The sequence below is a fragment of the Panicum hallii genome, chromosome 8 (assembly GCF_002211085.1).
Source record: "Panicum hallii strain FIL2 chromosome 8, PHallii_v3.1, whole genome shotgun sequence".
Classification (NCBI taxonomy): domain Eukaryota; kingdom Viridiplantae; phylum Streptophyta; class Magnoliopsida; order Poales; family Poaceae; genus Panicum; species Panicum hallii.
In genome coordinates, this window is record NC_038049.1 from 42,168,560 (window position 1) to 42,309,969 (window position 141,410).

At 46.4% G+C, this 141,410-nt stretch overlaps 9 protein-coding genes, 1 long non-coding RNA gene and 4 pseudogenes across 17 annotated transcripts; 2 read left to right on the top strand and 12 right to left on the bottom strand.

The window, feature by feature from the left end:
* Positions 1-3,327: 3,327 nt before the first annotated feature.
* Positions 3,328-7,286, bottom strand: LOC112903011 (transmembrane protein 45A-like). Of its 2 annotated transcripts, none has more exons than XM_025972219.1 (3): positions 6,947-7,286; positions 6,133-6,677; positions 3,328-4,135 (listed from the first exon to the last, which is right to left on the bottom strand). In XM_025972219.1, the coding sequence occupies exons 2-3, from the start codon at positions 6,492-6,494 to the stop codon at positions 3,595-3,597; spliced, it is 903 nt and encodes a 300-aa protein (XP_025828004.1). In that variant the 5' UTR covers positions 6,495-6,677; positions 6,947-7,286; the 3' UTR covers positions 3,328-3,594. The 2 variants fall into 2 exon arrangements, with proteins under 2 accessions (XP_025828004.1, XP_025828005.1); XM_025972220.1 differs by having other exon boundaries at positions 6,943-7,286.
* A 2,360-nt stretch (positions 7,287-9,646) lies between these two features.
* On the bottom strand, positions 9,647-13,347 carry LOC112872357 (receptor kinase-like protein Xa21). The gene is made up of 3 exons (XM_025935448.1): positions 12,603-13,347; positions 10,272-12,530; positions 9,647-10,122 (listed from the first exon to the last, which is right to left on the bottom strand). Exons 1-3 carry the CDS (start codon positions 13,345-13,347, stop codon positions 9,731-9,733), a joined length of 3,396 nt encoding a protein of 1,131 aa, XP_025791233.1. The 3' UTR covers positions 9,647-9,730.
* Positions 13,348-24,924: 11,577 nt separating this feature from the next.
* On the bottom strand, positions 24,925-26,395 carry LOC112903503 (aspartyl protease family protein At5g10770-like). The gene is made up of 2 exons (XM_025972770.1): positions 25,784-26,395; positions 24,925-25,641 (listed from the first exon to the last, which is right to left on the bottom strand). Exons 1-2 carry the CDS (start codon positions 26,393-26,395, stop codon positions 24,925-24,927), a joined length of 1,329 nt encoding a protein of 442 aa, XP_025828555.1.
* A 6,984-nt stretch (positions 26,396-33,379) lies between these two features.
* LOC112902228 (glycine-rich domain-containing protein 1-like) lies at positions 33,380-40,132 on the bottom strand. Of its 2 annotated transcripts, XM_025971185.1 has the most exons (10): positions 39,850-40,132; positions 39,646-39,719; positions 38,890-39,069; positions 38,194-38,311; positions 37,774-38,025; positions 37,136-37,591; positions 36,374-36,897; positions 35,642-35,825; positions 35,396-35,551; positions 33,380-35,310 (listed from the first exon to the last, which is right to left on the bottom strand). In XM_025971185.1, the coding sequence occupies exons 3-10, from the start codon at positions 39,048-39,050 to the stop codon at positions 33,673-33,675; spliced, it is 3,489 nt and encodes a 1,162-aa protein (XP_025826970.1). In that variant the 5' UTR covers positions 39,051-39,069; positions 39,646-39,719; positions 39,850-40,132; the 3' UTR covers positions 33,380-33,672. The 2 variants fall into 2 exon arrangements, with proteins under 2 accessions (XP_025826970.1, XP_025826969.1); XM_025971184.1 differs by lacking the exons at positions 39,646-39,719; positions 39,850-40,132 and having other exon boundaries at positions 38,890-39,239.
* Positions 40,133-41,970: 1,838 nt separating this feature from the next.
* On the bottom strand, positions 41,971-43,012 carry LOC112902867 (stress enhanced protein 1, chloroplastic-like). 2 transcript variants are annotated; one of them, XM_025972052.1, is made up of 3 exons: positions 42,816-43,012; positions 42,370-42,560; positions 41,971-42,278 (listed from the first exon to the last, which is right to left on the bottom strand). In XM_025972052.1, the coding sequence occupies exons 1-3, from the start codon at positions 42,898-42,900 to the stop codon at positions 42,174-42,176; spliced, it is 381 nt and encodes a 126-aa protein (XP_025827837.1). In that variant the 5' UTR covers positions 42,901-43,012; the 3' UTR covers positions 41,971-42,173. The 2 variants fall into 2 exon arrangements, with proteins under 2 accessions (XP_025827837.1, XP_025827836.1); XM_025972051.1 differs by having other exon boundaries at positions 42,370-42,563; positions 42,816-42,993.
* Positions 43,013-44,960: 1,948 nt separating this feature from the next.
* Positions 44,961-46,663, top strand: LOC112872447 (protein ELF4-LIKE 4-like). Of its 5 annotated transcripts, none has more exons than XM_025935525.1 (3): positions 44,961-45,133; positions 45,407-45,499; positions 45,805-46,516. In XM_025935525.1, exon 3 carries the CDS (start codon positions 45,892-45,894, stop codon positions 46,243-46,245), a length of 354 nt encoding a protein of 117 aa, XP_025791310.1. In that variant the 5' UTR covers positions 44,961-45,133; positions 45,407-45,499; positions 45,805-45,891; the 3' UTR covers positions 46,246-46,516. The 5 variants fall into 5 exon arrangements, with proteins under 5 accessions (XP_025791310.1, XP_025791312.1, XP_025791309.1 ...); XM_025935527.1 differs by having other exon boundaries at positions 45,413-45,499; XM_025935524.1 differs by lacking the exon at positions 44,961-45,133 and having other exon boundaries at positions 45,163-45,499; positions 45,805-46,285; positions 46,489-46,663.
* Positions 46,664-53,449: 6,786 nt separating this feature from the next.
* On the bottom strand, positions 53,450-54,639 carry LOC112872358 (annotated as a pseudogene).
* A 3,888-nt stretch (positions 54,640-58,527) lies between these two features.
* Positions 58,528-59,285, bottom strand: LOC112902064. The gene is made up of 2 exons (XR_003230473.1): positions 58,872-59,285; positions 58,528-58,764 (listed from the first exon to the last, which is right to left on the bottom strand). It is a non-coding gene; the product is annotated as an uncharacterized LOC112902064 (long non-coding RNA).
* A 2,416-nt stretch (positions 59,286-61,701) lies between these two features.
* Positions 61,702-63,985, bottom strand: LOC112903464. Its single transcript, XM_025972734.1, has 3 exons — positions 63,919-63,985; positions 63,121-63,844; positions 61,702-62,021 (listed from the first exon to the last, which is right to left on the bottom strand). Exons 2-3 carry the CDS (start codon positions 63,385-63,387, stop codon positions 61,944-61,946), a joined length of 345 nt encoding a protein of 114 aa, XP_025828519.1. The 5' UTR covers positions 63,388-63,844; positions 63,919-63,985; the 3' UTR covers positions 61,702-61,943.
* A 2,210-nt stretch (positions 63,986-66,195) lies between these two features.
* LOC112903029 (23 kDa jasmonate-induced protein-like) lies at positions 66,196-68,150 on the bottom strand. Its single transcript, XM_025972234.1, has 2 exons — positions 67,724-68,150; positions 66,196-66,635 (listed from the first exon to the last, which is right to left on the bottom strand). Exons 1-2 carry the CDS (start codon positions 68,060-68,062, stop codon positions 66,462-66,464), a joined length of 513 nt encoding a protein of 170 aa, XP_025828019.1. The 5' UTR covers positions 68,063-68,150; the 3' UTR covers positions 66,196-66,461.
* Positions 68,151-71,040: 2,890 nt separating this feature from the next.
* On the bottom strand, positions 71,041-94,385 carry LOC112872359 (annotated as a pseudogene).
* Positions 94,386-103,828: 9,443 nt separating this feature from the next.
* LOC112872360 lies at positions 103,829-105,592 on the top strand (annotated as a pseudogene).
* A 214-nt stretch (positions 105,593-105,806) lies between these two features.
* Positions 105,807-111,183, bottom strand: LOC112872361 (annotated as a pseudogene).
* A 20,148-nt stretch (positions 111,184-131,331) lies between these two features.
* LOC112872461 lies at positions 131,332-134,806 on the bottom strand. The gene is made up of 2 exons (XM_025935550.1): positions 134,338-134,806; positions 131,332-132,764 (listed from the first exon to the last, which is right to left on the bottom strand). The coding sequence occupies exons 1-2, from the start codon at positions 134,721-134,723 to the stop codon at positions 131,681-131,683; spliced, it is 1,470 nt and encodes a 489-aa protein (XP_025791335.1). The 5' UTR covers positions 134,724-134,806; the 3' UTR covers positions 131,332-131,680.
* Positions 134,807-141,410: the final 6,604 nt, after the last annotated feature.

Genomic DNA, 141,410 nt, shown 5'->3' on the forward strand with positions numbered 1-141,410 from the left:
TTTACATTTTGACCCGCTCTTGGAAAAAAATAGACCGTTGCTACAAATCATTTTTGCAGTAGTGGGTATGTGCGGAATTGACTCTATATATATTGGGATGACAGCCCTCAATAAAGTACTCCTTGAAATATATATGGCGCCGCCGATCATTTTGAAACAACCACAGACATGATAAATTTCATCATAGTCCAAAGGTATTCCACCATTTAGCATGAGTTTTGACTTCAAAACAAGCAAGAGAACGAGGTGGACTTAACAATCGTGGGCTAAAGATAGCACTTTGTAGCCATCTAGCACATGCGCAAGACAAGTCTTCAGGGCATATGCTTTGGACACAGTCTTTGGGTAATGAGTTTGGACTTCGACCCGTGGACAAGCGGTTTACACAATATATACAATTAAATATGCCTCAAATAATCTTAATCGCTCACTAAATATGTTTGGGGTCATTCTCTGTGCAAGGTTTCATTGCGTGATTTCTAATGTAATGTCATCTATTTATCATTGAGTTGATAAATGAAACTAGATCTCTTGATACAAAGTTTAACTTCACGTTTTTCATATGCTAGCATATCATTTAAATGTTTCATCCAAGTGACCAATAGGATTTGATGAATGTGTGTAGATGAAACTCAAATCGTCTCAATGTAGTGGTGAATCTACGATTTCTGGTTAGGGTGGTCCAATAGAATATTTTTTATTTTTTGATATTTCAGTGAATAAGTCAATATAATCTTAGAAAAAAATTCTCACATTTCATCTTCTCAATTCGATTATCGATTGTTGATTGTTGTACATAAAAATAATTAGTAGCTACTTTTTGTTAGTAATATATAAAGATATAAATGAGAAAAACCTGGGATAAAGATGCTTAGGCCAAATCTTAGGGTGGGCAGGGCCTGCCCGGCCTACCCCTAGATCCGCCCCGTCTCAATAGAGTTTCATTTTACTTTCAAGACTTTTGGTAACTATTTATACCAAATTCCATCCTTATAAAACTCTATCTTTCTCTTTTCTTGTAAATTGCATTATGTCATGTCATCACTTCTGCTTACACGGTATGTCACCTAATGAGAATGAAGCTTATATAGCACTTGTACTGACAATGGCTTTAATGTAGTCAAAGGGATTAGCTGGGCTCACAGAACATCCACAGAAGCTCATTAATGGAGGCAAGGACATGACAGGTAAGCTGAGTCTTCAAAATTTAGATTCATTGACCGAAATAAAAACGAGTCCTTTTCTCCTCGATCAACTAGGTGACGGCGATCTTCATCATGAGAAAGATACCAATTAATCACCAATAAGAACGGAAGAATAAGTCTATTTAACCCTCCGCCCACGCACACAGCCTGCGAACGGTGATGTGGCGACAAGTCAACAGGTCATATCTTCCATCCTTTCTCAGACACATGGTCCCACTTCGTCATCCCTTACTTTCCTTTCCTTGTTTTTCTTCCTGGCACCTGAGTAGAGACGGTGTTGTTGCAAAACAACCGGACTCGGAAGTCTAGAACGAAGGGCGGATAAGAAGTTTTAGTCCTACTCCGATTGCCCGTGGTCTTTTAGATCAGTCTCAATGCATATTATATACAGTTACCAAGACCGAGAACTTGATAACTATACCAGATGAGTGTTATGGTGATGAAATTCCCTTTACATCCTATAAAACTCTTTTTTCTCACTCCTCTCAATGATCCTGCCACGTTAGCAAATTTGCTGACGTGGCTTGACATTTAATACCCATAAAACTTCTCACGAATCTCCCACTGAGACTGGCTTTATCAAAATTCTAGAGACTTTTAAGGGATTGGTGAGGGAGAGATAAGGTAACCAGGGGATATTTCGATCATTTCCTATATTTTCATTAATTTTATTTTTTAATTCATTTAATAGGTTTCTATAAAACAGAAGCAAATTCACAAACCATTAAAAATAAGGGATAAATCACCATTAGCATTGAGAATAAGGGTAGAAACACAAATCTCCCTTTCTTTTACGATCACTACCCAGTACCCAGTACTGGTTATTTTCTTTTGCAGTGATAGTGGCGGATTCACCATCCCCCTACATCTACGAAGTCCATGGACCCCCCTAAGCCCCCTATAATTTTTAACCATAGTTGAAAAGGAGAAGGAAGAAAAGGAGGAATAAGAAGAGAAAGTGATGGAGAAAGAAGAAGAAAGGGAAGATGAGCCCCCCAATACTCAGCTTCTGGATCCACCCCCGGCAGCGAGTAACTACCTTCTCTATCGTGCACAAACATGGAGCTCATACATTGTGTTACTTCAAACAACCAGTTCACAGTAAAATTGCCGCCTCTAATTTTCACATAAAAGTTCCATAGACCCGAGGAGAAGTGCCCTTGCATCGCCCCTGATGGCAACTCAGGTGGCAGGCGAAATCCGTCAGCGCCGACCACCCTTTCCTCCTCCCTCTTCCTTCCCATGAACGGAGCAGACCATCGGAAGCCTGTGCAGTGGGAGGAAAGCGGCGGCGGGGCTCTCACGCCGCACAGCTTCTTCAACCTGCTGGGACTTCTCCATGGAGTTTCGCAGCAGCTACAGCCAGGGCAGCTTGCACCTGCGGCTTTACTTCGGGCCTGTGGGGTTGCCTGCAGCTAGATCCGGTGGCTTGACGGGCCAGACCTGGCGTCTCCGCTGGGTGGTTCGACGGATCCAAGGGAGTGGCTGAGCTCCCGGTCTTTCTGCGGTGCGGACAACATGGGGCTAGAGGGTGGCTACAGATCATGGAGACGACAATGGCATGGCCACAAGCATGTCATTTTCTTGAGTTACAACTAGAAACTACCTTTTTCCACCCAAACTTCCTAACTTGCCACATGCTCTTGATCAAATGACTAAATAAAAACAAGTACATCGCTATAGTGACGATGGATAGATAGAATCAGGTAGGACTTTATTTTTTTTAACAAAGGATGTGGATACAGGAGAGAGCTCTCCTAATACCGCTAATAACAATTAATGGAGAGCTCCCAACCACACCGTTTTGAAGAAAGAGGAGAAAAAGGACACAGCGATGACATCACCAGCAAATTAATCTAAAATAATCTAAAAAAATATGTAGTGGCGTGCTTAGCTGAACTGTGGTGCTCTGGAGAAAAAAAAAACCCAACCTGGCCTAGCTAGCTGCTCTTGCGAGTTGAGACGGGCACAAACAACGAGAGCTCGCTACGCGCGAGCGAGGGCTCACCGGTGGCCTGGAATGGAGGTAATAACGGTTAATAAGATAGCGCCCTGATGTTTGTCGCTTCATGAATTTACACTTAGTCACGTAGTACGACACAATTTGCTGCAAACTCTTGCAATCAACAAAGAACTGTCCTCTTATTCTATTCCTCATGTAACAAGCATACAAAAATCAGTGACCGTTACAAATCAAGTTAAGCAACTCATGAAACCTTTGTAAATTCAGGCGAGAAAAGCCTCTGGTAATCTCCATTTAACTAATCCCAAAATGTACAGTCCCTACAGTAAGCCGAGCTATCAAGTCTGAAAACCCTGAACGGCCCAGCCACTCCTGATCATGTACTCCTATACCAAATCCAAGAAAAAAGAGCAGCAGCTGCGGCCACTAGATCGCGCACTCCTCCTGAGCGCCCCCGGCGCCGGCGCCGCCAGCGTCACCCTCCATCGCGGCGACGTGCTCGCCGTGCATCGCCGCCAGGTCCGGGTGCCCGCACCTCGCCGCGGCGACGGCGTAGCACACGAGCACGTACACGAAGGCCAGGAACACGAGCCCGAACAGCTGGAAGTTGGCGAGCTGCTCGGCGCGCTCCTGCGCGGCGCGCGCGCGGCACTCGACGTGGCCGTCGGCGTCTCGGGCGCAGCCCCTGGGGAGCATGGGCCCGTACAGCGTGAACGCCGTCTGGTAGAACCAGAGGCCCTGCAGGGCGATGAGGACGCCGGAGGCGAGGTCGACCGGGAAGCTCCCCGGCAGGAGCGCGCCGAGGACGGTGGCGGCGATGCAGAGGCCGACGAGGACGACGAGGAGGTAGTGGTAGTAGCCCTCCAGGCCCATGTGGGTGGTGGAGTGGAAGTAGAAGAGAACGAACTCCGCGGTGAACGCCGTCGCCGCCACCAGGCACAGGATGCCATCGGTCAAGGGCAGGTACCTGCAGCGATCACCATGTTACCTCTGCATGATAGATCATCTCTAACTGAAACTGCCAGGTGGATGAAAAGTATGGCCTTTTTCGACCGATTATGCAATCACAGATCACCACAGTGCCCAAATTACTGTCACTCTGTACTTCAAAAGGTAAGAATTTTAGGGGCACTCTTGAGAATTGAGATACAGCTTCATGTAAAATTCCTACTTTAGAAAACAAACTCTGACAGCTTAGTACTTGCACTGAAACTGAACCTCTAAAGAATGTTCCAAGCACTGAAAGCCACATTGTCCTCCACAGGGTAATGAGGTGATGATTGCTGTGTGCCATAGTACTACTTTGCAACGAGAAGCATCATCTCACCCTTTTGTTCATAATGGTTGCAGGGACAATATAGCAAGATAAAACAAGATGGCAAAATGATTGCGGCAGGAAAGGAGAAAGGTTCAGCAGGGATTCCATTGCACTGACAGTATGATTGCAGGGGAAAAGGTTAAGCAGGGACTCACTCCACTGATATCTAGCTTACTGGGGGCCCAACACTACTCAAATGCAAAACAGAGTCAGCCTGCACTTGCTACTGTACTTGGCAGCAGTGACACCCTGGCCCCACCTCCCACTTCCAAAGGTGAAACAAAAGGGTCATAAATATCTCCATGAGCTCTCTTTTTGTCCAGCTCAAGTATGCAGGATCAGATGGCAATTCATCCATGCCAGTTCAGATTCTGCACTGATGTGAGCCTAAGAGTAGTCAACACAGTAGACTAAAGAGTTTATGCCCTGTCACGGAGTTAACAACTAATAATATAGTGGAAAAAATATATATAACCCTTGTCTACTTCACCCTGCAAACTATAAAACTGGATATTCTACCCCCCTAAACTTTTCAAAACCAGTCAAATAACCCCCCGACGATGGTTGCTACGGTGTCACGGTTTTATCTTTTTCTTTTTTATTTATTTCCGCTGAATCTTTAAAAAATTATAGTAAATCATAGAAAAATCATAAAATAGAAAATCCAATTATTTTGGACTCCGCGTGAGTATATCTAAACAGTAAAGATATAATATGTTATGCTTTAGTATAAAATTTTTACTGTAGCTTTACGTCTATACTTTTTTATAATTAATTGAAATAATTCATAGCTGCAGCTTCATGGATCTTCTACGTCCAATTGTGTTGAAATTTTTATAGTTGATAAATTATTTTATGCTTGAACTGTAGTAAAAATTTCATACTTATTGCATCATATATAACTTAGTTATAGATAAACCATCGGAGCATAGATTTAACGAGCATAAACCTAAATAAATCTATAACTAAAAGTACGTGCATAAACATCTTTCCTCCCTTTTGCAAACTCTGGCAGGCTACTGGCTCCCTGAGACCCTGATGAAGAAAGGCACTCGATGCATTCAAAAAGGCACAGCACTAGGGAAGTAGGAAATTTCTTCCACAGGAAAAAGCAGTCCTGCCATGAGACAACCAGTACAGGTACTTGCTGCCATTTGCTGGCCGAGTTGGAGCAGCTGTGCCACATGGCTCACCCTGGACCACCAGCCAATCCTGGGAGTCGGTCCTCTGGCGACCGCTCAAGAACACCGGATGCGGACGCCGGAATGGTCAAAAACCATCTGCCGCGGGGAAGATTCGTACGCCACCCAACTAACCCAACCTTTTCCTTTCAATTCACATGTATGTACGATGCCCGGCCGTGGCAGTTAGCAAGGTAGGTAGATGATCGTCACGTTCATCCCAAATCCCAATCCTAATCTTTTTTTGGATCAAAAGTTTTAGTTTTTGCTCTGTGGAGTTCGAACGAGTAAGAAAGTTGAAATTTTTGGCGAGAAAAATGGGATCTTGATCACGTGGATCGCGTTGGTTGACGCTGATCCGTGCAGGAGTGTACTACTAGAAGATGATGGCTGGCGCGCGTCGTCACGGATGGCGACGGCGACGGCGACGGCGACGGCGGCGAGGAGGGGGCGAGACAAACTGACCTGGGCTTGAGCTGGGAGGCGAGCGCGAGGGCACCGAAGAGGAAGAACATGAGGAGCATGCCGCCGTGCTCGAGGTCGTTGAGGTGGGCGGGGTTGACCCCCCCGCCGGCGAAGATGCGGAGGTGCGTGGAGTAGAGCACCTCGACGCACATGTCCGCGAAGGCGCCGGCGGCGATCACGTAGAGCTCGAGCAGCCGCAGCGGGGACGACGGGGAGGAGGGGGAGCAGGGGACGGGGTTCCAGGCGCGGACGCGGAAGGCGGACGGCGCGGCGGCGAAGCGCGACGCCGAGGACCAGACCCGCCACAGCCCCACGAGGAGGAACAGCGTGCCGGGCAGCACGTGGCCCTTGAACGACCCCATCGGATCGCCGGCCGCCGCGGGCGTTGACCTGCGCGCGTCGGAGGGTGGGAGCGCCGGCGGACGGGCGGACGGGTGGGTCCGCGCGTCGCGGCTCCGCCGCGCCCGGGGCGAGCGGATCGCGGGATAGGGGTGCTGACTTTTGTGCCACCCGCCTCGGGGAGCGCCTCCGCCGCGGTCGCCGGCCTGGAGGGAATCAGAGAAGGGGTCAGGGGCAGGAGTAGGATCACGGGTGTGCGGTCAGCGCCGCCTGCGAAGCGGCGGAGGCGGTGGCGCCGGCGGAGATCCGACGAGCTGGGATCAGAGCAGCGCCCGCCTCCGGGTTTTGGTGCGTTGCAGGGGTGTGATGCGATGCGATGCTAGGCGGAGCGAATCATTGGTTGATCATGGCGGGGCGGAATCAGAATCAGGGAAGCGTAAAGCGGAGGGGGGAGAGGATTTGTGCGCGTACGTACGTGGGCGGGCGATGGAGCAGAGTGATGACGATGGTGGTGATGATCTCCGCTGCTCTGCTGCCTTCGCCTTTTCCGGGGCGATGATGGCGTCCTCTCTCTCTCTAGCGGTTCCTCTTTAGGTTCACCAACCGAGCTGTAGCGGCAGTGAGCAGGGCGCTCGTGTGTACAAGCGAGTACAGCGGGGCAGAGGGCCGGACGAGGAGGCGGCGTGGCCTTGGGATTGGTGCGCGACGGGATCGATGGATGGATCGGATCGGTAGATGATGCTGCCGCGCCGCCTGCTCCTGTTCTCGCAGGTGTTCGGTACTCTGCTCTGGGATTCCCCCCCCCCCCCCCCCCCCCCCCCCCGGCCCGGCCCCTGCCCAATCGTGTGCTCTGCCTCGAAGCAGCGACAGCGGCGGGCACAGGCCCGAAGCGAAGCGATCGATGCGGCTGCACAGCGGCAGGCGGCGTCGTGGACTGGGCCCCTCATCTCCGCGGCCGCGGGCGGGGCCAGCGCCGCGCGTCGTGTCCTCGTCCCCTCGTCTTCGCCGCCGCCTCGTGCGGACGTGGAGGGGGCGGGCCTTCATTGGGGTTGTTGCGTCGACCGGATCGATGGAGCCTGCCGCGGCTGCGGTCCCGTCCCACGATGGCAGGCTCCTGTCTATCTTCCATGTGATAGAAACTCTATGTGTGAATCGCAGCCCACCAAGCCTACATCGCACGGCCCACTAGACAACAGCAGCACCCGTAAACCTTTCGTGCAGAAAAAAAGCAGGTTCCTTGGTACTTGTTGCTCGCCGGCTCACTGTCACGATAGGAAGGAGACGCAGACCACAGTACATTGTTCCTTTTTATATATACATCTTTTCTCTTCTTTGAATCTTTTGATGCTTGCACTACGAGATTCAATTTCTTTTTATCAAACTAGTTCAATATTTTGGAAACGCCAATTCAACATTTTGAAAAAACTAATTCAACATTTTTTAAAAAATATTGAAATAATATATTACAAAGGTTGAACGACATACTAAAATTGTTGAACTAGTATGTTGATAACGTTGAAACTTTAAAATAAAAGGTTTAATATAGTATATTGGATCTCATTTTGTTCCATTAATTCCAACAAACACTATGATTCAAACGGATTTCAATTTGGATACACTAGCCTGTCAACCCGTGCTTCCGCACGGGTTAATTAAAATTAGTATAAAAATAAGGCTTATAGCTATTAATTATAATTATCTATCCCACGCACTCTTTCATCTATTAAATATTCTAACACGTACTTTAAAATATATATTTATTATTATCTAGTTGCAATAGATTTCATTCTACATCACACCTTCATATATGTTTGATATATTTAGTTGAACCATTTGCTCGTGAATTGTTATTCTTATCTCTTTTATTATACATGAATACATGGTGACACGTATAGTCGGTAGTATTGTTATATAAACAATAACATAAATAATATATTATTAATAATAGATATAGTAATTTAGAATTTTATATTGGTGCACTTTAATATTTTTTTATAATTATATAATTTAGATTCAGATTTAGGGGTTACTTTAACTTTTAATAATAACATAATTGGATAATTTATATGCAAATTTAGCGAGATATTTGCATTATTTTTGTAATGGCATAGGTGCATAATTTACACGTAGATTAGGGGTTACTTTAATTTTTTATAACGGTAGAGATGGGTAATTTAGATACATGTTAAGAGGTTACTTTAGTCTATTTTCATAATGGTAGAGGTGGATAATTTATTAGGAAAGATAACAGATCCAATGACTATTATGGTTAGAGTTGCCGGATTGATGGCCGGATGTTTCTGATTTTTATGAGAATTTCTAGAACAGTGTCCACCTGATATTCTAGGTGGCTTCACGTGGAGATTTCAAAAGAAATCTCCAATTAATAATAGTAAGATGATCTAATAGAAAATATCATCTAAAGTTTGAAACTTGTATATCATCCCATCCACCTTCCTCCTCTCACGTTGCAACACCTGTCCCCCACCCACATACAGCTGCCCACCATCTGAACGCTCGATTGCCTTGCCAGTTTCACCTCTCCTCATGTACGGCTGCGGCGATTTGCACGAATCTCAAATAATATAAGATGTACAAAATTTAAATCTTTCGGAAGATGGTCAGGAATTCCGCCCACACTGTCTGCTCTCTTCTGGCCTGCTCTGCTTTGGGATCTCCCCACTATGTTCCTCCATCGCTTGCTCTGCCTCGGGCAGAGCCCGTACCGTGTCGGCCCACCACGTATAGAGAGATCGCTGCAACAACGGGGGTCGCGCGGCCCAGGAACAGCGAGGCCACACCGGCCCACAGCACGCGCACCCGCACCGTACCCCCAGGGTGGGCCTGCTATTCGTGGGCCGCTGCTGCGCGCAACACCACCACCTGGCGCAGGCGCACCAAGCAGGCTTGCTCCAGGTCACGGTTGCGAGTAGTAATTACGAACGTCTCATCAGAACTTATGGAGCTAAAAGGTCTTAGTAACTGCTGAATAAATTTAATACAGAGATACTTCCTTGGTTCTAAATTATTCATCGTTTTGATTTTTCTAAATTCGTAGACTTTATTATGCATCTGATATAAATATATATATACATAGCAAAATCCATATGTCTATAAAAATTAAAATAACTAATAATTTAGAATTTAGAACGAAGAGAGCAAGAGGCAGGCATAATGGCCAACAGAAGCATCCGATTAACCCCACGGTGTAAAACTTGAGGAATCCGAGTTACATCGAACAGCAGATCTACCCCTTCCCTCAAAACTCCAGCGCTGAAGAGAATGCTTCTCTGATCGCCACGACCTCAGCGTAGACGCGGTGGATCGCCGGCCGGTCTCCCGGCGAGTCCGCGGAGCATTTCAGGCCGAGCTCGGCGAGCTGCTCGACGCAGCTTCGGATCCCAAGGATCGTTCGGTTCTCATAGCAGTCGGAGTCGCCGCGTCTTGCTTCGCCGACGCCGTCATGGTACGGGGCGAGGAGGCTGCTGTTCTGAATCTCACCGACATTTGCGGACTCGACAAATCTGTGGAGGTTCAGCCCGTCTGTAAAGATGTCATCAGTCGGACGCTTCCCTGTGATCATCTCCAGTAGGATGACGCCGTAGCTGTAGACGTCGCCCGCGGTCGAGATTTCCAGACCCATCCCATATTCTGCAACGAAATGCAGGCAAACATAGTTATTTTCGTTCTTAAAAAAAAGGTATTTGAATTCGGTAGCTTGATGAAGATTTCCTGAATGAGTAATTTGTTTAGATGTATAATGATAGATATTAAAAAAATATATATGGAGAAATTCTCACCCGGTGCGATGTACCCAATGGATCCTCTTGGCCCGGCAATGTTTGTTGAACTCATCAAAAGCCTCGCTGAAGAATCACAACCGTGCAGAAACTTGGCCAATCCGAAGTCACTAACATGAGCCACCATGTCATCATCCAAAAGCACGTTACTCGGCTTCAGATCGCAGTGAACCAGAGGCGGTCTGCACCAGTTGTGGAGGTAATCCAAGGCGGCAGCGATGTCCACGGCGACCAGTATTCTTGAACCTAGATCCAGCACCCTTGTCATTTTACTCTGCGTGTCCACCTTCGGATGATGGAGCCAGCTTTCCAGGGTGCCATTGCCCATGTACTCAAGGATGAGGGCTTTGAACTCGTTTCCCATCTGGTCCAAGCTCGAGCACAGGCTAACCACGCGTATCAGGTTCCGGTGGCGAGTGTTTCTCAACGCCTCGCATTCAGCGAAGAAGCTCTTTGGTGCTCCAAGCTGGTCGAGCTTGAACACCTTAACTGCAACTGGGTGCGCCTCGAACTTGAATGTACCTTTGTATACAGTTCCAAACTGCCCGGATCCAACTAGGTTGTCCGATGAGAATTCATTCGTGGCATTGGCGACGTCAGAGTACGAGATCTTCTTCAGTTCCTTGCATGGTTGGTCAAGACGGCTATTCTTGAACTGAATTCTCTTCTTGCAGATGATGAGTGCAGAACATGCAGTCAGAATCATCACAACACTAGCAAGAGGAACTGCTATTGATATGATGTAGGAAGTCTTGTTTCTTCTCGAAGCTGCCGACATGCAAACTGGTAGTTGCAGTTGCAGCACTGGATCTGCTGCACATAGCTTCTTGTTTCCTTGTAGATGTACCTTGCTTGAATTGCCAAACACACCACCTGTGGGGACAACTCCCTCAAGGTTGTTGAATGATAAATTGAGTAGCTGCAAGGTGCTGAAGGTCTCCAGAAAAACTGGGATCTCACCAGACAAATTATTTTGAGAAAGGTCCATCTCAGTCATGCCTCTTAAGCTCATGATTGATGATGGGATGCTTCCGGAAAGAAAGTTCACCTCTAAATGGATGGATTCCAGGTGAAGGCACTCACCGAGTGTGTGAGGAATCTCTCCGGATAATTGATTGTTGGAGATATCAAGGGATTCAAGATTAATCAGGTCACCAACGTTAGATGGTATGGATCCAGTGAGTTTATTGTAGGACAAGTCTAGGCCTCCAGAAAGAGAAGAAATGGTGAGGAGCTCAGGCGGGATGCTTCCTTGGAAGACATTATGTGATAGGTTTAGTATCACCATACTCTTACAGCCTCCTAAGCTCGGCGGTATCGAACCACTTAAATTGTTCTCCTGGACATAAAGTTCACTTAACCTTTCCAATTTCCCAATTGACTGTGGGATCTCACCAAAAAGATTATTGTGTGCCAAGCTTAAGATAAACAAGTTATCAAGGTTTCCAAGTGTAGCAGGAATGGTTCCAAGGAACTTATTTCCCCCTAATTGCAGAATTGTGAGGTTTTTGAGGTTTCCTATCTCTGACGGTATAGTTCCAGTAAAGTTATTTTCTGTCAGAAACAACTGTTGTAGGCTCCTTGAGAGATTGCCAATGGAATTTGGTAATGTTCCTTCTAGCTTGTTATTGTCCAAATATATTATTTGAATTTCAGTAGAGTTTGTTGCTGAAGACAAGAAACTCCAATCTATAGTTTCAAGCTGGTTTGCACCAAGGTCTAGCTGAATCAAGTTGGGCAGCGACCAGTAGGAAGGAACCACCCCAGTGAATGCATTATCACGGAGTTCTAATGCTTGGAGTTTGGAGGCATTGACTAAAGTCACAGGCAGTGGGCCCTCAAATTTGTTTCCTTCCATGACCAGTGTTTCGATGTTTGGAAGAGTGTTGCCAATGTCACTAGGAATTCTTCCTACAAGTTGGTTTACACCAAGACCAAGTTCGCTGAGTGATGTTTTGTTGTAAAGTTTCTGTGGTACTGCGCCTGATAAATTATTATAAGCCATGTCTAGTTCTTGCAACACCTGAATCCTTGCTAAACTTTCAGGGATGCTTCCTTGCAAGTTATTTTCAGAAAGGAGCAAGGTGGAAAGAAAAGAAAAGTTTCCAAATGTGGCAGGTATAACTCCAGAGAAGCTGTTTTTTGCTAAGCTAATATATTGTATCGGTGGGGACATCATGGAGCATGATGGGATGACCCCAGAGAATCCATTATCCGATAAATCTAATGTAACAAGTGATGTGCTATTGAAGAGAGTAGAAGGGATGTTTCCACTGAGCTTGTTTTGCATGAGGTCAAGGTAGTAAAGCGTCGAGCAATTTGTCAACATAAGTGGAAGGCCACCCGTTAAGCTATTGTTCCGAACAACTACAATGGCGAGTGATGGGCTGCTGCCCAAGGATTCAGGAATACTGCCCACAAAGTTGTTACTTGGGAGAAACAGATACTGCAACTTTGGAAGCAGTCCAATCCCCAAAGGGATTCTTCCGCCAAGCTTGTTATTACTAAGAACAATTTGCTGAAGGAGCTGTAACTTGGCAAGGCTTGGAGGGATCTCACCTTCGATGGAGTTGTTCATCAGCCTGATAACCTCAAGCTTGGAACAAAATGATATGGAATCTGGAATCGCCCCAGTGATGGAGTTCATGCTGAGGTTGAGGTACTTCAGTCGGGTTAAATTGCCGATCTCCGGGGGTATGGGGCCATTTATTTGATTGTAAGCCATGTCGATCGTATCAATGAAATGAAGGTCAGCAATGCAAGGGGAAAATTTTCCTGTTATGTTTAGCTCTGCAAGGTGAAGAGCAACAACACGAGCTGCCTTGTTGCCACTGCATGATACCCCTCGCCAATCGCAGAACGAGAGTGAGTCTTCTCTCCACGAGTCGAAGGCTCCAGCAGGGCTAGACAGCTGGGTTTTCAGGCACAAAAGAGCCTGTCGATCTGTTTCAGATGAATTATGGAGTGTGGATGCTCTGGCTAAGGAACATGGGCAGGGCCATGCAATCAGAATACTGATGGTGAGCGTTGCAACAAGCTGAACGAAGGACCTCTTCTGGGCCCCTAAGATAGCCATTTTGCTAGTGGTTGCTTAATTCAAGGATTGTCTGAGTGGTGATTCTTCTGCTGCACCTACTTGCACTCTCTTATATAGAGCTTGCCTGACGAGTATGAGCACGTAAGAACTGGGACCAACAACTTTAACAGCAAATAAAGTCACTGTTAGCTTTTTTTTATTTTTGGAAAAGAAAACGTCTCCGGACTCTGCAATAGCATACAACCATTTTTTTATAAAATTTTCAGCACACATAGAGAAAAGAGTACACAAACGACTTGAAGGAATCAAAAGCAAAGTATATTATTGTTTCTCTATCCATTCTTGGTAAAGATATCTAAGACGACAACCTCCAATATCTTGCTTGCCCTCGAATACCTTGCTTGCCAAACAGATAGTACCCTTCTGTGAAGATAGCTTGCATAAATGAGGTAAATTATTTATTCTCAAAAATCAAATCGTTACGTGTACACCAAATCACCCATATAAAAGCTGCAGCCCCAACAAAAATCAAACTTCTTTCTTTCTTGCTTATGCCCATTAACCAATTTCTAAGCATATGTGTCAGACCCGGGGCCACCGGGCTGGGGACATAACGTAGTTTAAAAGAGGTTTAAGAGATTAAGTCCGTCTTATCTCTTATTCATTTTGTTTATCTCTTGTTTATCCCGTTTAAATAGGAGATAGAGCTAACCAACACGGAGGGGATCTACTCGAGATATGTTCTGGTATGATCCCTCAGCGGAGGTTGGTTAGCACCTTTGTAACTCTGGCCTCTCGGATATATAAGGGAGGTCAGGGACCCCTCTCAAAACAGAAGATCATTAAGTCATTCTACACCAAAGGCAATACAAACCACCATAAAGGACGTAGGGTGTTACGCATCTTGCGGCCCGAACCTGTCTAAGCTTTGTGTTCCTTGCACCTTCGAGTTCCTGATCTCGGCGTCCCTTAACCCAAAACTTACCACCTTGGGTATATCCCACGGTGGGCAGCCGGTTAAACACCGACAATATGCGCTATTGATTTTGGTAGGGTTAACCCAGTAGCTACATAAACAACTCTCCAAATGGTCTTGGCATGCTGACAGTCAAAGAAGAGATGCTGAATTATTTCACTAAGATCACAGAAGCAATATTTTGTACTCCCAGACCAGTTTTTCTTAGCTAAGTTATCCTAGATTAACACCTCATTGAAGGTACCAAAGGAATATCTTTATTTTTAAAGGAATCTTTTGTTTCCATAAAAAATTATTAATGAAGGGTGTATCTTGATTTATAAGATATTTATCGGTGTTTTGCCGCCAAGCCCATCGAGGATACCACCGAGGTGGTAGGGTGTCATCGAGATTAAACTCGAAGGTACAAGGAACATGAAGACTTAGACAGGTTCGGGACGTGATATACGTAATACTCTACGTTCTGTGTGGTGGTTTGTATTGCCTTAGATTGATGCAGTGGTGGAGGACCATGGAGGCAAGGTATGGCCACTGCCATACCTTGTTTTTTCTATGGTAGTATATTTCTCTTAATCCTTAGTTTCGATCAGTTAAGTAATGAGCATTTGATAATAGAAAAAAGTAGAAAAAGAAGTAGCCCTCCTCAGCGGTTGTAGAAGTGGGCAAGTGGTTTGTTAGTCATACATCCGCATGATAAATAGCAAGTTTTGTTGCTTGAAGATTGATTGACTCCGCCAAACCTCAATTTTTATCCGTCCTCCGCCACTGGATTGATGCGTTGTCCTTGGAGGAGATCCCTGCCCGCCCTTATATAGTCTAGGGGGACAGAGTTATATAGAATCCTTACCCGATACTAGCTTACCCGATATTAGCTTAGGAGTCCTACCCGAGTACTACTCGGGTAGTTTTCTTCTGTACCGGCCAATCCTACTCGAATACTTCTATGCCTTATGCGCAGTCCCGTTGCCCCGGATCTGATAAGCTCTTGAGCTCTTCGTAGTGGAGTCCTGCAGGCTTCGAGTACTTCTGAAGTCATCTTCAAATTCTTCAAAACTCCATCTTGAATATGTCTTCCGAGTACTTTTTGGTTGCTTCAAGGCTATGAGGTGCTCTTGCCCCGACTAGTTTAAATCTTTTATACGGGGTGCGATGAAAATCGCACTGCATATGAAGTACCCTTCGAGTCTTAGATTGAATTGAAGAATCAGGCTGAGGGTCAAATTAGTCTTGAATCTTCTTTATCTTCTAAATAAATTTGAAAAATAAGTGACTGATGACACATGTCCTGCAGCCCGCGAGACTTGAATCCAAATCCAAAGTTTGGTAAAATAATCCAAAAGAATGTGGCATGTGTTGTAAAATATTTTTAAGTTCAAACCAAGCACTCTATTTTAACCATCAATTTAATTTCTAAGTTCTTTAAGATGACTTTAGAAGTACTCGAAACTTGCAGTACTCGACTACGAAGAGCTCGGAGACTTATCAGATCCTGGGCAATGGGACTACTCATATGGCATAGAAGTATCCGAGTAGGAGTAGTTGGTACAGGAAACTACCTACTTGGGTAGGGCTTCTAAGATAGTATACTAGAATTCCATATAACTCTATCCCTCCAGACTATATAGGGGCGAGCAGGGACCCCCTCCAAGGATAACACATCAATCTAAAGTAATACAAACCACCACGCAGAACGTAGAGTATTACGCATATCACAGCCCGAATCTGTCTAAATCTTTGTGTTCTTTGCATCTTCGAGTTCCTGATCTCAACGACACTCTACCTATAACCTACCACCTCGTGGGTATCCCTCGGTGGGCTTGGCGGTAAAACATCGACAACTGGATACATAGAATGTACTGTAAAATTGCTATGTCTATGCAAATCCTAGGTAAAAATATCCCTCCTATTTGAAAGCTGGTAAGCGGATATTTTAGCTACAAGGTTATTCCAGGTAGTCATTTTATCTCCAACTAAAGCTCTTCTAAAAGAGATATTCAATAGCATTTGGTTCATAATATTTGCCACTGTAACGTGAGGATAATAGACTATATTATATAGGTTAGGAAATTGCTCTTTAAGTGATTCAGAGCCAACCCAAATGTCCTCCCAAAATCTGGTTTGTGAACCATCTTTTATCTTAAAGGTTCCGCAACCCAAGAAATCTTCCTTAGACCTTAATAGACCTTTCCAGAAGTGCAACTCTCCCAGTTTAATTTTAATCTGAGAAAGAAACTTCGAACTTAGATATTTATTTCTAAGTAAAGTCTGCCATGTTCCATCCTCATTCAGCAATTTGAATAACCATTTGCTGAGTAAATATTTATTTGTAATTCAAAGGTCAGCTATTCCCAGAGTTCCTTGATCCTTAAGACGACACAAGATATCCCATTTGGCTAAGAGGATACTTTTGTTTATCATTATTTTCTTGCTAAAAGAAAATGGAATGATAAAATCCCAATGCGGCCTACATTACCTTGATACCAAAGAAAGTGGATGCTAACACGGCAAGGGACTTTCGGCCCATAAGCTTAGTACACAGTTTTGCTAAGCTTATCACTAAAATCCTCGCCAACCGTCTTGCCCCACGACTGGATGCTATGGTTGCAACAAATCAAAGTGCATTCATCAGAGGACGATTTATTCATGACAACTTTATGCTAGTGCAACAGACAGTCAAAACTTTGCATCGTCAGAAGGTACCTAGTCTGTTCCTCAAACTTGACATCACAAAAGCATTTGATTCGGTTTCTTGGGTCTTCCTGATGGAAGTCATGCGGCATTTGGGTTTCGGCGCGGCTTGGTGCAATTTGGTCGCTAATTTGCTCTCCACCTCTTCAACTCGGATTCTTCTAAATGGTGAGCTGGGAGAATTAATCCAACATCAACGAGGGCTGCGGCAGGGGGATCCTCTATCCCCTATGTTGTTCATTCTTGCCATGGATGTTCTGAATAGTTTATTTGTGAAAGCACAAGAAGAAGGGTTGCTGCAGCCACTATCCACCCGGGTTGAGGGTCAGCGTCTATCACTTTATGCTGATGATGTTGCGTTATTCATTAAACCGGTAGAAGATGAGCTGCTACTAACGAGAGACATTCTTACTATATTTGGGGAAGCCTTTGGGTTGGAAACAAATTTGCAGAAGAGTAATATTGTGCCTATTCGGTGTGAAGAAATCCCTTCAACTGTGATCAATGAGACACTTCCTTGTGCAGTTTCAGAATTTCCATGCACTTATTTGGGACTTCCCTTGTCCAATAAGAAGCTACGAAAGTCTGATCTTATGCCATGGATTGAGAAGATTGCGGATAAACTTCCCGGTTGGAAGGCAGGACTCATGAACAAAGCTGGTCGGGCGACTTTGGTAAGGTTTGTCTTGGCTGCCATCCCGTGCTATGAACGTTCCCAAATGGTTCATCAAAGCGGTGGAAAAAATTCTGAGGGGTTTCCTTTGGCAAGGAAAAGAGAAGGCGAATGGAGGATGTTGTTTGGTGGCGTGGTCTAAAGTCACGCGCCCCCATGATTTTGGGGGTTTGGCCATACCAAACTTGGAGGTCATGTCTTGGGCCTTACAGATGCGGTGGCAATGGTTTAAGAAGACACGGATGGATAGGCCATGGACTGATTTAGAGCTTCCTTCTCATCCTAACGCCCTGGCTTTGTTTGCGGTTGCGGTTACCACGGAAGTAGGCAACGGGAACAATACTCTCTTTTGGACTGATCGGTGGATACATGGCTGCTCTATTGAAACTTTGGCGCCGACGGTGTTTGCTGCCATTGCTCCGAGAATTCGAAGGACTAGGACTGTGGCCGATGCTCTTGCCGATGAACAATGGCTGCAAGACATTAGAAATGGAGGCGGGTTATCTTGGCATGGGATCAGAGAATTTTTGAGACTTTGGGACTGTATTGTGAACATCACTCTCCATGGTGACCAAGAAGATCGACACATCTGGCAGCTCGATGGTTCAGGTCAATATTCCTCCAAATCGGCGTACTGGTCGTATTTCAATGGTTCAGTAACCTTTGAACCATGGCGCCGGTTGTGGAAATCATGGGCGCCGGGCAAGTGTAAATTGTTTATCTGGTTGGCAATTCGGAATCGCTGTTGGACAGCGGATCGTTTGGCCAAGAGGGGCCTTGAGCACCCGGACAAATGCCCGCTTTGTGACCAAGAAGAAGAAACTGCCCAGCACTTGTTGACTACCTGTGTAGTCGCGAGGCAAGTATGGTTCTATTTGTTCCAAGCATTTAATCTTGTTTCAGCGGCTCCCAGGTCGAATGAAAGAAATTTTGCTAACTGGTGGCGAAAAGCAATGAAGAAAGTTCAGAAGGAGAAAAAGAAAGGAGTAAATTCCTTAATCATTTTGGGAGCCTGGGTCATATGGAAGCATAGAAATGATTGTGTTTTTAATGGCGCCTCTCCTTCGGTTTCCTCCATTATGAGAGACATCAAGGCAGAGCATGACTTGTGGTGCATGGCAGGTGCCAAGAGGCTGGAGAAACTGGAGGTCGGCAGAGGACTTTCTCCTTAGAGTAGCCTCGGTTATGGGTATTTTTGGTCAAGTTTGTTTCCGCATTACAGAGTTTATTGTGATGCATCGGTATTCCTAGTATCTAAAAGGGTATGACCCTAGCTCGCACCCAAACATCTTAGTATATTTTGTCTCCTATTGTTTGGCTTCTCCGTAACAAAAGATCTTACTTTTGTGGAAGTTAATTTTTAAGCCTGATAATTGTTCAAAGACGCTGAGTAATAGCTTCATATTCTTAGCTTGCTCTATATCATGATCTATGAATATGATCATATCATCTGCATATTGCATAATTGACAATCCGTCTTTCACCAAGTGAGGTATCACTCCTTTAATTTGACAAAAGTCTCTGTTAGTACCCATCATAGTCCAATTTGATATTCAAAGTCTCGAAGCTTCACAGCAAATAAAGTCTCTGTTAGTACCTGCGGGCTTGTACTGTGTTCGTGGTTGGCCTGGCAGAAAGGGGCTGGCCGATTTGGGCGTGCAACGTGCATTGGAATGGAAGCTCAAAATTAAAGGCAATCCATGACTCCACAGCTGCAGACTCGTCTTCTTATCAATATATGTTATTCTTCTGCCTTATATTTTCCTGCTTTTCAATGGTTCGTGCCAGCAGTAATAATGGGGGATGCCTAACAATTCAAGTGCTGTGATGTATCTAGTCCAAATGGAGCATTAGTACCATTAGTACTTCTCCCACTAGAACTTTTTTTTTTCTTTTTGAACGCTTTGGCGTTCTTTTTCTCCCACTAGAACACTGCGTAGTGTGGAGTCGTTAGATTTTGGGTTGGTTAAGGTCCTGTTTGGATCCTTCCTATCTAATGATTAGCTAGCTAATTGATCATATTTTATATTAGCTAGCTAAATATTAGTTTGTTAGTCATTAGTTGGAGTGTTTGAATTCATCGGCTAATTGTTAATTGTTAACATGGATGGGACCATGCTGCCCTTCCTTTTTTTTGGCGCCACTAGTCCAGCCAAGGAAATTTGATAAAAGAACTGAGATAATAAGGTCTTTTTAGCTGGGATTAGCTGGTATCTAGCTAGTAGAATTACATAGTTTCAATTAGCTGGAGGATCCTTAGCTACTCCATTAGTTGACCTGTTTGGATCCCTAACAGCTAAATTTAGCTAGCTAACCATAGCTGGAGGATCCAGACAGGGTCTAATGCTTATGTCTCTTGGTGGTCATGCATCTGAGAGTTGAGAAACATGACATCTAGGTCTGCAGTGGTATCATAAATATGTTGCAATATCATCATATGTGCCTACATGGAACCTCATTTATTGACAATGAAACTACTATGTATAGTATAGGCTAATGACCAACCCATGATCCACGCGCCAAAAAGTTCAGCATGACCAGGGTCCGGAGCGACCTTGACTAGCATAAAGCAGTCGATCGCGTGCTCTGACCTTGATTATCTTGTCCAAATGGAGCATTACTTTACATCTTCCACTTCAATGCGTTTCCCTTTTGGTAATCTAGTTCATGATACATAGTGATATAAAGTTCTCCACGGACATCGTGTATAATTAACAAATCTCCCGTGTTAGGCATCCTCTCTTTCATGGCATGCACCGCGCAACGAATCAAAACAAAAATGCAGAGGAAATAATGTTGATCGATGTTGATCGGTGGACATATAGACCGTAAACAACACGGATGGGTCATTGCCTCTGTTGTTGTTGGGTTTTATCGAACGCAACACACACAAACAGGTTTGAATGAAGAGGGAGACTACGAAACAAAATGAAGTATATGGAGATAGATATTGGAAAATTCTCTTAAGGTTGATCTTTCAAAACCTATCATTTCTGTGAATTTAGGTGAAACTTTGACATTCCTGAGAACTGAATAAGTTTAATGAATTTAAAATTGAATTAAAATTAAACATTAAATCAAGTTTCAATTGATGCAGCAGATGGTACAAATCTAATTTGGCCCGTCTGTAAGAAACATGGCCCCATTAGGCTGTAATTGTGATTTTGGTGATTGTGTGGCAACATAGTTAACGAGACTAACGAGTTTATGATATCAAGTTTGTAGGATTTCTAGGTCCTATGGATGGAGTCCAATCCATATACAAGATGGTCCAAACCGCAGTCAAGATGCCCAATTGATCGTAGTAATGATTTGGACAAGATGCAACACGAAATGGGCGACCAGTTTAACCGACATCCCTAGTTTTAAACTGACCGGTGTATTGGGGAGTTGCTCCTGTGATCAAGTCAGTAGCACCGGTTGACTCGACGCTGTAAGAAGAAAGGCATCGGTGCAATGAGGAGAAGATATGACGATCAAGTGGAAAAGTAACAGAGGCACCGGTTGAACCGACGCCCTTGAGTTAAGCGTCGGGCATTAGTAGTTTATTGTTGCAGAGAGCATTTCAAGCAACAGAAGGCTTCGAGGAACAAATCATTCAGGACCAGTTGAACCGACGGTTTGTCGGTGCAATGCGTCGGTCGGTGCAACGACGCAAGCAAGCTCAGGCGTGGCAGAGAGACGTTCAACGGCTAGTATGCAGATTCAGATTGACCTGTTAAACTGACGGCTATGACCGGTTTAACCAACACTTCATGCTTTTTGGTAGAAAAGCAAGTAACGGCTACGAGTGGATCTCTAACCTATATAAGACCTCACCCCGGGTCATTTGAGGCTGCTGGAGTTCGTGAGAAGCTACCCACAATCTGAAGAAGTTCTCCAAGCCACCCAAGAGCTTATTAATCATATCCTTAGGTTTAGCACAAGCTTTGAGAGTGTTAGTGCTAGGATTAGCTCTAGAGAGAGTGAGAGAGCAAGGCGTCGCTGCCTTGTGTGCTGGATCTTAAGTGAACCACAAGTTGTATCTCGGAGTGCCAGCCCCTTCGAGTCTTGGTGGCTCGCCGGCGAGTCATCGACCCTCTGGCTTGGTGTGGAGCGGCGACGACGGTTTTGTGCGGGGGACGTGGAGACCTCCTTCCTTCGTGGAGATGGCATCGAGGTGATCGGGGACTTGGCGATAGCCTTGGTGGCGAGTCAAGAGGAGTCCCGGAAGAGACTCGGTGACCGGAAAATAATACTCTTAGTGAGTGCTTCAACAACGTGGACTAGAGATGGCCTTGTGCTTACCGATACCACAGGATAAATCTTCGTGTCGAGAGTTTGCTTCCTCTCATCCTCTTACTTTGAGCTTCCACATTTCTTATTGCAATCTTGTGTCTCTTTACATTCTTAGTGTAGTATCTTGCTAGAATTGGCTGTAAGTTGCAAAACTTTTTAGAATGAGGTTTTTACACTAGTTGAACCCTAGTTGCACATCTAGATAATATGTTTTAGGTTATGTTCTGTGCTAATAGTTTGAGCCATAAGTTAAGATTTTAAAATTGCCTAATTCACCTCCTCCCCCTCTTAGATTACGAGCACCGATTTCTTTCACCATCGTGTCGTTGAACTGATGATGCAAATGACCTTTGGGCCTAAGGCTGATGCCCACGGCCGGCTGTACAAATATATCTGCATGGTCGGGTAATTCTTAGAACCGACTATGTAAATGCCATAGTTCCTACAGTTGATGGCCAAGGCCGTACAGAAACATCTTTGCTGTTAGTTGGTTACAACAACTGATGGTACAAATGCATTTGCACAATTGTTTGTGGAACAAGCAATACTCGAGACATATTTCCCTCATTCACTTGTGTAGCATCATTTCAAAAAATGCCAGTACAAACCCTTTGGAAGCGTTATAATGGTACAGGGACATTATGCGGCAGTGATCGGTCAGCGAGAACGGCGCCATCATCCATGACTGACCTTTACTCACTCTCCATGACCAGAGTTAGGGCCTGTTTGGGACTGCTCTGCTTCACAAATCACAGCTCAGCTTCATGAACTTCACTGCAGAGCAGCTCTGCTTTGAAGTTGTAGAGTTTCTGAAAGTGTTTGGCTAGCAGGACAACTTCAACTTCAGAAAATTGTGAATTTGTATGGAAAAATCCCTTATACCCTCGAATGTTGCATGAGATGAGTTCGTTGACATACTTTCACTTAAACACTTTAATTAAAAAATAATACAATACCATAAATAATTAAAATACTCGTAGGAAGTGCTAATAATTAGTGAGTACGAATTAAAATATTCATAAATATTCCAAAATAAAAGCATTACATATCAAGCCACAATGATCCACTACCACTCTACACTACATCCAACTTTGAGTAATAGCCGTTGCTAATTCGTCACGAAAAGCATCCATAATAGGCACATTAGGTAAAGGAGACGATCCATCCGATGGTACTACATACTTGTTATACCTTTCCGGTATTGTAGGCTCATAATTTTCATCACGCTCCACCCTATCGAAGTCTAGATCCCCACTATTATGCTCACAAATGAAATTGTGAACCACCATGAGCCCAACGGGTATCTTCTTTTGCTTCTCTAATGGATACATTGGCATTTTATAGAGAATTTGCCACTTCATCTTGTATACTCCAAATGACCTCTCAATATAACTACGAACCCGTGCATGAATACGATTGAACTTTTCCTTAGGAGATTTTGGCATGCACGGCTCCCGATTGCCCCACAGAAACATAGGTGAACCTCATATCAAAGTCGCAGGATTGGACCGCGCGTACGGCTGCGTTCCGGCGTCCGTGGCCGCTCCGAAGCCGGCTGCGCCCTCCCCGCCGGCAGCCAGGCCGGCCGCGCCCTCCTCCCTGCCAGCGGCCAGGCCGGCCGCGCCCTGGGACCACTGGCCCGAGCCAGCCCCGGCGCCCGCCCAGGCCGCGCCGCGCGCGCCCGCCGAGCCCCGCGCGCCGCGCGCGCCTGCCGCGCCACGCGAGCCGCGCCCGCGCCGGGGCTCGCGCAACCCGCTCCGCCCGCGCCGGGGGTTGCGCCGCCCGCGCCGCCCGTGGACATGGAGGCGGCGGCGGCTAGGGTTTGAGAGGAACAGTGAGGGAACAGAGAAGAGGAGGGGACAGATGGAGGAAGAGGGGCGCAGGTAGGGGAGAATAGACAGGAAAACGTTTCATCCTATGTGTGTAATCAGTGGCATTGGTGGGTAATTTTCCCCCCAACTTCATGAGGGAGTTCAAAACAACTATTCGTGAAGTACCATTTTGCCTGCTTCATGGATTTCGTGAAGTTGGGGCCAACTTCATGTTTTTTGGTGAAGCTGAGCTGGTGAAGTTATGGGTGTTTGGCTACAATTTCCTAAAGCGAAGTCAAATTTGATGAAGTGAAGCGGTCCCAAACAGGCCCTTAATAAGCTCGCAAGGATTCCAAGGATGAGCACCGTGATTAACCAATAGTTTAGCATGCCGATTAAAGTGCCATATTATCCGAGACTGATCCTGGCCTTACGAGCAACATTTTCTTCTTTCTTGCTAATCAGAGAATTAAAGGCCCCAACGTGGCATGTATAGCATGTCCGCACACTTCTGCATCGCGACGCAGGGAGGAAAATAGGGGAGAAAGAGGGAGGAAGGAAAACATCAATAGGAAGCTGGGTTAATGTAAGCCAAAGCCAAATCGGCCCAGAAAAGAAGAAAAGTGTCGAATTTGGACAAGAACAAGAAAACGAAAGGAAGGGGGGTTGGGTTGGAAAGATGAAGTGTGGGCTGGACTAAAATTAAGAGATCATGCACGAGATTGAGATTAGGAGCTCAAATTGATGCTTAAACTTTGGAAAGGTTTTGAACTCGCAAGATTTTGAATTTGATTTTTTTTCGTTCTGTTACAAAGTCGGTCTGCTATTTTATTATTGTAGTAAACTTGAGAATGCTTTCAAAAGTTGATACCAGATGTTGCAATCCTTTGTTTTAAGTTCTCAATCCAATATGATTGATTGAATTTTCAGCTGATTATGATTATTCATAAGATATGCTCACACGATAGCTTGGAGGTACTCATATGGACGAGGTGTGCACGCAGATAGTACTATATTTTGGGAGCCAAGCACTACCTTAAAGTTGTGAGAACATTATAATCTTCACCTTTTATTTCAGCACTACTAACACTGATCACTGACCACCTTTGTTGGTGCAGGTGATGTGGCCGGTTATCTGAAAATCACAGACGTATGAATGGTATGATCACTGGCCTGCGAGCCGTATATCATCAGCAAGCTCCGGGGGTGAAGCCGACGACCTTCTTGCCAATGTCGTACATGATGTTGTACGTCTTCTGCTGCGTGCTCCCTATGACGGCCACGTCGGTGTCCTTGCCGTTGGCCGCGAACGCCAGGCACGAACGCGAGACGTTGGCCACGTACAGGATCCCCGTTGCGTCCACATCCAAGCTCGCGCCGCCGTGGAACACCAGCGACACCGTGGGCAGCGGCAAGATCCCCTGGAGCCCCGTCAGGTTGAAGCACGTGTCTAAGAACGCGAACCCGGGGGCCTCCTGGTACCCTAGAACCGCCATGTCCTTGGCGAACGCCGACCTCAGCAGCCTGTACGCTGAGGGAGGGAGCCGCGTGATCACCGTGCCGGAGTCGACGAGCGTGCCAGCGGTGGAGAAGACAGAGCGGCTGATGGGCAGCAGATGGCCGCCCACCTTGATGCCCGTCATGCCCACGTAGTAGTACCTCGGCCCCTTGTATGTGAGCATCGGCGTCAGGCGTGCCTTCGCAGCCGCCATCATGGTGGCGGCGCCTGGCCCGAAGTCCAGGAACCCTGTCCCGGTTGGATCCGCCGGGAGGCAGTACGCGAACACGCCGCCGTACTTGCCCCCCGCTTGCACCATCAGAGACGTCCTGCCGCGGCCGAGACCTATCACCCCCGCCGACTGCCCGAACAGCCCCCAGATACTGTGACTGCACCCGAACCGGAAGTCCTGCACGAACGTGAGGCATGACTACCCATGCGGCCATGAATACCCTGATATGAATGTCCTGCAGTAACTGCAGGGGACTCACCCACTGACGTGTGGGTCTGATGTCCATACGTCAGTGAGGGGAGTCCCTCTGCTGGTGTACCTTGATGGTGTCGGTGCGTAGGGTGAGGTCGTCATGGCCGTAGGTGCCCCTGGTGTAGGAGTAGTCAGTATAGTTAAGGCTGTAGGCGCAGTTGTGGCCGGGGGAGCAGACTTTGGTGTCGAGGTCGGAGCAGTAGGGCGACTCGCAGGGGATGTTGGCGTAGGTGGACGAGTTGGCCGGGCGGAAGATCGGCTCCTTCTGCTTGTGGCAGTAGAAGCACGGCCGGCACTGCACCCACGTCATGTCGCTGCCGGTGTCCAGCGCCACCGTGTACCACTGCGCCGGCGTGCCGAGGCCGATGGGCACCACATAGAAGCCTGTGTACAGAGCGCCCCCTGACGACGACGATGACAACGACGACTGGTTCGACGGCATGGCGGAGGGTGACACTGATCCGGACGACGACGGCGGCGGGCCGGGCACAAGCTGGGACGGTGGCTCCTCGCTCTGCTTCCGCTCCGCTAGTGATCCGACGGTGGTCTCGGCCAAATGGCGGTGGATGTACTGGACGCGACGGTGGTCCGCAGCGAGGATCTCCGTGTGGGACGACGGCACCTCCCCATTCTTGTCGGCCAGCGGCGAGCACGGGCCATGCTTGTGCACGACCGGCATCCTCGTGCCCGTCCCAGCGTCACCAGGCATTCCCTCTGTTTTCGACAGCGTGCATTGGTGTGGGTTAGTTGTGACGATATGCCTTGCATTGTGCCCAATGTTAAAAACACCATAATTTGGTTTTAGCTCTTAGCCATCTGATTTTTCAAACAGATATTCCCTCTGAATTTGATTATATTCAAATTGCAGACGTGTTGACGATATCAAACTAAATAATAAATTATCCAATCACTGTTAGCCATTGGACATGAGTTGACCTATAAAACTTGTCTACATACAGATGACATGGATGCCCTAATAGTCAAGTGCTTGTCTTAACAAACGGACTTGCTCTTACACTAAAATTACAAACTCCTAATTTTTTTTGGTCACTTTACTTCTTGCACCGAATTTTGGAAATGTTTCTCCAACTTTCACTGTTGGCCATTCCTACCTACTACCTCCTTACTAAAATATAAGGGTTCCTAAATTCATCCTAAGTTAAAATTATTATATGTTTGATCAAGTTTATAGATGATGTCATTAACAAGTACCATACCAAACAAAATGAAATAACAACATATATTTCATATGAATCAAATGCTGCTCATTGGATAACATAAGTATCACTGTTCTTTCTATAAATTTGGAAAAACGAATTAGATGGTTTGAGTTAGGACAAACTTATAATCCAGTAACTTTAACTTTGTAAGGAAAAAATGTAAATCACCAAATTTGGTGATCATGTGAAAGCTTTAGTTGTGCGTCGCTCTGGATCCATCGTGTTCGCCTCGCCGGGCTAAGTTGCATTGGATAACAGCTTAATAAAAAAATTCACGTATATACTTTTTCTTTTCTTCTTCCAATTATGCTATTATTCGGGGTTTTTTTTCTTTTCGAGTAAACTCAACAAGGAGACACTTATTTTACAAGTGAATTTCTGACATACAAATGAATAATGAGATGTATATAGAGAGCACCCAAAATATGGACAAAAAAAAGTGTTTTATCTGATAGAAAAAACACGTATGTACTCCGTGCATGGGATGCAGCAGGATAGATGGCAGATGGGGCAATCACCGACAATACGATTGTGGGGATCAACAACAAGAGCCGGGTGAGCAAACTGGTTATTAACCTTGTAGTCTGGGGCAAGAGGTGGCTGCACCAGCTCCCAACGCCGCCGCAGCAAGCAGCAGCAGGGGAATCAGCCACCACGAGCCATGGGAGCTGCAGGTGCGGAAGCAGGACGCATCCATGGCAGTACGGGCCTAGCTAGCTGCTAGTGGTTGTGATTGTGAGTGGCTGGGCGAGAGCTGATGCCGGCTCGTGGAGCGGATATCCTATATATAGGCCTGGGCTTATGAGTCGCCGCCGTCGTGTCGTCCTCGTTCGACTCCTCGTCGTTACAGTGTTGGTAGGCAGAGAAGCAATCTGTCGTCCTCGATCGATCGTCTGGTACCCTGGGTCTGGAGATCTGCTAGGGTTGACGCGTGATGACACCGGAAGAGACGACCTCGTATTTTGTACGCAGTCGTTAGATTCAGGTCATTAGTGCTTTGGTTCTCTTGGTCTGCGATAGTATTGTGCCCAGGAGGATGTTGGCCTGATCGATCAGGCAGCAATGGGGGAGTAGGGTGTCGGAGCTAGGCAGGCAGCACCAACAGGGGCAGGGTCCGCAGCGACGGGGACCGGCAGAAAGCGCCCGAGGTAGTGCCAGACACTTATGGTCGCTTTGGACCGGAGTTCCCGAGCACCATACGGGCGGGGGTGGACGACGGACTTTGTTGTAAGCATGCAGAGTGTTTCCTTTTCGCAGTTTCGAAGTGGACGACGGACTTTGTTGTAAGTAGAGTGTTCCATTTCACGGTTTCCAAGAGGTACGACCCATCCATAGATGACTAGCCATAAATAATTTGTCGTTGCATGGCAATGTGATCGAATGTGTCATATGAATTATATTAGGATACTAGAACATGCTCATGTTGGCAAAAAGACATGGTCTATACCATATGTCGTCATCTCTTTAAATTTCAAAAATGTCACATATTGACAACAAAAAAAAATAGATTAATGTACATATCTACCGTATATGAAATAGATTACACGGCACTGCAGTTAGCCAAATGGCAGATAGCTGTTGAGTGCTCTTGACGATTAAGGACATCCATACTTTTAGAGAAAGAATTAGACCACTAATGATGCGTAAAAACAGTTGCCTTGACATACGAAATCTTGGGTGAAATTTTTTGGAAGGATAAAGAGGGCATCCACTAGATGCTGAATTTATTCCTCCCGTGACCTTTTGATGTGCTTCCTGTCCTGGCTAATTACACAAGATACTCGCTCCACCAGCAGTGTGGATTATAACATCAAACCCGGCTTCCTGGACCACCCTTTCTTCTATCTGGACCTCCGGTTGTGGTGCAGGCATGCATCATAGCCACCCACCACCGGCAAACCTTTTTGTCCGTTGATGCCCTACCGTGCCTGCTCCAACCTCAGGATGGAAGGGGAGGCGCGGTATGGGGGGGAAATATGAGATGGAATCAAAGAAGCGCAGGAGATCGAGATGACCAAGAGATGCGGTGTCATTCTATTTCCAAGATGTTGGAAACCGGGTACTCAGCAAAAACTAGTATGGTGTAGCTTAGGATCAACTTCTTCCATGATCCACGCGCGGAGAAGTCAGGACGACCAAGATCTGCAAAGACTTTGACTGGCATTGCATGCGCTGGCGTGGACGGTCACTTTACACTGGAGTTTCTCAGCACCATGCACGCGGGTGGACCAGGACCTCACAAACAAAAATGACCGATCCATGAAGCCATGTATGTGTCCAGTAAAAATGACTGAAATTGTGTAGTTTATCTTGCCCAAGTGGACCATTATCTTACATCTTCCACTTGAACGTTTCCTTTTTGGGAGTCTAGTTCATGAACACAAACTACATGGAGATATAAATTTCTCCACTTGGACAACATGTATAATTAACAAATCTCCCATGCATATTAGGCATCCCCTCTTACAAGGCATGCACCACGCAACGAATCAAAACAAAAAGGAAGAGGAAACAATGTTGATCCGTGGACAAACATACTGTAGACAGCATGGATGGCTCGTTGACTCTGACGTTGTTGGCTTTTACCGAACGCAGCACCCAAGCAGGTTTGAACGAAGAGGGGGACTAAGAAACAAAACGAATTGTGGTGATAGATAGTGGAAAATTCCTGTAAAGATTGATGTTCCAGAAGTTGTTCAGCGATAAGTACCCTCCTATGTTCAGGGATGGTGAACCGCTAGAATCTACATTTACCTTTGTTGATACAGAAACGCACCGTCAAACGAGCATGCAACATGCAACTCACAATGGCTCCTTGTAGCGCCTCTGCGAAATCTAGGCTAGGCTAGGCCGGTTTTACGGGTTCCCAACAAAACTCCAACGAATGCCCGCCCAGGACAGATCCTAGCCTGTTAGAGCACCTACGCGCACCATGAAGATAAGAGGACAGCACATGAGGTCACCCGCTCTACCTGGCATATGGAACTGGCCTCAATGCAATCTCCCATCGTTCTCCCTCTCGCCCTTCTCACACTAACACATACATCGTCTCCACATGACACATTACCAACAATGTCCTTTAATACTACTTAGGAACATTGCCACTTAGAATACGCGCCTTGTGGGTTAAAGTCTTTTTACCATGGAATTTGTGCTTTCATGAATAAATGAGAAACTAAGTGAAATCTTTTACAGATACTTCTTTTGTAGGCTGTAAACCTATTCCCAAGGGGGCCCTAGCCGAGGTACCCATACGGGAGTGAGATTACCTTGGGCATATGTTTGCCAAGCAAGGTTTCTATCGGAGATACTCGCCTCGGTTTCTTAATTAAGAACCAGTTCATTGCAACATCCCACCTAGCCATAAAGCATACAACCACATGTGTCTTGATATCACCCAGTTAGGTACCTCGCAGCCCCCTTGAGGCAGGGATGGCAGCTGTTATCAGAAAAGGAAATGGGTTATTGGGTGCGATGCCCGCAGTCTGCCTAGTAAGTAGTAACTTCTAGGACATGAGTGTTAGTTGTGTGCGATGCTAGCTCAGGGTCAGATTAGCAATATGTGATCAAATGATGTATACTATATATGTAGGCCCTTGATGATCTTGGTAGGCCAAAGTGGCCAAAGTTAGAGAAGCTTAGCAATAAATGATCAAATGATGTATACTATGTCATAACATGCTGTATATGCGAGTACGGGATCTCGGTAGGCTAAAGTGGCCAAAGTTAGAGAAGCTTAGCGATATCGCAAGTACGGGATCTCGGTAGGCCTAAGTGGCCAAAGTTAGAGAAGTTTAGCCAGAGTAAACTATAACGGAGTGGAGTAGAGACTAACCATGTACAATTTAATTTGGTCTGCTACCCCACTCGATGGCAAGCATTTCGTCAAGACCAGGCAGCTAGCGAGTCACAGCCAGTAGTCTACTCCAAAACCGAAATAAAGGAACACAAATTAGTGCGGCCGAGTGGTGCTAGGTACGGTTGACGCCATAGTTGACACCGGCCCAGCTCAATCAATCTATTTATTCGTGTGCGAGGGGTAGCATGGCAGCAGAACATGCAGATGAGACAGGTGATGCTGTTCATCATCAACGGGGCAAAGATGCCGACGACAGACGGTCGCCGCCAGAGCTTTCCACCGGCGCTGTTGCCGTTGCTGCTGCTCGTTCTCCTCAGTGGATGCCCTCCTCCTTGCAAGGGCGACCTCAAGAACAGTGCAGGGCCATCCCTGGCTCCGACCCCGGCCCCGACCCTGGCCCTGGACCTGGCACCGGCACCCAGTCTAGGCTTCGAAACCGTAGGTAATCCATCATTCCACATCATGTGCTCAAACGGCTTGCAAGACCCGTTGCTAATTTCCCCTTGCCATTGATTTGTTTGGAAGGTTTCAACATAAGCCGTGCGCTTTGCACGGGACACGTCCACGGGCGTATTACCCCAAGTGAGTATAATTAATACACCCATAATTTGAACGAAATGCACAATAATATGACCTTATGTGATTGATTTGGAATCTTAATTTCACCTGCTGTGTACTTGTGAAAATTAAAACTGCTACCATATCCCTGTGCGCACATCACATCACATCACATCACATCTTTTGATAATCCAGGTTTAGTTAGTTTGTTTGTTTGTTTGTTACTCTCTTCATTCCAAATTATTAGTTATTCTAGTTTCTGTAGATTCATAGTTTTTGCACAGAGAGGTCTAAAAAATTGATCGGCCGGATTTGGAATCTACACAGAGAGGACTAGTGGAGGTCAACCAAGCAGACAGGCCGGTTCCCGAACGAGCGGGCCCAAGCGTCCCTGCGACTCCCCGCCGTGCACACCACCACCACGCACGGGTGCTGCAGGCATCAACGTCAACAGAGCGTGACACTCCTAGTACAGTACATCATGCTCTTGATACGCCTTAGCTTCTGGGTGCTTTGTTGCAGTTGAAGCTTGAAACAAGAATAATGCATGTGCGAAATCTAAATGTATTCGGAAAACTTAATATATGCTAAGATTTGGTTTTTATATCTCCGCACCAAGCAGCTTCGTCCTCATCTCGCGGCTCCCCCTTAGCTCAGCCTCAGCCATGGAGGGCGGCTTCAGGTGAGGAGCTTGACCGACCCCTACGGGCCCGAGCTTGAGCTGCTCAGCCACGCATCCACTCGAGCTACTAGTAGTAGTGGGGTCCAATGACGCCAAGTCGCCAACATGGCATCTCCACTCGCTTTGAGCCAAGCAAGCGCACGCTGCCCTGGCCAGAGTTCCGTGCCCGCCGGCGTCTGCGCTCCCCACACTAAGCTCCCGCTCTTCCACGCAGATGGACGACACCGCTCGATAGAGGGAAGGCCACCTTCCGTGGGGACGGACGCGGACATACGGCGATTGAGATGAATCAGTCGAATGAGGCAGGGGTTGCGCGCAGGAAAGAGAAGATGGAATGGGCAAGAGAGGAGGAGAGAACAATGAAAGAAAAGGGGAAAAAAATTTAAAAAGATAGAGTAGTCATTGATAGGTGGGTCCTACCCGTAAGATGGAAGTACGGGATGAGATCTAGGGACCATTGCTGGAGTCAGGTGCAAAAATCAAGATCCCAGAAAGTAATTTATTACGAACGAATGGGCATGTTTTTGGATGACCGGGCGGATCCTATATCAGGGCCTGTGAAAGAGATGATGAGTCGAGGTTGATTTGATGGAAAGTATGGGAATGAAAGAAGGAAGGAGGAAGATGTAAAGGGAAAGGTAGAAAGATGAGTTTAGACGGGGTCGCATTGAAGACGTTTAAAGAGATTATGAGTTCAGGTTGATTTGATGAAATTATGAGAAAGAGGAAAGGAGGAAGTTGCAGAAGAAAACATGGAGTAGGTGAAAGATGAGTATAGACACGGTGGGCATTAGTTGCAGTTTATTTGGATGTAGAACAAGCGACCATCAATACAATTGGTTCAGTTTACAGTCTGCTAAAATAAAGAACAACGTAGTGCCAGGAAAAACTTGTGTTAGACCAAAACTGTTGCAGTATGAATCTGCTTATATATAGTGCAACCTAATGGGCGGGAAAAAAATAGGGTGAAAGCACATTCGAAGGCTTACTCAGCACGACCCAAAAGGTGGTAGCGCTACTATTTTTCCTTTCTTCAGTGAAGATTTCAAAACTCATAAAAACAATTGAAATTTTACTCATAGAAACAGTACGTTCTCACAGCTGTGTTAATACACAATATATCACGGAGTAATTGATTTACGTTGCTAATAAACCAATCAAAAAGCATGCCAATGAACAACTCTCAAGTGTGTAACAATATAACCCAAAATAATAAATGGATAAAAAAATACTTAAAATAAAATTAGTAAATAGAAGAAGAAGGAAACAGACTTAATTTTTTTTTAAAAAAAATGGACGAGTCCTGCGTCGGGCACTTGTTAACGCCTGGTTGTTGCAAGCAACCACGACCAACCCAACGCCCTGCGCTGGGCAAGACTCGTCAGAGTGAGATGTATTCATGTATGCCAGTAAAACCAAGCAATTATTTAGTTATTCACATGATTATTTATCTTACAAGCTCAAGACACACCTCAATTCTCAACGCACACCAATGCACGCCGTCGTTCTTTTGTATCTTTGTCCTATTGGGAATTCACGCCTACTGCAGTGAGCCGACGGAAGAGCTCCCAAAGCCGCCATCGCCAGGGACTGGACAGCCAGCCACCGCAGCCGCCACCGCTGGCCAGCAGCTTGGTTCATGCATTGAACACGGCGCCGCAACCGGCGCCACAGCCTGAACCACAGCCGCCTGAATTGGAGTGGCCCTCGCCGCCAGCCTTTGTGCTGCTCGCGTTGAATATGATGCCATTGCCGCACCCACCACCGCAGCCGGAGCCACAGCCTCCAGACCTGTTGCTCTTGGAGCCCTCCATGACCATGCCTCCACTGCCGCAGCCTCCGCCGCCACAGCCAGAGCCGCAGCCGCCGGATTTGGCTTGGCCGGCAGCAGTGCTAGAGTTGAATAGGGCTCCGCAACCGCCACCGCAGCCAGAACCGCATCCGCTGGACTTGGCATGGCTGGTCTTGGAGCCTTCAATGACCATGGCACCACAGCCTCCGCCGCCACAGCCAGAGCCACAGCCGCCGGATTTGGCTTGGCCGGCAGCAGTGCTAGAGTTGAATAGGGTTCCGCAGCCACCACCTCCTCCACAACCGCCACTGCAGCCAGAACCGCATCCGCTGGACTTGGCATGGCTGGTCTTGGAGTCTTCAGTGACCATGGCACCGCAGCCTCCGCTGCCACAGCCAGAGCCACATCCTCCAGATTTTGCTTGGCCAGCCCTAGTGCTAGAGTTGAATAGGGCGCTGCAGCCGCCTCCTCCTCCGCAACTGCCACCGCAGTCAGAACCACATCCGCTGGACTTGGCATGGCTAGTCTTGGAGTCTTCAGCGACCATGGTTCCGCAGCCTCTGCCACCACAGCCAGAGCCACAGCCGCCAGATTTGGCTTGGCCAGCCGCACTGCTAGAGTTGAATAGGGTGCCGCAGCCGCTGCCTCCTCCGCAACCGCCACCGCAGCCAGAACCACATCCGCTGAACTTGGCATGGCTTGTCTTGAAGCCTTCAGTGACCATGGCGTCGCAACTGCCACTGCACCCGGAACCACAGCCAGCTGACTTGGCCAGGCCTTGGCCAACCGTAGCAATGGAGTTGACCAGGGTGCCGCAGCCACCGCCTCCACAGCCGCCACCGCAGCCGGAACCGCGTCCTCCAGACTTGATGTGGCTTACCTTGGAGCCTTCAATGACCATGCTATCCCTGTCCATAGCTTTGGAGTTCAACAGGGTGCCACAGCCACCTCCACTACCACAGCCGGAGCCACAGCCTCCCGACTTGGACTTGGCCTGACCCTCGTCAGTCATGGTGCTAGCTTTCAACAAGGTGCCACAGCCTCCCCCGCCACCGCAGCCACCACCACATCCAGAACCACAGCCTCCGAACTTGGCATTGTCTGCCTTGGAATCCTCAACCACCATGGGTCCACAGTTTCCACCACCACAGCCGCTCCCACAGCCAGCAGACTCAGCATGGCCATCCTCGCCACTTGCAACAGCTGCTGGGCAAGCATCAGAGCTAGCATGGTCAGTCTTGCAGCCTGCCATGACCTTTCCACCACCCAAAGCCGTACTGCAAGTGCCACATTGCACAGGAGCCACTGCCGTGCTCCTAGCTCCAAGGGTATGTGTCTCTGAAACTATGGCTGTGTCAGATCCGGACACTACAGACTTCTGAACCACTGCACTACTGATGAGTTCCACACCATCTTGGCCGTCCGCATCCATGAACAGGAACGATATCGTGATCCATGGAAGTAGGAACTCAGCCTCATTCACCTAAGAATTGATGACAAACATGGTTGTGTTAGCAGAAAGAAAGATAATTCAGGTTTCTAAAATGATGCTACAAGTAAAAGTGTACCATCATCAACTGAGATTCGGTGTCCAGCAATGCCACAGCTTTGCCATATGGGTGCTCAGCACAGAACCTCACAGCGGTGACAGCCGAGGCATCCTCGGAGTGACACTTGCAGCACTTACGTTCATATTCGAGTTTCCTTCCTTGGTAGAGCTTGATCTGGTTTGTTCAAACAAGTACTAGAACTTTAAGTTTGCTACTTGAATAGAAAGTGGTTATCACTGTGAACTGAGCTTGAGTTAAGCTTACCAGTTGGTTGTCACCTTTGAGGTTGAGCATACTGCCATCAGTGCAACCGCTGATCGACAGGTTTGAATTTTTCAGTGTCCATTTATTTTCTCTGAATTCTGCTAGCTGAAGTTGCTCCTTTCGCGACTTCAGTACTCCAACCAATTCCCGCTTGCAAGCCATGGCATTCTTTACCTTGTGCTCTCTGAGATATAGGTTAGTCATTACTCATTGGTCTCATTTACTAGCATGATTCAGGTTAGTAGTAAATTGACACAGTGTTCTTTTTACAGGAAGATAATTTTTTTTTATCCTGCTTCATCTGGGATTTGGATAAACAGAACTTGTGAGTTTCAACTCTTTCAGTCCCTATCGCCAAGAACATTCTTATATTTTACATATTGTTCAATAATGAACAGAATTAACAGTAACTAAAGTCCTTCCAGACTCCTAATGAAATAAATTGTGAATCTGATCTGAATGAATAGTTTATAGATGCCTTTATAATCTGACCATCGGCTCCTACTACAACTACCAATTTGCAACTTTGCATACTTAACCTTCATTTGGAAGATGTACTGAAGAGACAGCAAAACCATATAAAACTTTAAACATAAAGGAAACATCTGTACTACTATGTGGCAGTAGTGTAGTACCAGTCAGCATCAAATGTAATTTCTGCCATACAGTTTTACAAATCTGCTAACCTTTGTGGAGAGAGAATTCATCCATTTTGCAACCCAAGAAAATTACCTTATCTGAAGACGGATAAGCTCAGTACCACAATCATACAAGAAACGAGTCCAGCTGACCATCTTCTGATCCTTGATGGAATGTGGCAAAAGACAGGACTTGAGAGAGAAAGGCTCCGTCCTGACCATGCTAAACACCTTCTGAGCGCTACATGGGACAGTAGCAGAGGCTGCAACACGAAGACTAACAGGAGGGGAAGTGGCATGCCCACCATGAGCTTTCAGTTCAAACCACCTTTCAAAGGAGAGCTTAGAATCAGGCCCTGTAAGAAGCTGCAGTGGGATAGAAACCTTCCCAATTGGTTCTGGTTTCTTAGATGCCCGATCAGCCATTACTGTGAGGATGAGTTCTCCGGTAGGTTCACACTGCAAACTAGCTCCAGTCTTCCCTGTAACTGTTGAAATATCCAACCTGCCACCGTCACTGATAAACATATCTGATTGATTCTTGGTGAACCATACATACACATTTTCTTTTGGAACAGCAGATGGTAAATTCTTGATGTCTACAATTTGCAAATATAACTGCAAAAAAGGGAAATGTTCAAGTCCACTACCAATATATGGTAGAAACATCATGGCAGAAGAATTGGCTGCTTCAGATTTTGTGAAATTATCATATCAACTATCAGTCCAGAAACAACTGGTTATAGTAGTTACAAGTATAACATGCATCATTTTGAATTGTACCATCAGATCAGACCTTTCTAGAAATAATTATGTACCGTGTACTAACTGTCACTTAATGAAGAGAGTAGCATACCTCTACAAATATGATGTCCAGAACATTAAGATCCTTCTGGGCTTTGCAGATGTCAGATCCATTACCAACCTCAGTATTGAATATCTGAGGAGTGGATGTCACAGGAGACGGCAAGTTGCCACGGTACATACATCCAGCCTTCCAGTATCTTGCACCAAAGATACTCTCAAACTGTTCAGTAGTCTCTGTAAATCCGACATCAAGCTTCTTCCCTTCAGATCTATCAGCGTCGGTGTCATCATGCTCCAGAACTTTGCCAAGAAGCTTCAACATATCTTTGCAGTAAGTAACAGGATGCAGCTGGTGAGTGTGCCACATGAGATCCACATCGTAGGTTGGTACACGGAATCGCTGCACTCCTTTATCTTGATTCATCTTGATCAGATATAGAAATCCCTTGTATCGAGCAAACGCTTCAACAAGAAAACGCTGGTCATGCATGGTTGGCGTTCCAACCTGCCAGAAAAAGAAAAATTTTCTGATATCCTGGATCATAAAAAAAAAACAGTATGTCGTCTACAAAGTAAATGATATTTCAGTTATCTGGAGTTAAAATTCAAATGGCAATTTTTAGGATTTATCGTGTAATCAGGAACACTGGTACATAGCATATAGTGGAGTAAAGGTTGTTTAAATACCTGATAATAGAAAGAAGACTGTCTCTTAACAGCTGAAATCAAATCATAGGAAATGCCCTCTGTAGCTCCAGGGTTCACATCCATGGTGGTTTCAGAAGAACTTGTGTACTCTAACTCAAAGGGCTCCTCATGATACAACTCTTTCCAAACTTTCTCTGACTGAATCTTTGATTTTGTTCCAATGGACGACTCAACATTGTCATTGTTCAGTATTCTGCCATATATTTTCTTGCAGTCCCTTATGTACTGAACCTGAAAGATGTGCAATATGACAATTAATTCACTGAGTTTTCTGAATACAGTCATATCTTATATAGCACAAGAAAATGCAGGTAGATGTCTAATGTGGTGCTCAGATCATTCCATCCAGTCGGAGTAACATCATAAATCAAGGATGATTATCTTCGTAAAGATGTATACCGGGTTAAGGCGATGGCAGTGCCAGATCCACTCACAGTCAAGAGGGACAACCAAGGGTCCATCCACAACAGGAGCCTGAGTGTGCTTTGCAAGAAGGGGAAGCCAACAAGATTTGTACCTAGCATAGCAGAAAAAAAAAAAGGGGGGTCAACGAGTATACATCTCAGGACATGAATCAGAGCATAATTGTTCTGTTTCCCGGAGCAGTAGAGGAATTTCCTAGTTAAAATCAAATCAAATCATCAAACCATCAGTAATTCAACACGACGCTGACTTTTATGTGACATGTGCATTATTTCAACTGAATATCTCCAGGTAACGCTAAAACTACAAACAAGAGTGTTTGCAATTGGTCTCAGCTGTCGTCTGAATTCTACCCCAAAAATCGAAGTTCAGGCACCTGCACTCCTGCAGCACTTTGTTATCTACCTAGCGATTTTCATCAAGATTGTTACTGTCCCAGAACTCCAGAAGAAAAGAAACTTTGCAATCAAAGATTAAGGTTTTATCATTTTCATCTCAGGAGTCTCCCAGGGATTCATCTATTGACCATGATCCAGGCCCGACAAAGATGAACAGTCGACGCCCAACCACGGAAAAGCATGAACCGTCCGTCCCTTGCCTTCTCCAACAGCCAAAAGCCAAGCGGAAGGAAAAATAATAAAAAAGAAAAGATATTTCTCGCATCATCCGTACCTGCGTATGGCCCGGTCGAGCAGCGGGCCCTCGTAGAGCCACCGGCGGCGGTCGACCGCCGCGAGGAACTCCAGCTGCCGCCGCGCCGCCGCGACGAGGTCCGCGCCGACGGGCACCCCCTCCTGCGCCGCTACCCACCGCGCCGCCTGCTCCCCGTCCATCCCCACCTCCCGTCGCCGCCTGCGGAATCGACCACCACAAGGTCAACGGCAGGGTGGAGGTGTTCGCGAGGCCGCGATCGTCGCGGACGAACGCGTTCTTGATTTGTTTGCGGCGGCCGGAGTCCACGACGGACTCGGGGTCTCTGGGCCGTGGACCCTTCGCCCTTGACTTTCAGGGTTCGGTTCTGACTCGTAAAGATTGGATTTTTCTTCTTCGAAATATCACCTTTTTATTTATGTTGTACTACTTGTCTCGAATTTGTGTTGTTGAATCATCGAAATTATAAGTGGGAAAAGTGTGATAGAGACAGAATCAACAGCGAATTCAGAAAGATCTCTCTGTTTTATTATTTCAGAAAAGTTTTCAGAGTAGCATTCTGAATCGAAGAGATGAAAAAAAAACTGAATTTGTGTTGTTGAATCATCGATTCAAGTGGCAAAAGCGTGATAGAAACGGAATCGAAATCAGAAAGATCTTTCTTTTTTTCTCATTTCAGAAAAAAATCGGAGTAGCGGTCTGAATCGAAGAGATGCATAAACTGAATTGCTACTGCTAGTACATGCTAACTGAAAAGAGTGTGATGGGAGCAAGAACCTGAGAGGCTGCAGGTGACGAGAGCTCGAACTGTGAGAGAGTGGCGCCTCTGCTGCAGCTGTCTGTGGCCCTCCCTATTTATACAGCCAATAGGTGCAGTGGACACGCAATGAGTCTCAAACTGCATCGCTTTCTTATCCAAATCGAGAAAAAACAATTCCCACAGGTTAGCGTCACTGACAGAGCCGGATTAATAAAGCTTACCTGCAATGATCAAAGGGCCGGTTTTCCAGCTGAAAGAAAGCCCTGTGCAAGTAACTCCTTTTGGAACTGACTGAACTGCTCCTTGCAACACTGGAATCCCAACAGAAAGCCGTGCTTGGTGGTGTCAGCTGCTACCGGAACCTGGTGATCCGGGGCCGTTTCGCTGGCTTGCGCCGTGAAGCAAGCGGATGGTGACGGTGCAGTACAGTACTGCAGCTTCCCGTCTCTTGTTTCAGTACTTTGCTTGACGCCTTTAAACAGGGAGAAACGTCCGGTGGCGAGTTGGTGACGCGCATGAACTCCACTGGTGCCGGTGACAGTAGCTGACGCTTTGGGTCGCTGAAGAGGACCCAAGAGTGCATCATGGAGATACATTTTTTTTCAGAAGAGTACAGTAGGGAAAAATTAATCTTGAGAAGTCTTAGAACAAGCACTCTTATCATGAGTTGTATTAGAACAAGTACGTGCTGTGCAGTTGTGCTACAGTAATGAGTTTCAGCAATGGGAGAGCGATTGGTAGCACTTGAAAATTTCAGTAAGCCTCTTGTCTCCTTTTTTTTTCTGTTGAACATGATGCAGCAAGTAATACTGTTCCTGTGACATCCATGATCGATCGGTTCCACCTAACGCTGTCCCTCCCTCGTCAGATTGATACCACGGGCCTGTTTAGTTCCTACCGCAAAAACGCAAACAAGCTGTAAACGCAAAGATGCCAAAGGAATTTTGCTAATTTGAAGTACTAAATGAAGTCTATTTACAAAACCTTTTGCATGGATGGGTTGTAAATCGCGAGACGAATCTAATGAGCCTACTTAATCCATGTTTTGCAACAGTGATGCTACAGTAACCACCCGCTAATTATTGCTTAATCATAGATTAATTAGCATCATTAGATTCGTCTCGTGATTTACAACCCATCCATGCAAAAAGTTTTGCAAATAGACTTCATTTAGTACTTCAAAATAGCAAGATTTCTTTGCTACAGTGAAATTTTGCAAAAATGCAAAGTGAACTAAACAGACCCCACATCATCACATGCAGTACGGTCGTACAAGCCATGGAGCTGCAGGTGTCCGTGTAGTACAGACTTGAAAGAGTCTCTAGCTCGTACAAGGTCAGATAGGGAAGCTGACAGGCAAGAAAGTTGCCGGCCACCAGGTCACGGTTTTCGCCAGTTGCATCGTGAATTTGTCGGGTGCAGCGACTGTGAGGCAGGGTTGTTGCATTGCTGATGATCTGGACCCTGTTTAGATCACCTCCAAATTCTAACTTTTTACACTCTCTCTCCATCACATCAATTTTGGGACACATGCATGGAGCAGTAAATGTATGTAAAAAAATAACTAATTGCACAGTTTAATTGTACATCACGAGACGAATCTTTTGAGCCTAATTAGTCCATAATTAGATAAAATTTGTCAAATACAAACGAAAGTACTACAGCAGCACTGTTGCAAAAAACTTAAACAAGGTCCTGGACTTAGGCCCTGTTCCTTTCCTGCCCTCTAAACTTTAGACCCATCACATCAAAAAGAATCTTGCTATTTAGAAGTATTAAATAAAATCTGTTTATAAAACTTTTTGCACAGCTGGGTGCTAATTCGCGAGACAAATTTAATGAGCCTAATTAATCCATAATTTGCCACAGTGATGCTAAAGTAATCATCCGCTAATCATGGACTAATATACCTCATTAGATTCGTCTCGCGAATTAGCACTGGAGTTCTGCAATTAGTTTTGTAATTAGACTTTATTTAATACATTCTTTTTGATGTGACCTCTCTAAACTTTAGGCCCTAGGAAGTTTCACCCCTCTAAAACCCGAAACATCTAAACTTTAGAGGCCCGGCACCGAACAGCCCTCTAATCCGGCCTCTAATAAGACCGCGATTCTTTAGAGAGAGCAAGCACTCTAAAATTTTTAGACACCTATAATAGAAAACGAACACACCCTTACCAATACCAAAATTTTCATCTTTTTTCCCTTTCTCTTTTTACTTTTACATTTAGACGCAGTTTTAAAAAAGTGCCTTTGGCAGAGCTTTCAGAGCTAAATCTAGGTCGCCAAACAGAAAAGTAATTCTCTGCTAAATCTGTAAAGTTGCTAAATCTGTAAAGTGATTCTGCGAAATGAGCACACGAGCTATTATTTTTCCCCACCAAAACTTAAGAGAGGCATTCTGTAGATGATTGTCAGTTACTACATTACATGGTACAAGGAAAGATGTCACGAGGGACAAACTGGACGTGTTTGCAGAGCAGCCTCCGACGAGGAACCGGCAGCACTGAACCCTGAAACTGTTCGATTGCTCATTCACCAGGGTTCAGTCCCGCGAGCCGGACTGGAGCAGGAAGAAGACGGCGAGGCCCACGACGAGCCCCGACACGACCAGCGCCAGCGTCGGCGCCGGCGTCGCCACGCCGAAGTTCTGCGGCAGCGACGGCGAGCAGCGCGCTCTCATGTCAGTCGACGCGCACACGAACCACCGTGTCATGTAACTACATGTATAATGTACATACCTGGAGGAAGCCTTTGCCGGTGGCCACCTCGACGGAGATCGCCGAGGCGAAGCCGACCATGGCGGCGCGGCCCAGCCACACGTCGGGGCCGCCGCCCTGCTTCGCGCTCTGCTCGCACCGGATGGACAGCGACCGGCCGGCCCTGGAGGAGACGGCGCGCCTCTTGCTGGAGGTGACGCGCAGCGCAGACGCTGCTGCATTTTGACACAATGGTCAGAACGAAGCCACAAGTAGTAAATCACTAAATTGTAACACCAAGACAGAAAATTCCAGTAGCCATGTTCATGATGCTAGTCTTTCAGACAATCCAAATAATGTTTTGTTTCAAAGAATCTTAAGACTCCACAACAATAGTTGAGTAACTAGATCTTAAAGAAGCTACAATTAGCACACAAAATGCCCTCATAAGCTGGAATCGGAAGCAGAGCTGCAGAGAGGCACCGTACCACGGCCGGACACGCAGCTGAAGGACGGCGCCGCGGCGGCGGCGGCCAGCGGGGATGCGCGCAGGACGACGGCGAAGAGCGCCATGGGATTGGGACCGGAGCCGCTTTTTCTCTTCTTCTTTCTCCTCCTCTGCTCGAGCTGTGTCTGCTGCTCATGCTCGAGTTATTTTTGTCTGCAGGGTGGAAGCGCAGGAGCCAGCCGAAGTGAGTGGCCGTCGGCTGGCCGACGTGGCCGCCTTGGAGCTTGGGAGGCATCCTATCCAGGGGGGAAGCAAAAAAAAAAAAAGAAAATTCCGTGGCGAAATTTCCCATTCGTTGGGCCAGAGCCGTCTGTCTTCCTGGTTGGGCCAGGCTTGGAAAAGGCCTGCCTGGAAGGAAGCCCACCCAGGCCAGCCTGCTGTGTGTTCACTGTTTGATCAGGAGGATATGCAACTATCCAGCACATTCTTACCTGAAAATAACTGTCTCTTCATGGTACTTTGCCATCTTAGTTTCTCAGTCTTTTTTTAGCCTTTTATTTTTCTTGTTCTTTTTCCTGAGCTCAGTTAAGTCCTTGCAGCAAATACTGGTTTCTATCGTAGTTCTGTTCCTCAGTCGGATGGGGTTCCCCCAAGAACCAAACGCATTTTCAGTGCGAATCAACAAAAGCTTCCCCTCTAAAACCAAGAAACTACCGATAGAAATCAAAAGTTTCTTCATTTGAAACCTCCGGATGCATCGAGGAAGCTCCTTTCGGCGAGCACAGGAGACACAAGAACAAAATTTGCAGCCGTCGCAGTGTCTGTCAGGATCACCCGGGCTGGAAAGAAAAGAGTTCAGGCCATCCCGTGCCCCTTCCTCGTCTGAACAGAACAGCGACGCGTCCTCCTGCCGTCCTGCTGGCCTCCCTCCTTTCTCACCACCCTGATGCCCGTCCGTCTCACGGCGTCTGCATGTGTCACTCTTCTTTTTTTCTTTTTTGAAAAGATCTGCATGTGTCTCTGTGCAAACTGTGCACGCTTGCCTACCTGCCTCTGCACAGTAGTAACAAGCAACACAAGTGCAGCATTTTTTTTTAGAAAAAAATCTGCTTGCAAGCCAGTGGACAGTGGTCACTCACTTTCGGTCTCAGTTTCTGCATGAGCGGTAGAATGGTAGGCCAAGTGGCCGCTTGACCGGATTCCTCTCCCCTCCTTAATCACTCACACAAACCTGAGCTAATCTTGGGATAAACAACACCTCTTCTGCTTAATCGAGTTCCTCTGCTTGGCCATGCCCTGGCGACTCCCATTCTGCCAACTGAGGGCACAGAGCGAGGGTCTCATCTTTGCTGGCTTACCGAGCTCCTAGATGGGATTTTTTTTTTCGAACACGTAGAAGAGCTGCTTGCAGAGGATGTTCTATTTGTTTGCTTCGTAGATTTGATATGTCAAGTGCAGGAGGAGAGCTTTTTCTCGCTCTCCTCTGAGGAACTTTCTCCCTCTCGCTAGGACCTAAAGGAACATGATCCTTGGCCCCCACAATGTTGCAAAAAACATGGTCTGCCTCTACGTCGTCGGAGGAAAAAAAAACTATTATGACTTTAGGGACACTTTTCTAAATCTTTATGGGTATTCCCCCAACAAAATCACATCATGGTGGTGGAGGAAAAGACTATCGTGCCCTTAGTGCTGTTTTTTAAATCTTCGTGGACATTCCTAAAAAAAATCAAACGGATAGGATGCAAATGTAAGCATAACTTTTTTTTTGCAGCTTCTCTAGTATCCATTGTGACAAACCTCGTATTTGCGCGGTGTAGCAAACAAAATAGAACACAATGGTGTCGTAGAAACGAAGCCACTCTTTTGGTGCCCTCCGTCCCCAAGAGACAAGTTGCCCATTCTTTATCTGGGGCTGCTTCAGTTCCCATTCTTGGCATCTTCTCCCACAAAGGTCCCTGGCAGAGATGGCTGGAAGGATTATGGGGTCATTACTTAACAACATCTCGTTCCGGGGCATGCAAATGTGGGCACAAAGCAACATGGGGAGCCCCCATCTCTTTGTGGAATTGGCTTCCAGCTTTTCCCCATTTTGTTTACAAAAACCCCTGCCTGTCCTCTGTCTTCATCCTGCTCCTCTGTCCTCTCCATCTTTGCCCCCTTCTCTGATTCTCTCCATGTTTTAGAGAGAGAATGTGTGTGCTTCTGCTAGTCTGCTAGAGAGAGAGAAAGAGAGAGCGCGCGAGTGAGAATATAATAAAAGTGGGCATGGGGAGCTGGCCGGCCTGTGGCCACTGGCCATGATTTCACCTCAGCATCACACAGGCCAGGCTCAGTCAGGGTCACCGGGGTCAGGATCAGGTCAGGCCTCTCTTCTCTCACATACTAGTCCCCATGCTCCTCTCCTTTCCTCTCCTCTCTCACTAGACTCTGCCCCTGAACACTTCCCGATAGATTCCATCCCCTCTCTATCATCCTCGGCATCCGCCCCGCTTTGCCCTTTGTTAATTGCAAAGGTTTCTGCAGGGATAACATTTGTGGGGCGAGTCCTATAGAATCCCGCCCTCCTTTTTATGTTGCTTTTCTCCCCACCACCTCCTATTTAAGTTCTTCCATTGCTTTCTTTCTTGTCAGCATCAGGGACTAGTTTGCAGTTGCTCATCACACACACCAGTAGGAGGCTTTGTGTTCTTCTTCAGAGGAGGATTGGGGAACTGAATGAAATAGGTGAATCCTTGTGAAAGTTCATCCTTTTGTTTTTGTTTCGTATCAGAGTTCAGTTGCTGAATTGTACCTTCACGGTGTTTTGTATCTTGGGTTTTGCTTCTTCTTTTTTTACCTAGGGTTGGTTATTGTACATTTGTACTGTATGTACCCGTTGAATCTTTCACACTACATGTTTCTTGATGGGCCTTTATTATTTGTTTCTAGTACAAACCAATCCCACCATAAATGCAAAGCCTAAATTTTGGTTCTCAAGTTCAAATCTTTCCTGGCCCCAGTCTGATTTGGTCTGTTTGTGTTCAATTCAGGACTCTATAGCTTTGCTTGCTTGCCGTTGCCGTGGTGTCAGTGTGAGAGAGAGAGAGGTGCGAGCAAGCAAGAAGAGAGAGTGAGGGATGGAAGGCGACAGCTTCTCCGGCATGGCGAACGGCGGCGGCGGTCAGGCGGACGGGAAGCTGATCCAGACGTTCCACAAGAGCTTCGTGCAGGTGCAGAGCCTGCTGGACCAGAACCGGCTGCTCATCAGCGAGATCAACCAGAACCACGAGTCCCGGGCGCCCGGCAACCTCACCCGCAACGTCGGCCTCATCCGGGAGCTCAACAACAACATCCGCCGCGTCGTCGGCCTCTACGCCGACCTCTCCGCCTCCTTCGCCCGCAACATGGACGCCTCCTCCGACGGCGACTCCTCCGGCACGCTCCGCTCCTCCGACGGCCGCGCCGGCCAGAAGCGCGTCCGCCCCGGCTAGCTCTCTTGGTCTTGGCGGCATTATTCCCCCATTGCGAATAGTGAGGTGTTGCTACTACTAAGCCTAGGCTTAGCCTTTTTCTTGCAGTTCTCTTCTTGTTCATTAATCCTCCTTGTCCTTGCTGCAAATGCTTCTGCATCAGTGATTAGTGTATGGTTAGTGAGAAACAGAAAGCTGTTATGTGGTAGTTGCTGCCATGATGGTGAGACGAAATGTTCATGTTTGGCATTCTTGTTGTTACAGTTAGCATCTGAAAATTACTTCCTGGCCAGTTTTCAAGTGTACTAGGACTTGGAGGAGCATGTCCATTGCAGCTCTCTGTCACTGTAGATGGGTCAGGTCAGGTAGGCAGTTCATGTTTAACAGGACAGACAGATCTTGAGGCATGTATCTCAGCTACCATCTGACATTGCCGTCATCCTTTCCGTTCATCTTTTACCTGAGTTCTGAATCTGATGAGTGCGTCGCTTTGGTGATCTCACAGCTCTGAATCTGATGATTGAGTGCGAAATGGTGGCTCATGTACTGGCAACGCAAAGTGCAGAGCTTTTACAGCTTTACAAATCTGCTCATGCTCACTCACCCCTGCCATGTCTTTCCATCTTGTCCTGATGAGTTATCATGAAAAAGCTCAAGATGGCCAAAGTCCCGAGCTACTTGTGCACTAAAATTCCCAGCTTTTCTCTCATGTTCCTACTACTCACTCGAACTGGTGGTATAATTTTTAGATAAGGCTCTCCTTTTCTGAATGCCAAAAGGGTGAACAAAAAAGCAGGGGTTGTCTAGTGTAGTGGGCATCTATCTGCGAGATGCCGGACAGCATCAGCTGGAGGACAGGAAAAGCTTCAATAATTTTTTTGGCAGCCAATCATGCTGTGAAACACCATGGCATGGCCAGAATCTTACTCCTATTCGAAAGAGTGGTGTGTGTGTGTGTGTCTGAAATCTGGCCCTTTTCCTGATCTGAGTGTGTGAAAATTTTGACCACTGATTTGGCCTGCTGGACAGTGCAATTGGTCCCCTTTCTTTGCCTAGGGCCTACAGTAGTAGTACTGTTTCAACCATTTAAAGAAACATGACATGTAGGCAGATTCTCTGTGAAATTAGTAGTTCATGACAGGAGACACAATTTGAAATCATAAATTCTGCATCTGTAAATTGAGTTTTCATGTTGTATGTTTCAAACTTTGAGTTCTTTCTTTAAAACATGAATACCTATTTGGCTAGCTAGTTCCAAAGACAGTTATCTTGAGATGAGGTATGTTGAGGTGGCTCTTCCAAAAACAAAGAGACGATGCAAGTGTTATGATTATTTTTTCTTCCAATAAATTTCTACTCTGATCATTCCCATGTTGCGTGGATCCTAATGTTTCTAAGTACTGATACTCACTGTTTCCATTAAATTTATCTGGACATCTCAAGGACTATTTCTGTATAATATAATAGCAAAGATGTACTAGCAAAAGCACCAGAGAATATTACCAGAACCATCCTAGCAGTGTTCCCCTAGCAGGCAGGACAAGCTGGGGAAGGCCCACAGGGCAGGAGAGGCTGTTCCTTGTGATCTGATGACAGCTCTCTCTCTCTCTCTCTCTCTCTCTCATGCTTATCCCCTATCAATCTCTCTCTAGAATTTGAGAGGATCTTTTGTATTCTTTCTGCATTAAACAGCTAGATATAAACGCAGGAAAATGACATGATCACTAGTCGGTACTCAGACACTGAACTTGGTAGGACCCACAGCTGAGCTACACCCTGTAACACAAAAATACAGCAGTTTTTTGGATCACAGCTCTGGGAACTGGCCAAATTTGGGGGTCCCACAAAAGTTCCACATGGATAGCTAGACTTGGTTGGTTAAAAAAAATATTTCTTGCTTGCTTAATTCTTAAGAAAAATACACAAGCTTGGTACCACATGGGCCATGGTGCAGCTTCTAGCTTCTGGGGAGTCAAATGTTCAGTTTATTTGAGAAGTCCTCTTGTACTGAAATAATAATAATGATTTCAGTTCAATAATGATATCAGATTGTGATCAGTGATGTAACAATTCTCTCTTTAATTTGACAGCAATAGTCCTAGCCTCCTAGGGAGGTCCCTAAAGGCAAAACATGTGGCCTTGACAGATACAGAAACAGTGTGGTCAGATTCAGTGCAACGGTGTACTCATTGATATGATTAACAAGTTAGACGGTTGTTTACACAGTGATTTTCATCAATAAATATAAATTGAGCCTGCACTCAGCCTACATGTTTTCTTTGACATCACCACCTGTACTTTAAAGTTTGCAACAACCATGTTGCATAATTGGTAAAAAAAATCAGCTGAAAATATTTAAGTGACAGTTTAGGAGTTAGGACTCAATCTTTGATAGAATCCAACATAGGTTCAACCCTCGAGACATATTCTTTATTCAGTTTAAGAGTTTGCTTGGCAGTTGGCCGTGCCCAAGTGTCTGTAATGATTGTCAGGTGCCAAGGGGAGCAACTTGCACATAATTTGCAATGTGATGATTGTCTCCGATGCCTTCTGCTAAGGTTTCAGATAGCTCAGCAGAACTGGTCATTTTTCTTTTATCCTGCATTTTCTCGGAGTGCGTATTTCCTAATTACAAAGTCATGAATACTTTTAGCCAAAGAAGAAAGTTTCACCTCCTCTGTTAAAAAAAGTTCCAGTTCCTTTTTCACAGATGTGAACTTTGTCTGGACAAATGAAATAGTCCCTCAGACAGGTATTTGAATCCACAGAGGAAACAAAATTCATTGCAATCCTTAAAATTTACTGACAACAAAAATGGAGCAGTCTTATAGTACATGTGGATAACATATGTTTCTATATGAACCAATAATTAATGCCACCACTGAAACCTGTGGAGGATTAGGTTCCAGCAGATCAGATCTGATACTCCATCAGCTGATTGACTCCACTAAACTGAAATCTGATACACCACCAGCAATTATGTTATACCCTGTAGTAGGTATATGGAGCTGTTGGGTTTGGCAAAAAAAAAAAAAGCTGTGATAGGACCACCTCACATTGGGGCAAAGTGTTTCGTGTTTGGCAGGACCACTGATTAGTGCAATTATATGTATGTTAATCAGGCTTATCTTGTACCATTGAGGCTTTAACTTATGTACTTTTTGTGCATTGGAAGTATCCATTTTCATCCACAAATCTAGTGAAAGGACCCTCCTTTTTCTTTCCCTTAAAAGTATACCCCAAGGATGCTTGTCCCTGGCTACTCCCTAGGGTGCATGAATGGACTCTGCAGTTTTGTATTGTTCCATTTCTTGTGAAGATAACCGATGCGAATACATTTAAGGATGATAATGTAAAATAGTTTGAAGCAATGGTCCTAATCGGACTTAAAATATACTTAAGTTGATAATGTAAAATAATGTGAGCTGACCTTGTCTGTGGTTAACCATTTTGGCACAGTCGCCTTTTTCTTTTGAACTTCCTGATAGTAGTCTATTGGAGTCCACATACATCTTGCTCCATATATCTGTTTTTTTATAAATCAGGCAATGCTTTTTAGAAAAATCACTAGTTTATTCCATAATATATCACTGTGGAATATTTTTCCTTATTTATTCAAAGTTTTAATTCTATTTCAGGTGATGCCAGGCTTGTCCATCAATCATCAGCTTATCCTTTTATTTATTTCCTCCCTTTGCATACCCAATCACACAAGCTGACATCGATGTAAGATTATTGCTTGAATCTAGGACATCTTTATTCATATCTTAATAATACTAATTGGTGCCCCCATTAATTTGCATATAAAAAATATTAAATGCTAGAATCTTTGTAAAAAGTCAGAAACATCTTGCCATCAATTTGCTAGACTGTAATAATCATTAGTAATAAATAGACATTGGATCTATTCTGTACTGTAAAAACAATTACCCCCCTATCATTATGAAAGTATTGAAAGCAACCCTTAAATCTACATCTAACTCACCTTTGCTATTAAAAAAAATAATTTAAATAACCCCTTAAATCTTCATATAAATTACCCATAATTTTTTTATTTTTTTATTTTTCCCTTTTTTTTCAGAAGGAAGGCTGTAGAGGAGCCTCCCTGTGCCAGCCCCGGGGATCGAACCCGGGCCGCCGACGTGAGAAGGCATTTTAACCCACTGATGGCATTTTAAAAATTAAACTAATATAATCCTCTAAATTTGCATCTAAATTACCCACTTCTATGTTTATAAAAAAAATAATCTAAAGTAACCTCTAAATCTGTATCCAAGTTACCTACAAATGTCATTATAGTACTGACTAGGCTGTTGCGTAGTCAATTTTCTCGAAACTAATACTAACAATCTTAGGACCACTGATGGACCCTGGACATGCATAATGCAACAGCAACAACTAATACACACAGAAAGAGGTTGAGAATCTAGATCTCTCACTGCGCGGACTCGGCCTTAGCCAGAACACAAGCTTGATTATTCTCCTCCCACTTTTAAAAGGACTCCACCAAATGGGTCTACCAGTAGTTGCTGCTGCTGCCATCCGAAACTGGCTAAAAAAATGCCATGTGCTTTTCCTGGAAGCAACTACAGCAATGAAACCTTTGCCGATTTGCGGTTTGTTTAAGCTGTCAGTATACTGCAGCATCTGTACGCATTGGAGCATCACATTCAGAGATTCTTGCTCTTTTACTTAACCAATCAGGTCGAGCATCGATTTAGCAGGCATAATCGCCAGAGTATGAAATAAACTTTACAATTACATAAAGCGTGGAACAATTGATTGAGATTGTGAGAATTCAAAATGATATTGTTGTTTCTTCAGAAGATATTTGCAGAAAGAGCTTGGAACACCAGATTCTCTGATAGGTCTACAGGAAAATTCTATATTGTAGAATTAAATGTCAGCAAGGTTGACCATAAAAAAAAATGTCAGCAAGGGTTCAGGGCAGCAAAGAGAACACAGTGAGACCAACGGTTGATTTTCCAATGCCTTTGTACACATTTCTGTAGGACAAATTTTCCTCTACACTGCTCTGCAGATTGCTCGTACTTCTCAGGACTCACAAAGCACACATGAACAGTGACTGCAGAAACCATACAAGGGCCAGCAGAAGTTGAGATGTTCACCTGGAGTCCTCCATTCAGTGCTTTGACGATGTTCTAGCAGTCTTTTTTTCTGGGCTTCATCACTGACTCGAGTAGCTTCATGCCTATAAAACACCATTGGTGCTCAACCTGTTGTTTCCTCGGTTCAGTTTACTAATTACAGACTTACTGCATCCTCCATCCCGCCGAGAGAGAGCATTACTGCGTACATGTAGTTAGCTGCGTTTATCCAAGAATCAAATCATAACAAGAACAACACAAAAATTGTAGAAACTAGATACTGAATTATCGATACTTCAAATAACATCATAGCAAGCCTGTTTAACATACAGAGAAGATACACACCACTGTCATGAGTAAACGGGGGAAGGAAAAAATGACATCAAGTACATTCAGAATCAAAACCACATCCTGATGTGTCAACTCGTACCTTATTAACGACACTGTGCCAGTAATTAGGAACTCCAGTACATTAATTAAGGATCAAGATCCCAGCGAGTAAATCCGAGTATCAGATATTCAGATCTGGTGCCAGTACTGGCAGGCAGTCTGTTACCCGTACAGATGCAGTACACTGAAAGATATCAATTGTTGCAGTGATTGAATGCCCGGACAGGACCATCAGGGAATGATACCGGTACAACATGATGGAACGGCACGGCCCGTTAACTGCTTTTCATTGACAAAGGGTACGCTACAAGTAAAATCTGAGAAGGTTTTCTTCTGAATTCTTGTAGACAACGATTGGATATGCAGCTTCCAGACAGTACTGTGACAATTGTTATGGGCATCTAGTATGCAGAGATCTGACGACTGTGGAATAAAAATCATAACTTTATCCAGAAAAACACTAGCATTAACTGTTGTATAGTTGCTTCGTGCTCGTCACATTACACGAATCACAGTTCCTAATCAGAAGCAGATGACCCTTGAAATTGTAGCAGCTTTGGCAAGTGACAATACATTGGTTGTGTGAAACAAATAAAGTAATTGTATAAAGTAACCAGTTCTTACATACACATTGCAGGAACAGATATAAAGTTATTATAAATGTGTCTCAAATTAAAGAACACTTGTACAAACTAAAGAACACAAGTACACAACCAAGAAGCCGGGAGCAACTCTAGACAAGCTGGATTGAACAGGCGTGGTGACCTGGGACATAGACCTGTATAGATGTCTCCCTCCATGATACTTGTTCGGCACTGTGCATCTTCTGATCCCTGGTCAATGACCCAAATAAAATGAGCTGTTGAGTAAATATGAACCAATGACAGATGTATAGCTCTGTGTCAGTGAGCCGTTTACAAAGAGTTTATTCCAATTGAGTTGCTATATGACAAAGGCAAGATAAAAACTGGAAATGAGTTTCTATTTGATATGTGCAATCTTCTGCCAATTTGGATGTCCATCTGTCTGACAGGTCTCTGTGAGTGAGAGGTCGCAGTTGTGAATTTCAAGTTTCTTGAGGGATAGAGGCAAGATTTGTAGTGACAGGATATTATCGCAGTTCCGAAGAGCCAATTCCTCAAGGGATGTTAGACACTCCATGCCCTCAGGCAAAGAGGATGCTCCCCAAAGTCTGAGTATCCTGAGGGACAGAGGTAATCTTGGTAGTAACAGGATATTTTTGCACATCTCCAGAGTCAATGCCTCAAGGGATGTTAGGCGCTCCATGTTCTCGGGCAACAAGGATCCTTCCCAACTTACAAGTGTAAGTATTTTGGGGGACTGAGGTAACAATGGTAGATTCGGGATATTTGGGCACCTCATGATGACCAATTTCTCAAGCAATGTTAGGCACTCCATGTTCTCTGGCAAAGAGTAACACCTGCAGTCTGAAATGACAAGTGTATGCAAATACAAAAAGGATTCACCGATCATGGGTGGAGCATTACAAATTGAGAGCTCGAGGTGTTGCAGGTTCTGGAGAGCGTCCTTTTTCTCTTGAGAACCAACTTGGGTATGCTGATCCGTTGTAGTTCATGATTTTCAGAGATGTGACAAGGAATGGTGGACGGAGGGCCTCAAGGACCTCCTCTTGAGAATCTGAACTCTGATCACATGTCCTCCCTTCTGCTAACTCCTGGCCCAACGTCAAACTGGAGCTCTGGTTATCAGAGTTCCATTGCAGTAAGCTTGGCCTGACAAGCTTCCTCCTTGCTTTCAACATTTTCAAGTCTTTCGATGCTTAGGGTTCCACGAAGGTTGTCCAGGTGCTCCAGCTGCTGTATCTCATGACCCCTTGCCTTCCTCACTCTGAAGACAGACAGAGTTCGGAGCAACGTCAACCTCTTTATGTCAGGACAGTCAATCCACAGTGGTGGTACACCTGACAGCAAACTTCTGGAGATGGTAGAGCTCGGTAAATCTGCGAGGTAGAGTGATAAGAGCATTTCTTCCAAAAAGTCCAAGATAGCGAAGATGTTTCTGCTGACCAATACATGGTGAGATTGTCGACAGATTACTGTCGACCTCTACAAGCACCACCGGCAGCTTTTTTTGATTCTTGAGCAAGCTTCTGAAATCTTCTACATGCATACTTTTGTTGCTAGAAGACATTATTAGAGTGCGCAGTGACTTTAAATTTAAAATCTCCTCTCGAAAAACTCTTTCATCATCATAGGACTCAATAAACAGATGCAGAACATCTTTAGGAATTTTTCCCACCTGAACTTTCTCAATTATAAAACAATCACTTCCAGCAACTCTTGCTGCTAAGTCGTGCAGCATATCATGAATTGTAAAGTAGCCTTTGTTAAACTCATTTCCCTTTAATTGAATGAACGAGGTTGACAGTAACACATTGAAGTAGTCATGACCGACATCTTCTATATCCTCTGTTTCTTTGGTTGTCTTCACAAAGCCTTCTGCCATCCACAGGTGAACTAGTTCGTTGCGCTTCAACTTGTATGTTCTGGGAAAAATACTACAATATGTGAAACATCGCTTGACATGCTCCTCAAGTTGTTGGTAGCTCCACCATAGAGTGGCCATAGTTCCATTGTTTAGCATCTCACTGTTCATGGTACGTGTCCAAAAATCAAAATCTAGTCTTATTTTGAGTTGTCCTGCAACTATTCTTGCTGCCAGAGGTGATCTTCCTAGCTTGTCAGCAATTTTTCTCCCAATTGATTTGTGTGATCTTAATAATTCTTGGTCACTGATTTTAGCACCATCAAGTGCAAAATGCATGAACATCAAGAAGAATTGCTCCTCATCCAAGTCGGAAATTAACAAGGTTCTGAACACCAAGAACTTTTGCTGCATCTGCAGTTCTAGTGGTTACTAGGATTCTGCTTCCCATCTCCGCAACCATCAATGGAGAAAGTAGTACACTAAGTTTGTCTCCTATCAACTTCGTTACCCCAGAAATCATCCAGTACCAACAAAAATCTTTTGCCCCTTAGTTTTGCTTCTAATTCCCATCGCAGCGTGTCAACATTAGTTAATTGACCTCTGTTCCTACCTGCTGCTATCTCTGACATCTCAGTGAAGATAGCATCCACACTGAAATTCTGAGAAACATGGACCTGTTAACTATAGGATCTGCTACTGCGCGATTAGATTAGGAAAACTCCTTTGGGTTTGCTTAATCGGGATACAGAGAGAGAGATTGAGAGAGATAGAGAGGAGCACGGCAATACCTTCGTGCCCTTGGGCAGAAGCGGATGCCGACGTGCCCGCCATGGTGGTGCAGCACGGGGAGCTCGGGGCGGTCCGGCCGTAGGTGTACAAGGTCGCGGTGGCCGACGGTGTGGACGCGTCCGCGAGCTCGGGGTCGAAGCAGGGGCGTCGAGGGTGATGGCCGGAGGAGCTTCCCGCCGCAACCACGCTTGACTTAGATCGGCTAGGGTTGACTGTGGGTGGGGTGGCGGCGGCCGGTGAACTTCGTGTCTCGTGCCGCTGGCCCCCACCTCCTTTTTATAGCGCGGCGCGACGGGGGCCCACCAGCTAGGGTTGAGCTGGGCGCCCCCGATCAGGGCGCAGGGATGAGGTGGCCCATCGGGCCCGTTGGGATCCGATGGGCCAGGGAGATCAAGTCTAACAGTCTCCCCCTTGATCTAACCCTGTACTATTCTTTTACTTTTACTTTTTCGCGTTTCGTCATAGATTTGTGTATAGAGCATGCCTCATCGTCACGATCACCTGTCGATGGATTTAGCAGCTACAATTCACGCTTCTATTCAGAAACGGATTCTTTAACCTTTGGGCCCTTGTAGTCCGAAGATCACAGGCTATCCCTTAGCCCCATGCCGGCTACGTGTTCCTTGAACACGTTGGGTGGTAAGCCTTTCGTTAGCGGATCCGCAAGCATTTTCACTGTGCTTATGTGCTCGAGATTAATGATCTGATCTCGCACTTTATCTTTCACAACATAATACTTTATATCTATGTGTTTGGCAGCACCACTTGTCTTGTTGTTGTGAGCATACATTACTGCGGGCTCGTTATCGCAGTACAACTGTAATGGTTTAGATATTTCATCAACCATTCTCAGACCGGGTACGAATTTCTTTAGCCAGTTCACCTGCCCTGTAGCCTCATAACACGCAACAAACTCGGCATACATTGTGGACGATGTAGTGACGGTTTGTTTGCAACTTTTCCACGATATTGCTCCCCCGGCTAGGGTGAACACATATCCTGACGTGGATTTTCTGTCATCTCCTGCGTAATCGGAATCTGAGTATCCTACGATACGCAGAGATTCTGTTTTCCTGTACGTTAACATGAGGCCTTTTGTTCCTTGCAAATAGCGCAGAACCTTCTTTACCAATTTCCAGTGTTCCGGTCCTGGATTACTCTGGAATCTGCCAAGTAACCCGGTAACATAAGCTATATCAGGGCGTGTGCATACTTGTGCATACTGTAAGCTTCCCACAGCAGAAGCATATGGTACCATTTTCATTTGATCGATCTCATATTGAGTCTTGGGGCATTAAAATTCCCCATATCTGTCGCCCTTAACTATAGGTGCAGGTGAGGCACTGCATTTGTGCATGTTGAATTTCTTTAGGACCTTTTCTATATATGTCTTTTGCGACAGTCCTAATACCCCTTTCAATCTGTCTCGGTGAATTTCGATTCCTAGGACGAATCTTGCTTCACCGAGGTCTTTCATCTCGAAATGCGAGGATAAAAACTTTTTCGTTTCTAGTAGTAGATTGACATCGCTACTTGCCAGTAGAATATCGTCCACATACAAGATTAGAAAGACGTACTTTCCATTCTTGAACTTTGCGTAAACGCAATTGTCCTCGACATTTTCTTTAAACCCGAATTCTTTTATTGTCTTATCGAACTTCAAGTACCACTGTCTTGAAGCTTGTTTTAGCCCATAAATCGATTTTCTCAGACGGCATCCCAATTTTTCTTTACCTTCTACGACAAAACCTTTCGGCTGTGCCATGTAGACGGTTTCATCTAAATCCCCGTTAAGGAATGCTGTCTTCACATCCATCTGATGTAATTTTAGATCGTAATGAGCTACAAGAGCCATTATGATTCTGAAAGAATCTTTACAAGAGGCTGGGGAAAAAGTCTCATTGTAATCAATTCCTTCTCTTTGTGTGTATCCTTTAGCCACGAGTCGTGCTTTAAATTTATCTATATTCCCTTGGGAGTCATATTTGGTTTTGTAGACCCATTTGCAGCCTACTGTTTTGGCTCCTTTAGAAATCTTCTCTAGGTCCCACACTTTGTTGGTACTCATCGATTTTATTTCGTCTTCCATAGCGTCAAGCCATTTCGACGAATGTTCACTTCTCATGGCTTCTTCAAATGAGGTGGGATCATCTTCCATTTGAATTTCTTCGCTATTATAGACTTCATAGTCGTTAGAAATAGCGCGCTTCCTTATTCTTTGAGGTCTCCCATGGGCCTAAGCCTGTGGTGCCTCATCTGCTTGGGGCTGCTGGTGCTCCTCGTCTTGTGCGGCAATTGGCTCGTCATGAGCCTGATGAATGGGTTCCTCTTCCTCATTCATCATCATCACAGAAGGAGCCATTACAGGTGTCGGCATTGCAGTGACTTGCACTGGCGATGCAGACACAGCGGGCAGCGGGAAAAAGGATTCCTGAATCACGGGATTGGGTGCATACACCCGCTTCTCCTCAAGATCAATTTTCCTTGCTGTGCCGCTCCCCCGGATCATTTGATCCTCAAGAAAAACTGCATGCCTCATTTCTACAAATTTCGTCGATCTGTCTGGGCAGTAGAAATGAAAACCCTTTGACCTTTCTGGATAGCCAATAAAATGGCAAGATACCGTTCTCGAATCTAGTTTTGCAATGGTCGGGTTAAACACTTTTGCCTCAGCAGGACTCCCCCACACACGCAGGTGATTCAGTGAGGGTACTCTTCCTGTCCACATTTCATACGGCGTTTTCGGCACCGATTTACTTGGAACTCTGTTGAGAATGTGAATGGCGGTTTTCAATGCCTCCATCCATAAACTCACTGGCAACATAGAGTAACTGATCATGCTTCGCACCATATCCATTAGGGTGCGATTGCGTCTTTCAGCCACTCCGTTCTGCTGAGGCTCGCCCGGCATCGAGTACTGGGCTACTATGCCTTGTTCCATCAGGAATTTTGCAAAGGGTCCTGGAACTTGGCCATATTGGGTATGTTGACCGTACTATTCCCCTCCCCGATCGGATCTTACGATTTTAATCTTTAAATCGTGTTGATTTTCTACTTCGGCCTTGAATATTTTAAATTTATCCAAAGCCTCCGATCTTTCTTTAATTGGATAAATGTATCCATAACGGGAATAATCGTCTGTGAATGTTATGAACGAGTCATAACCATCCACACTCTTTACATTAAACGGACCACAGATATCTGTGTGAATTATTTCTAATACACCTGTGCTCCTCTTAGTATTTTTCTTTATTTTCTTAACGAATTTGCCTTTTATGCATTCAATGCATTGGTCTAAGTCAGAGAACTCTAATGGAGGAAGAATTTCATTTTTAATTAATCTCTCTATTCTCCCCCTCGAAATATGGCCTAAACGATAGTGCCATAATTTCGACGACGCATCTTGAGTTCTCTTACGTTTTCTATTCGCGAGTGTAGACGAGTATACATTCGCACTCTTATCGCATACGGAATTAACACTTTCGCGTAACGATATCAAATAAAGATCATTCTTTCTGAATGCAATGCAAATTACTGTATCATTACATTCGATCAAGCATTTCTCATCTTCAAATAGATAAGAATAACCATCTTTGTCCAGGCGAGACACACTAATTAAGTTTCTGTGTAAAGAAGGAACAAATAAAACATCTCTAAGTACAATAATGAAGCCAGTGTCGAGTTCCAAATGAACATCTCCTACTGCTTCAACGTCTGCCTGATCTCCATTTGCCACTCTAACTTGCTTTTCGCTTCTTTGAGTGGTTCTCGTCGAATGGAATCCCTGCAACGAATTTGCAACATGAACAGTTGCTCCTGAATCAATCCACCAAGTAGATTTTGAATATTCTATATACAAGGATTCATTTACAAATAAAATAATATTCTCACCTCTCTTTTTCATGATCATCTTTAAATATTTGTGACAGTTCTTCTTGTAGTGACCCCTCTCTTTGCAGTAGAGACACTGATCTTTATCTACTAGAGCCTATCCCTCCTGCGGTCTGTGTTGTTGAGAGTTTTTGCCTTTAGAGGAGGAAGAAAAATTACCCTTGAAATTGGTATTTTTCTTCTTATTTACATAATTTAAAGATCCGCCAGTGGTGGATCTTATTCTTTCCTCCTCCTGAACACACTGCGATGGTCTTTTCAATATCCCAAGTCTGCGGTTGGGTGTTGTAATTGACAACAAACGTGTCAAACTCTTTTGGTAACGAAGCAAAAACCAGATGGACAATGTGATCCTCCTTGAAGGTAAGGTCCAACGACTTTAGCTTGTTATTCTGGTTGACCATGCGATGAATGTGTTCCCTTATTCCACCGCCAGTGTATCTCTCTGAAACCAGTTGTTTAATCAACTGGGTTGCATAAGTCTTTGAAGAACCAGTATACTGATTCTTTAGTTTCTCAAGATACTCTATGACAGTGGAACAATCTGGGATTGAGCCCATAATCGCAGGCTCAATGGTGTTCTTTACCACTGCCAAACACTTCTTGTTGGCAGGGAACCATTTTGCATAAAGCCTCTCATAATCTGCCCTTGCTTTCTTATAAGCAAGCTCTGTTTGCTTCCAAGAAGCATCTGTGTCTGTGTCCTCTCTCTCAGGAAGCACAGGCTCTGTAGGAGTCGGTATAGCTAGGACCCAATCCAATTCACCCATGATGAAATAGAGATCCAGCTTTCTATACCATTCATTGTAATTATCTCCCTTTAATATTGGAATATCGTTGATGGAAAACATCATTGATACTCCTCCTGAAAAACATTCATGAGTGGCGAGAATATTAAATTAAAGTCAAATAAAATTATTGCATATGTATGAATACGACGTTGGTCATAAATTAAAATATGCAATAACCTTGTGTATTAAAACTAAAACACCGTTGGGCAGAATTAGAATCAATACATAAAAATTATCTATTAAAATTTAGGCATAAACTCTGTTTGTATTAAATCTAGAATACCGTTGGGCATAAATAGAAATAATACATGAAAAATATCTATAAAAGGTAATTCAGTAAAAGTTGCAATATTGTCACTTGTTAACGTTGGTCAAAAAGATAACAATATTACGACTCAGAAAAATATCTATTTGCCTTGAAGAATTTAAATTATTCCGTTGGTTCAAATTTAAATTTCAAGACGAGTAATCATTAAAGCACATGAAACTATGTAATCTTTGCAGCGGAAAACTGTAATTCTATCAAAATATGTCTAAATTTATCTTTTATAAATAGTGCATCAAAGTTCATTCAAGTTTGAATTTGAAATGTATCAAATTCAATCAAATTCTATTGAAAAGTAGCTCTGGAAAAAGATGAAAAACGATGCACTATTTAAACCTCAAAACAGCCCAGCTGGCCTTTTCCTCTGCGCAGCAGCCCAGCCCGCGCCGAGTGCTCTCGCTCGCGCATGGCCTGCTAAGGCCCGGCCCGCGCGCCCCTGCGCACGGCTCCGCGTGCGCGTGCGGCTCGGGGCCGAGCCAACCTGGGCCCGGGCCGCCATTTCTCTCGCCCGCCTGGGCCAAATCTAGCCCACACACGCGCGGGACGATCTCTGCCGTTGGATCAAGATCAACGAACGCGCGTGGTTGTCGGCGGATCAAAAACCGCACGACGCAGCCCTTCCCCCCGAACCCTAGGTCATTCACTCCTCCCCCAATCCCCGTCGCCTTCGTCTTCCTCAGCCCGAGCGAGCGAGCGAGTGGCGGCCGAGCGGGCGACGACCGAGCGGGCGGTGCCACGGCGAGCCCCCTCGCCGGCGCGCGCGTCCACCGCAGGGTGGGCACGCCGCCGTCGAGCGGCATCTCCGTGGCGCCCAGATCTACGGCTCGGCGAGCAGCCCCACGGCGGCTCGCTCGGCCCCGGTCCACGCGAGATCCAAGACCTCGCTGGATCTTGTCGGCGTGCCGGCGTCCCGAGCATACCGACGGCGGGTGGCGCACGAAGAACAAGGTAAGTTCTCCAGTGACTGTCACCCCTCTTCTGTGTGTTGTCTAGGGTTAGGGTTAGGGTTCGGTTTTCGCGGGATTTGTCCGGGATTCGCTCTGGGTTCTTTTCTGGGGTCTTTTGTTGGGTTCTTTTCTCTTTAATCTCCCAATACTAATCAACGCAAGTAGATTAAGCATCTGATACCAATGTTAACTATAGGATCTGCTACTGCGCGATTAGATTAGGAAAACTCCTTTGGGTTTGCTTAATCGGGATATAGAGAGAGAGATTGAGAGAGACAGAGAGGAGCACGGCAATACCTTCGTGCCCTTGGGCAGAAGCGGATGCCGACATGCCCGCCATGGTGGTGCAGCACGGGGAGCTCGGGGCGGTCCGGCCGTAGGTGTACAAGGTCGCGGTGGCCGACGGTGTGGACGCGTCCGCGAGCTCGGGGTCGAAGCAGGGGCGTCGAGGGTGATGGCCGGAAGAGCTTCCCGCCGCAACCGCGCTTGACTTAGATCGGCTAGGGTTGACTGTGGGTGGGGTGGCGGCGGCCGGTGAACTTCGTGTCTCGTGCCGCTGGCCCCCACCTCCTTTTTATAGCGCGGCGCGACGGGGGCCCACCAGCTAGGGTTGAGCTGGGCGCCCCCGATCAGGGCGCAGGGATGAGGTGGCCCATCGGGGATCCGATGGGCCACGGAGATCAAGTCTAACAGGACCCACATGATAAGGTTGAAATAACCATCATCTCTTTCCTTGTCACAAACATATTGTGTGAGGGTTGTCTTCCCTGACCCTGGAATGCCATGGATACCGACAACAGCGTAAGGTTTATCATCAGCAGGTACATCACGAAGCATTTTTCTTATCATATCAAGATCGCTATCTCGACCAAAGACAACTGAAGGAGTTGAAGCACACCTGGTGTGTGTTCTCACAGTATTGCTTAGTGTATTATTGATACAGTCACAGCTGACTGGCAACTTCAGAAATGAAAGAACCTTGTGTCCTTCATCAATTAGGATTTCTAACTTATTTAATGATGCCTCCAGGCTCCAGCTCCGTCCTTGATTCAATGGGAACACTAAAATCCATCACAGTTTCAACCACCTGCGAAAGCAAGTTGGAAGTAAATTTGTAGGGAAGAAATTTGTGTTTTTGGTTAATGCGAACTGATTAATATACCATGCAAAGCCCTTTGGTTGAGACACTAAATAAGCTTGAAAAATTTCAGGTAACAGAATTGGATGTAGTTATCCACAATCCATGCCAGATAGAATTCCAGTGTGGTTTCCCTATACCTATTATAGGGTTTCATGGTCTTGTATGTTTTCCAAAGTAACTGAGCAGACTGCATAATTGCCCCTGAGACCCAAAAGAGGGATTTCTTTGGGATTTATTTTGCCACTGTGACAAGTCAAAAGATTGACCTAATCTAGATAAATTTTTTACCATCCACAAGCAAATAAGAAAAGATAAATCACATCTATGTGTGCATATTTGGAAAAGGGGATTGCTGAAATAATTTGAGGAAGTTCAAATTTGAATGAAATCCTATGGATTGGGGTACCAAAACCCCTTTTACAAAATGACCATTAGCTAGGCGTTTCATGAAACATCAACTGCCAACCACTAATCATCACTCTGAGAGCCAAACTGATTGTCTCTGCTTGCTGGTTATGCGGATAAGTGTCCAGTTACCAGTCAAGAGGTCACAAACCCTGTTCCTTTTCATTGTCGAGTGGCCAGTGTGCCAGTGTCATCACCATGCACCTGCAGGAGCTTGGCGCCACTGTGGAGCCAATCCTATCAAGTGTGCCACCTACTGGCTCCAGCATGACGTTTTATGATTACTGTAGGTCAATTTATTTTAGTTTTCACCATCAATAAATTAAGATTTATTAAGATTGACAATGCAAGATTCCTGAAAAGTACTTCGACAATATTTAATTAATACTATCTGAAATATCATAATTTTCAAAGAAGTAATTTGTCAAAGCTTCATCTTGTGGACTCTGTAGATGTCCTAATCGATATGTAGTTTGAGTCAGACGGAGTAACAAATACAACTCTATTTTAACTATACCCATTAGGACTAAAGATACATTTTTATCTAGGAATAAGCATCATATTTGTATGACAATGCAACTTTATTTTCAATTATATCCATTCAAATCTATTTCCATAAGGTGAAGATAAGGCAACGAACCTGCTTTGTTCTGCTCACAGCTTGAAAAGGGATGACATGACTTTTGAGGCGGTCATAATCAATAGCATCAAGGATGACTTCAGCTTCATGAAAAGCAGTCTTGAGCTCCTTCATCCATTGCTCCAGCCTTGCCCTCTGTGGACAGTCCTCAGTAGTCGCTTCAAGCAACAGCATCAGCTGTAGAATCTTCCTCTGCATTTCCTCGACCTTCTCTGGCGAGGGGAAGCCGATGTAGGAGAAGCATTTGTCGAGGAGCTCGGAGGTCATTGGAGAGACAAGCCAACCTGCGACTGAGATGCCCCACCCTACACCGGCAACGATTGCCGCCAGATCCACCAGGAGCTCTCAGTTGTGTAGAAGGAAGACTGAAGAAGGATATAGATAGGCAGCTGCAGGTCGTCCTGGGCACCTCTAAGAAATTTCATACTTGTAGGCCACGATTCTGTTCTCAAGAGTCAGATAAGACACACAAGTGGGGGATTTCCTAGCACTATTGGCAACTAAAAAAAAGTCGAAAGTCTTCGTCCTAGGGGCACAAATTGATAGCATGCTTGTGAAGGAGCAACTCTAGTGTCACATGCTCACATGTAAGCAATGATACCCTTCTCATAAAAAAGTAGACGAGTTCTTGCGTGCTGCCATGGTCGCTGACCAGCAAGGGACATAATCTAATGCCACTTGAAAAGATAACTTATGCAATCTAGCTACATATTTGTGCTGAGATCTGAAAAAAAAAGAAATCAAATCAATCAGGTGACGAAAATTTAAAAAACAAAAGCATCAATTTCCTTGTAATACCTGCGAGCTGCAAAGGCATCCATTTTTCCTAGAGGGTTCTACTTCTACATCTCCTTCTTCAAGCCAGGGTTGCACTTGTGAGGAAGGAGAGGGGGAAGAAGGCGGCGGAGACAAGGATGCGAATAAACCACCTTGGACGGCTCCGCCGTCGAACCACGGAAGAGGGGATGCGCCGGGGATGGCGATCGGCGAATGCAGCATGAACGCCGGAGCTCGCCGCCGCCGTGCGCCCACTTGGCCGCGCCGCCACGGCGAGCAGCAAGTTCGGAGGAGATGAGATGAGGGGTGATACGAATACGAAGCCGTTGAAGGGCCTTTTTGCAAGTACGCCACAGCCGGGGGATTCGTGCATAGGGGCTAATTGAATGGAGTAGACTAATCGAGGTCTTAGACGTCAAATGTCCAACACACTCCTGATCAACACATCCCTGATGTCTGGACTGGACGTCTAAGCATACTGATTACATACACATGCTGTACAAGGTTGATTTGAGATAGAAACAAGTCTGTTGGATCTCTGCCCATCCTTCTCTCTCAAGCCTGCAGCAAATACTTCTCTGAACGGCTGCACGGATCGGCTAACCGTAATTGCGTCTTAGACTGATTTGGACACAAGCCTCGTTGCTGCATTCAGAGGATGTAGCACCTGGAATGAAAAACACCTGCATTCTTAGTTTTCTTCTTCTACTTGCGTCTTCTGATTAACGCGTACTTTTTGGCTCAATAGCAGTAAGCGTTGGAGCAACGAATTGGATCAGGCAATGGTTACTATACAGCATGGGCACTGCAAACTTCATGCCTCATTCTCTTATCTAGTGGTCATGATTATCCTGACGGCTCTCATGCCTATGAAGCGTGAGATGGAGAATGCTTGGTTGTGAATTGTGAGGGGTTTCTGTTAAATGGATGTGCCTTGCTTCTCGAGGTATTTGTAGCCAAACGTTCTCAAGTGCGGCTAGCTCTTAAACAACGAAAATTTAGTTGAAATAATAAAGATATGTTGCTCCTTCTTTTGTCCTCTCACCTACTTTCTATTTACTGGACTGATCTAAAATTGAGAGCTGACTCAATGGTCATGCGATACAGTTGAACTTAAGTGCATGAACATCAATATTTCAGTGCAATCAAACCACATTTTTTTCCTTTAATACAACCCACCGGTTGGAGAAGCTACATCTGTCATTGGAGGAAATGCAAATAAATTCGCAATTCGAGTGAACTGTCTCAAAATAAGTGCACATAGAGTCACTATGCATAAGGCATATTTTCCGTATAACGAGCAAAGTGAAGCAGTGATGGGTTTTGCTATGGTAATCTGGAGTAAAATATATATTTATATCAACTTTTTTTTGAAAATTAAAAATAGGTAAAATTTCTTGAAATAGGCCAACTAGATTAGAAGAAATTGGCATGCTTCTTGTACATTTTTTGCCTAACGTAATACAAATAATTGAGAAGTGACATATATGACATTTTAGAATGCAAATACAAGAAATGTGCCAGCTAGTAGATATAACTAGAACAAGAAGTGTCAATTGCTTGCAGATTCCTTTTTTCTTGTAATCTAACACAAATAAGCTAGTAACTCTCCCTCTTGTCCAACAGATGTAACTCCCCTCTCCGTGTGTAGTTAAGCTCTAGATGCCTCTCCGTGTGTCTCCTTTTTTTCTCACCTTCATGATAGCTTCCTGTGCTCTTTGTAAATCTTTGTAATCATGTCCACTTTGTTGCAATAAAGTTCAGGCAACCCCAGGGTTGCCGTAGTTTTCTTCAAAAACAAACACAAATGAGCAAAACATGACATATGTAGGTTAAATTTTTTGAAGGTGTAGATGACACTATGTCACATTTGATTCAAAAAAATGCATCTCATTGCTGGAAAACTGTTTTGTTTGGCCGATGTCTTCATTAACTTCGACACCCACGCTACCACAACAAACAAAACTTTCAATTTATTTACACTACTTTTGGGGAAATCCTATGGTTCATACTATCTGTTGTAGAAAAGACCGTTTAACATTGTCAAAATTATTGGAGGCGTGTTTAACATAAATATTTTATTCATTTTAATTAATCTTCATAACTGCCAATTAATTATCCCCAAAATCAATGTTTTATTATGATATAAATAAAGAAACAGGTTGCTTCGCCACATCATCTACATGAGTACAACTTTATGAGTGCGGTTGGTCCGTCGCGAATAAACACGTGCTCTCACACCCACATGAATCCAATCGAGACGAGATCAGGTAGTTGATACCCAGAAATCAAACATTCTTGGGGAAACATAGCAACTTTATTGATATATGTATACAATGTGACTGCCTCGTTAAAAACCTTACACCCCAGGATAATGGAGCTTCCCCATAAGGAAAAGAGTACATCACATGTTTACACTAGCACAACATATATATATAGAGCGACGATTACAAGCAAAAATATATAATGCAAACAGGTAACTACAGTACGACCACCAGACAAGATGCGCTCATAAAGTAAAATGCAGGAATTATATATATGTAGGTACGCGATCATAGACCACTCTAGGATAATTTGATCGTTGCAGTAAACATAGGACTACCCCCGCGTTCCGTTTCTGCATGGACCTCAACACCATCGACTGTAAAGTGTGAAACATACCCAGATTGGTCCAGTCTATTTGCCATCTCATCCCAACGTTCTTCGTAGATGTTGACAGGGCCAAACTCACAATACGCCTGCATGCATGCACGCATTCGGTAACTCCATGAGACATTATCTTACTATTATTAATTGGAAGCTCTAAAGAGCCTCCACATTAATCCTTATGAGACAGGCTAAAAAAATTAATAAATTTTAGAAATTCTTATAAAAATTAGAAACATCTAACCATCAATTTGGCATCATAAAAAATAATAGCCATAAGATCTATTATATCTTTAAAAGATTTCCCGCTAATGCCATTATGGATAATAGTCTAAGATAACTTCCTAGATCTATACATAAATTATTCACCACTGCCATTATGAAAAATAGTTTAAAGTGGCCCTCTAAATATTCATCTAATCACCCACCTATGCCATTATAGAACATAATTTAAAATACCTCCCTAAATTCATATCTAAATTATCCACCTCTACTATTATTAAAATAATCTAAAGTAACCTCTAAATTGTACCTAAATTACCACATGTATCACTACGAAAAAAATACTCCAAGGAAATCCTATATATACAAGTATATGGTAAGAGATAAGCACATCAATTTCCATGCTAAACAGATGGCTCATGGTAAGAATTCAACTAAATATACTGTAAACGCATACGGATGCATACGGATGTGTGATATAAAGGGAAAATTATGAATATAGATGAAAAAATAGAGTAATTGGTAGCTAAAGTATATGACATGTTGATCACATTTATATATGCATACATTAAGGGCTGAGCATATCGATCTTCATGTCAAATATGTAGCACATGCTAAGATTTTAACCAAACACATAGCAGACATACATAGATGTACGATATAAAGAAGAAAATATATAAATATAGGTAAAAGTATAATAATTGGTAATTAAAATTATGAGCAATTGAGGGAGAGTAAAGAAGAAAATATATAAATATAGGTAAAAAAATATAATAATTGGTAATTAAAATATGAGCAATTGAGGGAAAGCAAAGAAAACAATTTTGATTAGCTGCGCTCGTGTAGGAGCACAAGCTGATAGACTAGCATATAAAAATCGGAAAAGTTGACAATAATGCAACGACCAATGTGTAGCCAGACAAATGCTGCTAGGGTCGACTTATGGTCACGTACGTACCTTGTTGGTGTAAATCGGATTCCACGGAGTAGACCAGGCGAGCAGAAAGTCCTGGTCCTGGCCATGTCTGTTCTTGCCGCGGTACACGACGGCTCCTAAGGAGCCCACCATTACTTCGCCGTGGACGTGAAGGAAGGCCGCCCACTGGCCATTGCCTATCTCTTCGGGGTATCCTGGGTTGTAGATGCTGCCCCCCAACCAGCTGTGGCTGTTGGAGTAGCGGAGGCTGTCGCCGGTGGCATTGTAGAGTAGACACCACGTGGACACCCCGGTGCCATACATGTCCTTGAGGTTGGCAACATACTTGGACGCCTGGCCCTTCTTGTCATCGATGTACATACGACTCCAGGCCACCTGTGCCCGGTTTTCCCGCGTTACGGGTAAGCGCAATTCATGCAGCGTATCATCGTTCACTACTGCACCGAAGCAGTTCAATTCACCGCCATCTCCGATCCTAGCTTCCCTACGATTTAATTTAATTGAGGACAGCTAGCTTTCAATATATATAATTCGTCATTTCATTCGATCATGACTAACCAACTTAGAAAATAAAGTGAGGCGAGTAAGAGTTCTGCTAACCTGGACAGATATATACTTTCCTCAGTTGAAGCGTCCTATCCTCGAACTGCATCCTGAAGGGCGCTTTTATAGCCAGATGATGAGGACATTACTTCTTTGGATATACACAACTCGCTGCACGATACGAGGGACAATTACTAGAGCTCGAGCTCGACAATTGGGATTGGCCTTAGCGGACATAGTCTAAGCATTTCACATATACCATTCACACTCAATTCCTTTCACACTGAAGATCAACAGCATTCACACAGAACACAGAAAACTCAGGGCAAATCAGCATTGTAGATGCCATACTATGCTGACTGATCACTGGAACAGAAAAGCAAATCACAGACTACCATTGCAAGTTCTCAAATATACACCAAATATTGAACTAAAGATAGAATTAGCAGTAGGCATAGACATTACTGAAAATTCTGAACTTCATTTCACTATAGCTTTCACCCTGGACAGAACATGCCACACTAAAACTAGATCAGGTAATCAAAAACATCATTCACCCTGGACAGAACAAATAGCTTTCACCCTGGACACTGAAGATTCTTTGATACCTGCGCATTGCGTCTCAGGCTGAATAGTTTTCACATATAATTCTGGACTAAACCACATGGACCCTTACACATTGAAATTTGTATAGCATTCACACTGAAAATTACGGTAGTATTCATCTCACAGTGAAAAAAGATAAATGCCATTAGAAGTTGCTTTCCAGGCAAAGCCATGACCCTTTCATCTTAGTGTTGTTTAAGCAAAGCCAAGTGGATGTCATGTACCTCATTAATTTCATTGCCATGTCATCATTTTTTCTGATGTGCCACATCATTAAATACTGATGAAACCTCCACTGATCTTACGCTTTCCAAGAGTGCCACTTCAGATTTTTAGTTCTGGTTTCGTGAATGAAAGAGACTCTCTCAATGCACAGTTTCATCTCACCACTTCATATGGTAGCAACAACATTAAATTGCTGCTTATGTTGTGATCAAATATGCCATGCATGATAAAATCGAGACGTCTTGGTGCGGTTTCTTTATTTGGGGTTTCAACTGGTTGAAAACAGTGCGCACTGGGTTTCACAGGATGAAACTCATCCGCTCTCTATCCAAATCTGCTCTCTGTCCTTTTAAATTCTATGCCGTGCCATGCTTTGGCTGATTTTGCTGATATGACATCTCATTAAATGTGAATAAATCCCCTCTAAAATTGGCCTAAGTAGGTTGATTATTGAAAGAGAACCAAAAGTCCTGCACAGACTCGTAGCCTAGGTCAAATAGTCAATTTGTTTAACACATGTAAATTTGTCCAGACAATATTCTTTGTCAGACTGAGTTTTTGGAGATTACCTAGTTTGAAAGAAATATGGAATTTGATGATTCAGACTTCACTAATTCAGAATGCTCTTCCAGACACAATATTCTTTGTCTGATCGAGATGTGGAGAACTGGAGATTGCCTAGGACCAAGGGAACTTAGCATTTGAGACTCCAAACTTGACAGGATGCCAGTTCGTCCAGAATCCTAGTTGCTGAAAATATCTTGTGTATATTCAGCAGAGACTTGGGAATATGCTTCTGGTCATACTAGTACTAGTACAAGTTATACAGAAAATGTGGGAATATGGAGATTACCTAGGGAACTTGGCAGTTGCAGATCAAGTATCTTATGTAAATTTTGCACGGACTTGGAAATATGCACTATTGTTTCTAACTTGAATATAATTATAATTCAAGTATTCCGTGGCAAGTATATCGAACTTGCTTAATATACAAGGCCATGAATAATTTTGATCCCGTTGAGGCCATGAATTTCAATCGCTCAGTCAATTAATATTATCAAGTAGCTGAATGTTGTTCCACGGCTAGTATTTCAAATATGTTTTTACATGAACTCCAACAACTTAGAACCCAATCAGGCGATTACTTTTCTTTCTCGACTCTCGCAGAAATTGACTTTTTGTTTCTATAAAATTTATATTTCGAAATAGGCCACCGTTGTAATTTAATCAGCATAATTTTCCTTTCCATCTATAATGTAGCGAATTGAGATGTTATTTATCATAGAACATTCAGATATTGGTGTATCTTTTATTTATGACCAAACTGCAAAGAATCCTAGGTAAAACAAAACCCCAGTTTTCAGTTCCCTACTCGGTGGCCTAATAATATACTCTTGCGGGTATTGCAATATCCAATGATTTACCTATTGCCCAGCAAACTACAGATTGAATCTGAGACTTTTCCAAGTCACTAATCTTGTTCAACGGACAGAATACATGTAGATAGATGCAACATTTTTTATATAATTGGTTGTAGCCAGCACCTTTTCCACGATGTATGAATTAATTAAAAAAGAATCTTTTCTATGGGTTGCATCTTGCTTAGTTTGTCTTGTCGGGTTTTTATCCATCTGGCCTTATGATTCTCATGGATGCCACACATGAACAAATGTAAAAAAAACAAGCATATATAACTGAAAGCTGTGAATACTTATTGGTAGAAGACATTATACGGATAAATATAGTGAATTTTGGCACCAGTGACCACCATCAATTATTTGATAGGAGATTCTTATACAAAACAAAGGTGCTGCAGGAAGTTACTAACCAGAAAACACAAGCACATAATGTTTTTACAGAAAAATTAATAATTACATTCTTAAGGTATGTAGGCTTCCTATATATATGCCTCATTACGTACACATGCAATACTTCTTAGGGTGTGTAATAAATGCATTTGGACGTCATTCATGGCAAAACACCATGTTCATCTTCCTCCGGAGCGTCCGACATTTCGGCATTGCGCTGATTCTTGTTGTCGATGACAACCGATTTGAAATGATGTATGGATCCAACCCTTCCCTTTGCATACAGGCTAGCACCTCGAAACATAAATCTGGAGGCTGAATCTCCCCATCAAAGTATTGCATGACTTGCCGCATGGTGGACCTTGCATCGGCGAAAGGGTGTGAGCATAGCAGCCCCATTTTGAGAGCCTAGAATCCACTGTATCACCTTATGACCCTTTCTGCACCTTGTCAAGCACCCAATCAACCAACATGACCTGACTATCTTGCGTGTTTTGGTGATTGACAGGCCTCTGTCCACAGGTGACCTCAAGAACAAATATGCCAAAGGCGAACACATCCGTAGCAGGAGCGGCATTTCCGCTGCGCGCTAGCTCTGGAGCAATGTAACCTATGGTCCCAACCACATGTGTTGTTTGTGGGTCGGCACCGTGATCATACAGCCTTGCAAGGCCGAAATCACCCAGCCGTCCATTCATCTCGTCATCGAGGAGGCGAGGAGCACATTGCTTGCCTTGATGTCTCGGTGAACAACCACCTTCTCCCACTCCTCATGGAGATACAGCAGCCCGGATGCGATTCCCTTGATGATCCGGAACCTTTGAGCCCAACTCAACACGACGTTACCCTCTTTGCCATTATGCAGATACTTATCCAAGCTTCCATTGGGCATGTACTCATACACCAAGAGGAGCTCACCTTTGCGCCGGCAGTAGCCAAGCAGCTGAACGAGATTACGGTTCTGAAGACGTCCCAAGCTGACAAACTCTGCTATGAACTCCTTCATGCCTTGCCTGGAGTCATGCGACACCTTCTTCACGGCTACCTTCAACCTTGACCTCGGAAGCACCCCTTTGTACACTCTCCCAAACCCTCCAACCCCAAGAAGGTTCTTGTTCTCAAATCCTCCCGTCGCATGGAACAAGTCCTTGTACGAGAACCGGTGTGGGCCGAAATCCAACTCCCAGTTGTCTCTTACCTCTGCATACCTGAAATGCCTTCTCACAAGTAAGAAAGCAATGGCACCCAAGGAAAGGAGGAGTGCTGCAGTTGCTACAGGCAGAACGATCTCCAATACCCAGGATCGTCGACCCTTGGGATGGTGTCGTGGAAGCTTTGGAAGCATGGTTAAATCGATGGACGGAGCAGGGCTGTTCATGGCGAAGCTCCAGCCGAGCACGTAGTGCTGTGTGTTGATCTTGCCTGTCGATGATGAGAAGCCGATGTACGCCACATCGGTGAGCACATCCGAGAGGTTGCAGATGGCCGACACTGTTGGCTTCCTAGGCTTGGCCATGGCGAGGGGAGCCAAGGTGACGTCGACCCGTGTCTTCTCTGTTGGAAATCTCTAAGCACTCACACACAAAGAAACACACAAAGAACAGAGAGGAACAAAGCAATGGCGCACAACACTACCGGAGAGACCAGCTTTGCCGAGTGTCAAAAGGTTTGCCGAGTGCTATATGTCGGGCACTCGGCAAACCCCTTCTTTGCCGAGTGTCACATTCGGCAAAGAAAAACACACGGTAAACTGTCCTTTTGCCGAGCGCCCAACACTCGGCATAAAAAAACACTCGGCAAAATATATTTTGCCGAGTGCCTGACACTCGGCAAACAGATACACTCGGCAAATGACCCATCAGCAGCGAACGAGAACTAACGCCGTTAGCTTTGCCGAGTGTTGGATGTCTGACACTCGGCAAAGGGTGTATTTGCCGAGTGTCCGCTGACCGACACTCGGCAAAGGTAATATTTGCCGAGTGCCAAGCTTGGACACTCGGCAAATCAAACATATTTTTTTTCTTTATTGTGTCCAATTTTTTTCCCTATTGTGATCCTACATTCTCCTCAACTACATATGTAATTTTTGTTCATTACTTGAAATGTTTACTATATTTCGGCAATTTATTTCATTTTATTGAAGTTCTTGAATAATATAAATTTGAACGGCGTGGTCATTCGAGTAGTGGAAAAAATGAATGAAAAATTATTATTTACGTTATTGAGCATGCGTTGAGGCCTTATCGAAGAAAAGACTAGAAACATGGCGACGAAATTGTGTTCCAATTGTTTTAAAATTGTATAAAAAGCAAATTTGGTCAGAAAATTATGAAACTTGTCGAGATGTCATGTTATCATATTAAGACACTATGATAAAAATTTAATTAGCTTTCGTGAAAATTTGACATCTACGAGGCTTAACAGCTAATCGCCCTTCACATGAAATCATACACCTCTTTGCATAACCTTCGGTTTATAAGCATCGTATGTTGTAACTTTCACGAAACCTCGTTAAATTTTTATCACAGCTTCCCCATATGATATCATTACATCTCAACAAGTTTCATGATTTTCTGAAGAAATTTGCTTTTTATAAAATTTTAAAACAACTAGAAGTGATTAGTCATTTCCAGTAAAATCATTTAAGCGATTGTGATCGGTTTGGCTGATCAGCAAATGAGGAGTCAAAATTTCTTAGCCGCAATAGCCGTGGAGGCCCAGGCACCCCGCGCACGCGTGCAGCAGGAACTGCCGCAGCGACCAAGATGCTCATATTTTTCCATCGACGTCGCGTTAGCTAGATGCTTCTTGTGAGTGGGAGCTTTTGGGTAAGGGGCTGCTCCCTTTATGGCTTTATTATCACAATATTTCCCGAATAACAACGCATCCTCTTGCATCGCTCCTAGTAACAGAACCGGGTGAAATTCACCAGTGACAGGGACAAACTTTATTCATTGCCTGGATAGAGAGTGTGATGTTGTGTTGTGCAACTTGCTTGCCAATTGGATGCTCACGTGACAAAGTTATGACTATTTTTTTCTCGTATATGGTCCCAATATATATATATATATATATATCACAACAGACATCACATGCAGTTTATATATATATATGACAATACACATTACAGATATTTCATATATGACAATACTCATACAAGTCCATACAAATTCATACAAAGTTCATACAAGTTCAAATGTCCTGAGCCAGCATAAATGAACATATAGAGTCCATACAAGTTCGGAAACGTTCATACAACTCACTGGGTCGGCGGCGGAGGCAGTGGCGGCGGGACAAACCCGTAAATAGCTTCTAAGGCATAGTCCTTTGCTTCAGAATCTTCAAGTTTCATGAATATCTGATGCTGCTCCCAATTTAACCTGCATAAATTTATAACACAACGAAGTTCTTTGCCTTTGAAACCACACCTCATAGCTTTGTCACAACAATTTTCCATACTTAGTCGACCCTTGAAGAGTTCTGCGGCAATTTCTTTATCTTCCATCAGGTTTGAAAAACGTTCACCAATGCTTGAATCTGACTTGCCCCTGTTGGTGGACTCTGCGTTGCAAGTCATCTTCATCTTCTTTCCGGGATTAGGCTCATTGGCTACATTATCAGTGTCTACAAGTTGAGTCAGCGGGGTGTCTTGGATATAGGCAGGCGTAACATAGTTGAACAGTGCAATATATGTGTGCCAATCCTCTGAAATATAGTGATCACGTGCCTGCATAAACCAAAAAAAAACTTGTGGATTGGAAGGGTATTAAGATTAAGCTAATTTTTGGATTATGATATGGATTGCAATGCTTACCAAATGGAGTTTGACATCATTTTCCAATGCAGTAACATGTTCTTTTATATCATCGATAGTCAAGTTGCAATGCACAGTATGTAGAGTTCCTTGTACTCTTTCCAGTACATCAGGATCAGTAGCTCTCCATTGATCATTACGGTTTGCAAACTTTATGTTATGCAAAGCAAGAAGGATTCTTCTTCGCATGTCCATCGGATCAGTTGGAAACCTACAATTTATAATCCAGCTTGCTTTTGACTTTCCTGTTAAAAAGAAATTTGCATGATGCAGAGAAACTTACATTTCATATTCCAGCTCGATCGATCCACTTAATAATATTAAAAAAACTTGCGTCAGAACTTTTTGGAAATGTGCAAATAATTTCGTATACAAATTATAAGGACAACTAAACCTTGCAGGTGAGCTTCCACATGATTCCGACTGGGTGTAAACCTTAACCCTTGCAGGTGAGCTTCTTTTCGACTAGCTGTTCAACTGAAAGAATAAGTCAATAAGTCATTGGGAAATTTGTATGCAATAAACTTGTTGGATATTTGATTTAGTCCCGCCATGAATCAAGCCAACTGGAACAATTAACTTTGGAACACCTCAAGTCAACTAAAACAAACCTGAAACAGACTGGGGCTTCGAGCTGAGAGCGGCGTTATCTGCACACGATTGCTCAGTTGACATTGAACCGGACATACAATGGCTAGTTGTTGAAACTGATGGAACGAAATCCTGCCAAAAAGGAAATAAAATCCATATACATTATGGATCAATGCACAAAAAAGAGATGTCTTATTTTCTAAATACATAGCCGAGAATAATATCAATTGCATATGATACAAGTTTTTATGAACAAAACAAAGTGACACAATCGCAACTCAAGGCTGCTCGGCAGAGGATACAACTAACATATATACGTGCTTGGGAAAAACCCGTTGTAGATTTTTCCTAAATGATCTACGATTGGATACTAGAGCTATTTATATTTTGTAGATCTCAAATTGTTTCAAAATCTGATACTATATTACTCAAAAAGCTATATTATTCTAAATTTATAATTGACTATGCTATCATAAAATGAACAAGAACAAGGAAATAAAAGGGGATGTTTTACCTCGGGCGGGCGGGCGCGGCGGGCCGGGGGTGGGGGGGCAGCGGGGCGCGGTGGCGGGCGGGGGGGGGGGGGGGGCGGGTGCGGCGGGCCAGGGGCGCGCGGACAGGCCGTGGCCGGCGGGCAGGGCGGCGGGCGGGCGGGCGCGGCGGGCCGGGGGGCGGGCGCGGCGGGCCAGGGGGGCGCGGCCGGGCGCGGCGGGCGGGCGGTGGGGCGCGGCCGGGCGGCGGGGGCCCGGAGCGGCAGCGGCGGTTGCGGCGGCGGGGGGCGCGGACGGCGCGTCAGCCGGGCGGTTGCGGTGGCGGGGCGCGCGGATGTGTGGTGCGAAATGAGAGACGGAAAAAAAGAAATTGGCCGGTGAATAAGTGGTGTAAAAGTCTAATGTTTGCCGAGTGCCCTAGATCTGACACTCGGCAAAGACGTCTTTGCCGAGTATCTCATTTTTGGCACTTGGCAAAGATGTCTTTGCCGAGTGCCCCTTTTTGCCGAGTGCCAGATCTAGGGCACTCGGCAAACGAGGGGTTTATCCCCTCCCCGCACAGCCCCAATAGACGCAGATAGTCCTAGCAAATCCAATCTCTCTTGCTCGCAGCCGCCGCCGCCCACGCCCGTCGGCCGCCGCCCACGCCCGTCCGCCGCGCCGCACGCCCGTCCGGCCGCCGCCCACGCCCGTTAGGCCGCCGCCCACGCCCGTCCGCCGCCGCCCACGCCCGTCCGCCGCCCACGCCCGTCCGCCCGCCGCCCATGCCCGTCCGCCGCGCCGCACGCCCGTCCGGCCGCCGCCCACGCTCGTCCGCCGCCCACGCCCGTCCGGCCGCCGCCCACGCCCATCCGCCGTGCCGCACGCCTGTCCGGCCGCCACCCACGCCCCACGCCCATCCGGCCGCCGCCCACGCCCGTCCGCCGCCCACGCCCGTCCGGCCGCCGCCACCGTTTCCCCGCGCAGCTCAGGCGCCGCCGCCGTCTCCCCGCGCGCCTCGCAGCTGCGCCCCGAGCTTGGCGCCTACCCCGCTGCCGACGTCCAGCCGCGGACGCTGCTGCCTACCCGCGCCGCTCGGGCGGCCGCTGCCCAGGCCCTGTGCCTGCTCCACTGCCGACGTCCAGCCGCGGCCGCCGCCGCCTCCCCGCGCAGCTCGGGCACCGCCGCCTCCCCGCGCAGGCTCGGGCGAGAGGACACCGACGCCACTAGCTTGCTGCTCCGAGGCCGCGGGCTTGCCGCCCCGAGGCCGCCGACGCCGCTGCTCACACCCCGACGCCGCTGCTCCCACACAGCTGGCTTCCCAACGCCGTCGTCTCGCCGGGGAGCGCTCCTCGGGTGCTGTCGCCGACCGTCCGTCCGCCGCCAGCAACGTCGCCTCCAGTTTAGGTGACGACCCCCGCCTTGCTAGTGGATAAGATGATTGCAATGATATAGAGAATGAAATGATTGTATTTATATGATGGATGCTAGTATAGACAATGGATGCTTCTATTACTTGTTTAGATCTTACACTTTAATTGTATTCTTATCATTGCATGAATTGTGGTATACCGTGTGGTGGTGCTCGACTAAAGTGCTCCTATTACTAGTTTAGTAACTTAGTGAATTTTAGACAATTAGTTAGTAACTTCCAGTTAGGTTATTTTATGGGGTGTTTGCGTCTTTTAGCCGCTAGTAGTATAGAGACTTCGTATTAATTTAGTTTTACTAGTCTTATATCATATATAATTGATATTAACTAGTTTTTGTTGTGTATAGTAGAGGATGGAAGACCGTAGGTGGATGTACACTGGTCACCGTAGTAAGAGAGATGTCAGCCCTGAGTGGATTAAGAACACCAATGAATTCTTGGAACAGGCGTGGGGCGAGAATGCTAAAGGAGCGGCTAGAATTTTCTGTCCATGCAGCAAGTGTGCTAACAGGAAAAGACAAACACAGGATGTCATGGGGGAACATCTCTTCCTTAATGGATTTACGCCAAACTATACCCGGTGGATCCATCATGGTGAAGGCCATCGTAGGAGAGATGACGTGGTGAGACCACGTGTCGAGGATTGTGATGCTGAGGCTGGTGTAGTGGACATGTTAGATGACTATCATGAGGCACACTTTGCTGAGGAACTTGTAGAGGAGGAGCCTAAGGGGTCTGCAAAGGCGTTTTACGATATGTTTGCCTCAGCACAGAAACCCCTTCATGGACATACAAAAGTTTCTCAGCTGGATGCCATTGGATGACTAATGGCGTTGAAGTCGCAGTACAGCCTGAGCAGAGACACCTTTGATGGTATACTGATAGTTATTGGCAGCCTGCTTCCAGAGGGTCACATCCTGCCAAAGAGCATGTACGAGTCACAGAAACTTCTTCGTGCACTCAAGATGCCGTATGACAAGATACATGCCTGTCCGAACGGATGTGTCCTGTTCAGGAAAGAATACGCGGAAGAAAAGTATTGTCCGAAGTGTAAATCCTCTAGGTTCTTGGAGGTTGACTCTGGTGATGGCAACAAGAGGCAGCTTGACATCCCCGTGACAATCCTACGTCACCTGCCGGCCATACCGAGGATCCAACGGCTGTACATGACTGAGGAATCCGCGAAACAGATGACATGGCATAAGAAAGGGAAACGATACAATCCTGACAAGATGGTACATGCATCAGATGGTGAAGCATGGACCTACTTTGATAGCATTCATCGGGACAAAGCCAGTGATGCTCGTAATGTTCGTATTGCGCTGGCAACTGATGGATTCAATCCGTATGGAGCGATGGCTGCCGCATACACGTGTTGGCTAATGTTTTTGATTCCCCTCAATCTCCCCCCAGGCATAGCATTCCAACGACAGAATGTATTCTTATCATTGATTATTCCTGGACACCCGGGGAATAATATGGGTGTGTTCATGGAGCCTCTGATTGATGAATTGGTCCATGCTTGGGAGGAAGGGGTATGGACATATGATCGGGCCACAAAGACCAACTTCAAGATGCATGTTTGGTATCAATACTCTCTGCATGACTTTCTAGCGTATGGGATATTCTGCGGGTGGTGTGTTCACGGCAAATTCCCATGTCCGGTATGCAAGGAACGTCTTAGGTTCCTTTGGTTGCAGAAGGGTGGTAAGTATGTTGCGTTCGACAAACATCGACAGTTCCTACCTCTTGACCATCCATTCAGACGAGACATCAAAAACTTTACAAAAGGTGTTACAGTGACAGACCGTGCAAGTCCGATGAGGACTAGTGCCGAGATTCGTCAGCAGATAGATGGTCTCTTGATCAATCCAGAGGGTGGCTTTGTGGGATATAGTGAGCAATATATGTGGACTCATAAGTCGGGCTTGACTCGGCTCCCATATTATGACGACCTGCTCCTTCCACACAACACTGATATGATGCACACTGAAAAGAATGTTGCTGAAGCACTTTGGGCAACAATCATGGATATCCCACGAAGACAAAGGACAATGTTAAGGCTAGGTTGGATCTAGCAACATTGTGTGACGGACCAAACTTAGAAATGAGGCCTCCTGCACGAGGAAAGACATGGAGAAGGCCTAAGGCCGATTATGTCTTGAGCAAGCCCCAAAGGAGAGAAGTACTAGAATGGATCAAGGCGTTGATGTTCCCTGATGGGTATGCAGCTAATCTGAGTAGAGGAGTCAACTTGTCTACTTTGCGAGTCTTAGGGATGAAGAGTCATGACTACCACATATGGATTGAGCGGCTTCTTCCAGCGATGGTTCGAGGTTATGTCCCTGAGCATGTCTGGCTGGTACTTGCAGAGTTGAGCTACTTCTTCCGCCAGCTTTGTGCAAAGGAGTTATCACGGACCTTAGTTGCAGACTTGGAAAGAATCGCACCAGTGTAGTTATGTAAGTTGGAGAAGATCTTTCCACCCGGATTCTTTAATCTGATGGAGCATATGATATTGCATCTCCCGTATGAGGCACGAATGGGGGGTCCCGTGCAGGGTCGGTGGTGCTATCCAATTGAGAGATGCCTAAAGGTTCTCTGAAAGAAATGTAGAAATAAAAGAAAAATTGAGGGTTCCATTGCCGAGGCATACATTTTGGAGGAGGTGTCGAACTTTACATCAGTATACTATGGTGACAACCTACCTAGTGTGCATAATCCACTGCCTCGTTACAATGCTAGCGAAAATGACTCAAGACTTAGCCTTTTTCAAGGTCAACTTGGAACTGCAAGTGGTTCGACCACCAAGATGTTGAGTCATCAAGAGTGGTGTCGGATCATGCCGTATGTGTTGACCAACCTTGATGAGGTGACACCGTACATGCAACAATTTATTCAAGAATTCTGGCGTCAATCAAGGGATATCACGGAGCAGGAATTAGATACCCTGCTCAAACAAGGTGCAGGAAATGGATCCCCCAATTTTATTTCTTGGTTCAAACAGAAGGTACGGTCCAATCTAGCCCATACTTAGCTTTTCACTCTAAGTTGCTTTTACTTAGTTTGTCCAATCGTACTTGAACTTGCAGGGCGTTAGCGATGCGACCTTGAGTGCCGAGTTGAGACAGGTGGCCGGTGGCTTTGGATATAAGGTCAAGTCATATTCTGGTTATGACGTGAATGGATATCGTTTTTGTACAAGCTGTCATGAGGAATGTCAACCCAATCGAAAGACCACAAATTCTGGGGTGTTTACTCCCGGCCTTGATGGGATTGAGTATTATGGAAGAATTGAAGAAATATACGAACTCAGCTACTATGGTTCCAAACCACTTAATCCCGTGATATTCAAATGTCATTGGTTTGACCCTCAAGCAATGAGACGGACGCATTCTAATGTTGGGCTAGTCGAAATTCGACAGGATTCAGTCATGACCATAGATTATGTCTATGTTGTTGCTCAACAGGCTATACGAGTTTATTATCTCCCATATGCGTGTCAAAGCAAAGAGCATCTTAAGGGTTGGTATATTGTGTACAAGACATCACCGCACGGTAGAGTACCTGTCCCTAACGATGATGATTACAACTTAGATCCAAACATATATGACGGAGAGTTCTTTCAAGAAGAGGGGCTACAAGGGCGATTCGAGATAGACTTAACCGAAGCAAATGAAATGGAAGTTGAAGCGGTTGATGATGCGGGGGAGGAGGAAGAGGTGCAGAGCGTTAAGGATTTACACATGCTAGAACGACTACAAGTAGACAATGCAAATGAAGACACCGAGTCTTCTTATCTTGTTGGTTACGACATGATTGATAGTGACGATGAGGACTATGATCCAGCTAATCCCGACTACGATGAATATTTTTAGTCAATGTAAGACTATATTATTACGTAATTATGTTCTATTTTCTTTATGTATTTATCTAAGTATGTATTATATATTTATCTGTACTTATTAATTTTCTTTTAATTGCAGGTGATTCACCAGAGATGGTGGGCCGCGGGATGAAGAAGAGTGTAGCGGCCCTTTACAAGAGGTTTTCGGGGGGGAGCAGTGAGCCGACGTCCGAGACAGCTGAGGGACCGTCTTACAGGAGGAGGAGGGGGAGTGGCAGGAGGGCGACAACACAGGCGCCACCGGAGGAGGAGCAGGCGCTCCCGGAGGAGGAGGTGCCTCCCGGAGGAGGAGGTGCCGCCGGAGGAGGAGCAGGTGCTCCCGGAGGAGGAGGAGGAGGCGCTCCCAGAGCGGAGGACGAGCAGGCGGACGAGGTGGTCCACCAGGAGGGGCCAGGGGACGACGAGCAGGCAGACGAGGAGGGCACAGAGGCCTCTGGTTCGTCAACCGTCTACCAGTGAGGTCCGGCGAGTCTCCCCCAGCGACCGATTCCTGAAGCAAAACGCCCGATCATAGCTCCCGAAGGGGATAAGTAAGTAAATTTACATATTTTCAGTACTTGTTTACGTTATAATTTCAAATTTGTGGTACAAATTAATAATTTTTATCAATCATTTGTGCAGGAACTGGATAGTTGTGGAGAGGCCCGTTGGTGCTCACAGACGCCATGTGAATGGCATCTTGGGTCTTCTGGTTAGGGATCACTTCCCTGGCCTGGTCACGTTGGCCGGAGAGCCGTGTCCGGCCTATACGTGGGAGCACTACCGGGCCGTCCCCGACATGCGGGATGTTGCCGGCAGACAGTGGCCCAACTTGGCTGAGCGAGTGAAGGGCGAGCTTTGGGTAAGTGATCAATATATCGCATTCGTTGCACATCCTTGATAATATGATTGAAATATATATATCGTGTTTATTGCAGGATTTCTACAGACTCCAGCCCGGGATGGACGCGCAGGCGGATGTGGTTGCCGAGTATCTCTGCAAAAAGCTCGTTACCGACATGTTCTACGAGCAGCGCCTTCAGTCAATCATCAACTACCACGCCGTCATCCTTGGACAGAAGGTCACCAAGACGCAAGCAAGAACTATGACGTTGACTGAGGAGCAGTACTTGCAGGTAAATACAAAAATTTGATTTCTTTTTACATTAAGTAGGCTTAATGTCCTCTACTAATATGTCTTCTACTTGATGTCGTGTAGATGGTTCCTCATTGGTGTGCCCACTTTCCTGAGTGCTGGCTGCAGATAGTTGCTAAGTGGTTATCCGACGACTGGAACGCTTTGCACCAGGTGTCGGTGTTTAACCGGCTGCCCACCGAGGGATATACCCAAGGTGGTAAGTTTTGGGTGAGGGAACGCCGAGATCAGGAACTCGAAGGTGCAAAGAACACAAGTCTTTAGACAGGTTCGGGCCGCGCGGTGCGTAACACCCTACGTCCTGTATGGTGGTTTGTATTCTCTTTGGTGTAGAATGACCTAATGATCTCTTTTTTTGAGGGGGTCCCTGACCTCCCTTATATATCCGAGGGGTCAGAGTTACAAAGATGCTAACCAACCCCCTCCGCGGGATCACACCAGAACTGATCTCGAATAGATCCTCTTCGCGTTGGTTAGCTCTATCTCCTATTTAAACGGGATAAACAAGAGACAAACAAAATGAATAAGAGATAAGACGGGCTTAATCTCTTAAACTTCGTGACATGCCCAGCCCGGTGGCCCCGGGTCTGACACCAGGAGTGTCGTGAGAACCGTCTGACTATGGCCGGTGTGCCACACCACCAAGGCAACCGTAACCTGACCGAGTACGCCCAAGCATGGGTACGCGACTTTACTTGTTTTGTTGTTATTCAACTATGCATGATTTCTCATCATCTTGTTTCTCGCAGTCGGCGGCACATGGAGGGCAGTAGTGCAACAAATTCATGGCGTATGCTCTATCCCACAAGGGTAAAGCGACATCCAGCGTCAGCTACAACGCGGAGGACGGGCCCGAGGCGTACAGCAACCCGAGCATCTATACTCGCCTCAATGAGTACACATCGATGGCGAGGGAGGTGCACGGGCTAGAGTACGATCTGACCCAGGAGGATCTTGACGCTGAAATTATTTTGAAGGTTGGAGGAGAAAAGAAGCATGGATGGTACTGGATTTGCGACGGCGCGATCGACTCCTCTTCTACTCCGACTCTATCTCAGATAAAAGCACGGCAAACGAGCTCGAGCGCAGGCATCCGACCTCGTCCGGACAGTTCGACGACCCGTCTCCAGGCATTCCAGGTTGTTGCTTATTCATTCATTTTTTATCTATTATATTACATAACTTCTCTTTTGTATTATTGTAATATTGGGGTAAAAATTTTGCAGGCTCAGCTGGAAGAAGAGAGGAGAGAACATATGGAGTTGGAGGCAAGGATGAGGGCGGAGATGGAGGCCGAGCGGGAGGCTGACCGACAGAGGATGGCGAGCATGTTCGCGTATATTCAGAGTCTTGGCGCCGTGATGGGTCTACCTCCGCCACCTCCCTTCGTCACCCCACCTAGACCACCCACCGATCCGTTTTCTACTTCAGTGAGTATGCAATGTTCAATATGTCGTTTATTTTGTCGTTTCACTCATACATTTCATCTATATGTTGCAGAATCAGTCGGCGGCCTCCAATGATCCATATATTTCTCCAAATCAGACCAATCGGAGTAACTGGCCACCTTCGGCATAGATGATGGACTTATTTGCATTTGAGACTTAGCTAGATTGAATGTACTTTGATTGTTCATTGTGTACTTTGTGATATACTTGGCTACATTGAATGTGGCTTTGGTGGCATTATGAGACATTTGGTGATACTTATGCGATATTGCTCTGTGATGCTTTTATTATGTGTACAATGGAGGCTTCCCAACCGGGGAGGGAGAGAAAATAGGGAGGTTATTAAAAAAAACAAGCTTTGCCGAGTGCTGGCTCCAGTGGCTCTCGGCAAAGAGGGAGAACGGCGCACTCTCTGGATGCCCTCTTTGCCGAGTGCTCTTGTCTAGGCACTCAGCAAAGAAGGCGACCAGGGTGGCCGTGGACTCGATCCTTTGCCGAGAGCCTGACGGTGACACTCGGCAAAGGCTCCGTCCACGGTGGTGCGCCGTGACGGCTACTTTTCTTTGCCGAGGGCCGCTTTTGGCTCTCGGTAAATTCTTTGCCGAGAGCCCGAGGAAAAGCTCTCGGCAAAGGCTCCTTTGCCGATCCCGGCTTCCCCGAGAGCCCTTTGCCGAGTGGGGCTCTCGGCAAACCCTTTGCCGAGTGCCTTTAGGTCTTTGCCGAGTGCCCGAGGCACTCGGCAAATCAGCCGTGTCCGGTAGTGCAAACACCCGGCAACGCCCACACGCTGCCGTTTTTCTCTATTGCCTTCATATTTTAACAAACAGAGAGCGTACAAGAATATATAGACACAGGCAGCACTAGAGCACACACTCCACTCACCCTGGTCTCCCGCCACGATCCGCTTGGCTCGGCGGTGTCACGCGCGCCATACGCGCTTGACCAAACGGCACAGCCCACTCCAACAGATCGTGACGCTCTTGCTTAACAAACTCTCGTCAGCAACGATTACCCGCGCAGCATACGCGGCACCGCACCGACTGACTCAACGCACGCAGCAAGCAATGTACACCACCCAACACACGCGCGCACGCACGTATGTTGCCATGGCATACACACAACACACCTACTTGCATGCACACACATGCACGAACGAACAACGCACACTACACCAAATTCAGGCAATTTCGTCAGCCTTTATTAATTTCGTCGGCCAGAAGGAAGCCGACGAAAATATATTATGTATTTCGTCGGCCACAAAAAGCCGACGAAAATAATTTATTTTCGTCGGTCAAAGCTAGCCGACGAAAACGTGTTCCTATTTTCGTCGGCTCCATGTGGCCGACGAAACAAAGGACGGTAATTTCATCGGCCGGGACCTGGCCGACAAAAAAAAGCGTCCGTTTTCGTCGGCCAGACGCAGGCCGACAAAAATATACATGCCCTAATCCTAATACCGCCGCGCGCTGGATCTCGATCTGTCTGCTCCCACACACGCGCGCACAGTAGCTTTTCCGATCCGCCGGCCCCCGCGCCCGTTCCCCCTAGGCCCACCGCCCCCGCCGTCACCGCCGGCGCCCCGCGCGGCCGCCGCCGCCTCCGCCTCGGCCGCGCGCTGCCCCCGCCGCCGCCTGCGCCGCATCGGGCGCGCGGCCCGCGCGCTCGCCGCCACCTCCGCTCCTCGCGGTCCTCGGGCGAGCGGCCGCCGCCACCGCCTGCGTCGCCTCGGGCGCGCGGCCGCCGCGCCCGCCGCCGCCTCTACCCCGCACGGCCCTCGGGCGCGCGGCCGCCGGTGCCGCCTGCGCCGCCTCGGGCGCGCGGCCCCCGCGCCCGCCGCCGCCGCCGCCACCTCAGCTCGGGGGCGCGCCCCCCGCAGCCCTGCTTCGAAGCATCAGTGAAGAGAGTGACCCGGAGCCCATCCTTCCTGTACGCATTTCTTCCTTATTTTGAAAAGCAGCACGGGGACTTCATCTGCCCATGATTGATTCCCTCACGAGGGCTACACAAAAAGGGGTGAACTCCTTCCATCTTGGGTTTAGTTGCCCTGCCTGCTTTGTCTCAACGAAAGCTTTTTTGTAAGAAAAGGAAGAAAGCCAGCACTTCGTGCCGAAATGCGCCACTAATCAAGCTAAAAGACTGAGGTTGACATTTTTATTTTGGTTTTACATCAAAATTTGCACATCTGTTTAGACTATAGACATCGCTACCTCTTGGCTTGGCATCCTACTATAGTGCCAATTAAACTATGTTGTTATAGTAGCATAAGCTAAGAGCTAATAATTTTTCTATATTAAAACTTCAAAGTTTGAACCAATTTTCAACCAATGTAAAAATATTTACTTTTGTGTAATATAGGAGCAGATTTGTACCTATAAACTATCCACTTCTCGATGCCACATCATTCACCTATTGGCTAATAGGTGTCTTGTAGTGAATGAAAGAAACAAAACTCAAAGCTAAATTACTTAGAGCATGATAAACATGTTTATGCCAAACAAAACATTTTACAAACTTAATGTTGTTTGATCCTTGTCAGGCTAGTGAACAAGGACCTTGATTTCCCATTTTTGGCTCTTCTAATTTCAGGTACATGCTAATTACAGTACTATGTATCAACCTTATAGGCTACTATTTTCTTAATTTTCTCTGGATCAATAGGTCTTGATAAGATTCTCAACAACTTTGCAATTGGGATTAGTTTCCTAGGATTTTCAGCCAGGACCCAGCTGAAAAAAATAAAACAAAAAAATGAAACATACACTTGATAACTTAAACCAACCTGCCTATGACAATTGTGGCAAGATGTGGCTAGATTGAGTATAATAACATATATGAAACTAAGTGAATTGGCACAATTTTATATCTTCATTACTTGTTGTAGAAGGTCGCCGCCGCCGCCGCTGCCCACCTCGCACCTACCTTAACTATAAAAAGGTCGCCGCCGCCGCCCCCGAGGCCCCACGCCGTGCCCCCGCGACCCACCGCCGTCCACAAGTATGCTTGCCCGTTCTGTTTCATGCTAGTTTTGAACTGACCGAATAACTATTAAATTTAGTGATGCATTGTTGTCCATTACTCTAAGGCCAGAAACTGTATTACTCTTAAAATATTTGTGTTACATTTTCTTGATAATTATTGTTTGCTTAATATTGTTAATGAAGTAACATTTCTCACTTTCGTTATGAAGTAGCTAGTTTGAGAAAATGAGAGATGATCGAAGTTGGATGTATGATGGTTGGACAAGTAACGGAATGCCTACGCGAGAGTGGATGGTCAACACACAAGCTTTTGTTGATCATGTATTTTCCTTGTCTCCTGGTGGTGGTTTGGCAAAGTGTCCATGTAACAAGTGTCAGAATTGTTCTTGTCAAGTCAAGATTGATATGGAGCGTCACCTATGCAAGTGGGGTTTCATGCCGAATTATGAGAGGTGGTATGAGCATGGGGAGTCACAGGAGAAGGAGCCATACAACCTAGTTGATAGGTTTGAGGAAAACGAAGATAGGATGGATGCAATGATGGATGATTTTGTCCAACAGGTTGAGAATGCTGCTGAGGTACCGGAATATTTTGGTCTGCTTGCGTCATCAAAAGAACCATTATATGGGGCCACCACTTTGTCACAACTTGCTAATGTGACACGATTAATGGCTATAAAGTCGAAGTTCAACTTTTCAGTAAGTTATTACAATGATCTTGTTGACTTAATTTCGGACATGCTTCCGAAACCTCACAAGTTCCCGAAAGACTTTTACTACTCAAAGAAGTTGTTAGCTGGTTTAGGGATGCCGTATAAAAAAATCCATGTGTGTGAGAACAATTGCATGTTATTTTGGAAGAACAATGAAAATCTCAAGTTCTGTTCGGTTTGTAAGAAGTGCAGATACAAGAAGGTGGTGAAAAAAGATGGAAGTGTACAGATAACAAGTGTGCCCGTTAAGGTTTTACGGTACCTACCATTGAAACCAAGGCTTCAACGGTTGTACCTATCTCAGAAGACTGCAAAACATATGAGATGGCACAAAGAGGGAATTCGTAATAACACAGGATGCATGAGCCATCCTTCTGATGGTACGGCTTGGAAGGCCCTCGACCATTATGATCCAAGTTTTGCAAGTGACCCTCGGAATGTGCGTATTGGGTTGGCCACTGATGGCTTCACTCCCTTTAACTCAAATGCTGCCCCCTATTCATGTTGGCCAGTGATAACAATTCCATACAATCTTCCACCATCATTATGCATGAAAGATGAGTATGTGTTTTTGATGCTTATTATACCTAGCCCTGACAATCTCGATAAGCATTTGAATATGTTCATGGAACCATTGCTTGATGAGCTGCATGACTTGTGGAATGGAGTTAGGACATACGACAGCAGTCGGAAGGAATACTTCAATATGCGAGTAGCTTTTCTTTGGTCTATTCATGATTTTCCTGCATATGGAATGTTCTCGGGATGGAGCATGCACGGTCGTCTATGTTGTCCGATATGCATGGGTGATACAGATGCTTTTCGTTTGAAATATGGTGGCAAATTCTGCTTTTTTGACTGTCACCGTCGGTTCTTGCCTCATGATCACCCGTTCAGGTCTCAACGAGATGTCTTTCGCAAGGACACAATCGTTACTAAGGGTCCACCCAAGCGTTTGACCGGTCAAGAGATTGTAGCAAGCCATTGTCGGTTAATTGCCACAGATGATGGGTTTGAAGGGGTTAAAGAGGAGCATAATTGGACTCATATAGCTGCTATTTGGAGCCTTCCTTATGCTACTGCTCTGATCCTTCCACATAATTTAGATGTAATGCATCAAGAGCGCAATGTTGCAGAAAGTATAATAAGTATGGTTTTTGATTTGAAAGATAAGACTAAAGATAATTTCAAAGCTCGGCAAGACTTAGCTGAAATATGTGTTCAGCCAACCCTTAATCTGATACCCAATGAAGCTGGCCATATGGGGAAGCCACATGCTAAGTACTATCTTAAGCCTGCGGAGAGGAAAGAAGTTCTTTTCTGGTTGAAGAACCTTAAATTTCCTGATGGATATGCAGCGAATCTGAAACGAGCGGTGAACATTGTAACTGGGAAAATGAATGGTCTGAAAAGTCACGATTACCATATCATCATGGAAAGGTTGTTGCCTGTGATGCTACGTGGGTACCTCCCTGAAGAAATCTGGACAATGTTGGCCGAGTTAAGTTTTTTCTACAGGCAATTATGTGTAAAAGAAATTAACAAGAACACAATGAGAAAACTGAGTAAGGAAATACCTATCTTAGTATGTAAGATGGAGAAGGTGTTCCCCCCGGGTTTCATGAATGTAATGCAACACTTGTTAGTGCATTTGCCCTATGAAGCTGAGGTGGGTGGCCCCGTACAATACAGGTGGATGTACTTTGTTGAACGAGACTTAAAGAAGCTCAAAGCAACCATCGGAAATAAAACACGAGTGGAGGGATGCATTGCCGAGGCATTCTATCTTAAGGAGATCTCACACTACACGAGCACATATTTTGCAGAAGAAAATAACATTAATGCTCATATACCGCGCTACCACACCTCGAATGAGACACCGAAGAGCAATCTCAAGCTGTTTCAGTGGACTGGCAAGGCCGTCGGTGCTAGTTTGGTCTATGAAATGTGCATACAAGAATGGAATACTGCATTGTTGTATATGTACACAAATATGGAGGAGATGGAAAAATATTTTGTGTAAGTACCATGACATATATCTCATATGTGAAGCACATTTAGCAATGTACTTGTGCTAAATAAAGAATCTGTAGGTTGTTTGATCAGGAACAATGGAGATATGCACGACAACCAACTGCTAAACAGCTCGAAACCTTACGGCGTGAGGGTTTACGTGGTGGTCCAAATTTTGTCACATGGTTTAGAAGACATGTAAGCATCCTTACTCTAACTACCTTATTTATATAACTTGTTATGAGTTAATAAAATTTTAAAACTTGTAGTGCATGAAGGATAGCAGTGTCCATGATGATCTAAGACAGCTTTCACATGGAAGCACGACTGCTAGGAGTTATGATTGTTATGACATAAACGGATTTCGGTTCCGTTCAACCAAGTTTGAAGCAAAAAATCCACATGCCGCCACAACAAATAGTGGAGTTGTGACCACCGCGAGTGCCTCAGATGGTTCTATCACGGAGTATTTCGGTGTCATTGAGAATATAGTGGAGCTGAAGTTTGAAGGGTCAAAAGATTTAAGAGTTGTGTTATTTTATTGTGATTGGTTCAATAGTAAATTAGGTTCTGGGGTAAAGCATAATAAAAAACTTGGTTTAGTGGAGGTGAACCACAAATTGCGACTTTCTGGTTACAATCCATTTGTCCTTGCACATCAAGTTGAGATGGTCTATTACATGCCGTATCCATGCCGTTTGGAAAGTTTGGAACCATGGTGGATTGTTCAGAGAGTATGTCCTCCAGGTCGATTGCCTATTCCTGGAGATGAAGGTTATGATGAATGTGAGCTTGATCGTACTGTTCCTGAAGCATTTTAGGAAAATGACTGTGATGGAGCCTTTGAAGTTGATATTGGGATGGCACTTGACAGATTAGATGGTGACACCGGTGATGTAATAGTTTCTGAGGTTCGAAAGAAGAAACGGCCACGTCGTGCAAGTAAGTAATATTCACAACGTCTGAAACGCGGCATGGTACTACTCATGGTGGCCCCCTAGCTGAAGAAGATGACCCCGAGGAATTTTAACATGTAATGTGATGTTATATATAGTTTTTCTTAATAGTGTTCTATTTGGTAATTTTTTTATGAAACTTGTTATCTTTTATTTACCATTGCTTCATATGATATTAACTAACCATATTTTATTTTTTTAGGATGAGGTCATTTGTGCACGCTCTGAAGGGGAAGAGAAAGAAGGATGTATCCTCATCTTCAAGGAGTCAGGGAAAGAAGAATGATGGATCCGCATCTTCGGATATGCCTTCTCTCTTTAGAGGCAGCAGTTCTCATCTGAGCCGAAGAAGTGCACTTCAGCGATGTCTAGATGAGGCTATGCAAGTAAGTTATATGTAGTTTGCATATGTAAATTATTTTTTATAACAATAAATATATATTTGTATTTGAACAGCAAGAAGAGGAAGGTAGGGGTGCGGATGAGGAAGAATATGTCGCGAACGTGGATGGCGATGGAGGTAGTGGAGAGGGAGATGGGTGCGAGGACAGAGAAGAGTGCGAGGATGGAGATGATGGAGATGCAGAGGAGGAGGAGGAGGAGGATGAAGAGGAGGATACTGCTGCACAAACTGTGTTCAGGTACTTACGATCATTTCATGAAAAATTTTGTATGAGCTAGCTAACTAATACACCACATTTAGATTTAGAGGCAACAATTTGATGACTCCTGCAGCAACCAATCCAGCAAATCGTCGACAGATTAGGCCACATGGGGATTGGTACGTAATATATTTTATTATTGTGATTGTTTTATTTAATATATTGTATAGTTCAAGTAAGAAACATGATGGATAACATGTAATAATTGCAGGCAGTGGGACGATATTTGTTGGGAGGGAAGAAATATGTTAAGACCTGTGAATGCAATATTGGGAACACTTTGTCGGTTTCACTACCCAGGAATGGTCACAGTTGGAGGTGTGCTTCAGCCTGCATTGAAGTGGGAGCATTATAAGCTGCAATCGGATGACCAGGGCGTCACGATAGCAGCGAGAGTTTGGAATGAGTTCTGGGTACTTTTTTATCTTAACTTGTCTAACTTGTATAACTAATATCTATTGGATTCATTTATGAGTTGACTAATGAATTAATTTTTCTTTTTAGGAGAGGTATCGTTTGCCGGAGGGGGAGGAGCAGTGCCTACAAGATAGGGCTCGTTCTGTGTTTGACAAGGCAGCGACGAAGGTGGTAAGGGACATGATGTCCAATGCTCGTATACAGTGCGTTTGTTTGTACTACAAGAAAATAAAGCTGCAAGATATGAACAAGAAATTGGGTGCTTCTGAGATATATCTTCGAGAGGATGAGTACCTTGAAGTTGATATTAGCGGTTTGCCTTGGTTGAGAAAGTGTCCGGATGCTTGGCGAGCACTTTGTGCTTATTGGGCTTCACCTAGCTTTGTGGAAAAATCTAGAATGAAGAGAGCTAATCGTCAAGTAGGACCATGGGTTACACAAAGATATGGGGCTGATGGACATCTTCGTTTGGCTCGTCGAATGGTACGTGTTTATTATTTCAATTTGTTTACTATGTGCTTACTTGCAATATCACAATTTTTTCTTTATCAGGAGGCACAAAGTGGGGTGGCACCAAGCTATATTGAAACATACATTCGAGGCCACCACGGCCCAGATCCTACACAGCCAGATTTGCTTTGCAGTGACAATACCACGCAGACTCTGATTAGTAAAATAATATGATTTCAATTAAGCGATGATTTCAATATAATCTTATTATTGGTTGCCTGAATGGTAGGCGAGATATGGCGATGAAATGGTGGCACGTCATGGGGAGGAGTATGATTGGAGGACAAGTGATGTGGATGTCGGTGCATTATACTCAAGCGGGGGAGGGAAGAAACATGGCAGGTTTAGCATGTTGAATGGAGTTATTGATACAAGTGGTGCTTTGAGTGAGGCAAGGTGTTCCCAGTCCACTCAGAATTCTCGGGGCTACCAACGGCAAAGTCAAAGGGAAACTGTAATGCAGGAGCAGATAAGGCAGCATGAAGAGGCGATGCAGAGGCAAGAGGAGTGGGCAAGGCAACAGCACGAGTACATGCAAGGTTTTTTCGCTCAGCATCGACAGATTCAGGTACTATGCAAGTTTTATATTTTTTCAAGTCTTTATGCACTTTTCATTGCTATAAGATATTTAATCTACTTTCGGTTTTTAGGAAATGCTAGCGGCTACTCTTGGCTCACAATTTAATTTGCCACATCTTCCTTCGCCTCCTCCTCCACCGCCGAATTTTGTACCATTTGCGCGTGTACCGTCTCCACAAGTGGTAATTATATCGTATAACTAGCAATGCTCAAATTGTCTTATATATGCGTACTAAATAGATTTAACTTTTTCTATAATCAGGGTTCGACGAGTACTCATCCTCGAGGAGTTTCTGCTAGCCCGTCCACGCCACCATCGGCACCGCGTAACATTTCTGGAGGTGACTGCGGCAGCGGACATAACATTACCCCTCCTCCTTGATTTGTGTTTTCGCGTTGTAGGCTCTTGCACTTGCATGTAGGACTAGCAGGGGAGCGTGTTGAAAGTGCTTCGGTGGATAACTTGCTTTGCATATGTTATGCTTTGGATATGTATGTTATGTACGTTAAGTAGGCCTAGCAGGGGAGCGTGTCGAAAGTCCTTCGGTGGATAACTTGCTTTGGATATGTTATGGTTATGGATATGTATGTTATGTTAAGTAACTGCTTTGGAGGTTATCGACATCATGTGATATCGTATCTCGTTCTTTAATTATATTTATTGGATGTTGATGTGTTTCATAAATCTGATCTGATTGTATTGATGAAGGACCTATATAGGGCACCAGGTAGCTGCAGCTGCTAGTATTTTCGTCGGCCAACCGGCCGACGAAAATACTGGGCAGCAGTCCATTATTTTCGTCGGCCACTGAGCCGACGAAAATAAATTACACTATTTTCGTCGGCCAAAGTAGCCGACGAAACTATATCACAGTAATTTCGTCGGCCACGGGCCGATGAAAATACGCCATATATTTTCGTCGGCTCAAGGAGCCGACGAAAATAGTGTAATGTATTTTCGTCGGCTCGGTGGGCCGACGAAAATATCCTCCTATTTTCGTCGGCCTCAGAAGTCGACGAAAATAGCTATATTTTCGTCGGCAACCGACGAAAATAATTCTATTTTCGTTGAGTTTATTTCGTCGGGAAGCCGACGAAAACGAGTATTTTCGTCGGCATTAGGCCTATTTTCGTCGGCTTCTGGCCGACAAAAATATCCGGTTTTCCTGTAGTGGCACACACGCACACACCAGCGTCGTGCACACACACAGCGCCGGGTTTATTCCTAACATTCTCCCTATCGTACTCCACCCACACCTGCATCGCCTCCTGGCTACTGAGAGTCAGGTTCCTGAAGGTCCCATTCTGATCGTGGAAGAAGCCGGCCGGGTAGGACCGCACAGAGGTCAGGCCATTGACGTCGATGCCGACGTGGTTGTTGTTGATGTCCCCGAAGTCGATGTTCTGCCAGGTGTCGAGCTCCACGGCGAAGATGTGGTTGGACGTGTTGCCGTTGTTGGAGCCGTCGAAGAGGCCCAGGTACTGTATCGGCATCGCGGGGAAGTTCTTGCTCGGCGCGACGAACAAGGTGAGGCCGTGGCTGCTCATCATGTGGTAGACGGAGATGATGCCGAACACGAAGGCGGCGGAGAAGGACTGCACCGTGCCGGTGGGCGATGGGTCGCGGAGGCGCAGTGGGTCCGGGAAGAAGGCGCGGCCCATGCTCATGGCCGTGCTGTTGGTCAGCTCGAGCAGCCCGCTTGGTGTGATCGATGCGGTGCCGGTCGAGGGTGAGGCTGGCGTTGGCGAAGCCGGAGTAGACGAACTGGCGATGGTCGTTGTTTCCGGCGGTGAGTGGTGCGGTGCTAATGGCAACGCCTACTAAGAGGAGGTATAGGAGCATCAAAGAGATGGGCTTCATGACGAGCATGGCCATGATGGACAATGGCAAGAGCAGGTGCCTGGAAATGTTTATGTGCTAGCTGCAGCAACACGTATGGAGGATGGACTTATCACTCAGCAGGGGAGGCAGGAGCCACACTACCTACACGTACTAGTTGCAATTACCTGCTACCTATATCCCATTGACGAGTAATCCCTCTATTCTAAATTGTAGACCATTTTGATAAATCTGGATATATAATTTTTGCTACGTATTTAGATATAGCATATATCTGGGTGCATAGCAAAATTTGCGTATCAAGATTTGCTAAAATAATCTACAATTTAGAACGGAAGGAGTACATCTTTAAAAGTGAAATCTAAACTAATTTCGTTCCCCACTAGAAAAACTTTTTGTCAAAAGGAGCTATCACATTCGCTCCATGCTACAAGTTTCCACATTAGTTACAATTCTACGCTCATTCTTATTCGCAATTTGAATAATATTAGTTACAATTAAATTATGTTGTGTTGACCGCAACTATATAACTATAATTTCTGTGTAAATTATGTGTCATTTCTAATGAAGTGTCCTATCAATTAAATATATTAAATATGTATTTTCTGGATGCAGCAGCAATCTGATTACTGTTAACTTTCTAGGTTTTAACATTTAGTTATACTCACAGTTCAGATATGTTATTTTGGTTGTTTTGCGGGGTTTTTTTTTAATTTGCATTTGGCATTTGGCATATGTAAGACTTCAAACGCATCATAAAATTTCTGTTTTTTTATTCTATAGAATTTTTTGTAAAACATTTGTAGTTTTTTATAATATGTTATTTTGATATTTGCCTCTGATTGCTTCTATCTTTTATGCTTTTCTATTTCTTTGATATTTATTTTTTATTTTATTTTGGTACGTTTGATTTTGATCGGATGGATATAAAATTTGGGTGATGGTCTGTCCGTGTTTTACCGTCTGCCCACCGAGGGATATACCCGAGATGGTGAGTTTTAGGTAGGGTGTCGCCGAGATCAGGAACTCGAAGGTGCAAGCAACATGAGGTTTAGACAGGTTCGACCCGCGATGTGCGTAATACCCTACGTCCTATTTGATGGTCTGTATTGCCTTGGGTGTTGATGTGTTTTGAGGGGGTCCCTGCCCGCCCTTATATATCCGAGAGGACAGGGTTAAATGAATCCTAGTCCGACAGTAGCTTAGGAATCTTACTTGAGTACAACTCGAGTAGCATCCTTCTGTATCGACTAGTTCTACTTCGCATGCGAGTAGAGTACAATGCAGATAAGGTATAGGACATGTCCTATCCCCTATTCCTGTATGAACTACGTTATGTACATAGTCCCGTAGTTCCAGGTCTGACAAGCCCCCAGCTCTTCGTAGCTAAGTACTGCAGGCTCCTCGAGTACTTCCGAAGTAGTCTTCGGCTTTTTTTAAGCTCCATCTTGAAGCTCTTCTTTGAATACTTCCTTGGCTGCATTGAAGCTATGAGGTGCTCATGCCCCGAATTACTTCTTTGGTATGGGGTGCGATGGAAAATTGCACTTCATATGGAGTAGCCCCCGAGCCTTAGGTTGAATCGAAGAATCAGACTGAGGGTCACATTAGTCTTGAATCTTCCTTGCTTACTCTTCGAATATATTTGAAAAATAAGTTGTCGATGCTACGTATCCTGCAGCCCCGGAGCCTTGAATCCAAATCTCTCAGGCTTGGAAAAAAGGATCCAATGGTCGTGGCATGCAGTGAAAAAATATTCCCTGGGAAATAATTGGTGTGATGGTACACATGATAGAAGTTAGATTTGGAATCCGAAAAATCCCTTTTTTAGGACAATTAACCCTGAAAAAATGGTTAATCAAATAATTTATCTAAAAATCTACCAAATAACCCCTCATCTTCCGAATATTCCTTGTGATGACTCTTCAACTTCGGAATAGTAAAGCAGTATCCGGCCGCTGGTTATTTAACCCCGCGGTAACTTAGGGTAAAACCCGTGCTTCCAATCGTCAATCCGCCGAGTAATTTCTGAGTCCCCAATCAGATCTGTGCTCCGCCTTCACCTCCTTTGACAAGCCCCAAGCTAGCCGAATCTCTCCACCCCTTCTCTGCAGCCCCCGAGCGCATGCGAGTAAAGCGGCTCGTGACAAACAGAACTAAAATGGCGCCCGAGACATCCAACAAGAAGGATGGGAAGGGCCCGTCAAACAAGTTAGAATGAATCTGATCGAGCGGATCTAACCTGTTCGGAGAACGCGATCCTCATCGCGACGACTATCATGCTCGTAGCAAGTAGTCAATACTACCCCGAGTGCAGTGACTCTGGGAGTAGTCGATATAGCTCCTCAAGTGAGCCCGTCAAAAAAGTTAGATTGAATCCGATCGAGCGGATCTAACCTGTTCGGAGTACGCGATCCTCATCGCGACAACCATCATGATCGTAGCAAGAAGTCGATTTATATGAAACTTGAACGTGACTATAGCCTCCAATTTTAATAGAGAATTTACATTCCTGATTCTGTGGCACATGGCCTCCAAATTGAATCGGAAAGAAACTGCCTTGACGCTCGAAGAACAGCTATCACTGCGTGTCTTCTTATGGGTAAAACTTTCGTAGGTTCTGTATGTTCCAGGAATTTAGGATGTCTTGGCCCTCGGGGTATTGTAGTCGATAAGACCCCGGTCTTGTAATCTACTTGACGATGAACGGTCCTTCCCATCTTGAATTGAGCTTGTGTAATCCTGACTCGTCTTGGATGCGGCGTAGGACCAAATCGCCTATACTGAACGACCGTTCTCTGACGTTGCGGTCATGATATTGTCGGATCCCCTGTAGGTATCATGCTGACTGAACAAGAGCAGTGCAGCGAGCCTCTTCGACAAAGTCTAGCTCTAGCTTCCTTGCTTCATCCGCCTCGCCTTCGTTGTACATTTCAACCCTTGGGGATTTCCACATGATGTCAGCTGGTAAAATTGCTTCAGAGCCGTAGATAAGAAAAAACGGTGTTTGTCCTGTGGCTTTGGACGGCTGAGTCCTAAGCCACCAGATGACATATGGCAACTCGTGTATCCGCTTTCCGCCTTTCTTGCTATTTTCATCATAGATTCTTTTCTTGAGGCCCTCGATTATCATGCCGTTCGCCCTCTCGACTTGACTGTTGGCTCTTGGGTGTGCAACGGAGACGTATTTTGACTTCGATGCACGCATTTTCACAGAACACCTAGAACTGGTTAGCTGTGAAATTTGATCCCAGGTCCGTGACGATGGTGTTTGGGAAGCCGAAGCGATGCAGAATGTCAGAGACGAAATCAACGACTCTGTCTAGTGTGAGCTTGGTTATCGGCTTGTACTCGATCCACTTGGTAAAATTGTCGATTGCTACCAATATGTGGGTAAAACCGCCTGGCACCATTGTAAATGGCCCAATCATATCAAGGCTCCAGCAAGCAAACGGCCAGGATGGCGGTATGATGATAAGATTGTGGGCTGGGACGTGAGATTGCTTGCCAAAGAATTGGCAGTTTTGGCATGTCCGCACCAGGTCTTCAGCGTCTGAAACTGCGATGGGCCACCAAAAACTAGCTCTGTATGCTTTCCCGACTAGCATTCTTGAAGCTACGTGGTTGCCGCATACTCCCTCATGTATCTCCTGCAGTATGTCATAGCCGTCTTCTCTCGTGACGCATTTCATGAGTACACCTGATCGTGCGCCACGCTGCTAGAGTTTATTGTCGACTAGGACAAAACCTTTGCTTTTGCGCATGACACGAGCTGCCGCTACGCTTTTTGCGCACATCCCCGCTGGTAGTCTTTGGTCCCGGATGAAGTCGATGTAAGTTTCTCTCCAGTCCTCCCCGAGTATCATAACCTCCCGATCGGGCTTCTGAGGGTTAGTATCAGTGGTTATCTGAGGTGAGGACTTGATGGATGGTTGCTTCAGCTCCTGGACAAAAACTCCCGCTGGGACTTGTGCACGGGTGGATCCTAGTTTGGATAGTATATCTGCGCCGATATTGTGTTCCCGTATCACGTGATGAACCTCCAGTCTGGAAAATTTGTTTTCCAGCTTGCGCGGCCGCGAGTACTTCTCCTGAAGCATCTGGCACACGCGTAGTTGAAGCGTACTGGATGGCCTCCTGGTTGCAGTCATATGACTTCTTCAAGTCGCCTCGGAGAGTGAGTACCCCACTTCGTCCTGGCATCTTGTGAAGTAGATAAACATAGTGCGGCACTGCCATGAATTTGGCCAGTGCCGGCCTGCCCAGTATGGCATGATATGAAGATTCAAAGTTGGCAACTTCGAATTTGATGAACTCGGTACGGTAGTTCTCCCTCATGCCGAAGGTGACTAGAAGGACCACCATGCCAAGTGGATGTGTTTCATTGCCTGGGACAATGCCGTAGAAGGGAGACTTGCTTGGGACGAGCATGTCCGTTAAGTCTAAGCCCATCTTTCTCAACATGTTGGCGAAGATGAGGTTGAGACCGCTTCCGCCGTCGATGAGTATTCTGGTGAGCTTGACCTCTGCCACCACCGGGTCCAGGACCAGGGGGAATTTGCCGGGCTCCGAGAAGCTGGTCCACTGATCGTCTCGTGAGAACAAGATGGGGACCTCCGACCATCGAAGTGGTCCTGGTACCGCCGGCTCTACGGACATGATTTCTCGGAGTAGTAGTTTTTGTTCCCTCCTGGAACTGAACTCTTCGTCACCTCCGAAGATGACGTTGATGGTTTTCGAGGCATCTTGGAACTTCGGATTGTGCGATTTGTCCCCTTGGTCGTCCTCTTTGGGCTCTTTATCCGTTGACTTGGTCTTCTTGTCATTGCTGGGATTGCTGAATGTCCTTCGGAGGTTGTAGCAATCGATTGCCGCATGATTGGCACCTGGATGCCATGGGCATTTCTTCTGCAAGAGCTTTTCGAATTGCTCTTGCGTCGTTGTCTTCCTGCCTCGCGGAGGACGATCCACAGCCGCGACGAGGTCGTCTGGCTTGCGCTTTCGGGATGAACCTGAGTAGTCCCGCTGGCTCTTGTCAGTACGGTTATCATTTGGGCGCCTCGGGTTGTTGTCGTTGCGCCTCGAGAACCGTTCATGCATGTCTCCTCTTGCTCGGACCAATCGTGCATCATGTCACGAAGTCCTGCAATAGTTTTTGGTCTGTTCCGCGCGAAGTCTCTATAGATGCCTGGGTCGGTGAGGCTATTGTAGAAGCAGTCGATGATGTCCTCTTCCGAGATGTTCGCAATGGTGGCTCGTACATCGAAGAAATGGCGTGTGTATGATCGTAGGAGCTCGTTGCGTTCCTGTTTACACCGAGCAAGGTCATGACGAGTACCTGCGCGGGCAATCGCCCCCTGGAAGTTGTCGATGAAGACTTTGTTGAGCCCCTCCCAGGAGTCGATCGAGTTGTTGCTGAGGCTCTTCAGCCATGTGAGCAGTGCAGGGTCCAAAGCCATCGGGAAGTAGATGACCTTGGTGGTGTTGGAGCCTCCTGCGACTTCTATGGTGGTAGAGTAACATCATAGCCATTGCTGAGGAGCTTGTTTGCCGTCGTACTTGGTGATCCCAATTGGCTTGAAGCCCTCAGGGAACTTGTAACTGTTGAACCGTGCTGTGAACACTGGAAAGCGATCACTGCTGTCGATACCTTCTGGATCGGCTACTTCACGCTCTCTGCGTCTGGAATCAATTATGGATCACGCATCGCGTCCTTCATTGATTTTCTGGCGCAGGTCTTCAATGGGTAAGTCTTGAGGATTCCAATGGTTGGGATGATTAGGTTGTCGCGGGTTGCCTACTAGAGGTGGCTGCTGCCTCCCGCCAGTGGCCTGACTTCCACGAGCATTGTCACTGTTATTGCTTCATTGATGTTGAGGATGACCACCTACCATTCGACTGTTAGCCTGGCTGCGGCTTTCGCCCATGTGTTCTTCTCCGATGGCTGACGCCGGGTTTTGTCCATCGAGCTGGATCCATGCTCTCTGCGCATAGCGAAGTGCTTGGTGCAGGTTTGGATCATTGCTGCGTTCGAGTATGGCGGTTACCCTGGCGATGTTAGCCACGGGGGTTCTAAAGCCCCGCTCGCTCACAACGGCGAATTCGGCGTCCAGTTCATGATGCATAGATCGTATGCACTCGTTGACCCTCCTTCGCCGGGCTGCGCGGGCTCTGTTCCTAGCCCTTCGTGCCTCACACTCGGTGTCGTTTTCGTCGCCGGCGTTGGCTGTGGACTCATCTTCGGATATCATGCCAAGTGTTTCATTGGGTAAGAGGCCATCATGCTCCCCCTCTTCTGCCATCAACACTTGGCGTGATATGAGTTCGTCGGAGCTCGCTTCGACTAGCTCGATCGATTCTTCTGCTGTGGTGGCTAATGGCTTACCCTGCTGGAAAGGCAAGGGCTTGAGGTGTGCCACGAGTCGGTCTTCATCTTTGAGTAGATCGGAGAGTTTCATGCCCTTCCAATGCACGAAACGACCTTCTGGGGTGGAGGTGATCATCAGACCATTGTCACCAAGGTGACCCGCAGCCTCCCGACATGCCGTGGCTTCGCGTTTCCTAATTTGGAGTAAAAAGTCCAAGTCCTTTTCCAATGCGGAGAGGGACTCTGAATTGTTGACCTTCTGAGGTTCAGTGGCCGAATTGCGTGGACCGAGTCGTGATCGGCTACGCAAGTCCTCAGATTGGAGCGAGTCCGATCCGAGCATGGTTGTTGCAGCATGGGGTGGAGTCGTGTTGAAAACGGACTCCTCCTCGATCTTCGTGGCGGAGCCATGGGTCAACAAGTCATCGAGATTGTCAACAAACTCGTCGAGCTCGCTGTGAAAACTTGCTGCAAAAGTTTTCGGCTTCGTGACGTCGATGGTGAGTCGATGAAAATCGCCTGCACCGTCTGCAACGCAGACCCATGAGCCAAAAACAAGCGTCGTGCCCTCGGGGAGCACGGCACTGGTGAACTTGAATGATGCCATCGAGTTTGCCGGTGGATCTTTGATGCACTCCCCTACTTGGCGCGCCAGCTGTCAGTGTTTTACCGCCTGCCCACCGAGGGATATACCCGAGGTGGTGAGTTTTAGGTAGGGTGTCGCCGAGATCAGGAACTCGAAGGTGCAAGCAACACGAGGTTTAGACAGGTTCAGGCCGCGATGTGCGTAATACCCTACGTCCTGTTTGGTGGTCTGTATTGCCTTGGGTGTTGATGTGTTTTGCGGGTGTCCCTGTCCGCCCTTATATATCCGGGAGGAAAGGGTTAAATGAATCCTAGTCCGACACTAGCTTAGGAATCTTACTCGAGTACAACTCGAGTAGCTTCCTTCTGTATCGACTAGTTCTACTTCATATGCAAGTAGAGTACAACACAGATAAGGTACAGGACATGTCCTATCCCCTATTCCTGTATGAACTATGTTATGTACATAGTTCCGTAGTCCCGGGTCTGACATGATCGTCTCTTTTTCACTCGAATTTTTGTGGTGGACATTTGAGTGATTTGAGTGTCAAAATCACTTAAGAGATGGAAAGCTCCAAATCACCCCGAGTGAGGGATAGATTGAAAGAAATTGGTGCTCGTAGCCTAAGAGGAGGAGAGAGTGAATTAGGCCATTCTAAAACCTTAACCTATAGCTTAAACTAGTTAGCACAAAACATAAGCTAAAACATATTATTTAGATGTGCAACCAGGGTTCAATTAGTGTAAAAACTTCATCCCAAAAAGTTTTGCAACTTATAGCCAATCCTAACAAGATACTACACTAAGAATGTAAAGTCACACAAGATTGCAATAAGAAATGTGGAAGCTTAAAATGAGGAGGGTAAGCAAACTCTCAACACGAAAATTATCCAATATTATCGGTAGTCACAAGGTCACCCCTAATCCATGTTGTTGAAGCACTCACTAAGAGTATTGCTTCCCGATCACCGAGTCTCTTCCAGGACTCTTCTTGACTCGCCACCAAGGCTCTCGCCAAGTCTCCGGTCATCTCGATGCCATCTCCACTAAGGAGCTTCTCCATAAAGGAAGGGGGTCTCCACGTCTCCTGCACAAAGCCGTCGTTGCTGCTCCACACCAAGCTGGAGGGTCGATGACTTGCCAGCGAGCCACAAAAATTCCAAGAGGCCGGCACACTGAGATACAAGCTTGAGGTTCACTCAAGAACCAGCATAAGGTCACAACACCTTGCTCTCACACTTTCTCTAGAGCTAGCCTAGCACTACACCTCACAAAGCTTGTGCTAAATCTAGGGATTTGATCAATGAGCTATTTGGATGGCTTAGAGAACTTTTTCAAAGTATGGGTGCTTCACACAATCTCCAGTAGTCTCAAATGAACCGGGATGAGACCCATAGACTAGAGATCCACTTTTAGCCGTTGCTTTTCTGCTAAAAGCCTAAAGCGTCGGTTAAACGATCACTATCTTCAGTTAACCGGTCAATATGAACTTGCATACTAGATGTTGCTCTCATGTCTGCCAAGCCTGCTTTTGCTTGTGTCATTGCACCGACACATGCACCGACGCACCGTCAGTTCAACCGGTGCTGAAGACCTTCTTGTCCCTTTAGCTCCAAAACCTCTCGGGCAAAATAAACGACCATTGCACCGACGCTCTGTATCATAGTATCGGTTCAACGGTGCCTCTGGCACTTCTCCACTTGATCGCCATGCCTTCTCCTCATTGCACCGACGCATCCCTTCTTACAATGTCGGTTCAACCGGTGTTACTGACTTCTTCTGCACCTGATCACCGTTGCAATTTTTAATGCACCGATCAGTTCATATTTGATGTCGTCGGTTCAACGGACGCATACATTCATGCTGAACCTTGTCCAATTCATCTCTATATTTTCACTACAACTTAGGCATCTTGATTGTGGTTTGGACGGTCTTGTATATGGATTGGACTCTATCTATGGAATATAAAAATCCTATAAATTTGAGCTCACAAACTCGTTAATCGCATTGACTATGTTGTCCTATAATCACCAAAATCATAATTATAATCTAATAAGGCCATGTTCCTTACATAGACAGACCTAGAAAATTGCCCAAAACACCAAATTTTTGTGAAGCTTATTTGACCAAGAGATCGTCCTTCCATTGCAGCAAGGGAAGGTCATAATCTACCTTTTGTGATCTTTTTTTCATGTACAAATGAAGGGTAGCGTGTGTGCGTGCGTATATACTCTGTATGGAGTGGGGGAAAAAAAGGAGAAATACACTCGCCGGCAGAACCTACGGTGACGATGGCGCAAGATTTTCTTAGTTCTCTGTCTTTGTTTACTCGTGTGTCAGCAAGTGGCTGCAGGCCCAATGGATACAAATTAATAGACATGGAAAGAGATGGCTGGCTACTCGTGCTCTCTTGGAACGCACAAGTTTCACAAGAAGCAAATTTTTACAGGATCATTAGTGCAAGTGAGTAGTGATACTCGACTCTGCAAATCTGCATTGCACAGTTGGTAGATATAGGCTCGGCGCCATGGTGTTGGCGGTCGCCGGCGGCGGCCTGGCGGCGGAGGTGCTGACGGCGCGGTTCGCCCGGCGGGTCCTGTCGGGGCGCTGGTTCACGCTGTTCGCGTGCCTGCTCATCCTCTCGGCGTCGGGCGCGACCAACGCCTTCGGCATCTACTCCCGGGCAGCAACGTCGGTGTCCCCGCGGGGCTGCTCAGCGAGGTGGCCCCGCCGCGGGCCGTGCTCGCCGTCGGCGCCACCATGAACCTAGCCGGCTACCTCATGGTCTACCTCTCCCTGGCCGGCCGCGTCGCGCGCCCGCCCGTCTGGCTCATGTGCGCCTACGTCTGCGCCGGCGCCAACTCGCAGGCGTTCGCCGGCACCGGCACGCTCGTCACCTGCGTCCGGAACTTCCCGGGGACCCGCGGCGCCGTGCTCGGTCTGCTCAAGGGATACGTTGGCCTCAGCAGCGCCATCCTCGCGCAGCTCCACCTCGCGCTCGACGGCGGCGGCGACGCCACCTCGCTCGTGCTGCATATCGCCTGGCTCCCCGCCGCGGTCTCCGTCGCGTTCCTCGGCACCGTTCGCGTCGTGCCTCCACCGCGCCGGCGGCGGCGGTGGCGGCGTGTTCTTCTGTTTGCTCTACATCTCCATAGCGCTCGCGGCGTACATCCTCGTCATGATCGTCGTGCAGAGGCAGGCCAGCTTCTCGCGCGCTGCGTACGCCGCGTCGGCCGCCGGGCTCCTAATCCTCCTCTTCCTTCCCCTCGCCGTCGTAGTCAGGCAGGAGTACCGGATCAAGAAGGAGCTCGAGGAGTCCCTGCGCGCGGCGCTCACGACGGTGACCGTCGTCGAGAAAACAGCCGCCTCATTGCCAATGACCGAGGTAGCGACGCCGGCGAGCACCATCGATACACCGCCACCGCCGTCTTCCTGCGGCCTCACCTCCTTCCTGAGGCACACGTTCAACCCGCCGGCGCACGGCGAGGACTACTCCATCCCGCAGGCGCTGGTGAGCGTGGACATGCTGATCCTGTTCGTGGCCATCACCTGCGGCGCCGGCGGGACCCTGACGGCGATCGACAACATGGGGCAGATCGGGCAGTCGCTGGGGTACCCACCCAAGAGCGTGGACGCCTTCGTCTCCCTCATCAGAGTCTGGAACTACGCCGGCCGCGTCGCCGCCGGGTACGCCTCCGAGGCGCTCCTCTCCCAGTACCGGTTCCCGCGGCCGCTCGCGCTCATGGCAGTGCTCCTCGCCTCCTGCGCCGGCCACCTCCTCATCACCCTCGGCGTGCCGCGCGCGCTCTACGCGGCGTCCGTCCTCACCGGCTTCTGCTTCGGTGCGCAATGGCCGCTACTCTACGCCGTCATCTTCGAGCTCTTCGGGCTCCGGCGCTACCCCACGCTCTACAACCTCGGCGCCGTCGCCAGCCCCGTCGGCGCCTACCTCCTCAACGTGCGCGTCGCGGGGCGGCTCCACGACGCCGAGGCCACGAGGCAGCACGGCGGCACGCTTCCGGCCGCCGGCGGGGACAGGATGTGCCTCGGCGTGGAGTGCTTCAGGAGGTCGTTCCTGATCATCACGGCGGCCACGGCGGCCGGCGCGCTCGTGTCGCTGGTGCTCGTGTGGAGGACGAGGGAGTTCTACAGGGGCGACATTTACGCCAGGTTCAGGGACGCAGCTGTCGCCGAGGAGTCACCGGGCGGTGGTGCCTCAGTGGCGGAGCAGCGGCCGGGCGACGGAGGCGCTGGAGGTGGTGGAGTCAACGGAGGGCAACGAGATGGCTAGCTAGGCGCTTGAGTGGACTTGGTCAAAATTCAGTACCATGCTCCGGATTGTAGAGAACTCAGAGGAGAACAAGTCATACAAATTTTCAACTTAAATTTCGTTCATTAGAAATAATACAAATTTCACACAATACAAATCCAAATTAATTCAGGCATACCATGTATATTAAATGTAAAAAGAAACAAGAAAAAAGGTAAATATTTACAGAATTGCAAGCATTGTTGGTTGCAGCAGCAGAACAGCACAGCATTCTCGTCTCCTAGAAACAGAAGGCCACGTCAGAGACACCATCTTTCTCCTGCTTCCACGTCACATCAACCATCAGCTTCCCGCCATTTCCCCATTCGAATTCAGCCTCACAGCCATCCACCAAGCTCCTCCTTGGCTTCACGTCAGAGTACACCAGCAGCCTCCCCGCCCCCTTCTCCTCACCTCACCACGGTGCTCCAACGGATCCCAACCTGCGCCCTGACAATTGAAGGCCCCAATGACCCCTCCAAACTGCAAAATTGGACGGTTTTCAGTTTCAGAATTCAGATACTACTACATGTCACGAACAGTAGCTCAAGAACTAAAGTTTATGAACATTTCCAGAAATAATATGCTGCATATGCAAAAGAGAAAGACAAACTGCATGAAACTGAGTAACTGACCTTGTTCAGGTTCCAAATCTTGAGGACAGTTTCCTGATCAAAGAGTGGGTTCTTGAACATGCAGTCTCGAGTGGGGAGAGCATAGTGCAGGCACCGGGGCACGGTGCTGTCTGGGAAGACGAGCCTCCTGAGCAGCTCGAAGTCATGGCCACCGAGGGAGTCGCTGACGTAGACGGGGCCGCCGCAGATGGCCTGGGACGCGGCGTGGAAGGTGCAGGCGTGGTCGGACTGGAACACATGTCCCAGTCCGGGCGGATGAACTGGCCCATCCACAGGCTGTTGTAGGCGCAGTTCACCATATGCGCGCCCTGCAGCCAGTACACGCCCATGGGGTCGCCGTTGGGGTCCTCGAACCAGAAGTCGTCGCCGGCACGGCCCATGGCCACCTGCCGCGTCCCGAGGAAGAAGAAGTCGTTGCACTGCTGCATGCTGGCGATGATGCCCGTGCCGGCGAAGTTCTTGGCGACGGACCTGGAGAGCCCGTCGTAGTAGGCCCTGGCGAGCTCGACGCGCCCGCCGTGCTCCCTGCAGACGTACTCCAGCGTATGCACGACGTCAACCTTGACGCCGGTGACGCCCGCGCCGGCGAGGTAGGAGTGCATCGACTCGTAGAGGTCGTCGGCCTGGTCGGGGCGCACCAGCCCGATCCCGCCCTCGATGATGCGGTCCACGGCGAGGTCGTCCATGGTGCCGGCCAGACCTGGCGACGGCCGCGCCGGCACGACGCGCGCGTCCAGCGGCGTCGCGCCGGGACGCACACCGCCCCACCCGCCGCATTGCGCCTGCCACACGTAAACGTCGTCCAGCCCTGGGAACCGCCGCCGCATGTCCTTAAGGAACGCCTTCAGCCCCACCTCGCCGGCGCCGCCGTCGTCGCAGAGCTTCGCAAGGACGGCGTCCCTCTACACGAGCAGCTGATCGAGCTCGCGCCGCAGCTGCGTGATCCTGACGTCGAAGTCCAAGAGATCGGTGGCGCCGCCCTGCGCCGCTTTCTTCCGGGCCTTCCAGGTGCTCTCGATCTCGGCGGCCTTGCGCACGACGGCCTTGGGCATGCTCTTGTCGTAGAACAGCTCCGGCGAGCAGCGGATCAGCGCGCCCTCCCTGTACCCGCGGAAGCGCGCGCACTCGTCGAAGCGGTAGAGGCGCGCGGTCATCTGGTCGCCGCCAAGCACGAGCCCCGGCGCGTCCTCGTGCGGCGGGTCGCCGTCGCGGTTCACGCTCTGCTAGCCGTCGTCGATGATGAGGAACCGCAGGGGCAGGCCGGCATCGGCGAACTCCGACACGCCCTGCCAGACGCCGGCGGGGTCAACGGTGAGGTAGAAGGCGTCCCACGTGCACCACCCGAACTGGTCCACCATCGCCGGCAACGCCTTCTCCTGTATCAACCTGTGGTGCGCCGCGCGCGCTACAACAGAATGGCAAAAATTCGTCGGCCAAAAACCGACGTTTTTATATTCAAAACCGATGAATTTACAGTAAATTTATTGGCCACCGACGAATTTAAGCCGTCTTTAGTTCGACGAATTTATCGAGTTAAATTCATCTGGGTCGACGAATTTACAATAAATTCGTAGGTGACACGTCACCCCGACGTTTTTATTGCCACGTCAGCTTAAATTCGTCGGTACACCAACGAATTTAAGTGACACGTGGCGAACCTCGGTCACATCGGGCTGGAAGACATGTGGACTTAAATTCGTCGGTACCCTGACGTTTTTACGGCCACGTGGACAGTATACCTCAACTTCCTAGCGCGCCACGTCATCACTAAAACAGTGCACAAATCATCCACAAATCGGCCAGAAATACATATCATCCACAAATACATATCATCCACAAATCCGCACTTCACAAGTGCATAAGTCCCACAGTACATGTCCACACATTAAGAGTCCACAAAATGCACAAATTAATGAGTTCAAGCGCACATCACAGGTTGCTATGTTCAAACACAATAACGGTTTAATCAACGAAAACGAAATATTTGGTGTTTTCAATATGTATATCACAAGCAATACAAGTCCAGCAAACAGAAAGTCCTAATCACATCTTACCCCTGTCCAAAATAACGTATTCATTGTAATACACATCATATCTACTTAGCCAACCACCAGTTCCATGTCCTCCAAAAAGCAAGAGGTGACAAGAAAATTTTGCACAAAATGTCAGAAGAATTTCAAGACAAAACCAGCTTCTGCTCATATAGACCGTAAATCTGAATACTCAGGATTCAAAGGCTCCTGATAAAGATTAAGGAGAATTATTTTCTTGACATTTGATTAAATATCAATTGTTAGATCCAATTCTGCAGTTAATCCTGATGAAGCAAGGATGTGCTACAAACTTGTTTTGAATTCACATCTGATACTTTGCACAAGGTAAATAATATTTTTAGCGAGGGTGACAAAGGGATATTGAGAGGACAATATACTAACTCACAACCAGGGTTGGCATCCTAAAGCATGTTCCTACTATTTTCTAACAGCTGATAGTGCATCAAGGAGTATCACTTCGACAAATATAGCGCATGTCATTTATACAATGGTGCACTCAGAAAAAGTTATCACAGGATAAAACTACATACATAAGGTCCACCAGAAGTTACTGAATGGCCGCACCGAGGAGAGGGAGATTGCCTTGGGAGCTTTAATTGCGTCCAACCTGGTGTCTCATTATCTTGCAAAGTGAACAAAATCAGATACTGGCTAAATTGTTTAATACTAATACACAAAATATGGATGGACCAGATTATAACAGAAGAGAAATGAAAATAAAATTTTTCAAGAAGCAGTTAGTCCAAATAGAATGTATATAAAGGTGTTCTGCATATAATATAATCATGATCTACAACCATTCAAACTGGTTAATATGATATTGTTTGTTGTGGCGTGCAGGCCACAATACAAGGAGATAAGCACAACAGTCCCGTTATCTAGTCTACATTAGATAAATATCAATTAGTAGGCGGCTTAGATCAGAAGGGCTGTAAGTTTTTACTTTGGTTTGTGCCTTATCTATCAAATAAATTTACAAATAAATAGGAGATACCTTCATCCGTAATACCCTTTAAAGCCCATAAATCACCCATTATCGGCCCAGCTCCACCTATGGGGAAAGAAGACGTAAAGTGGTTAGGAATAGCCTATTGATGGCCCAAAATGTATGCATTAAATCATTAATCAAGATAAAAACACCTTTATGATTCTCATTAAAAAATCTCATAAGGAAATAATTTACCTTTTCACAAGCCAATCCTAAGCAAATCAAAAAAATTTATACTTTATAAAAAGAAAATAACATAATTGAAGTAAAAAAGATGAGTATTATCCCTAAATCAAAAGATAATGCAAATGTACGACAAAATGGGAACAAAATGCAGAGTCAAAAAAAATGGGAACAAAATTTTTGATGACTTGATTTCTCAATATTTAAATTATCCAGCTGCATCGAAGTATATTAGTTTCACTTGTTTATCAGATTTCAACGACATAAAATTGATCAACAAAATTACTTTCTATCACGGGGTCAGATAAGGAATGTCAAACACATAAAAATTGAATAATACAACAAACTTTGAGAAATTCACTAAAGCAAGGAATAACAATAACCTCTGCCTCCAAATATAAGCAGCGTCTGTTGTTGCCTTGATGCCTCGGGCTTGTCTGCAATGAGAACACAAGAAATAAGGATAAATCGGTGGACCTACCAATGAAACAAAACAACACAGCAATCAAGTACAACATAAGAACGCCATGAAAAATTAACCAAGAAAGGTGCTCAAAACTAATCAGAGACTCACAAGGGAGGATGGCACCGCGCATTGTCGGGCGGATCAGAGACGGCGGTGTCGGGCGGATCTCTATGCGCGCGCGGAGTTCCTGAGCTCCTTCCCTGCCGCCGCCTGCCTTCCTGGACCGACGGTGAATTTGTACTTGATTGCACCCTAGCAGCGAGGTAGGCTGGCGTCGCCGGCGTGCACGTAGGCGATGCGGCGGAAGTCGGTGCCGGTGACGGCCTCGGACCCGCTCTCGGCGCAGATGACGACGCCGTTGTCGTCGCCGGGGAAGATGGCCGACCGGAAGCCCCCCTGCACGAGCGGCAGCACGAGGACGTAGCCCGCGCCGGCGCCTGCGAGCTCGGGCACCTCGAGGAGCACCCACTGCGTCTCCATTTGCAGGTCGCGCCCGCGCCGCCCCGCCCACGCCGTGCTCCACCACGTCTTGAACCGGAACACGCTCAGGAACCGCCGCGGGCCCGCCAGCCGCCCCACGCGGTACGGCGCACGGCTCGCCGGCGCCAGCAGCGTGAAGCCCAGGAACGCGCCGCGGCGCGCGTTCGCCGCGGCCCGCTCGGCCAGCTCCCGCGGCGCGTCCGACGCCGCGGGGTCGAAGGCCTCGGCGAACGGGGTGAGCGTGACGTTCCCCGGCACGCCCGTGAGGAGCGCGGCCTTATTGCCGCCGCCGACGCTGAGCTCCCCGTCCTGCAGCGAGAAGAGGCACGGTGCGGACGACGACGCCGGGCCGCCCTTGGCCGCGTTGGCGGCGAGCTTGGGCGCGGGCGTGGCGGCGACCTTGGGCGTGGGCTTCGACTCGTTAGGCGGCGCCATTGGCAACGCGACCGGCCGGGCACAAGAAGACTGGAGCGAGAATGTTCAGAGAGAAGAAGATTCAGGCGATGCCAAGAGGGAGATTACCCGCCGATGTGCTAGCTAACCAAGCTCCTGGAGGTATCTGAGCTGATGAGGACAAGGTGAGCGAGCGCGTTCCATGGCGATTTATAGGCACGGGCGCCGGGAGGACGAAGACGCCGGCCCGGACCCTACTTTAGGAAGGCTCTGGAGCGTGCTGACGTCGCGACAGGTGAGGGGAGTCTCTTCTGCAGAGCATCAGGAACTTTGGAGGAGAAAGACGGCATGCAACTGAACGGAACGCGACTGTGGTATTTGATTACACGAAATTTTCAGAAAAGTGTTTCAGATCAGGGAGAGCTAATTGGGACGGGCAAATGAGAGCCGGATGTGTGTTCGTCATCGTGTGGAGCTCATCAGATGGCCGGAGCAGCGTGGTCGGCGGCCGGCGTCGGCACGCGCAGCTCGACATGGACGGAAAGCGAGCGGTGCAGACGGGTGCAACCTTGTGTGCAACCATCTGCTTCTGCCGTGTCCCTGCTGCAACGGTTCCAGATGTCACGCACGCACGCTCGCCAATCTGTCTCGTAGCGAAGATGGCAGACAAAGAGACATGCAGTGCACGTGTGGCGAAATCTGAAGATGATGCCAAAACCTAGTAATTCACGTCGTCCACAAGAATCCTCAGATTCGGTGAACTTCCCTGTGCCTTTGGGGTAGGTTTGCGTTTCTGATTTGCGCTAAACTCTTGATGCATCTAGAGCCATCCTATAGGATTCAATGGTTCTGAACTTCTGATGAACCTCCATGACGAAATATTCAAGCTCAAATAATGGCATTTTGGTGATGCTGCTTGACCTGGTACCGGCCATCCAGAATGTGCACTGGCGTGTCCTACCTGGAACTCATTTTATGGACCCTATTTCAGATCAGCTTTCTTTGCACATCTTCTTGCCAAATTTCTTTGCCACATTGCATGATCCATCTCTGAACATTGACCATGAGCAACGTTGGTGTTATCTGAATCATTGATTTGCTGCCGGGGAACCATACACCATTTTGCTGTTGCAGATTCAGTGAGGGCCCGGGATGCTGATCCGGATAGACGTGTGCGTCAGGTTTACATTATCATGCTCATCGCATTGTAACAAAGTTCCTCTCTGTAAACGGATTAGGAGATCTACTACCTGTTATATTAATTAAGCCCAAATGGGCATTATATTGTAACAAAGTATATTTTTGCAATAGTAGTATTCTCTCCGTTTAAAAATGTAAAACATTTTGGTTTTATCCTAAGTCAAACTTTTCTAATTTTGACCGATTTAATAAAGAATATATATCAACAGCTACAATGCTGCAACTCATCTTTTTATTCCTTACAAGGACATGAAAACTCGAGAACAGCTCGAACCAACTAGATACCTTTTCATAAAGAGCAAATCCAGGCTACCACACTTCTCTCAACTTTGACTTCTCATTTCGCAATGAAAACAGCCCTTTTTCAACAGAAAGCTAAAAATAAAGTTCACTAGGTATCTAATTAAGCGAACTTTATGGTTTTGATATGAAACAATGAATCAATAAAAAAAATTCCCAGTACATCTACATCCATCAAATGGTTCTGAACCTCCACCATGAAATATTTAAGGCCCAACAATTTGCGATTTGCGGCTGCTCCTGTAGTTATGAGCTGTCCCTGTCATCAGGAGGGGGATCTAGAACGTACAATTGCATCAGCATGGGCCCTGCCGTATCCTGCCTGCATAACATTGCATCATGGGCCCCAAGCTCACCTACAATTGCAACATTTTTGAGCCAACCTTTCCTGCTGAATTTGTTAGTACCGAGACTCTTGCTCTCGTTGAGAGGTTGGCACCGAGAGTTGGGGTAATTTTCTGGTTTTCTTCTCACACAATGCAATGCCAACCTGAGGGGTTGGGATACATATTTATAGCTGGCCAAGGCAGCCAAGCATATGCCGAGATGCTAGTCTGAGATGCTAGTCTAAAAGCTAGTGATGCTTAGTCTAAGATGCTGTCCTAAAAGCTAGTCTAAGATGCTGTTCTGGATGATGTCCTAAAAGTTTAGTCTAAGATGCTGTCCTAGTTGGGGCAGCCAGATCACCATGCCGAGGACCACAAAGACCAACAGTACAACGGGCCACAAAGACCAACAGTACAAAGACTTATTCCAACATTCTCCCCCTAAGTCTTGTGCGTCGTCTTATGGGAAAGTTGGACCATCCCGATCCGGGAACAAAGCTCAAGGAACTTGATCCTCCCAAGGGGCTTGGTGAGCAGGTCCGCAAGCTGGTCCTTGGTGTTGATGTAGCTTGCCTTGATGCTCCCTTCCTCCAAGCAGCCTCGGATGAAGTGGTACCTCACCCGGATGTGCTTGCTCCGTTCATGGAAAATGGGGTTCTTTGCCAGGCCAGAGCGGACTTGCTGTCCACCCTGAGCTCCACCGCTCCAGTTTCTCTGCCGAGAAGGTCACCAAGCAGTCGAGCGAGCCAGAGCGCCTGAGTCGAAGCGGTGGAGGCCGTTATGTATTCGGCCTGGCAGCTGGATAGAGCCACCACCTGCTGCTTGACGGACTGCCAGCTAACGAGGCACTTGCCGAGGAAGAAGAGGGTCCCACTCGTGCTCTTGCTGGTGTCGATGTCGCCGGCGTGGTCGCTGTCGCTGTACCCGACGAAGTGTGCCTCCCCAGGACACCTCAGGTAGTAGAGACCATGGTCGAGAGTCCCCGCAACATAGCGGATGATCCTCTTCACAGCTAGCTGGTGCTCCATCGTCGGTCGCTACATAAACCGACTACCGTAGCCGACGGAGAATGCCAAGTCCGGCCGTGTGTGGGCGAGGTAGCGAAGGCTCCCCACAAGACGCTGATATTGCGTAGCATCCACCTCCTCCGTAGTGTTGTCGCGGCTCAGCTTCAGCCTCTCCTCCATTGGAGTGAGAGCTGGGTTGCAGTCGGTGAGCCCAGCCAACTCAAAGACGCGCTTCGCGTAGGCGGTCTGTCGAAGCGTGATTCCGGAGTCGTCCTGGTGCACCTCGATCCCCAGGTAGAAGGAGAGAGGTCCCAGGTCACTCATCTGGAAGGTGGCCTTCATCTTTTCCTTGAACGCCGCCACCTCCGCATCCTTGGTGCCAGTGATCACCAGGTCATCGACGTAGACACCCACTAGTAGGGCATTTCCACCATTGCCCCGCCGGTAGATGGCCGCCTCGTGCGGGCTTTGCTCGAAGCCCATCGCTTTGAGCGTGGAATCCAACTTGGCATTCCACGCCCTTGGTGCTTGCCGCAAGCCATAGAGGGCCTTGCGCAGGCGTAGCACCTTGCCCTCCTTGCCTGGGATCGCAAATCCCGGCGGCTGGTGCACGTAGACCTCCTCCTTCAAGTCGCCGTTAAGAAACGCCGACTTGACGTCCATGTGATGAACTCGCCAGCCTTCCTGGGCAGATATCGCAAGGAGGAGTCGCACAGACTCCATCCGTGCCACAGGGGCGAAGGTATCGTCAAAGTCGATCCCCTCCCACTGCACGAAACTGCGTGCGACCAAGCGAGCCTTGTGCTTGACGATGGCGCCGGCTTCATCCCTTTTTAGCTTGAACACCCACTTAAGGGTGATCGCGCGGTGACCACGAGGGAGGTCAGCAAGCTCCCAGGTGCGGTTCTTCTCAACAGCGTCCATCTCCGACTGCATCGCGGCGTGCCATGCCGCGTGTCTGTCGGCTTCTGCGAAAGACCGAGGCTCGCCGTCGTCGCATGCAAGGTGCAACTGCACCTCTAGATCGTGAGGTGCCAGTTCCGGTACCGGCTGGTCGCCGATAAGGTCCTCCATCATACGATACTGCAACGGCTCACTGTCGTGGTACGCATCGATGCGCTCCTCATCATGAGAGAGCGGAGTAGCGAACTCCATTGGGCTATGCTCGACACGAGCTGATGTTGAAGTAGTCGTGCCCGGAGGAGTGGCTGGTGGTGCTGGAGTGCGTGGGGTCGCCGGCGGTAAGGGTGTTGGCAAAGAGCTAGTCGCAGTCGGAGCCATGGCTGGAGAGCGTGGCTGTGCTGGAGTACCGGGCGCCGGGGTCGGTGGAGGCTCGGGGACTGGGGTAGGCACGCTCAGTGAAGAGGAGTTGCCTACTCCCCCAGCTCCCTCGAAGTGGACGTACTCGATAGTGAAGTCGTTGTACGTCGGAGTCAAGCCGTCTTCCGCCGCCTCGTCCCATGCCCATCCTCGCCCTTCATTGAACACTACGTCGCGCGTCGTACGCACACGCTGTGTCTCCGGGTCGAGAATACGGTAGGCCTTCGAGCCCTCCGCGTAGCCGATGAACACTGAAAGGACCTCAAGATGCCTAGAGGGGGGGTGAATAGGCTAATCTGCAACTTAAAAACACTTCGAACACGGTTAGCAACACAGGTGTCCGGGTACTCCGGATATATGTCCGGATACTCCGGATATAGTGTCCGGAGTGTCCGGAGATAATGTCCGGACTATCCGGGTATGAAAGAAACTGCTACAGATCAAAGATAGAAATGTTGTAAATTGAATCCAGTAAATTTAGAGGGACTAGTGGTACCTTTGAAGTGTTTCTCACCAGTTGTCTTACTTCTAAAACTTGTATAATGATAGATCGCCCTCAAACCCTAAAAGGTTAGTCTCACAAGCAAACAAACACAAATGTAAACTAGAATTGCGAGAGAGACACAGAATTTGTTTCCCGAAGTTCACTCCCAAAGGAGCTACGTCTCCGTTGAGGAAGAATTCAAGAGACGGTGCTCAAGAACTCCTATGCTCCTCTCCCAAGGGTGAGACCAACGCTCAAACCCTAGGGTCACTTACTATGAATTCCTCGGAGAGGAATGAAGATTACAAACCAGCTGTGATGCTCACAGATCAATCTCGCAATCACAAGCGACGCCTAGCCGTCTAGGAGCTTGGAGCTCCAAGAGTAATAAACTAGAATCCACGGGCTAGACTTGGATTGATGTGCTCAAGAGATGAAATCAAGGCTTACTTGCACAATCTTAGCTCTTGCAACAATCTCACTTCAAACCCCAAAGAAAATCACTCAAGAATGGAGCAAATGGGGAGTGAGAGGGCTCTCTTTTGGCTTTTCAGCAGTTCTGGTCGAAAATGAGCAAGAGAGAGAGAATGAGAGGGGGTATGGGAGTATTTATACCCCCTCTCCCAGAAACTAGCCGTTGGGAGAGCGGTACCCGGAAACTCCGGGTATATGTCCGGATACTCCGGACAAATGAGTCCGGAGACTCCGGACCAAACGTGTTTTGCAGACCGGTAACAGTAACCCGGATACTCTGGGTATATGTCCGGATACTCCGGACATTCTGTCCGGACATTCCGGATTGGGACCCGGACACTCCGGGTTAGACACAGAATTTCACATGAAGTCCCCTTTTTGTGTGGTAGGTTGGTTTCTTATGATTTTTGTGGGTTCTCTTGAGCACAACTACCATGTCTACACTAGTGGATCAAAGTTCCCCTTGATAGTACGGCGTTCCTATACTCAATTTCAAAAATAAAATCTAGACTTTTAGTACACTTGAGAACGCCGCTTTTCATATCCTTTTTGAGGGTTCACGCTTTGCAAGCAAAGTACCTAAGAGTAGTGGCATCACCATCCTTAGCATCAATGGTGGCACGAAAGAATTGGTTCATGGTGTAGTAGAAGGGTTGGAGAGTGCTTGCATTGCCGGCTTCCGCTAGAATAGGATTGTAGAAAAGAGCCGGTAATTGACGTGGCTTTAACTGATGTTCCACATGAATAGGATCCCTCTTCTCATCCTCTGAGCCAAGTCCAAGGAGTCTCGAGAATGTCATGTAATCAACTCCATATTTCACTCCCTCGATGGTCCAAAAGAAGGCAACTTGCCTTGCATCATAAAATAGAGAGGAGTGAAATTGAGCAAGAATCTCCTCATTCCAATCATACCGAAATCCCATGATGTTATAAAGACCAAATTCCTTGCACTTTGCAATAGCTTGATTGAAAAATGGGTCATTCATCTTCTCAAAATAAGCCCAATCAACATACTTGCAAGGGACAATAGGAGCTTTGCCCTTGCACATGACAACAGAGGAGTAGAAATCTTGATGCAACTGACACCAAAATCTCCTTTCCAAATTCTCAGCCTTCTCATACTTGTATACATCCTCCTTACGTGCATCGGTGAGAGCCACAGTTTGCTTGAAATAGTTCCTTCCCATGGTAGCAGTAAACTCAGTGAGAATTTGAGGACGGGCAAGCTTTGGGCACCGAGGATATTGGCGTTGATCTGCTGGATATTCGACTTGAAGACGAGGAGGAGTGCGAGGGCAGATATCCCAAGCAATTCCCCATCTTGATGGATTTGCCCGAGAAGGAGGAGGCACTGCCATGCTTGGCATCATATATGGAGCTTGATGAGGTGGACGTGCTTGTGAGCTGCTTCCTGCAGGCTCTTTGCCCGGATGGTGACGAGGACGAAGTTCTCTTGGAGGAGGACTAGGAGGTGAAACTTCCTCCTCTTGGATTTAACGATCGTGACGGCGTTTTTGCCGCCTCTGACCGGAAGAAGCAGGTGCACGCTCACGTCCCATAGCCTGGATATAGGATATATCGATTAGGAGTAATCTAGAGGCAATAGAAAAGAGACTTGTTGGCTGAAACTCTGATAATCCGGAGAGTCCGGATATATGTCCGGATACTCCGGCCATACTGTCCGGAGTATCCGGACAGAACATCCGGAGTCTCCGGGCATCGACATATAAACCCTATTTTCATGAAATATAGAGCTTTGACCATGGGATTTGAATGAAATTTGGGGCACAAGCTGCTGCACATGAGGGAAGATAATGCCCCAAAGGATATCTAGTTTTGACCACTACATTGAGAGATCGGGCGATTTGAATTTTGAATACCTTGATGAAGAGGAAAACGCGGGAAACTCCGAATCCAAAGCGTTCTCCGGAGATTCCGGATGAGAGAAAGCACTCCCTTCAACGATTCGCAAACCTTACGGGAAAAGGTGGTGGAAATCGCCCCTTGGGCGAGAGAGAAGCAGGGGAGAGGAGAAGTGTCGCGGTGGAGATGAAAAAGAAGATAGAACAGTTTTGACCGACCCCCCCCCCCTCGCGGTATATATAGGATGGTTTTACCATCCGGAGTATCCGGACATATGTCCGGAATATCCAGATGTCCGGAGTGTCCGGACATATGTCCGGAATATCCGGCTCCCACTATGACTAAGATGGATTTCAACGAGGATAGGATTGAATTTTGATATGAGAGATCTAGTGATGTGAGAGGCTTACTTAACTTGAGACTAGCCAACAATCAACAATGGGAACAATAGTCTCAAGTAAGTAAGAAAAGATTCAAATTATTTTGAAAATCACACTCCTAGCAATTCTAGTCAATTTTTCAAAAGCGATTTCTCTATAGCACTCAAACATGTGCATGATCTCAAACTAAGTTACGAGAATCCAAAATATTTAGCTCACTCCTCAAGGTACAAAACCTTTGCTCATCAAGTGGTTTAGTGAAGATATCGGCTAGTTGTTTATCGGTGCTCACATGACTTAAAACGATATCTCCTTTGGCCTTATGGTCTCTCAAGAAATGGTGCCTTATGCCAATGTGTTTGGTTCTTGAGTGGTTAACGGGGTTGTTAGCTAGCTTGATTGCACTCTCATTGTCACACAAGAGTGGAATCTTGCTAAACTTACAACCAAAGTCGCTCAAGGTGGATTTCATCCAAAGTAATTGTGCACAACAAGCACCTGCAGCAACATATTCGTCTTCGGCAGTGGATAAGGCAATGGAATTTTGTTTCTTGGACATCCAAGACACAAGGGACCGGCCAAGGAATTGACAAGTCCCCGATGTACTCTTCCTATCTACTTTGCAACCGGCATAATCCGAATCGGAGTAGCCAAGTAGATTGAAAGTGGAGCCCTTGGGATACCACAAGCCAAGGTACGGAGTGTAAACTAAATATCTTAGAATTCTCTTAACAGCCATAAGATGACATTCCTTAGGATTAGCTTGAAACCTTGCATACATGCACACACTAAGCACGATATCGGGCCTAGATGCACAAAGGTAAAGAAGGGATCCAATCATGGAGCGATATACCTTTTGATCTACGGCCTTGCCATCTTCATTTAGATCGAGATGTCCATTAGTCGGCATGGGTGTCTTGATAGGCTTGGCATTCTCCATGTCAAACTTTTTCAACATATCTTTGGTATACTTGGTTTGACAAATAAAAGTTCCTTCCTTGAGTTGCTTGATTTAAAAGCCAAGAAAGAATATCAACTCTCCCATCATGGACATCTCGAATCTCTTCGTCATGATCCTACTAAAATCCTCGCACCAAGATTGATTAGTAGAACCAAATATAATGTCATCGACATATATTTGGCACACAAAAATTTCTTTGTCAACTTTGCGAGTGAAAAGTGTAGGATCGGCTTTGCCTATCTCAAAGCCTTTCCTTAAGAGAAAATCCTTAAGGCATTCATACCATGCTCTAGGAGCTTGCTTGAGCCCATAGAGCGTCTTATGGAGCTTGTAGACGTGATTAGATAGCTTAGGATCTTCAAAACCCGGTGGTTGCTCAACATATACCAATTCGGAGATTGGTCCATTAAGAAAAGCACTCTTCACATCCATTTGGTATAGCTTGAAATCATGGTGAGTTGCAAAGGCAAGCAAGATATGAATTGACTCAAGCCTAGCTACGGGTGCATAAGTCTCACCAAAATCCAAACCTTCGATTTGTGTGAAACCTTGAGCAACCAACCTTGGTTTGTTTCTTGTCACCACGCCATGTTCGTCTTGTTTGTTCCGAAAAACCCACTTTGTTCCAATGACATTTTGCTTGGGTCTTTCTACCAAGGACCAGACTTCATTCCGTGTGAAGTTGTTTAATTCTTCTTGCATGGCCATCACCCAATCCGGATCATCAAGAGCTTCTTCAACCTTAAGCGGTTCCAAGGAAGAAACAAACGAGTAATGTTCACAAAAGGTTGCCAAACGAGAACGAGTAGTTACCCCTTTGTTTATGCTTCCAAGGATGTTATCTACGGGATGATCCTTTTGGATAATTTGATGAATTCTTGGATGGGGAACTTGAGCTTCATGTTGTATAGGCTCGACTTTTTGTTCAGCCTGAGACTGATCTTGATGTGGAGATGACGGTTCATCTTCAGAAACCCGGATACTCCGGTCCTGTGTCCGGATACTCCGGACAGGGGATCCAGAGTCTCCGGACATATCGCCGGAGTTTCCGGGTTGCGCTACGGAAGTGGATGTAGATGACCCTTTGAACATCAACACATCATCATCTTGATCCTCTTGTTCTTGTGGCTTTATTTCACCAGTGGCTAGCTTCTTGATCGCCTTGCTTGGTGATTCTTCCATGCCTACAACATCATCAACTTGCTCTTCTTGAGAGCCATTAGATTCATCAAATGTCATGTCACACGCAACTTCAACACAACCGGAGGTTTTGTTGAAGACACGATATCCATGAGCATTTGAGGCATAACCAAGAAGAAAACCTTCATCAACTTTAGATGCAAATTTAGAGTTCTTGGACTTCTTATTAAGAATGAAGCACTTACTTCCAAAAACTCTAAAATATGACACGTTAGGCTTTTTACCAAGTAGAAGCTCGTAGGCCGTCTTGTTCAAGATCTTGTGTAGATAAAAAGGTTGATAGCGTGGCATGCCGTGTTGATTGCTTCCGCCCAAAATTGATCCGAGACCTTGTATTCATCGAGCATTGTTCTTGCGGCTTCAATGAGAGTTCTATTTTTCCTTTCAACAATTCCATTTTCTTGTGGAGTATATGGAACGGAGAACTCATGCCCAATGCCCTCTTCTTCTAAAAATTCTTCAATGTTGGTGTTCTTGAATTCGGTGCCATTGTCACTTCTCACTTTATTGATCTTGGTCTCAAATTCATTTTGAGCTCTTTTTGCAAATTTCTTGAATGTATCTTGCACTACACTTTTGTCATGCAAAAAGAATACCCAAGTGAAACGAGAATAATCATCAACAATGACAAGACCATATTTGTTACCACCAATGCTTATGTAAGCAACTGGGCTAAAGAGATCCATGTGAAGTAGTTCAAATGGCTTGACGGTGGTGATGATGCCCTTTGATGGATGAGGAACACCAACTTATTTTCCGGCTTCACAAGCACTACAAATACGATCTTTTTCAAAAGAAACATTTGTTAGTCCTAGAATGTGATCCCCCTTTAGGAGCTTGTTGAGATTTCTCATCCCAACATGAGCTAGTCGGCGATGCCATAACCAACCCAAGCTAGACTTTGCCACCAAGCATGAATCAAGTTGAGCTTTTTATTGTGAAAAATTCACTAGATAAAGCTTTACCTTGAGTACACCCTTGAAGGCAACGGAGCCATCGCTTCTCCTAATGACGGTCACACCTTCGTTAGTAAATAAACAATTGAAACCCGATGCACAAAGTTGTGATATGGATAACAAGTTATACCCAAGAGATTCAACTAAGAGAACTTTTGAGAGAGAGAATTTTGAGTTTAGATCAATGTTACCGGTACCAAGCACTTTTCCTTTTTGATTTCCGGCAAAAGTAATGTAATGATCATCATTTGATTCCTTCAAACTTTCAAACATGCTTCCTTCTCCGGTCATATGATTTGTACATCCACTATCAATCACCCATGTTGATCCACCGGAGAAGTATTCCTACAAAATAAGATTATTCTTTTCTTTTAGGTACCCAACAATACTTGGGTCCTTGAGTGTTAGTCAAAAGCACCTTGGGTACCCACACATGGCTTTTCACCTTAGTGTTCCATGGGCGGTGACCCACAAATCTAGCAACCACTTTACCATGGTGGTTCCTAGTTAAAACATAATCCGCATAAAATGACATTTGAGATAATGTTTTTAGTGTCTTGGGTGCTTGGAATTTGTCTTGCTTCAAAGAGGATGCAACAATTTTGGCACCTTCATCACATGTTGTGCCTCTCTTGATAAACTTGATTTGACTTAACCTTTATTTCTCACTACTCTTATGGATATGAGTTGTCATGTTCATTAGGCCTCCTCTTGCCCCTAAGGCGGGCTTCTTGTTATTCTTGACATAAGAGATGGTTTGATATATGTGCCATCTTCATTCTTCCCTAGTCCCTTATCTTTCTCAAATCCATATTCGCTTAAGTACCTTGAACCAAATTCTTTGATATGCTTCTCAAACTCACCTACCCTTGGTGAGGGATTTGTCTTGAGTACTTCCTTGTGAGATGGTGCCTCTTCTTGCACTAATTGTGTGAGCCTACTAATCTCTTTCCTCATGGCTTGCATTTCGGCATGGTTAGTAGCACAAGATTGAATATCAACACTAAAGCATCGTGCACAACCATTACTAGTTGAAGGAGTAGATGACTTAGATGCCTTACAAGTGTTAGAGGAACTTTCTAAGAGAGTGTTAACTTTGACTTCAAGTGCCGTGTTAATGGCTTGCAAGTTTGTTAAGCTTTCTTGAAGTTTATCATTGTCTCTCTTTAAGTTAGCATGAGTGTCTTCAACTAAAAGAAGTTCTTTAGTTAAGTCATCCACTTTCCTCTTTTCACTAGTAAATGACTCTTTTACCTCAAAAAGCATGTTATCCTTGGCTTTTAGAGATTCTCCTAGCCTCTTGTTTTCCTTCCTTTCATTGGTAAGGTGCTTTTCAAGAGTTTCGGATTTTTCTCTCTCAAGCCTAAACAATTCCTCTTGTGACTCAAGAGTCTCATCTAGATCATCTAGTTTCATTATTAATTTCATTATTCTAGTTGCCCCACTCTTGCCATATTGTTTAACAAGACTAGCAATTTCATCATCATCATCTATTTCATCATCCGATGAGTTCGGGGATATTACCTTTGATTTCTTTGCCATCAAGCACATGATTGGATCTTGATCTTCATCATCGGTGAGATCTTTAAATAAGCTTGGTTGATGTGAAGATAAGGTCTTGAATGCCATGGTTGCAACATCTTCATTGTCGGAGTTGCTTTCTTCATTTGAATCCCATTCTTGATCAAGATGAGCTTCTCTGGCATGCTTTTTGTATCTTGGCTTGTCCTTCTTGGATGAGCCCTCCTTGGTACTCTTGTTCTTCTTCTTTTCTTCCGGACAATCCGCAATGAAATGCCCAATTTTCTTGCAACCAAAACATGGCTTGCTTGATCTTTTTCTTGGTTCATGCTTATTTTTGCCAAAGTTTCGGAAGTTGCTCTTCCTTAGAACTCTTCTAAAGTTCTTGATGAAAAAGGCCATTTGCTCATCATCAAGCTCATCATCTTCACTATCGCTAGAGTCATCATTCTTCGAGGATTGGGTAGCCTTTTCTTTGCCTTTTAACTTTGCTTGAAGAGCCAACCCATTGTTCTTTGCAGCTTGCTCTTGTAGGTCGGCCAAATCTTGATTTATCTTGATCCTCTTTAATTGATCATGATGGGCTTCAATTCTTCCAAGAACATTCTCGGCGGTGAAATGTTTGAAACCCCTCTCCGCCCTTATCAAGCTAGGTAATGTGACATCCCTAGCCATGTAGACGGTCAAGAGCTTGTCTACAATCTCACGATCACCCCATTTATCTCCACCAAGAGACTTGATTTGATTGGTGATCTTTTTCATATGGTTATACATCTCCTTGACGGTTTCATCTTTCTTCATGGAGAATAGGCTTAGTTCATCTTCCAAAGTCTTGATTCTTGACTCTCGGACTTTTCTTGACCCTTGATGATTTACTTGAAGTGTATCCCAAGCATCCTTGGCGGTAGAAGAATCTTCGATCTTGTCAAACTCTTCCGGACTCACGGAAGAATGAAGAATGTTCAATGCTTGATAGTTTCTTTGTAAGATATATGCTTGCAACGACGTTGTGGCCATCTTTCGGGATTTCACAACCTACTTCAATTATCTTCCAAAGATCCTTGTGAATTGCACTCAAATAACCAAATATTTTAGTCTTCCATTGATTATACCCCGTTCCATCAAAATAAGGGGGCTTTCCCATGTGAATTGAAGCATTGTGATCACTAGGAATTTGAAATGTGTAGTCATGGCCCACTTGGTGATAGTCGGCTCTTTTCTTCACCTTTGAAGAGCTTGAAGATCTTCTCTTGTAGTCATTATCCGAGTCATCACTTGACTCGATTATAATTTTGGTGCCTGATCTTTCTTTCTTTTTTTGCAATTTCTTCTTCTTTTTCCAAGCCTTCCATTCTTGAAATGACATCTCATCGTCGGTTGTTTCCAATTCTTCTTCCTCTTCTTGTAGCCTGTTCTTTTTCTTATCTTCTGATTTTTCAAATGACTTCTCCTTCTGAACTTCAACCATTGGATCGGCTTGACCCTTGGATGAAGTATCACTTGACATCTTGACTCTCCAAGCGGTTAAGCTTCAAATATGGAGAACCTCCCTCTGATACCAATTGAAAGGACCTCAAGATGCCTAGAGGGGGGTGAATAGGCTAATCTGCAACTTAAAAACACTTCGAACATGGTTAGCAACACATATGTCCGGATACTCCGGATATAGTGTTCGGAGTGTCCGGAGATAATGTCCGGACTATCCGGATATGAAAGAAACTGCTACATATCAAAGATAGAAATGCTGTAAATTGAATCCAGTAAATTTAGAGGGACTAGTGGTACCTCTGAAGTGTTTCTCACCAGTTGTCTTACTTCTGAAACTTGTATAATGATAGATCGCCCTCAAACCCTAAAAGTTAGTTTCACAAGCAAACAAACACAAATGTAAACTAGAATTGCGAGAGAGACACAGAATTTGTTTCCCGAAGTTCACTCCCAAAGGAGCTACATCTCCGTTGAGGAAGAATTCAAGAGACGGTGCTCAAGAACTCTTATGCTCCTCTCCCAAGGGTGAGACCAACGCTCAAACCCTAGGGTCACTTACTATGAATTCCTCGGAGAGGAATGAAGATTACAAACCAGCTGTGGTGCTCACAAATCAATCTCGCAATCACAAGCGACGCCTAGCCGTTTAGGAGCTTGGAGCTCCAAGAGTAATAAACTAGAATCCACGGGCTAGACTTGGATTGATGTGCTCAAGAGATGAAATCAAGGCTTACTTGCACAATCTTAGCTCTTGCAACAATCTCACTTCAAACCCCAAAGAAAATCACTCAAGAATGGAGCAAATGGGGAGTGAGAGGGCTCTCTTTTGGCTTTTCAGCAGTTCTGGTCGAAAATGAGCAAGAGAGAGAGAATGAGAGGGGGTATGGGAGTATTTATACCCCCTCTCCCAGAAACTAGCCGTTGGGAGAGCGGTACCCGGAAACTCCGGGTATATGTCCGGATACTCCGGACAAATGAGTCCGGAGACTCCGGACCAAACGTGTTTTGCAGACCGGTAACAGTAACCCGGATACTCCGGGTATACATCCGGATACTCCGGACATTCTATCCGGATATTCCGGATTGGGACCCGGACACTCCGGGTTAGACACAGAATTTCACATGAAGTCCCCTTTTTGTGTGGTAGGTTGGTTTCTTATGATTTTTGTGGGTTCTCTTGTGCACAACTACCATATCTACACTAGTGGATCAAAGTTCCCCTTGATAGTACGGCGTTCCTATACTCAATTTCAAAAATAAAATCTAGTCTTTTAGTACACTTGAGAATGCCGCATTTCATATCCTTTTTGAGGGTTCACGCTTTGCTATATGCTTTGCTCAGTCACCTTTAGCACCTGCACACATGCTTAATAACACGATTAAACATACATGTGCTTTGTCATTTATCACCAAAACCCACTTAGGGGCCTAGATATCTTTCAAACACCCCCGGAGTGCTCCTGTCGTCGAGCTTGCCGACGTGGCCAAGCTCCTTGACGAATGCGAAGCAGCCGAAGACCCGCAGGTGGGAGACCGCCGGCTTGCGCCCATGCCAAGCCTCATACGGCGTCCTGCCGTTGAGAGCCTTGGTAGGCGAGCGGTTGAGGATATAGACAGCCGTCACCACCGCCTCTCCCCAGAAGACAGTCGGCATCCCCCTCTGCTTGAGGAGGGCCCGAGCCATCACCACAACCGTCTGGTTGCGCCGCTCGACGACACCGTTCTGCTGTTGGCTGTACGGCGCGGAGTAGTGGCGCTGAATGCCCTCATCAGTGCAGTACAACACAAATTCAGCCGCCGTGAATTCGCCGCCATTGTCGGTGCACAGCACGCACAACTTGCGGCCGCACTCCGCCTCCGCAGCAGCCTGCGCGCGCCTGATGGCGTCCGTAGCGTCTCCCTTGCTGCCGAGGACCATCACCCACATGTAGCGGGAGAGGTCGTCGACGAGCAGCAGGAAGTAACGTCGTCCTCCCAGTGTGGCCAGTGCCACCGGGCCACACAAGTCCCTGTGCACGAGCTCGAGCCGCTCCTTGGCTCGGAAGCTCGTCTGCTGGGGAAAGGGGAGCCGCCTCTGCTTCGTCAACACGCAGACATCGTAGAACTGCTCCACGTGGTCGAGGCATGGCAGGCCTCGCACCATCTCCTTGGCACTAAGCCGCTTTAGTGCCTCGAAGTGAAGGTGCCCGAAGCGCTCGTGCCACTACCACACCTCGTCGTCCCGACGAGCAGCGAGGCAGAGGGGCTGTGCAACCTGCACATTAAGGACATAGAGTCGATTTGCACCTCTGGTTACCTTGGCAAGAAGGCAACGATGGCTGTCCCAAATCCTCAAGACTCCATCCTTGATCTCCACGCGCGAACCGTTCTCATCCAGCTGTCCCAAGCTGATGATAGAGTTCCTCAACGCGGGGATGTAGTAGACTCCGGTGAGCAGCCACTGCTCACCAGACTCGACGGTGAAGATGACAGAGCCGACACCCTTGATCTTCACGCCGGAGGCATCCCCAAACTTGACGGAGCCTCGGACGCTGGAGTCAAGCTCGGTGAAGAACTCTCGCTGACCGGTCATGTGATGGGTGGCCCCAGTGTCGAGACACCACCCGTCGGTCTTGTCGTTGTTGGAGGCGGTGCCGAGAAAGGTGTGTGCCCTCGACTCGTCAAGGTGGAGGAGAGCCACTGCGGGCGATGCCGCTGGAGGTGGCTCGATGCTTGCGTGTGCCAGGAGCGGAGCCGGCTCCTCCTCCTACACCTGTGCGACGTGGGCCTGACCGGTCATGGCTGTCGACAGTCCTTGGCCCAATGGCCAACCGTGCCACAGTTGTGGCAGGCGTTGTCTCGTGCCGGCTTGTGCGTGCCGGCGGCGCCGCCTTGGGCGCCTCTGCTAGCGCCACCCTCGGCACGTCCTCGTACCCCGGCCTGGGCGCCTCCGCGCGCCTTGAGCGGCTTGCCGCGCCTGCGGCCGCCTGTCGAGGAGGAGGGGGGAGCCCTCCTTCCGTCACCCTGGCAGGCCTCCCACTGTTCGCGAGTGAGATGGAGCTTCCCACCAATGGTGATGGCCCCCGAGAGAGACTGTGGCTCATCGCTGTCGACGACCTTGAGGCGACCTATCGCCTCCTCGATCGACATCGTGGAGAGGTCCAGCAGAGACTCGATCGATCGAGCGATCTGCTTGTACTTCTCGAGGACGCAGCGTAAGAGCTTCTCAACAGCTCTCTCCTCGTCGTAGGTGTCGTCGCCGTACTGCACCATCTTCTGCAGCAGAGTGTTGAGACGGAGAGGAAAGTCATCAACGTCCTCACCTGGCTTGAAGGCCAGATTCTCCCACTCCTTGCGAAGTGCCTGCAGTGTGGACTTGTGGGCGCGGTCGCTACCAATGCGTGCCGCAGCGATGGCGTCCCAGGCCTCCTTGGCAGTCCGCTTCTTGGAAAGCGAGAACTGCATCTCAGGCGGGACTGCAGCAATAAGGGCATCCAGCGCCCGTCGATCCTCGTCGTAGTCGACGTCGCCGTACCGAACTGCCTCCCACATGTGCTGCACCTGGAGCCTTACCCTCATCACCGCGGCCCACTCGACATAGTTGGTCTTGGTCAGGGTAGGCCACCCACCGCCGGGGCCAATGTCCCTGACAACAGCCTGGATCCCATGGTGGCCATGGCGCCGGTCCGGGGAGGGAGAGCCGCGCTGCCTGTAAGAGCCGCGATCTCCATCGACCCAGCCACGGCCGCCGGGAGTGCGGTCGCCGCGCGCGTCCCCGCCAGGAGCGCCGCCGGCTTGTCCACGCCCGTCTGGGCTGCCGCCACCACGCCCGTGGGGGTACGTGGCTGCCCACTGCGCCGCCCGCTCTCCCGCTGCTTCCCTCACCTGCTTGAGTTCCACATCAATGCTGTCGTCAACAGAGGCAGAGCTGCTGATGCTACTGCCGCGTAGAGCCTTGAGCTCCGCTGCCGCCGCACGCGATGCATCTGCCGTCGCCGCTGCTTCCACTTCCGCCCTTGCTGCTGCCAGTTCCGCCGCCGCCAGCCTTGACGCCCTCGCCGTCGTCGCAGCGGCTTGTGCCGCCGCTCGCTCGCGTTCCTCTGCCGTGGTGAGCTCGGCCTCCCGCCGGTGCCGCGCGCTCGAGGCGACCGAGCGCTGAGACTGTCCTTCGGACATGGCGCGCTAGTGGGGGGCTGCTACGTGGGGAAGAGGCTGCCTCAGACGGCTGCTGCCCGTCTGTGCAGGGGAAGAGGGGTGAGTAGGGACAGCCGATGTTCCTGCTCCCGGCTGAGGACAAAGGGAGGCGTGGGAAGGAGATGAGCACGAGATGTTTAAGGTACAGGATAGAACGGGTCTGATACCAGTTGTTAGTATCGAGACTCTTACTCTCATTTTGTTAGTATCGAGACTCTTACTCTCATTGAGAGGATGGCACTGAGAGTTGGGGCAATTTTCTAGTTTTCTTCTCACACAATGCAATGCCAACCTGAGGGGTTGGGATACATATTTATAGCTGGCCAAGGCAGCCTAGTATATGCCGAGATGCTAGTTTAAGATGCTAGTCTAAAAGTTAGTGATGCTTAGTCTAAGATGTTGTCCTAAAAGCTAGTCTAAGATGCTGTTCCAGATGCTGTCCTAAAAATTTAGTCTAAGATGCTGTCCTAGTTGGGGCAGCAAGATCACCATGCCGAGGACCACAAGGACCAACAACACACGGGCCACAATGACCAACAGTACAAAGACTTATTCCAACAGAATTTCGTTATCCGTTTTCTGAATGGAGAGCAGGCCATGAGCAGCAACATTTTGGCTACCTGAACTTTTTGATTGGTTGGTTACTGAACCACATGGGAACTGTGCAGCATTTGCTGTTGCAGATTCAGTGAGGGCCCAGGGTGGTGAGTCAGCACGAGACAGAAGAAAAGGCTGTTGTCTGAGACAGAAGTTGCTCTGATTCTAGCAGAGATTCACAAGAAAATAAATTCTGTAGTGATCAACGTATCCATAAAGTAGCTAGCATACTCTCAACAATATGTTGGCCATGACAAGCTGAATCAAGGATGCAATTTTTTTTAATGCGGCTCATTTTTCCAGTGGGCTCTAGACTCGCCTGCAAAGTGCAAACCGCAACACAATCTTGGCCATTCTACGTCAAACATCAGGGAATAATTAAGCGTAGTTCTGGAAAGAACGTAGTTCATGGCAGGGATTAAAATAACTGCCACAAGTGGGGCCATGCATCCACTGATTAGGAACTTAGGAGAAGGTTTAGCGCACTAGTTGCTTTGCTAATCAAGAAAGGAACTAACTGAGCTCAGTTTTTCTTTTTGCAACTTTTTACTTTAGAGACGGTACGGTTCCTTTTTTTTTTTTGCTCTTTTACAGTGGCAGGCTCCAGATCCGACATACAGGAGATGATTCTAATGTTCTTTCTTGCTTTCGAACCATCTTTTTTATTAAAAGAACGCCCTGGAAACCCACGCAAATTACCTTTGTTCTGTATGCATGGTCCTAAATCATGTTAAGAGCAGTATTCAAACACAGGATGCTGGACGCTGGGCTTCCTGGGCTGTTTGTGGGCTGCCTGATTTTTGACTTTCCCCCAACCCAGCTGTTTATTGGCCTGGTGGGCTCAAACGATTGAGGCTGAACAATCTCAAAACTAAGACAAAAAATGATCCAGATAATTACAATTGAGCCCACCAGATTTGAACCAGTGTCGTCTTGTTCTTCCCGCGCTGAAATGGTTCAGATCGAGCGGTGGTGGCGTGTCGTTGCCCCATTGAGCTGCGTGGCACAGGCATGTGAACTGCAAGTCAATGCAGCAAACCAGCAACACTAGTCCTTTCAGCGGCAGAGTCTAATGTAATGCCGTCCAGAGACGAGGCTTGAAACGGTATTGAACGATGGATGATCTGTTTGAATTGAAGACCAAGTGATGAACAATGCACGCGATCACGACTGGATACACGAGACTGATGCTGCGAATGCGGCAGCGTTTTTTCAGACTCTGATGATTGATGAAAAGAAATAGAACAAAGACATGGCCCATGAGGCCGGGTCGTGCGCGAACTGCGCCATCCCACAGCCCTGAGATGTGGCTCACGAGACTCGTTCCGTACAAGCGATACAGAGAGCTATGTCGCCATGGTCCAGGAAAAGGGGCCAAGGAAAGGAAGGACTGCTCCTCTTCCTCCTTGGACGGATCGCATGACCAGAATAATGGAATGAAGACAAGGAATCAATCGCAGGATACATACCTGGATGGCTGGATGGATGATGATGCGGACGTGGAGTGACATCACCTCGAAACGCGACGTGGAACGCCGTCACCTTGAAACGCTGTGGAATGTACCACATTGGACGGCAAAGGTGGACCGGGTGAGAGAGACAGGTGACATGGATCTCGCCATCGCTGAAGTCGAGCTCGACCACACCGACATAGCCGGGCACCGGGCAGCTTGCCATCGTGCGCGCACATCCCTCTTGCTCTCCTCCCGCGGCGATGCTCGATCCCCCTGGCCAGGTCCTCTCCTCGGCGACGGTACGGAGGCGGGCCACGGGTGGCGCGGCCGCACGCGGTGGGCTGTGGCTCGGCGGCGAGCGGCACGGTCATGGGCGGCCATGAGCGGCGCGGCCGCAGGCGGTGGCCACGTGCAGCGAGGGGCGGCTGCGGCGGCTGATTGCGAGTATGTGTACTGAGGAGGTGAAGTTAAATTACTAGAGTACCCTTTACTTTTTAATAATAACTACAAATTACTCAAAAATTATACGAGCCGGTCCCGCATGTTTTGGTACTGGTGCCGCGTGTTTTGGTATTTCCCGGTACTTTTTTTCCTGGTACTTCCTATTTTTCCACCATCCGGTCTAAAACCAATGGATGGTCCATATATTTTTCCAACCACCCTGAAACTTGTATAATTTTTAATGGCTCCTGAACAGAACAATGTGGAACTCAAACTCGTGTCAACAGATTTTAAGATGTCTTATTAACATATTATTATTAGTATATGCGACAATAGCACTAGGTTATAAATATACATCCACTCTAAACATGTAGACATTGCAAACCACATAACTGAATTCATTACGGTAGTAAACATGTAGACATTGCAACACATAACTGAATTCATTACAGTAGTATTGGTTATTTCATCGAACCCAACACAAACTGAATTCAGGTTACGTTACATCAAAGACATCCACACACCACTAGATTGATGGACGCAGGCATAGCCTCTTATTCTGAACATACAAGAAAAGGGAAACACAAAGTAGCTCGACTGTGAACGCCAGAAATAAACCATGACCCATGCACAGATGCATGTTAACTACATCTTAATTTATTTAGTACATATATATGATGTAGTTTTCAACTCTCACGATCCATGCATGTCTCTTTTCAGTCCTCACTACAGGTCCTCTTCTATGGTTTGGAACGTGATACTAGAGGTTTTAACACCAAAATACATGCCATCGGTGAACTTTTTGGTAACCACCTGCCCGTTGGTCAAAACATCGGTCTGCTTGTATGAGAAGGGAATATCACAGACACCATTTGATCCGATCGCTTTTATTGTCACTTTCTTCATCGGAGGAACATCAACAGTAATTTGTTTGCTAGTTTGCTTTTGTTCAGTTTCAGTTTTTCCCCAGGTATATGATCCACTGAATTCAGAGCTAACCTCAATTTTCCCATCAACAACAAATAGGATCCCGGACTTAAGAGTGGTTTTGATGCCTATCTTCAGTGAAACAGTAGTACTCCAGGTAGTCGCCACCGTATTTGTGTACGTGAAGGTTAACGTGGTTTTGTTTATTGTACTGCTCTGGTTTTTAACAGTTTGGCTACCAAGGCCATCAATATCTTTGGTATACATCCTAGCTTCATGCTGGTGAAAATCGACATCGTAGATGTCTCGGGAAAGAACTGGTTCATGGCACTGCAATCTTGCTTCGATTGTGATGGAATCAACATCAGCATTGAGGCAATCTGTCTTCCCTTCTTTGGTTAACCTCTTACAGAAATTGTTGTTGCCCAAGTTTCGGAGAGCAATGAAGTCATCCCAAGTGGTCACCCTAAATAATGTGTCAGAGTTGCTGTGGGTAGCGTCTTCTGAATCAGCCCAGATCCAGTTTGGGCTGCGCCTCCAAAACAAGCCAAAATAGTTGGATTTTATACGGACGACTCCATCATCATTGGTGAAAATAGTATGGAACACTCTTGGATCTCCAATATCTTTTCCTGAAAACTGAAGATATTTGTAGCCCTCGATGATATTCGCCCCAAGGAAACACCCGTTGTCGCCTTTGAAAGCAAGATATGAAGGCAACTGCTTCTGCCCCGACACATCAATGACAGTGAAGGCATCAATGAGACCGCCGTCTTGATGATCATCAGCTTCTTCGCGTGATGCTATATGCAAGTAGGAGCGTATGGACGTAAAAGGAGTGGATGACACACAAGCATATTTTCCTAGCTGGGAATGGAGGAACCTGTGATGCATAAACAAAGAATTAGTTCACCTATTAATTCACCATACTAAATTACTAATTAGTTATATCGTATTAGAATCTTGTTTTTACTGCAAGGATATGATGGAAGGTGGAGTTCCTAGATTAGTAGTACATAGCAAATAGTATGTCCGTCGTCTATGCATTGGGGTCGACCAGAGAAAAAAAAATTCAGCCCACCTCCCTCTCTCACACAAGCAGCGCTACATGTAGTTTTGGGAAAGACCAACTAATACTTGGTTTCCTAACAAAATAAAAGATCCTGGGTTTACAGGACGCTAGCTAGTTTTCCTTTCCTGAAGTTAGCTAAAAATACAAACTTAGTCTCTATCTCTACCTAATGACAATATTAAAGAGAAAAAAATTTCTTTGATCCGTCCATATATTCCGCTCCATCCGTCATCATCAGGTCTACCGACTTGACCTACGTATGGCAAGGGGCGGAGTGTTTTGGAGTCCCTTTTAGGCAGAGCTTATTATTGTTCTAGAAACAAGGCGGATCTAAACATGCCCCCTTAATTACAATTACATGGATCAGGTGGAGAGGACAAGAAAGCTGGTCTTGATTGAGACTTATGTGTTGTGATGGATCTAAACATGCATGGTTAGAGGATTTGAATAACTAGCATCTTTAAGAGACTTTTTATATCTTTAGGAATAGAGGTTTGGTTAAAAAATTATCCTCCAACAGCCTCTTCAATTGGATATCTAAATATAGACATTCTCTGTTCTGGATTTCTCGCTCTAAAGATGGAGAGCGAGAATTGTTTTCTAGGCTGCGCACAAGATATAGAAAAGCTGTTGAAGAGTATAAAGATAAAAACGATTTTTACTCAAATGACTCTCTAAATCATTATTTAGAGAGTAGATTTTAGAAAGGCTCTTGGAGATACTAGGGCTAATTTGAAATCTCTAATCCCGTTGGGATTCCAAACTTTTTCTTGGGTAGGCAATCTATTTTACTTAGACACTAGTTCTCCATAAAGGACTTGACATGAACGCGAGGGCCTTGCCGTATCTAGGATCTCAGCATGATGGACTATATGACCCGACCCGCATTTTGGACCGGCACGGCATGAAAATTGCACATAAGCACATCTATAATGCTACAATGCAATTTCCTAATATTTACTATACTACCTCTCATCTAATTCTTGAATAGATTAGCATCAAAACACCTTTGATGAAAATAGTACATACACAATATTTTTTTTATATCACAAGCGAACAAAGAAAATTAGCAAAGATATTTTAAAGGCCGTGCTTGGCCGACACTAAAAAAAAGGCGTGCCCGCATGCCATGGGCTGTGCTTTGGCCGAAGCAAAGACTTACCGTGCCATATTAGCACGGCCCCCGACGTGCCTCGCGTGCCTAGAAGACCCGACCCGAAGCGGCATGAAGAAGTTCCACCCTACCTAAGGGTACTGTTTTGACTTTGTTTGTGTATATATTGAAATAAATAAACATGAATCTTTCTTATTGTATGCGTGTTTAGCTTGCTTTTCAAAAGAAAATAGGAATCTAATCAACGCAGAGGTGCTATAGTATGTAAACCTGCAGGTGGAGCCGCCTTCTGCTTGCTCGCCGGCGATGGGGATGTGCTTGAGCAGGGTGCACGACGGCTTGGACAGGTCTTCCTCCGGCTCATCGGCGGTGCCAATGATCCAGCGAGCGCTGCCGCCGTGAAGCACGCGCTGCTGGGGCACCCAGTACTTGTTGTTGTAGCAGCATCTGACGTGCATAAGCCCCTCGTGCTCCTTGGAAGGCTCCAGGTAGAACCTGGAGCGCGGGTTCATCACGCCGCCGTCGGGGCCGCCGCCACCGACGAGCTCGACCAAGTTGCCGCCGTGGCTCTCGTCGTGCACGGAGCACAGGTAACTGTTGTCATGCTTTGAGCGGAGAGCGACGCATCTTGGCAGCGCCGACAGTGGGAAAGACATTTTTATTTCTCTCACAAATAAACCTCGCTCTCTCCTCTCTCGTGTGTTAGTGCACACTGCTCGGTGTTTAGGGTCGTCGTCGTTCTGTTTGGTTGTTGGTTCTCAAGAGGGAGGGAGAGATATTTATAGGCGGCCCTGCAAGACCGGCCATTATATAGTACACCATTTTATTTGCCCTCTTATAATTATATACTACATTCGTTATAGAATATAGCTATTTAGATTTTTTAAGTTAAATCTTTTAAATCTTGACCGTAGATGGTAAAAAAAAATATTGACAACATAAAAATAATATTAATTTATTCAGAATGAAACCAACTATCATAATATGTAACTTTTTCTATTTAAAAGTAATTATTTTTGGAGATTTTATTGGTCAAAGATAAAGATGTTTAACTTTGATGTTATTATATTCTGGGATGGAGGTAGTACAATACAATGGAGTACTTTATTTGCTACTCCATTCGTCCAGCAAAGAGTGGAGCATCTCCAGTAATTTTGTAGAACAAATCCCTATCTTGATTTTGTAGCAAAAAAGAATAAAGACCCCTCCGATGGTAGAGGAAACTATTGGAGAGGAAAATAAATTGAGGTTGCTACTTATCTATCTAATATTTCTATCCTTACTACTAAAATGAGGCTAAGGGCGACAAAATTTTTGCTCGTCATCACCCCTGGTGCGACCGTCGCCCCTCCCCAGTCGTCCAGCCTCAGGCTAATTTTGTAGCGTCTGTTTCAAAATCTTGAACTTCTAGAAACATCAAATCGAACCAAATTCTCCAGAAATGCCAAAAGAACAAAGCATCAAACCAAGGGCCAATGTACATATGAGCCATTATTCAAAACCAAGGATCTATAATTCATTTATTGAATTGTCCAGCAAGCCTAACCTCCAATTTCATCCAAATCACAAGAATCTAATTAATGCCATCAAGCCAAATTAGCAAAATAACCGCAAGGACATGTGGCTGGTTAGGTGCAAATTCAAAATCTCATTTCACCACGCAAGATGACACATATCACCGCAATAGGTGCCAACCTACAAGATTATTTTTTTTTTGAAGTAACAGGAGGGGAAATCCCCTACTGGATTAATATATTAAGAATAAAAAGGTTTTACAGGGGAAGAGTTAATAAGAAACAAAGAAAGAGAGAAACAAGATTTTCCAATGCATGCATTTTGCAAAATAAATCAGAATGCACTATTAAGAAATCTAGTATAAGTAGGGAGGGCTAGGAAAGACCCGTCCACTTAATCAGGTTCCATCCTACGCCGTCTCCTAACTATCTCATTGTTCGGGGGCCACCTTCGAATATCGAAGACCGAAGACTTTGACCAACCTCCTAAGCGTCTCTGATCAAGGGCTGAGGTATTCGATGAGCGCCGAAGGGTCATAAAGACGAAGCCGTACCGAAGGGCGCCATGGTGAAGCTATCCCCAGGACTTCGTTCGAAGGCTGCGGAGGCCACGGCCAAAGGCAAGGCGAAGCTCGAATACCGAAGGTCCACGAAGAGGGAGATGGTCGGGCCAAGGTGGGCCTGAAGGGCGTGATGAGCTGTAAAGGGTGATTAGATAGGAAATTACCGTATACCCTTGGAATATTCTCGGAATGTAGTGGTTGAGGGGTAAAAAAGTGTAATAACCAAAGGGGTAGGTGAACCGCCACTATAAATACCCCTGTAACTGTAGTTGATGGGACGGTTGATCCCTATCGAATAGAATACCGTTTTCTTCTCCGAAGGGTTCTTAGTGTGTGATTGTGCCTTTGTGTCTTTTTGGGGCTTTTGTGTTGCTTCTTCATTCCGAAGGGTACTCTCCACCAACAGTTTTGGCACCCACCATGCTTCGCCAACAGACCACACGACACAGAAGAAGAAAGGAACCAGCACGTCGACGAGGCACGTGAGTGATATGCAAGCCCTCGTCACGATGCCGGAGCAGAACCAGACCAATACCACAGAAGGCGAAGTAGAAGAAGTGGCAAATAGACAGTTCGAGGTCCAGCTCGAAGGTATGGGAGTGCCAGCAGAGGACATCGCGGCATACCAAAGAATTGAGGCCAGGCTGGCCGAAGCAGCCGCGAGAGCATGTGAGGCCGCTCGAGCGGCACAACCGTCAACATCCCACATGCAGACAAGGGCGAAGGGGAAGCGCCCGAAGGGTCTGAAGCGGAAGCCATGAGGCAGTACCAACAGTTACAAGAAGATGAGATGTGCTATCAACTGCAACAACAAAAATAAGAGAAGAGGAGGCTGCTGGAACAGGCTTACTGCCTAGAAGATGAAGAGTCGCCAGAAACAGAAAGCCCACAAAGAAGGTACCCTCAGGAACGCATGCAATCTGAGGTGGTAAGGCCAAAGGAGAGGACAATTCATATCCAAGACGATCCAAATGAAGATTCCAAAGAAGAGTATAGACGCTGAAAAGAGCATCATATGACGTCGAGGCGACGCGAGGACCCGCGGTCACCGCTGGCTGTCGAACTTGAAGAAGTGCCATGGCCGCATCGATTCAATGCAACAACCCTACCGCAATACCATGGGGAATCAGACCCGAGGGAGTTTCTGCTCAAGTATGAAGCCTCCATGGAATCCAACGGAGGGGGCTCCGCAATCAAGGCAAAAGCTTTTGTCATGGCAGTGAAAGGCTCGGCCCGGAACTGGTACGCTAGCATCCCGAAGGGGCAGATTTATTCATGGAGTCAGCTACGATCTAAGCTTCTAACCAACTTCCAAGGGCTGAAGGCGGAGGACTTGACATCGTACAATCTCCATAATTGCAAGCAACACGAGAAGGAAACCCTACAAGAGTACATGCACATCATCATCAAGTTACGGGCCAAGGCCCCAAATGTGGCAGACCTGACAGTCATTGAAGCAGCAATTGCTAGGCTATGAATAAGCCCTTGCGGTGAATATCTAGATAGATTCAAGCCATGTACTGTCGAAGAGCTTCTCGACATCATGCAAGAGTATTGTAAGTCCGACCGTGGAAGAAGGAGGAGGCTCGAAGCCCTAAAGCAAGAGAAGAAGGCAAGAACAAACCAGTGGTCGCAGCTGAAGCCTTGGCATGCAGACAACCTGAAGGAGTAGAACCAAAAGCCTGTGAACACAGTCGCAGGAGGCCAAGAGCAACATAACTTTCACAGCCTGTCAAATAGAGGAGGACGGAGCGGAAGGGGCGGCCGAGGGGACAGAGGAGGTCGAGGTCCAAAGGTGCCGGTTTGATACTTTCACGACAGAGACAAGGGGCACTGGACCAACGAATGCCCCATCGCGAAACAAAAGAAGGAAGAAATGGAGAAGGAATCTTTAGAGCCTCCGAAGTTAGTCAACTACACATCAGGGGGGCGAAGCAGGGCCTTCAGCGGCACTCCCCCAATGGCTCACCATGTACCCAACTTTCAACTACAACCCCGTGCCATATGTCCCTTAGTACCTATCGCTGCCAGCTCCACCTACGGCGCAACCCGCTTCAGCCACTTTGGCTTTTCATCACGGTTGGCCGTGAAGCGTGGCTACTCAAGGTTATGATCCGGTGAATTATCATCTTCCGCCATCCCCAAAGATAGAACCAGACCAAGTGTTCGAGTTAGCTACAGGGTCCCCAAAGGTCAACAACTCCGGAGGTCCAATGGTGAATGTGATCAATACCATCTCCGGAGGGTCCAATGAGCTAGTACACGAGCTGAAGAGGCAAAGAAAGACTATCTTCGGGCAGTAAATGATGTGTGCAAAGGCAAACACTTTCAAACTCCGTGGTCTCACATTCAAATAACTTTCACCGAAGCAGACTTGAAGTTAAAACATTTCCCGCACAACGATCCCTTGGTCATCAGAGCAAATATTGGCAAGAACTTAGCGCACTTCCTCAGAAATGATATGGGGAGAATTCTAGTGGATACTGGTAGCTCCGCTGACGTCATCACCTGGCGATGCTTCGTCCAAATGGGTTTCACAGAGAAAAACTTAAAGAAGTCAGTGTATCCTTTAATAGGCTTGGGGGGGGGGGGATCGAAGCAGTGGAGAAGGCGGAGATAAATGTAACCTTTGGCCAAGGTACAACAATGAGAATGGAGGTCATAACTTCTGATATTGTGGATATCCAATACCCGTACAACACCATATTTGAAGAAATATCATCAACAAGTTCGCAACAGCTATACATCAGCCATATTTGTGCATGAAAATTCCCATAGCAGGGAAGTGTTATTTGTCTTTTCGGCAGTTAAGAAGAAGCCCGAAGGTTCGAAGACAATACTTCATAAGCTTCAAAGAATGTGCATATCATTGATGAGGACCAGGGTGAGTCCGAAGGGAAAAATGAGGCTGAAGGTGAGGCGCCAGTCGAAGGGATGAGGCCAACGGAGCACACGAAGAAGGTGCCTCTATGTGATGACATGCCGGACCGCACAACAATCATCAGTAAAGGCCTGGAACAGGCTGAAGAGGAAAGGTTGATACAATTCATCCAAAATAATTGGGATGTTTTCGCTTGGTCTTCAGCTAATCTGAAGGGAGTCAGCAGGTATGTGATGGAACATGTTCTCAATGTGGACCCAAAATCAAAGCTAGTAAGGCAGCGCCTTCGGACTATGTCCGAAGAACGCAAAAGGGCAGCTCAGACCGAAGTCCAAAAGTTGCTTGATGCAGGGGTGATACGCAAAGTGCAATTTTTGGACTGGCTAGCAAGCGTAGTAATGGTACCGAAGAAGAATGGCAAATGGCGCATGTGCATAGACTTCACCAATTTGAACAAAGCTTGCCCGAAGGATGATTATCCTCTGCCTTGGATCGACACACTGGTCGACGCAGCAGCAGGTTCTGAAATGATGAGCATGCTCGATTGTTTTTCCGGGTATCATCAGATCTGGATGAGGAAATGTGATGAAGACAAAACTAGTTTCACTACCCCCTTAGGCACATATTGCTACGTCAGAATGCCGGAGAGTCTCAGAAATGCAGGGTGCACTTTCAACAGAATAGTAAGGGCAGTCCTCGGAACACAGCTGGACAGGAACATCTCAGCATATGTGGACGATATGGTCACACGAAGCTAGAAGAGGGGTGATCATATTCAGGACCTTCAGGAAACTTTCGCCAACCTTCGGCAACATGGCTTAAAGCTGAATCCGGAGAAATGTGTCTTCACAACACACATGCTTGCTTATGGTTGGATTCTTAAGTAGTATACACTATATCATTCAAGATCATCCATCAGAATCAGATGTACGATCTCCCCCTACCGCAATAAGAAGGTGGTCATGAGAAATGAGGACGTAAGCACATATATTGCACGCTATTGATAATAACCACATAAAATAGAAAAAAGGAGCGTCTACAAACGTTTCTTATGTTTATGAGTCTATCGCATAATACCAATCTTTAGACCCTTCTAAAAATAATTACTAACTTTTACATATGGGTGTGATTATTTTGCTTCCACTTCAGAGCTTGAGTGGGTGGATGAAAGAAAATTAGAAAAAGATTTGGATTTAGAGAAATGATGACTAGATGAGGTTGTGGGGTATGAATTCAAGTAGTGATCTCAGAATTGACCTAGAGGTTAGAGAATTGATTTGGGAGGTTTAGAGATCTCGATTTGAATCCGAATTACAAGCAAAGGTAATTTGGGTTGGGAGGCTTAGATTCAATTTCAAACCTAGCATGCAAATCAAAAGGAAGGAGAAGTCTTTTCCAATACTTACTCACCTGTGGCCCGATTGACTACAATCCGAATACTTCTTTCCCTGACAGCCTCTCATGGTCTTCTCGTTCATCAGATGGATGTTAAGACAACATTTCTAAATGGAGAGTGTGAAGAGGAGATCTATATGGATCAGTCGGATGGGTTTGTGGCAGAAAGTCAAGAAGGTATGGCGTGTAAACTGATTAACTCTTTATACGGCCTGAAGCAAGCACCTAAGCAATGGCATGAGAAATTCGATAGAGCTCTTACGTCATCAGGCTTTGTTGTGAATGAAGCTAACAAGTGTGTGTACTATCGCTATGGTGGGGCAAATGAGTGATCTTCTGTTTGTATGTGGACGACATTCTAATCTTTGGGACAAGCCTTAATGTGATTAAGGAAGTCAAAGAGTTCTTATCTCAAAATTTTGAGATGAAAGATTTGGAAGCGGCTGATGTTATTCTAACTAGTCAAGGAAGGTGATGGTGGGGTGACTCTTGTTCCGTCCCAATATGTAGAGAAGGTCTTGAGTCGCTTTGGTTTTAGTGACTGCAAGCCAGCTCCAACACCTTATGATGCTAGCAAGATATTATGGAAAAACAAAGGAATAATGAGAGATCAGCTAAGATACCCCCAGATTATTGGTTCACTTATATACCTAGCTAGCGCTACGAGACCTGACATCTCGTTTGCTGTGAGTAAACTAAGCTAGTTTGTGTCAAATTTGGGAAATGATCACTGGTACGCTATAGATTGAGACAGTGATATCTGAAGGGTACTGTGGACTATGGGATTCACTACACCGGGTACCCAAAAGTAGTCGAGGGGTATAGTGATTCAAATTGGATCTCTGATGCACATCAGATTAAGGCCATGAGTGGATATGTGTTCACACTCAGAGGTGGCGCTGTTTCCTGAAAGTCTTGCAAGTAGACCATCTTAAAGAAATTAACTACGGAAGCAGAACTCACTGCGTTAGACACCGCCACTGTTGAGGC

Excerpts from the sequence above, each read along its gene's own strand:
- LOC112903011 (XM_025972219.1), bottom strand. The coding sequence starts at position 6,494 with ATGGGGTCGTTCAAGGGCCACGTGCTGCCCGGCACGCTGTTCCTCCTC. Across the intron at positions 4,136-6,132 it reads GCCTCCCAGCTCAAGCCCAG|GTACCTGCCCTTGACCGATG; the intron begins GTCAGTTTGTCT and ends TGATCGCTGCAG.
- LOC112872447 (XM_025935525.1), top strand. The coding sequence starts at position 45,892 with ATGGAAGGCGACAGCTTCTCCGGCATGGCGAACGGCGGCGGCGGTCAG.
- LOC112872357 (XM_025935448.1), bottom strand. The coding sequence starts at position 13,347 with ATGGCTATCTTAGGGGCCCAGAAGAGGTCCTTCGTTCAGCTTGTTGCA. Across the intron at positions 12,531-12,602 it reads CTTAACGGGTGGCCTTCCAC|CTACTCTCTTCAATAGCACA; the intron begins TTATGTTGACAA and ends GAAACATCCCTT. Across the intron at positions 10,123-10,271 it reads CATTGGGTACATCGCACCGG|AATATGGGATGGGTCTGGAA; the intron begins GTGAGAATTTCT and ends ATTTCGTTGCAG.
- LOC112903029 (XM_025972234.1), bottom strand. The coding sequence starts at position 68,062 with ATGTACATCGATGACAAGAAGGGCCAGGCGTCCAAGTATGTTGCCAAC. Across the intron at positions 66,636-67,723 it reads ATCCGATTTACACCAACAAG|GCGTATTGTGAGTTTGGCCC; the intron begins GTACGTACGTGA and ends GCATGCATGCAG.
- LOC112872461 (XM_025935550.1), bottom strand. The coding sequence starts at position 134,723 with ATGTCTTTCCCACTGTCGGCGCTGCCAAGATGCGTCGCTCTCCGCTCA. Across the intron at positions 132,765-134,337 it reads GAAGGCGGCTCCACCTGCAG|GTTCCTCCATTCCCAGCTAG; the intron begins GTTTACATACTA and ends TATGCATCACAG.
- LOC112902228 (XM_025971185.1), bottom strand. The coding sequence starts at position 39,050 with ATGGACGGGGAGCAGGCGGCGCGGTGGGTAGCGGCGCAGGAGGGGGTG. Across the intron at positions 38,026-38,193 it reads ACTGCCATCGCCTTAACCCG|GTTCAGTACATAAGGGACTG; the intron begins GTATACATCTTT and ends CACATCTTTCAG. Across the intron at positions 37,592-37,773 it reads AGTCTTCTTTCTATTATCAG|GTTGGAACGCCAACCATGCA; the intron begins GTATTTAAACAA and ends TTTTTCTGGCAG.
- LOC112902867 (XM_025972051.1), bottom strand. The coding sequence starts at position 42,900 with ATGGCGCTCTTCGCCGTCGTCCTGCGCGCATCCCCGCTGGCCGCCGCC. Across the intron at positions 42,564-42,815 it reads CAGCTGCGTGTCCGGCCGTG|CAGCGTCTGCGCTGCGCGTC; the intron begins GTACGGTGCCTC and ends GTCAAAATGCAG. Across the intron at positions 42,279-42,369 it reads CCGGCAAAGGCTTCCTCCAG|AACTTCGGCGTGGCGACGCC; the intron begins GTATGTACATTA and ends TCGCTGCCGCAG.
- LOC112903464 (XM_025972734.1), bottom strand. The coding sequence starts at position 63,387 with ATGACCTCCGAGCTCCTCGACAAATGCTTCTCCTACATCGGCTTCCCC. Across the intron at positions 62,022-63,120 it reads CTGTGAGCAGAACAAAGCAG|GTGGTTGAAACTGTGATGGA; the intron begins GTTCGTTGCCTT and ends TTGCTTTCGCAG.
- LOC112903503 (XM_025972770.1), bottom strand. The coding sequence starts at position 26,395 with ATGCCGGTCGTGCACAAGCATGGCCCGTGCTCGCCGCTGGCCGACAAG. Across the intron at positions 25,642-25,783 it reads TACGCACCGACACCATCAAG|GACTTCCGGTTCGGGTGCAG; the intron begins GTACACCAGCAG and ends ACGTTCGTGCAG.